The sequence below is a fragment of the Dendropsophus ebraccatus genome, chromosome 7 (assembly GCF_027789765.1).
Source record: "Dendropsophus ebraccatus isolate aDenEbr1 chromosome 7, aDenEbr1.pat, whole genome shotgun sequence".
Lineage (NCBI taxonomy): Eukaryota > Metazoa > Chordata > Amphibia > Anura > Hylidae > Dendropsophus > Dendropsophus ebraccatus.
This window is the reverse complement of record NC_091460.1, coordinates 44,338,323-44,482,501: the sequence shown is the minus strand read 5'-3', so window position 1 is coordinate 44,482,501 and position 144,179 is coordinate 44,338,323. Positions and strand designations below refer to the sequence as shown.

Here is a 144,179-nt window from a genome sequence, read left to right as displayed (position 1 = left end):
TTGCTTCCCGTTGCAGCAATCATTTTTGATGGTCGCCGCCTCTCTTCGGGGGGGGGGACAATCTCTAGACCTGCAAACCGTAATACACTAGGGTCACTATTGTGCTTCTGGATGACATGCTCTATTAATTTGGGTGAACCTACACCTGTTCTCACGACCGCGGCTCTGATGCGACTGTCCATGCTGGTGTGTTTGAAGGAGAAACAGAATCTGTCCTCCTCTTCTCTTGTTCTGCCTCTATCATTCCCTCCTTCTACTCTCTGGAATGCTTCTTCTATGATGTCCTTAGGGTATTCCCTATTACACAATCTGATCTTTAATTCGTCTGCCTGACGTCGGTATGACTCTTGGCTGGTGTTGACGCATTTTAACCTGGTGAACTGACCTATGGGGATTGCTCTCTTCACATGCTCCGGGTGGTAGCTCTTATAGTGGAGGAGGGCATTTGTGGCGGTAGCTTTTCTATAACCCTCGGTGAATAAGTACCCCTCCTTCACTTTAACTAGTGTGTCCAAAAATTCCAGCTGATCCCCACCGTAATTGGAGGTAAGTAACATGTATTAAGTGTGGATGTTATTAAGATACTGTATAAACTCTGAATAGATCTCTGGGGTACCCATCCACACAATAAAGACGTCATCCACATATCTGTGGAGCGTTTTTATATACTTTATGTATGGATTTTTTGGTGTGAACACGTACTCTCTTTCAAAGGCAGTCAGAAATATATTAGCATATGTGCACGATAAAGGGGTGCCCATCGTGGTGCCGGTTATCTGGAGGTACCATTCATTGTTAAACATAAAAGCATTATTAGTTAAGATTAGCTCTAAGGCCTCACAAACATAAGCACCCAGCACCCGCTATACATAGACGGAGAGGCAGTGCCTAGCTAAACTTCTTCTACACGATATAATATATATATATATATATATATATATATATATATATATATATACTGTATATATATATATATATATATATATATATATAAAAAATATATGTCATTTATTTGCCCATGTAACAAAGCAGCGCTATCTAACTTTTTGACCAATGCTGTGTTCTTTTCAAATTATATATTATATATTACATCTCCCGAAGAGGGTTCTGGAGGACTTTCTTCTGCTCCAAGTTAGATGAATATCAGTCAATGGGGACTTCAGTATATACTTGACAAGGACCCTATATAGGCTCTAAATGTTGTATGCTATACTTGGCTTTACAATAAAGATTTGACTGTTATGCTAATTGGATGCTGTAAGACTCTAAGGTTCAGGTTCCCGTTAAGTCTTTGGTCAGCTTGGTGTTAAGATACAGATAATAGTCATCTACTGATATAGTAAAATACTTAAAGGGTTACTCCAGCGAAAACAAAATATTTTGAAATCACCAGGTACTAGAAAGATATACAGTACAGATTTTTAATTACTTCTATTTAAAAATCTCAAGTATTTCAGTACTTATCAACTGCTGTATGCCCTACAGGAAGTGGTGTATTATTTCCAGTCTGACACAGTGCTCTCTGCTGCCACCTCTGTCCATGACAAGAACTGTCCAAAGCAGTAGCAAACCCAGTAGCCACAATTGCAGATAACTGACTCCCATCCATGTACTGGATGTTGGCGTACATACAGTAGGTATAGCATAAGCATAGAATACACCAACAGCATCAGGCCTACAATGTCTGTCTTTGCAAAAGAAGAACTGACTTTCCATATACTCTTCTCCAGTACTACTTATACTACTAGTCGAATTGTAAAAGCAAACATTATATATTGATGCAAAACATTAGTAACTTGGAGTGTGGAGTTCTCCCCCTCTGGGCCTTTGAACTATGCATAGATGGCAATCAAACCCCAGCTATGTCTGTACTGTCATTAAATCTAAGCTATATCAAACATCCTCCAGACGCAAAGATCTCATTTCCCACCGAGTGGTAAAATAATTGATGGAAACAAGAACAATCATTTCACAGGAAGAATTTGCATTGAATGAAGTCTCCAACTTACTGACACCAGGGACTCCTTGGGTTCTGTATGATGTTAACAATTGATGTCCTGCTACATGATTGCACATCATCAATTCCAATTTGCGTTTATTGCTTTGAAAGTTTCTAAAGGTCCTGGTTATATGTCAGCGGAGCTTCTAAAGATTGTTTTAGAGAGGAACAAATGACTGGATGCAGTTTCCAGCTATGCCTCAGGAACCTCGCTGAGTCTACATGGTAAAATAATTGGTTTCTGCACAACAATTGAGCATTTCTTGTGTCGAAATTGGGTTTTCTTGGAATTACAATGAAACACAATAAAAGGTAGAGCGCTACTGTATTTCCTATTATGTGAAAAGATTGAGTTTATTAACTTTTCTGACTTGTTTAATATTTTCCTATTTTACAGCTATCGGTATAGTTTATGGTTTGGAAGCCTGATGAAAAGTAATCAGTGAGTTCCAAGGAAAGAGGCAAAGATTTAATTGATTACCTGCTTCCCCTTGAACGTTACATTAGATACTTAAAGTGATCTGAGTAGAATGAAGAGCGAGCCGTTCTAATTGACTATTGTCACCAATGTTTAACACTTCCTATGTGATCAAGGTCTGTCTAAGCCAAGGGCATTGCCTAAGGGATACAAAGGCAGCAATCCCACCTGGGCCCTGCTGCCTGAGGGGGCCCAAAAGACCATCTGCCATAAGAAGGTGCCTGTGTTATACATGTCATAAGGAAGGTGACAGAGTTTTCACATTGTGGCCTAGGAGCTTGTACTTATGCCTCTTCTTGCATTGCATAATTGTTATTTTTGCTTTACTAGAAACTTGGATTTCTTTTAGTGCTACATGTTTGCAGAGAGGCCTTCAATGACTAACAGTCAGAGCCTTGATAAATCTGTACAAGCCTGTGCTACCTTGAAAGTTTACTGTATTTATGGAAATATAGTTAGTATACTAGTAGGCCGGGGCCACATAATACATTATATTTACTAGGTCCATAGCTCAGATTTCTTTTTTTTCCTGGCATAATGATTCAGTTTATTGCTCTAAATACCCCAGTCAAGGGTTTATAGCTCCCCTCTCCAAGTTTCCTGCACTTGCCCTAATCACCTCCCCCCCCCCCTCCCCAGTCAGCTCTCTGCCAGTACTGCCTGGCAATGGCAGGCTGTACTGGCAGATCGCTAACGGTAGTTATGGAGACCTTCAGAATGCCTTTGAATGTTTGGACAACCAATCAGCTTTGAGCTTTTACATTAATGGGATGCCAATTGGAACCCGGAACCACCACTGAGGCATATTCTTGGTTATTCTCTTTTGACATTTAGGTCCATATTACACTGCCTGACCTGTGCTGTAAGTGAGCGCTGATCTGTTAGATTGGCGCTCACTTACCGAGCCTATTACACGGCTTGATAATCATATGGCCTGTAATCATCATCTACACATCTCCTATCACACAGAGCCAGGATTATAGCTAGGTGGGAGCAAAGTCTAGTAGAGCTATACGGGAAACAGATCACTGATCTGAGGGAGACCAGCTAAAGAAGACACTGTCGGCTGCCGGTTAAAGCGCTCAATACAGTGAAATCCTAGGTGCATTGCCCCCTGGGAAATATGAATATACAAAAACAAGCCTGTGGAGCTTCATTTAAGAGTCTCAAAACGCAGGACTAGCCGATATCCGTCCGGGAAGGGCCCAGCCAAGGGGTGGCTCTATTACATGGAGAGATATGTGCCTGATGTAGCAGATAGTTTCTCTGTGTAATAGGACCTGTTAACGCCTTGCACTTGCCTGATCTCTGATGTTGGTCATTGGCAGAGTGTGTCTACTGCAGACAGCAGCCCGCACCTACTGTGTATGGCATATGTTCACCTCCTTAGCCTGCTCCATATTTTCCCACCAGATGTCTATAGACATTATGTATTGGAAGAAGGATAAAACAAATCACTCTCCCTTTATAAATCTATAAATGTCAAAAAGAAATAAAAACTAATAAGATGATGACCATAAGGATATACTTGTAGAGGACATAGTATAGGTATTTAACACATACTTTTCATCTATTAACATTGAACTGAGGTAGACAACACACTTTGTGCCCGTCCCACTGTATGAAGTCAAGCACTGTCCTCCTTTCTGCAGTTATTAGCATGGATGAGAAGGATGACATTCACGTAGGAGAGAAGCAGTTACATGTTGGCATGACCCCATAAAAAAGTTTATGACTGCTATACACCAGTAACCTGGATATATGACACATTAATAGGTATATTACTTCTAGCTAGGGGCTTCTTCTCCTTTTTCACCTTAAAGGTCATATCCCAGAGATGGACTTAGCTCATATTGTATTAACCACTAAAGAACCCTGTTTTGCAAGTTCAAAACTCAATGTTTTATATAGATTAGTATTTTTCACCAGTCTCATTACTAAAAACCATTGGTGAAAATATAAAAAATATATATATGATACACCAATATGTATGCACATATTCCTAATAGTTTAGTCTTATATTCATATTACAACTTAATATGCAAGGTGTAACGCCTGGAGTAGTGGATCCACTGGACCGTCACTAGCGATGGCACTAACCTCACCAGGGAGCGGAGTATAAGGGGCCACTGGTTTTCACCAGAGCCCGCCGCAAGGCGGGATGGACTTGTTGCGGCAGGCGACCCCCAGGTCGCTACCCCTGCCTTGGCTGCTAGTGACGGTAGGCGAGGCGTGCCAGGAGCAGTAGGCAGGAGATAGTGCAGGCAGAGGTCTGTAGGCGTGATCGCAGGTGGCGGATAGGACTCAGGAACAATGGGAAGGCAGCGGGCAAGGACTGCGGACAGGAACAAGGGACAAGGACTAAGGTCAGGAACAACAGGGAGCTGGGCCAAACGCTATGGAAAGCATGCAGAGGCTCCAACACCTGTAGTGGGGCAGGGCTGGAATATATAGGGAGTGATTGGTGCACTGGCCCTTTAAATTGGCGGACTGGCCCTTTAAATCTGAGACAGCCGGCGCACGCACGCCCTAGGAGGCGGGGACGCGCGCTGGCCGACACAGACGGAGACAGGAGCGGGGCGAGGTAAGGCGCCCCCCGAGGCCGAACAGGTAGCAGCGCCGGGTCCCTGCACAAGGACCCCGGCGGCTGCATGGGGCAGAGGGAGGTCGCGGCAGCGGCCCGGAGCATGGGACGCCGCCGCGGCTGTGACAGTACACCCCCCCTTTGGCCTCCCCCTCTTTCTTGCCTGCAGGAACCTCTTGATGACATCTTGGTCCAGGATGTTAGCCTCGGGTTCCCAGGACCTCTCCTCAGCACCAAATCCTTTCCAGTCCACTAGGAAGAACCGTCTCCCTCTGACAGTTTTCATGGCCAGAATGTCTTTAACGATGTAGATGTCATCAGAGACGGCTTGTGGAGCAGAGAACGAAGACTTATTGGAGAACCGGTTGAGGACCACTGGCTTTAAGAGGGAAACATGGAAGGCGTTCGGGATCCGCATAGTAGGGGGTAGACGGAGTTTGTAGGTGACAGGGTTGATGCGTTTTAGCACCGAGAAAGGACCGAGGAATCGAGGACCCAACTTGTAGCTGGGAATCTTGAGTCGGACATATTTGGCCGAGAGCCAGACTTTGTCACCTGGGAGAAAATTTGTGGCAGGTCTTCTTCTCTTGTCCGCCTGATCCTTCATGCGATCAGATGCCTTGAGCAAAGATTGTCGAGTCTGTTCCCAGATCGACTGCAGGTCAGATAACAATTCCTCCACGGCTGGGACCTCAGAGGATGGAGAGAGAGGCAGAGGAGGACGAGGGTGATGCCCATAGACCACATAGAAGGGTGACTTGCCTGTGGAACTCGAGTCCAGATGGTTGTAGGAGAACTCCGCCCATGGAAGCAGACTGGACCAGTTCTCCTGGCGAGCGGAGACGAAGTGTCGAAGATAACTGCCAAGGACCTGATTGACCCTTTCCACTTGCCCATTGGTCTGGGGATGATAGGCCGATGAGAAGTCCAGCTTCACTTGGAGTTGAGAGCAGAGAGAACGCCAGAATCTGGAGACGAAATGGGGGCCTCTGTCAGACACTATATGAAGAGGAAGACTATGTAGGCGGAAGATATGCTGAAAGAACAGCTGGGCCAGGCGAGGAGCTGATGGTAGTCCAGGAAGAGCCACAAAGTGGGACATCTTGGAGAAGCGGTCAGTAACAATACAGATGACCGTGTTACCCGCAGATGGAGGCAAGTGTGTGACAAAGTCCATGCCTATATGGCACCAGGGGCGGTCTGGAACTGGCAAGGGCTGAAGTAGGCCGGCAGGTTTTTGATGGGAGGACTTGTTTCTGGCACAGATGGAACAGGAAGCCACAAAGTCCTTGACATCTCGGAGTAGGCTAGGCCACCAGTAGTGGCGGGAGATCAGTTGCCCGGTCTTTAGAACTCCCGGATGCCCGGCCACCATAGAGGAATGACCCCATTTCAAGATGCGTCTTCGAAGAGCACGTACAAAGAAGAATCCTGCGCCAGCAGGGGATGTGGATTTGCGAATGAAACCCTTTTGTAGGTTCTCCCGGATGTAGGAAGACATGGCCTCAGTCTCGGGCACGGAGAGAGGGTACACCCGACCTCATGGAGGAGAAGTTCCAGGAAGGAGGTCTATGGGACAATCATATGTCCGGTGAGGGGGTAGAGAGTCCGCCTCTTTGGCAGAAAAGACGTCAGCCAAGTCTTGGTATTCTGCTGGTAGGCCGGGTAGAGACTTGACGGAGTCAGGTGATGTCACAGAGCTCTTGGGCTGAGGAAGCTTCAGACACCGGTTAGGGCAGTCCAGACCCCAACTGAGAATCTCCCCGGTTCTCCAGTCTAGCTTAGGGGTATGTAATTGCAGCCAAGGTAGACCCAGCAAGATGTCGGAAGAGGAATGGCGCAAGACGTAGAAGGAGATCTTCTCCTGATGCAAAGCGCCCACCTGGAGGACTAGAGGTGCAGTCTGGTAGAGCACAGCTTCAGCAAGAGTCTCGCCCGTGACCGAGGAGATAGACAGGGGTCGGGCTAGCTGGATCACGGGTAGCCGCCATCTTTGGACCAAGGTAGCTGCAATGAAACTGCCCGCAGACCCGGAGTCGATGAAGGCAGTAGTTTGGAGAATTTGTCCTAAGGGTGTCTGGATGGAAACTGGCATAGACAATCTTGGAGAGGTGGCATTCACACCTAGGGAGGCCTCTCCTACTGGACCTAGGTGCGAGCGTTTCCCGGACACTGAGGACGTTGGGGACATCTCTGCCGGAAGCGATCAGAGCCACCGCAATAGAGGCAGAGATTCAGCTCTAGTCGACGAGCCCTCTCATGAGGAGTCAGGCGAACTCGTTCTACTTGCATTGGAATCTCAGTAGTGGACTGTGGTACAGGAGCAACAGGATTCTGGAACACCGGTGCTAGGCGGTAATGGCGACGGGGCAGGCTTAGTCGTCATTCTTGCCGGAGCACCTCCTCTCGGTTGTCGACTCTGGTAGCCAGACTCTGGTAGCCAGTAGGATTAGATCGTTCAGTGATGTAGGGAGGTCGCGGGCGGAGAGCACGTCTTTCACCCAACTGGATAGGCCCTTCTTGAAGGTGGCTAATAGATCGGCCTCATTCCAGTCCAATTCAGCTGCCAGAGTGCGGAACTGGATGGCGTAGTCACCAACAGAGGAGCTCCCTTGAGAGAGGTTCAGGAGGGCAGTCTCAGCTGAAGTAGCACGGGCAGGTTCCTCAAAGACGGAGCAAAACTTGGCCAGGAAGGTTCGGAGATTGGCAGCAACAGGATCATCTCACAGTCCCACAGTGGCGTGGCCCAGGCCAGAGCTCTACCCTCCAATAGGCTGATGATGAAAGCCACTTTAGAGCGCTCGGTGGGAAACTGACTACTTAAAAGTTCAATATGCATGGTGCACTGAGTCAGGAATCCCCTGCACAACTTGGGATCGCCTCCATATTTACTCGGGAGGGCCAGTCGAAGTCTCGAGGTGGCTGCAGGTGGTGGTGAGCACTGAGCTGTAGTATGCTGCTGTAAGGCAGCAGTCAGTTGCTGGATCTGCTGCGACTGTTGCTGGATTTGTTGAGCCTGTTGAGCGACCACTCTGGCTACGTCACGGAGATCAGACACCTCGCGGGGATCCATGGTTGGAGCCTACTGTAACGCCTGGAGTAGTGGATCCACTCGACCGTCACTAGCGATGGCACTAACCTCTTCAGGGAGCGGAGTCTAAGGGGCCGCTGGTTTTCACCAGAGCCCGCCGCAAGGCGGGATGTACTTGCTGCGGCAGGCGACCCCCAGGTCGCTACCCCTGGCTTGGTTGCTAGTGACGGCAGGCGAGGCATGGCAGGAGCAGTAGGCAGGAGATAGTGCAGGCAGAAGTCTGTAGGTGTGATCGCAGGTGACGGACAGGACTCAGGAGCAATGGGAAGGCAGCGGGCAAGGACTAGGGACAAGGACTGCGGACAGGAACAAGGGACAAGGACTAAGGTCAGGAACAACAGGGAGCTGGGCCAAACGCTATGGAAAGCATGCAGAGGCTCCAACACCTGTAGTGGGGCAGGGCTGAAATATATAGGGAGTGATTGGTGCAACTAACCAATTAGGGGCGGACTGGCCCTTTAAATCTGAGACAGCCGGCGCACGCTCGCCCTAGGAGGCGGGGACGCACGTGCTGGCCGGCACAGGCGGAGACAGGAGTGGGGCGAGGTAAGGCGCCCCCCGGGGCCGAACAGGTAGCAGCGCCGGGGTCCCTGCACAAGGACCCCGGGGGCTGCATGGGGCAGAGGGAGGTCGCGGCGGCAGCCCGGAGCACGGGACGCCGCCGCGGCCGTGACACAAGGTAAAACATATAATAAACGGAATGAGCCATATCCCTTACATCACATGTAACAATAGAAACCTAATATTCATCTGAATTCATTAAAATGAGATCACGGCGGCCTCCATGGTTTGAAACCAGATATTTCCCCTGGTTCCCGTAGATATAAGAATTTGTAACCTCCTTGTCAGAAATGCCCTTTTTTCTTACCACCAGGCAAGGTTGCCATATAAATGGCTTTCTTTAAATATCTGCAATGTCACACAGATTATACAATCCCCTGCAGAGTGCTGCATCAATCCTCATCCCAAATTACATTTTCAGAAAAATTGATTCCAACACATTTTGCTCGCGAAAAAAAACAGAAGGCTAATACAAAACAGAAAATGTCAGACAGCAATAAAGCAGAAAATGTGATAGGAGCCCGGTGTAAAACTAATAGCACATTCTTCGTAATAAAACTGGGATTCAGAGCAGGAAGTCAATTTACTTATTTATCCTTCAGGTATGTTAACTCCTTAAAGCCATACATCTCAACTGGGGCAGCATCCCCTGTAATGGGAAGAAAAATGCAGAGAAAACTTAAAGCGACTCTGTACCCACAATCTGCCACCCCCCCCCCCCCCCCCGCCCACACACACACACACACACACCACCACCACCACCCCAAACCACTTGTACCGTCAGATAGCTGCTTTTAATCAAGATCTGTCCTGGGGTCCATTTGGCAGGTGATGCAGTTAACTTTTAAACTTGCAGCCCTGTGTCAAATTGGCATGGCCTAGAGTGTCTGTGCCCTAGGTCTGCGATGTCCCTCCATCTCTTCTCCCCACACTCTTCATCATTAGGAATGCCCCAGCCAGGATTTCTCATATTTATAACTTATCTGAACACTGCACATGTGCTGAATCATTAAGGCACATGTGCAGTTTTCAGACAAGTGACCATTAGGAGAAATCCTTCCAGGAGCATTACTAATAATGAAACGGGTGGGGAGGAGGGATGGAGAGGCATTGCAGACCTGGGGCACAGACACAGAAAGCAATGCATTCTGGGAATTGCAGTGTTGAATAATTGCTTAAAGGGAACCAATCACCGGAAAAAAGCATATATAGCTTTTGAAATGTGCTGTTAGAGCACACAGCACACTTGCCACACGTGTTTTCATAGCCTCCGTGCCTTCCCGGTGTAAGCCACAAAGTAACTTTATAAAACTGGTGCCCCGTATGCTAATTACCTGAGGTAGTCATCTGGGCGGTGTGCGGCTAGCAGGTAGTCACGGTCCCCTGGGCGTGCTTCTGCTGTAATCACGCCCCTCTGGGCGTGATTCAAATGGCCGAGTAGCTGTGACATTCTGATGCCGGACGCCACCGCGCATGCGCAGTACAGCCCCTTCCATTTCGGCTGTACTGCGCCTGTGCAGAATAGCCTCGAATAGCCTGTGAGCCGGAGTTCGAGGCTATTCTGCACAGGCGCAGTCCGGCCAGAATGGAAGCGGCTGCACTGCGCATGCACGGCGGCGTCCGCCATCAGTGCGTAAGCGCGCCGACCTCAGGCACGGTGCGCTCCCGAGTGACGCCACAGCTACTCTGCCATTTGAATCACGCCCAGAGGGGCGTGATTACAGCGGAAGAACGCCCAGGGGACCGTGACTACCAGCTAGCCGAACACCGCCCAGGTGACTACCTCAGGTAATTAGCATACAGGGCGCCAGTTTTATAAAGTTACTTTGCGGCTTACACCGGGAAGGCACGGAGGCTATGTAAACACGTGTGGCAAGTGTGCTGTGTGCTCTAACAGCACATTTCAAAAGCTCTATATGCTTTTTTCCAGTGATTGGTTCCCTTTAACCAGGAAATGCAACCAAATAGTATACAATGAAGCTTATTAAAGGTTTCCAAAGGAGTGCTGGGATCTGTAGGGAAAAGTAATGGAATGTAAGACAGGAATATATTGTCAGCTGCCAGGGAAAGAATCTTATAGTGATCATATATCGCCCACAGAAACATGTGGCATGTCTTAAAGTAAATGTCCACCCACCCTTTAATGCCAAGTAATTTCTAGGTCCATCTTCATGTGCTAATTAGTTTCTTAATATATCACTACATTAATACAAGGCCAACATTTCTAGAGAAGGCTATGTTCACATCTGCGTCTGAGGCTCGTTTGTTTTTCTGTTCATCTGCTCCACCATCTGAGCTGAAAAGTGAAAAAAAAAAGAGTTGGCGGATTTGCTACACGATGAACACCTATGGCGCCCTATGGACCCTATTGACTTTAATGGGGTTTGTCAGGTTACCAGCATATTGTCATTCTTTAATGGACTGTAACACAGAGAAAAGTACTGCTTGCTTTTTTATTCATCTATTGGACCAAATGTATGTAACAGATAAAAATAATAATGGGCGATCATAGTTGGTTGGACACTGCAAATACTTGAATATATATATTTTTTCTGGATAACCCCATTAAAGGGGAAGTGCGGCACTAAACATTTAGTCACAAAATAACACACATTACAAAGTTATACAACTTTGTAATGTGTGTTATGTATGTGAATGGCCCCTTTCCCCGTGTTCCCCCCCACCCACGCTAGACCCGGAAGTGTTGGAGCATTATACTTACCGCAATCGTGTCGACCCCCGTCCGCCATCTTGGGACAATGATGTTGTATTTGGGAGGCTGGCCGAACCACTTCATCCGTCCCTTATGCCAGCCCCCCTATACCGCGTCACCAGCTGCTCAGACGCGATTGGCTGAGCACAGTTATGCTCAGCCAATCGCGGCTGAGCAGCTGATGACACAGCATAGGGGGGCTGGCATGAGGGACGGATGGAGCGGTTCGGCCAGCCTCCCGAAGACGACGTCATTGTCCCAAGATGGCGGACAGGGGTCGACACGAATGCGGTAAGTATAATGCACTACACTTCCGGGGTGGGGAGGAACACGGGGAAGGGGGCCATTCACATACATAACACACATTACAAAGTTGTATAACTTTGTAATGTGTGTTATTTTGTGACTAAATGTTTTGTGCCGCACTACCCCTTTAATTATAGTTTATATAATAATACATTATTAAGAATATATTTATTTATATTATTTATTATAAACCTATAAATTATATAATTATATATTATAGTACGTAGTCAAATTTTAATCATATCAAGAAGGTGTAGGTATTTCATTTATGTCAAGGCATTGTTTTATGCCTTAAAGGACAACTCCCGCGGGACCCCAAAAAAAAACAAAAAACACAGACACACACAGACACCATACTCACCATCTCTCCGGTGACGATCGCCACTCGATTCGCCCGCCGTCCGCCTCTCCGTCGCCGCCGTCCGCCATCCAGCGATGTCTCCGACTTCCGGGTCCAGGGGATGGAAAAGGCTGCCAGTGCGCTTGCGCACCGGCAGCCTTTTCATTGGCTGGAGCGCATCACATGGCTTCCAGCAAGCTCAGCCAATCAGGGCTGAGCAAGCTGGAAGCCATGTGATGCGCTCCAGCCAATGAAAAGGCTGCTGGTGCGCATGTGCACCAGCAGCCTTTTCATCCCCATTCACTTTGCATGAAGACGCCGAGGAGGAAGAAGACCCGGACCGCCCCTCGGCTCTGACGTCGTCGTCACCAGATGCCGCCCCGGAGAAGAGGACCGTGACGATCGTAATAGGTAATGTATACATTCCTTAACTTCCGGGGTGGGGGGTCGGGGGTCCGAAAGTGGGGGAAGGGGGCCAGGCCAGGTATTTAACCACATTACAAAGTTATATAACTTTGTAATGTGTGTTAAATGAGCAAAAAAAAAATTTTGTGGGAGTTGTCCTTTAAGGCCACGTTCTCACACTGTTTATTTTCAATAAATAATGGCCGTTGTTGCAGCTTGCAACACTGGCCTCTTTTCATTGAAAAGGCGAATTCACATTGTTTCCTATGGAATCAAGGCCGGAGTATATACACTCTGTATACACTCCGGCCAGGATTTCATGCGGCCGCACAGAAAACTGACATGTCAATTTTGTGAGACCGCTATTCAACAAAATTGACTGTGCAGACAATGTAAAGTATGGCTCTGGCCACACTTTATATTGTCTGCTATTGTTAATTGAAACCCAGGCACACCCAAATGTTCACGTATTCCAATTTAAAAGAAAGAATGTTCATCCAGCTGGTACTGCAGTACAGGCTGGGGTGAACTTCACAGACAACGGGCCGTTCTGTGACACAGCCGCATTCTGCGACAGCGTCTTACAGCGTCTGAAGGTGGCCTTATGATGCATTCATTCATGTATTTTATATTTTTGTAAAGCTGGGTTCAAATTAGGCTTTTTTCATCCGTTTTTTTGCAAGAAAATGGATGGAAATACGGATGCATTTGTGGGCATCTAATTTGATCGTTTTTTCCATTGACTTTCATTCTAAAAAAAAAAAAAAAGGATCAAACCGCATCAGTTATTTTTAATATACACAAAAATATGGTCGACAACGTATGTGTACGTTAAAAAAGGGTGCGTTTTGATCCGTTCTTTTTTTTTTTTTTATAAATAAAGTCAATAGAAAAATGGATGCACACAAATGCATCCGCTTTTCGTTCCATTTTTTGATCCGTTTTTTGCAAAACTGGATTAAAACAATCTAGTGTGAACCCAGCCTAACAAACATGTCACATCTCCATAAAAATAAATTATCTCTATGAAAATTTTTTCCCTTTCCTATCTCGGTATAAATTATTGTAGAGCCATGAAGGTCCTGTGTACATGATGAAGACGAGCACTTACATGTTTACATAATTGTTTATTAAATGTCCTAATCAAATAAAGCACCACAAAATTGATTCATAATAGCTATGACCTTCACAGCGTGTCAGTAATAATTGATGATATGTCAAAGTCCTGACTTTTTAAGCAAAATATAATTAAATTGGGTTAATATTAAGAAAAAAAAATTACACAGCCTGAGCAGTACGGTGGATTATTTCATATTGGGATTGAAGTAATCAAGCATAGCAATTTCGCAAAAGGATGACATTATGAAATATTAATTGAAGGTCATTTTCTACGGATTTTCTATATGTTTTATGGATCACTCATCATATACCACTCAGAAAGCAATTTTAAAGCTGGTTCACTAACAGAATGCAGAGCTAACAGAGTAAAAGAAATATAGGGCTTTATATCTCCTGGTTAATTGACTTGAATAAAATATATGCATTGAAGTAAGAAGCTTGATTATTTTGCACAAATACTTACATGGAATGTTCTTGAGCAGCGATCGAAACCATGGAGATGGTGAGAAATGAACATTGAGGTATTTGGCCATTGTGTTACGGCCCCATACACATGGTTGACTCTAATTGGGGGGGGGGGGATGCCTACTAAATCTTCACTGACTGATGATGTCAGTAGAGAAAAGGGTCATGTATGTTGGAATTCATTTGCTCAATCCTTTCCTTTTTTTTAGGAAGATAAACCGTCTAGAACTGAAGTTTGTCTGACAGCCATTTCAGATTGGCCTACAGTTTAACCAAGGTGTTCACTAGAGATGAGCGAACCGGGTTCGGGTTCTAGTCCATCCGAACCCAAACGATCGGCATTTGATTAGCGGGGGCTGCTGAAGTTGGATAAAGCTCTAAGGTTCTCTGGAACACATGGATACAGCCAATGACTATATCCATGTTTTCCACATAGCCTTAGGGCTTTATCCAACTTCAGCAGCCACCGCTAATCAAATGCTGAAAGTTCGGGTTCGGATGGACTCGACATGCTCGAGGTTCGCTCATCTCTAGTGTTCACCCTTTCAATGTATTTTTCCATGCAAAAATGCAAAATGGTCCTTTAGAACAGGCCTCAACTTGTTAATTTTCTAACTATATTCTAATCTAATATTCACATTTTTTAACTATATTTTGATAGTAAAAATTTACTGTATCCTCTGGCAGGATAAAAGTACACATTTTACAGACAATAATAATCATGACACACGCTTGAGTGCTTGACTTGACCAAAGGAGCTCTATACCCGATGTAGCCTTGAACTCTGCCAGAACTTTAGTGGATATCTTTAATAGTGAAATGATACTTGTACTCACGTTTAGACTATGTCTGACCGCCTTCTGCCCCCTAGTATCATAGAACCTGTCTTAGGTGGGTAGCACGAGTCCCAGCCATGGTTATCTGGGTGTGCGCCACTTCCCAGTTACATGCACTGTGCAGTAGGATACGTAGATCTTTTCTTTACAGTAGCTTTGTCCTACTGGGATCAGCTCCTCTTGTATCAGGAGTCTATCCTGCACTTTGTAGACGTGTTCCTGGCATGGGCTAGGATGTTTCTTGGTAGCTGCTCCTCCTTACTTTAGCTTATCACTGCATAGTGTAAGTAGTAGTTACTTGAGAAAAACGCTTAGTCTCAAGCTGCATCTGTTCACACTAAGAGCTAGTCTGAACTGACCTTACTTCCTTCCTTCCACATGGAGCTAACTCCTTATACAGGGTGTAGAGACAGGCTGGAAAAGATAAGTTGAAAAGAAAGAGCACATCCTTGTGGTCAGCACATAACACATGGTACAGACAAACAGTTAACCTATTACTTCCTTCAGCTATGCCCCTAGAGGTAGTCCGCCCTGTCGCTAACCTCTAAACCCTCTTCCCAGTGATCAAAATCAAGGCTCACGTTTGGCCTAAACTCAAGAATTTCTAAAACTCAGATATCCCGATATTCCTAAAGGGGAACTGACACTAACAGTCCTAATCCCTAAGAGTAACCACCTTGCTAACAAGGGCACATATTAAGAACCGTTACTGTAAACTGTTGTAAACTTTTCAGTAAAGTTTATTGTTCTGCAATTACTCTGAACTCTCTGGGGGGGATTTATGAAGCATACGCCAGAGGTATACGCCAGGGAGAAGGTGCAGATTCGCCCCTTCTCCCTGGCGTACGCCTCCTGTATGCCCCGCTTGCCGGTGTGTGATAAGGCGGGGAGAAGGCGTGGCTTCATTTATCATGATTTACACCTGCTCGCAGAGTATGTGTTGGTACCTAAGGAGAGCTAGCTACCACTCATGCCCTGTGACAAATGCCACACTGGTACTGCAACATCTCTAGGTCCTGTGTTTAACACTTTGCAGTCCCTTGGGTTACCACACATGGTTTGTAGTACAGTAGTTCTAAAAAGAGGGGTCAACCTGGAATCCCATGCAAATGCTATTCTCTATAAATGTATGTTGCTTTACTCAATATATAGGCCAAAGGGCATCAAATATTGCATGCTTTATCATATTTTTCCAGAAATATCTTGCTTCTGCATTTGTTGAGCATTGGACATACAGTATTGTAGGGATACGTTAATGTGGAGCACTGTGACCTTATTATGTGGCCTTATGGAAAGAGTTGGCAATTTGTGTGTCTTGGCATACAGTGTAGTAATCCTAGTATACTGTTCTTTTTTATGCTGTCATACGTCTCTAGCTTGTAAGGAACACATTTTTCTTCAGATCAACATTTTTACAAATCAGGACAAAATGCAATTACTGAAAGTTCTTTCTAGAAGAGTCAGTATGCCCCTTTACAGCATATAAATTTAATAAATCAGGAATTCTTTGCAGTGTACCATTCTCTGTTATGGCATGATGGACGTTGAAGTCTTGCAACTGGAAAACCACAGGTTGGTGAACACCACTGTTGGCTAAATAGTATAGTATAAGATTCAGTCTAACTGTTGTTTTTACTGCAGAAAAACCTGAACATTTGCTGCCAAATTCCCGGCCCTGGCCCTTTTAGCGGGGACTTGTCCAAATTCAAACCTAGAAGCGGCCGAGGACCAAGAACCGGAACAGAGGACATTGAACCCCAGCACTGGAGCTGGGAGGTAAGTGCATGTTGTGGTGTTCAGCCACCTCCTCCCCAGCTGTTTTAGAAAAAAATCTGTGTCCGGACTTCTCCTTTCAATTGCAGCTCAGCCCCATATACTTTAAGGTTATGTTCACACTACGTAAGTTTCCGGCCGTAGCGCGTTCCATGAATAAGTGGCCGGAGACTTACGTAGTTTGCGTATAATGGAAAGTATACGAAGTACGGCTGCACAGTTCACACTACGCCCGGATCGTACGCAGCAGCGTAAAAAATGAACCAGACCATTGTTTGCGTACGAAAATGCCAGAACTTACGCCCGTAGCGTAACATGCGGTCCCGTACGTAGTGGCGATTTCTTCATTTTTTCAGCTTTTTGTGACGATCCAAAAGGTTCTGTGGGGTGTCCAGGGCTAGGCGAAGCTTTCCAAGTAAAAGACCGCTGTCAGATTGCTGCGTAGGGCACTCGGGAAGTGTAAGTGGACTTCGGGCGTAAGTTCGCGGTCCGTACGTAGCCGGCTGCAAGTAGTGTAAATCTCCGGCCGGAGTTTACCGCGTATATGTCCGGCTGCGAAAATATGCGGCCGGACATATTCGCAGTGTGAACATAGCCTAACTGGGCTCACACTACGTATATTTCAGTCAGTATTGTGGTCCTCATATTGCAACCAAAACCAGGAGTGGATTAAAAACACAGAAAGGATCTGTTCACACAATGTTGAAATTGAGTGGATGGCCGCCATATAACAGTAAATAACGGCCATTATTTCAATACAACAGCCGTTGTTTTAAAATTACAGCAAATATTTGCCATTAAATGGCGGCCATCCACTCAATTTCAACATTGTGTGAACAGATCCTTTCTGTGGTTTTAATCCACTCCTGGTTTTGGTTGCAATATGAGGACCACAATACTGACTGAAATATACGTAGTGTGAACCCAGAATAAAGCTATGTTCACACACAGTGTTTTTGCTCAGTACTGTATTTTGCAACCAGGAGTGGATTGAAAACACAGAAAGGCTATTTTCACACACTGTTGAAATTGAGTAGATGGCCGTCATTTAACGGCAAATAATTACCGTTATTTCAAAACAATGGCCGTTACTTCCCATTAAATGGCGGCCATCCACTCAATTTCAACAGTGTGTGAAAATAGCCTTTCTGTGTTTTCAATCCACTCCTGGTTTTGGTTGTAAAATACTGAACAAAAATACTGTGTGTGAACATAGCCTAAAGGGGTTATCCAGGATTAGAAAATCATAGCTGCTTTCTTCCTAAGAACACCGCCACACCTGCCCTCAGGTTGAGTGTGGTATTACAACTTAGCTCTATTCACTTCAATGAAATGGAACAGCAATACCACATGCAACCTGAGGACGAGAGTGGCGCTGTTTCTGAAAGATATCAGCTTAGTTTTTCTAATGCTTTGAATGAAGTTGGGTTGTGATACAACATACAGCCTGTGAACAGCTCTGGATCTGATCTGGGAAGAAGGCAACCATGTTTTTCTAGTCTTGTACAACCCCTTTAATTAACAGACGATTGCTGGTTTTCCAGCAGAGGGACACCCTGCGATCAGCTTATCATTATTACAGGACCTTTTCTACAAAACTACTGTAAACAGGTTGTCTCTAATGAGTATGTTAATTGTATAAAGGGATTTATTCCACCCACCAAGCTTGTACAGGAGACCCTGTACTATAGCCTGAAAAACCTGGCTGAATAAGCTATTTAATCAAAGAAGAAATACACGTATGAAACATGAAATCGGTGGACTTTGTATATTTGAAAAAAAAAAAGTAAATCTAATTTAAATACAGTATTAGCCTCAAGGAATAAGCAAAGAGTATTTCTCAATCTCCCTGACCCAGCGCGGCCTGTGCACCATACAAAGCTAATTAGATCCCCACACAAGAGAAGCGTTCAGCTCTGACCAGTCTCCTCTGAGTCATAAACTGCAGAAAAACAAACATGAAATGTAAATGTGTAAACATTCCGGCCTTAATCAGATCATCGGAGATATGAGGAGTCGGAAATCTCGCCTTCATTCCTTTTACAAAGGTCATCTCTTTAGCTAAACCAAAATGATAAAAAAAGCAAAGTTTTTTTTTCTCTGCAGCTTTGGAAAACTTAATCGCCATGCATATAGCGCTACGCAGGTCGCCTCGCGCACAATAACATTTTAATTGCAAATTTAATCCAATATTATGCAGATTTTATATACACATAGCATGAAGGGAAACAGCGCCACCTGCAGGATAGACTGCAGAAATATTCCACTTGTATATATTTTTACCTGCTTAAAGACATCAATAGCCTTAAATTTTCACCATTGTTGGTACCTAAGGTTCATTTTGTCTCTAGGAAGCCTGTATTTTTGTGTGTCTTTTACCTCCAAATATCTGTAGTCCGTCAAAGGGTTTTATATGCTTACTAGAGATGAGCGAATAGGATTCGATCGAGTAGGTATTCGATCGAATATTGCGGTATTCAAAAGATTCGAATTCAATCGAGTAGTGAGTCGAATACGTGGGAAACATTCGAAAGCCCTACCATCGCAGTTGGCGCTTTTTTAATCCAATCACCATGCAGGGAGGCCGTGAGGGACCCTGGGAGTACGCACGCATCGCAAAAACGGCGTCTACCCTCATTGGATAGCTGAACCACATGACCTCGAATCTTAAATACTTGGCTCCCGCCTCTCAGCCGCAGATGAGCTTTTAACTTAGCCAGGGAAAGATCTTGCAGCAGGGAGAGATAGGATCTAGTAGCGTTTTGGTTAGGCAGGATTACTACAGAACCCAAAAGTCCTTTTCAGGGCTAAGATCCAGCAAAAAAGTCATCTCTGAATCCAAAGCACTTCTCAGTGCTAAGAAATAGATGATATAACAGCAGTATCAGCATCAGCAGGTGTATTCATTCCAGTACCCTGTGTGTACAAGTGACTTATAGTGTCCCTGTTTAACACCACTAAGGGCACCTGATACATACTGTTTCAGTAGCCCAGTAAAAGGCACGTCATACATACTGTTCCAGTAACGTTCGTACAGCATTACGCGTGATACACATGAATAACATGACGCTCTGCGGTCGCACATTAGAATCATGTATGTAACACTGCGCAAGAAATACGAACGAAATGTGTGAGCATTGCCATAAATGTTGGTAAAGCGTTCGCAAATATTTTTCCTTCGCAACTGCAGAGAGTGGCATTATACTGCGATTTTGGGGTGTTGGGCGCACCCAGGCATGCTCCCTCTAATGTCCCTGTGTCAGTCCGGAGGTGTTTGCATTGTTTAGGGAGGTTTCATGGGGGACTTGGTGACCTCTAAGTGGTCGAATTTTGATTTCCAAGTGCCGCGAATTTTTTTCCCATAGACTATAATGGGATCGAATACTCGTTCGAATAGTTGAATATCGGTGCCTATTCGATTCAATTTCTCAAAAGTCGAATATTTCACTACTCGCTCATCTCTAATGCTTACTAAGGGTGCATGCACACTATGGAATAGTGACGGAAAACCTGTTGTGCATTCCGCAGCTCGCACCCGCCCGCGGACTGTGGTGGGCGTGCGTGTCTCCACATGTGTCATAGACTCTATTCTATGCACGTGTGGATTCCGTCATCCGTCAAAAGAATGAACCTGTTCATTCTTTGGACGGAGGACGGAATTCGTCTGTGCCACATGCCACATGACACAAAAACGACACAAAAAAATTATCACATGAATAAACCCGCACGCTGACTGCAGAAAATTCCAAGTTAGAAAAATGCAAAGTTGGTCATTTTTTTCATGAAATTAGGGCATTTTTCACAAGAAAATTGTACAGGTAAAATTCACCACTAATTAAGGGTATGTGGACACTGAGTAATTTTGACTAAAACTCCGCTCATGGACTGCGCCAGGCGCGCGCTTCTCCGCCCATGTCATAGACTCCATTCTATGCACGGGCGTATTCTTTCATCCGTCCAAAGAGTGATCAAGTTCATGTCTATGACATGGGCGGGGACGTGCCCGCCCGTCGCAGTGTGCGAGCAGGCGCGAGCTGAGAATTCTGCGACGGAGTTTCTGTGAAAATTACTCAGTGTGCACATACCCTTAAAGTACAATATGTCACAGAATCGCATAGATAAGTTATAGTATTACAGAGCTAGATGAGGGGTGGCTGAACACGACGAATCCAACAGGATTGATCGGCAATCAGATGTTATTTATGAACACCTATTTCTTCATTATGGTGCTCAGCCAATCAGAGCTGAGAAACCTGAGTCATCTGACAAAGGGTCGCTGGCCTAACAGGGCTTAGACCCGCCTCCCTCTTGATGACATCATTGTCACAAAATGGCTGCCACAGAACAGCCTGGGGTCAACAGTCATTAGATAAGAATGAGTTTACTTCACTTCCTGGTGGGGGATTGAGGGGGGAAAAGATAGGGAAGGGGGGAGATAGGTGACTGAAGCATATTACAAAGTTTTATAACTTTGTATTGTGTTTCAATTACTGGGAAAAAGCTTTTCGCTGGAGTATCCCTTTAAATGGGAATTATCAGCAGGTTAGACTAATCTAACCTGCTGATTTTTCCCTATAGCCAGAAGTTGCAGAGGATGGAGGTATGTCTCTTACCATCCTCCTCAGTGGCATTCGGTGAGTAGTTTGTTCCACAGTCCGGTAAGACCATTAGGAGCACTACCTGCCCCCATAGCACTGATCCGGACCACCCCTGGCCACCATTGATTATAATAAAAAGGGCGGGCCTGCTAGGGGCGGATTGGCAATATTGGGGTGGCAGTGCTTTTAACGATCTTACCGGACCATGGAGCAAACTACTAATTGCACCGGAGAAGCACCAAGGAGGAAGGTAACACACATACCTTCTTCCTCGGCATCTCCTGTGCAGTAGGGACATATCAGCAGGTCATCTAACCTGCTGATAGTTCCCCTTTAATGCAGGTCGTAGAGCTCAGAGGTGACTCCTAATATTGTTATAATTCCTTATTATAAATGTTAGAATGTAAATCTTTTGTCCCCAATAGATTAATATGGAACAATCAAGCCTTGATCAGTAATCCACGATGAATGGCTCATGCAGTGGACCATGGAGGGAGTGTAGTGTTGTATATCCAGAAGATAAGGGCAGTCTGCGGTATTACTTACTGGAGATTTTAATCATCAGCAGAGAATGGTCAGCGCCAAACAACCCTCTAATTCTCTCTCTTTCAGCAGTCACTTTACAGCTCCACAAAGTTCTGGCTTTGGCGTGACACAGATCGGTAGTGACAAGGATTGCTCTGTTTAATTTCAGTGTGAGAACCAAGAAGCAAGAACCTCTCAGTAATTTTCAGTTTTGTTCCAGAAATCACTTAAAAACTTATTGAGAAGTATTAAAGGTGTCAGCACTAAGACCATTACATGCCAGCCAGAATAAAAGGCTTCTTTTCATAGTAAGGGACCTGTTGTCTAGTCACCATTTTCATCGGTGCCAACTATTCAGCTAGTCAATGGCCTTCCTTTAGGAGTTGCTGCATCTCATTGACTTGTATAAAATTACTTCCCTTCTTTTGGAAATAAAAACACAGAATAATGTCGGCTGTTTTGCTGCTTTTTAATTGCTCGGTTAATAAAACTATATAGACGCCTAAATTTCCATTGAGATGTCTGTATTAACTCACTGTGGTAAGTCAATGCCTACCAGAAAGGAACTGAATGCTTATGTGAATGTTGAATAAAACTAATTGGAGACCCGGGATACGATGTAACATAAAACCCACTTCATTCAGGGCTATACAATAACTGTGAGTGTTAAAGGTGCTGGAGAAGAAGAAGGAAAAAGAGGAAATATGGGATCGCTGGGGTAAGGCCATTGCTATATAATTCTCATACTTCTTAGGACTTTAGGTGATAAATAAGACTCTGTGTCATCTAATATTTTACTGTAGCATAGAGGGCATTAAGGAGTGTATAAACCAAGATGGGTGAAATTAAAGGTGTTTTCTAGAATTAGTACTGTGGCATTACAGCTTGGACCTATTTACTTCAGTTGAGTTGAGTTCAGCTGGAGTACCAGAAACAACCTGTGGAAAGGTGTGGCACTGTTTCCGGAAGAAAGCTGCAATGTTCGTTTAATCCTGTATAATTACAAATAAAAAAAACATAGTCCCAGTCATGCTGTTCCACAGCACCTCCAGCTTCATTTTAACCCCTGATATTCTCTCTTCCTCCTGCATCCGAGATGAGTAGTCTGGACAGCACTGCAGTCAGTGACTGGCTGATTGGACAGGTCCTGTTTCCAAGAACTCACAAGCCGGACAAAACCAAATAGGAGCTCCAGGGGACCAAGGCTAGTTAAGTATGGGTCTTTATTCTATTTTGTAAGGGCTCTTGACCAATATAAATTTTTAGTCTAGGGTCCGAATCCCCTTACATTATCTGGGTTGAGCATACTGGATTTCAATCAGGCCCGGAAAGGCAGCCTGGTGTACCGGGCAAATGCCCAATGGGCCACCCAGATTGACGCTCAGTGGGCCACCTGTCCTGTGTACATTTGCTGCACTATTCACTTCTCTAGCTCTTTAACTGTGAACGCTCGATGAATGCACATACATACTACATACTGTGGTGCTGTTACCGAGCAAGGAGCCATTCACTACCCGACCTGCTAGTCACTGTTGGATAATCTATGGAGTCGGGTGGTGATGGGATGCCTGCCCCATAGTGGGAAAATCTATGGGATGGGGCAGTTACATATAGTGGGATTACCTACAGAGGGGACACATACATCATGTATACTATATGGGGGCACTTTGCTGGTAATCCCACTGTAGTAACCTTCTCATCCTCTCCCACCAGTAGATAATCCCACTGTAGTAATTCCTCCTCCCCCTTGTAGTAATCCCAATGTAAGACACTGCAAGCAACCCCCATAGATTATCCCACTATAGTTAGCAATAAACCCCCTCTCCTGCAGACCACCATTACCCCCTTCCCCAATGCATTATAGGTTATCCCACTATAGCCCCCTCTCCTTCTCCATCATTTTTTTGTATTTTATTAAAAAAACACACACACACACACACACTTACATAGTTACCTACATGGGAGAAAGAGTGTCCTCTCATGGCCAGAGGCAGGGGCGTAACTAGAAATGGCTGGGCCCCACAGCAAACTTTTGATTGGGGCCCCCCCCACTCCTCGACCAACCACTATGCCATCAACACACCCAGCTCTACACAGGTTCTATACACCATATAAATTACACTGCAGTTATATTAAGTGACTCACAGGGGACGCCTTCTCTCATTAGAGTTGTTTCCTTTTCATTTTCTTCTCCATCTGTCCTGGGCCATTATAAGAACTTCTCCGAGCCACGAATCCACAGAATCTGCCAGACAGACAAATTAGGCTCTGTGTAGACAGCTTATAGATTGCCCCTTGTTCAGTCCTCCATATAGATGACCCCATGTGCATCTACTATAGTAGAGATCCCCCTCTGTGTAATCCATTTATAGTAGATGACACCCTCTGTGCATCACCTATATCAGAGGTAGGGAATCTCTGCTCTCCAGCTTCTGCAAAACTACAACTCCCATCATGTATGGACAGTCAAAAATAAAGCTGTAGTTTTGCAATAGCTGGAGAGCCAAGGTTCCCTATCCCTGCCCTACAGTATATGGTCCCCTCTGTGTAGTCCTCTTAGATGACCCCTCTGTGTCAACCCCCCCCAGTGTAGTTCCCCTTATAGATGCCCCCTAGTCCCCTTCATAAATGGCCCCTCTGTGTAGTTCCCCTTTTAGATGGCCCACATTCCCCATAAAAGTAGCCCCCAGTGTTGTCCATCCCCGTCCCGCATATAGGTAGCCCCCAGTGTTGTCCATCCCCGTCCTGCATATAGGTAGCCCCCAGTGTTGTCCATCCCCCATATAGGTAGCCCCCAGTGTTGTGCATTCCCATCCCCCATATAGCCCCCAGTATTGTGCATCCCCCCCATATAGCCCCCAGTATTGTGCATCCCCCATATAGCCCCCAGTATTGTGCATCCCCCCATATAGCCCCCAGTATTGTGCATCCCCCATATAGCCCCCAGTATTGTGCATCCCCCATGTAGCCCCCAGTGTTGTCCATCCTTAGCCCCCAGTGTTGTCTATCCTTAGCCCCCAGTATTGTGCATCCCCTTCCCCACATAGCCCCCAGTATTGTGCATCCCCTTCCCCACATAGCCCCCAGTATTGTGCATCCCCTTCCCCACATAGCCCCCAGTATTGTGCATCCCCTTCCCCACATAGCCCCCAGTATTGTGCATCCCCTTCCCCACATAGCCCCCAGTATTGTGCATCCCCTTCCCCACATAGCCCCCAGTATTGTGCATCCCCTCCCCCACATAGCCCCCAGTATTGTGCATCCCCTTCCCCACATAGCCCCCAGTATTGTGCATCCCCTTCCCCACATAGCCCCCAGTATTGTGCATCCCCTCCCCCACATAGCCCCCAGTATTGTGCATCCCCTTCCCCACATAGCCCCCAGTATTGTGCATCCCCTCCCCCACATAGCCCCCAGTATTGTGCATCCCCTTCCCCACATAGCCCCCAGTATTGTGCATCCCCTTCCCCACATAGCCCCCAGTATTGTGCATCCCCTTTCCCACATAGCCCCCAGTATTGTGCATCCCCTTCCCCACATAGCCCGCAGTGTTGTGCATCCCCTTCCCCACATAGCCCCCAGTATTGTGCATCCCCTTCCCCACATAGCCCCCAGTATTGTGCATCCCCTTTCCCACATAGCCCCCAGTATTGTGCATCCCCTTCCCCACATAGCCCGCAGTGTTGCCCCTCTGATTAAAAAAACAAACACATAACTCACCTAACCCCACGCTCCCCCGTCGGTCGCTGGTCTCCTCTTCTCTCTGCCTCCGCCCGATGAGCAGCCCTCTGGTGAAGTCCCAGCAGTGTCATCGCTGAGCGCTCAGTGTGCGCCGCGGCGGCTGGGACTTCCGGTTTGTGTTCTTAGTACCGGAAGTCCCAGCCGCGGCGGCGCACACTGAGTGCTCAGCGATGACGCTGCCAGGACTTCACCAAAGAGCTGCTCATTGGGTGGGACACTCTTGTGATCGCAAGCAGAATTCTTGCTTGCGGTCACAAGAATGATTGACAGGGCGGGAAGCCTATGGCTTCTCGTGCGATGCCCTGGCCCCTGGGGGCCACTTCCGCAGTGCTGGTGTTATGAGCGGGCAATGACCGGGGCAGCTGCAGGGGTTATACTTGTCACGGTATAGGCCTGAGGGCAGCACAGCTGTAGGGCCGGTCTGTGGAATCTGCGGGTGATGATGGGCATGCGATTCTTCGCTGCACTTAGTCAGGGCACCAGTTAGTGGACACCAATGCCGGGGTTCAGTAACAGCGGTTTTATTATAGAAAAGGTAACTAGTAGCAACAGTTCTGTCCGGATGCAACCGGGTATATAGCAGGCTTTGACAAATAAGGCAGGAGTGGTGCTGCATAGGCTGTGAGAATACGTGCCGGATGATGGGAGTAGGAGTATGAGAGAAATAGCGTTGCTGGGTGGATTAGCTTGAGAATAATACTTGCTGTGAATCCTTGCAGCGATGAGGAGAGATAACAGAATGACACCCAGATGAGAGAGAAGAATCCGGTCACTTGAGCAGGCAGATACAGCCGAAGACTTGAATACAGCAGAGCACTCGATCCACAACTCCTCTGAGGCAGGAGAGGGACGACACACAACCTCCTTGCTTGGAAGCAGGGGGAAGACTAACTTGTTAGGAGGAAGTGGGAGGTCACATGGTTGCTCCTGGCCAGAACTAGTCGGCCATTGGAGGAACCATGGTTACAGGTCACGTGATCAACAGCCTTGCATACTACTGTACACTGTAATAATACACAGGAATACATGAGAATACACATGAGAATGCACATTACCAGACAATACTAGGGGAAAACCAGCAGCAGTTGCAGTGCAAACACTTACCAGAACAGGCATTGACACAGCAATAGAAATGGCCATAATAGGAGTAGTAGTCTGCATGTTCTGGGACACTGCACTCGCGCTGTCAGTCAGAACACTGAACACCCAGGAGGCCCGCTCGGCCGCCAGGTGTTGCAAGCGGTCATCTTCGGGGGGCCAAGGCCACGGGCCCCCTGATGTTAGGGGCCCCGTAGCAGCCGCTACGGCTGCTACGGCGGTAGTTCAGCCCCTGGCCAGAGGTATACTAATGCCTATGGCCATGAGAGTGACTGGCAGGTCGGGGAGCCACAGCCTCCTTACTCTGTCAATCAGAATACTGCAGCATTAAGGACTCGTTCACACAGAGCAAAAGCAGCTGAATTTCTGCGCTGAATCAGCGCTGAAATTTCAGCCGTTAAAATAGGTGCAGAGCTCATTTTCATTGTGTTGAATGGAAATTCTGCTCTGCAGTTCACACAGTGGAATTTCCGCGCTGAACGTTCCGCGGCTAATCCGCTTTCCGCCAGAAGAATGAACATGTTCATTCTTCCGCTAGCTGAAGCCTATACAAATCAATGGGGCTCTGATTTTCAGTTTCAGGGCAGAATACGCGCGTAGTCAGCGCGTAATACAAGTGGAAATTACGCGCTGAATCAGCACGGAAATGGGGGGGGAAAGGGTGGGAGAATCCCAAGACAACCCAAAGGAGGTGATACCAGGGGCCCACAAGAAAGAAATGATAATGTCAGCATGCACACAGCATATGACCACAGCAAAAGTTTCCCCAAAAAACATACATACATACATACATATCTCTGAAATTAGTGCATCTCCATCAATTGCAAAGTGGTGATGTTTTGCCATTTCTGCTCAGCTTCTCTCTGCTCAGCTCCTTTTCCTCTGCCAGCTCTGAGGTGATCTGTTCTAAAAAATTCAGGTACCATATAGTCTAGTCTGCAAAGTCTGCAAAATTGTTGTTGGCACCCCCCTCTATTACTCGCTGAATTTCAGCGCTGATTAAGCGCTGAATGCATGCGGAATCAGGGCGGATTCCTCGAGTATTCCGCGCTGAATTTGTCAAGAGCTGATTATGAGCTGAACACTTTCCTAACAGAATACCCAGGGATTCTGCTTACATTCTGCTCGGAATTCAGTGTCAGTTGATTTCAGGCGGAAATATTTCCTCGCATAATCCGCCCCTTTTGAACCTTGTGAACGTAGCCTAATGCTCACAGTTAAAGGGCCAGAGCAGGTCTTGCAGCGCTGGACACCGCTGTGAATAGCGTTTTACAGCAGGACAGAAGGCCCACCGAGTGCCAATCTGGGTGGCCCAGTGGACATTTTCACGGACATCAGATTGCCTGTCTGGGCCTGAAGCTGGCTCACTATAAATGGCGATAAATCTAGTGCCCGGGCAGCCAAGGAAGACATCCCTGGTAAACCCTTGCTGTGTGTGGGGAGCATTGTTCTCCTGAGAAGCCATAAGAGACAACACATGTGGGTGCTGGATGTCCTGTACATATCACTGAGCTGTTAGTGTCCCTCATATCACTACTAGGGGTGACCGACTATGATATGTGATGGCCCCCTCATCATTACACCAGCTGTGAACATCGTGTCGCTTTACATCACAGGCAAGATTAAAGGGGTTATCCAGCGAAAATCTTTTTCTTTTAAATCAACTGTGTCAAAAACTTATATAGATTTGTAATTTACTTCTATTTAAAAATACCAATGCCTCCCATACTTATCAGCTGCTGTATGTCCTGCAGGAAATCTGCAGGAGTCTGTGCTCTCTGCTGACATCTCTGGCCGAGGCAGGAACTGTCCAGACTAGGAGAGGTTTTCTATGGGAATCCCCATAGAAAACCTCTCCTACTCTGGACAGTTCCTGTCTCCTGTTGTATCTAAAAAAAACAATCCATCTGGTAAGAAAAGGATCAACATGGTTGCAGGAAAAAAGACTGCCCTGGCTGCGTCTTTTAACCCCTTACACAGTGATAGTGATAGTGATCATAGCATCCAAGCCATTTCGCAGAGGATAGGGGCCTTCTCACAGCACTGTAAATGGCTAAACAAAAAATAATAATAAAAATAAAAGCTTATACAATAAAGGTTATGGCTCCACTAATGTGACACTGGAAAAACACTACACAATTAGGCTATGTTCATACAATGTTTTTCAACGGCGGTTATTTCATACTCAATATAAGGGGCGTTGTTTAGCATGTTCCAAGGGCCGTCATTGCAATGACACCCATTGGAAAATTATTCTAATTCAATTAGAGTGATTGCCCTTTGGGTGTGTCTTTAATTAAAAAGTCCATTGTGACTCTGTACCCACAAGCTGATCCCCCCAAACCGCTTGTACCTTCGGATAGCTGCTTTTTCTCCAAAATCTGTCCTGGGGTCCGTTTGGCAGGTGGTACTTTTAAACTGGCAGCCCCGTGCCAAACGGGAGTATCTGTGCCCTAACTTTGTACCACCCCTCCGTCCCTCCTCCCCACTTTCTTTATCATTAGGAATGCAACTGGAACATTTTCTCCTGTCTGAACATTGCACAGGTGTTTAAACGATCCAGCCCATGTGCCGTGCTGACACAAGTGATGAATAGGAGACAATCTGCCTGGAGCATTCCTAATGATGAAGAGGGTGGGGAGGAGGGACAGAGAGGTTGTGACAGCCTAATGCAGACACAATCTAGGCCACTCCCGTAGGGCACAGGGCTGCCAGTTTAAAAGTAGTTTTTTAGGACAATTACTGCATCACCGGCTGAACGGACCACAGGACAGATCTTGGATTAAAAGCAGCTATCTGAAGGTACAAGCGGTTTGGGGGGGCAGATTGTGGGTACAGAGTTGCTTTAATACAAAGGACAGGGAAAAAAGTACCAGGTGTGAAAAACCTAAAATAACGTCCACTGTCCGTGCAATAAAGGCAGCAAATTAATGATACAAACATTTATTTGATGTCCGCTGCAGACAGTGAAATAATTTTATAGATTGTGTCAACCAGCTGCCGTTATTTTAAATTCAAATGGCGGGCATTATTTTACAGTGTGTGAACACGGCCTTAGGCTTAGAATTAAAAAAAAAAAAAAAAATCAGATTTTGCCTAACTTGAAATAGCCCTGTATAGAAGAATAGCTGAAATATATTACAGACACCCAGATAATAATCATATTCATTATTTACCACCTGCTTTTGCATAAAGCAGCCATTATTTCTCATATCATCACACATTTTCTCTTTTTCGTATTCTTTTTAGAATTAATAAAAGTTATTGAGTCACACGATAAAATAATTACTTGACTTGTTATTAAAAACATAGGGAGTAAAAGGCAAATTAAAAAAAGCCTATAGTAGTACACACTCAAGTGGAAAAAAAAATCCAAAATTCAGAAAACACTGCTGGAAGTTTTTTTTTTTTATGACAAAAAAAAAATGTGACCATTGCAGAAAAACAGCGTGTTTGGTCGGATTCATCCTGTATTATCCTAATTTATTGCTTTATTGTGTATTATTATATAGGACAGGAGCATAAAGCTTTCTGCATGTGAGTGTGAACACCAGGCAGCGATCTATAGCTGTGCTATATCTTAGTCCTACCACTAGAGGTCGCATCTGCTTTATCACTAGGCATGCGTACAGTATAACGGTATTTCACCACTAGAGATCGCATCTGCTTTATCACTAGGCATGCGTACAGTATAACCGTATTCCACCACTAGAGGTCGCATCTGCTTTATCACTAGGCATGCGTACAGTATAACCGTATTCCACCACTAGAGGTCGCATCTGCTTTATCACTAGGCATGCGTACAGTATAACCGTATTCCACCACTAGAGGTCCCGGCTCGCCCATACTCCAGCGCCTAGAGCCGGCTCCACCACTAGATGTCGCAAGTCTTCCACGCTCAAAGTCCGTCCGCTGCCTGGCCTCTCTATCTCTCAGGAGTGACATTTTCCCAGCGTCCCCCTGCGCTTCCGGGTCAGGGGTCGGGAGCAGCGGTTGCGTTTGTTTTGGGTGATGAGTGGAGAGGTGGTCGCTGCAGCAGCACGGACATCATACGGGACGTCATGGCCAACCTGCCGCCCGGGGATCCGAAGCTGGTGTCGCTGATTGTCAACCACCTGAAGAGCCAGGGACTGTTCGATCAGTTCCGCAGAGACTGCCTGGCTGATGTGGACACCAAGGTGAGAGCTCAGTGCCAGGAGGCTGTCATGGCTGCGGCTTGTATCGGTGAGAACACCGGAGCCTGAGCATGGCTGCCAGCCCCCTCCTCTGCCCTGTGTATAGGGGCACATCATATAGTATATACTGTATGTCATCTCTGGTAATAGCCTGTGGTGTAGACCACATAACTGCACCTGGTGGGGATACCTGACAAGGAGGACACTCACTACAGCACAGGTGTCACTCCTGGCCCTCCAGCTGCTGCAGAACTACAATTCCCATCATGCCTGGACAGCCAAAGCAGGTGCATGTCATGTAATGGACAGCAGGTTCTATGCAGGGCTCCATTTCTATGTTAGGGTATGTCCACTCTACGGAATCTCTGTGGATCACCTGCCACGGATTCTGCAGCTCGCCCCCGCTCCTATCCCTGCTGGTCCCATAGGCTTCATTCTATGGTTTGGCAGATTCTGCCGGAGCAATGATCCTGGTCATTCATCGGGCAGAATCTGCCAAACCATAGAATGAAGCCTATGGGACCAGCGGGGATACGAGCTGCGGAATCCGTGGCAGGTGATCCGCAGAGATTCCGTAGTGTAGACATACCCTCATAGGCCTCACACATAGAGCTGTCTGGGCAATGTACAGCGGGAAAAGTAAGTATTTGTTACACTGCTGTTGATTTTGCATGTTTTCCCACCTACATAGAATGGATAGATCTGTAATTGTTATTGTAGGTAACTTCACCTGTAAGAGACAGAATCTATAAAAAAAAATCCAGAAAATCCCATTAATTTATAAATAATAATTTTGCATTTTATTGCATGAAATAAGGATTTGATACAGTAGAAAAACAGAACTTACTATCTGGTCCAGAAACCTTGGTTTGCAGTTAGAGAGGTCAGATGTTTCCTGTAGTTCTTGACCAGGTGTGCATAGTTACATAGTTAATACGGTTGAAAAAAGACACATGTCCATCAAGTTCAACCAAGGAGGGGATGAATACAGGGAAGGGGGAGGGGTGATAGGTTCTATACATATGCATTTATATTATTTTGCTCTAAGAACTTGTCTAGGCCGGTTTTGAAGCCCTCTACTGTTGTTGCTGTGACCAGATCCTGTGGTAGACTGTTCCACAGATTCACAGTTCTCATGGTAAAGAAGGCTTGTCGCCTCCGGAGATTGAACCTTTTTTTCTCCAGGCGGAGGCAGTGCCCCCTTGTCCTTTGAGGGGGTTTTACCTGGAACATCCTTTCCCCATATTTCTTGTAGGGGCCATTTATATATTTAAATAAGTTAATCATATCTCCCCTTAAACGTCTCTTCTCCAGACTAAACAAATGTAATTCTTTTAATCTCTCCTCATAACTAAGATGCTCCATTCCCCTTATTAGTTTAGTTGCCCGTCTTTGTACCCTCTCCAGCTCTAGAACATCCTTTTTATGAATCGGGTTCCAAAACTGGACGGCATACTCCAGATGAGGCCGCACCAAAGCTTTATAAAGCGGTAATATTATATCCCTGTCCCGTGAGTCCATGCCTGTTTTAATGCATGACAATATCCTGCTGGCCTTAGAAGCAGCTGACTGACATTGTGTGCTGTTCTGTAGTCTATAATCTACAAGTACACCCAGATCCTTCTCCATCAGCGACTCTCCCAGAGTAACTCCCCCCAGGACATATGATGCATGCGGGTTATTAGTACCCAGGTGCATAACTTTACATTTATCCACATTGAACCTCATTTGCCAAGTGGACGCCCAAACACTCAGAGTGTCTAAGTCATCCTGTAACATCTGCACATCCTCCATAGACTGTACTGTACTACAAAGCTTGGTGTCATCTGCAAAGATAAAACATTGCTGTTAATTCCATTCTCAAGATCATTAATAAACAAGTTAAACAGAAGAGGGCCCAGTACTGACCCTTGGGGTACACCACTTATTACCGGGGACCATTCGGAGTAGGAATCATTGACCACCACTCTCTGGGTACGATTATTAAGCCAGTTTTCAATCCAGTTACACATTAAACTTTCCAAACCGATAGACTTTAACTTACCCATCAGACGTCCATGAGGAACTGTGTCAAACGCTTTAGCAAAATCCAGGTACACGATTCTACTCACCTCTTTGTAGAAACATATTAGGTTGGTTTGACAGCTTCTGTCCTTAGTAAAACCATGCTGGTTATCACTTATAATACTATTACCCCTATATATTCCTGGATGTAGTCCCTTATAAGCCCCTCAAATAGTTTCCCCACAATGGACGTTAAGCTTACAGGTCTGTAGTTACCTGGGGAAGTTCAAGAGCCCTTTTTGAAAATCGGCACTACATTTGCCTTACGCCAGTCCCTCGGCACAATACCAGTAAGCAAAGAATCGCTGAATATTTCATACAAGGGTAGAGAAATTACAGAACTGAGTTCCCTAAGAACTCTGGGGTGTAATGCATCAGGCCCTGGAGCTTTGGTTACATTGAGTTTATTTAATTTATCTTGGACCATATCTATAGTAAACCAGTTCAGTACATTACATGTGTTAGCAGCACTGGCCCCACCCACCTCAGTACTGGCCCCACCCACCACAGCTCCATCCTCTTCTTTTGTATATACAGAACTGAAAAACCCATTAAGTAACTCAGCTTTCTCCTGATCCCCAGTTATTAACTCCCCGTCACCATTATTTAGGGGTCCTACATGCTCTGACCTTGTTTTTTTTGGTTTCATATAAAAACCAAATAATTCCACCACATAATGACTGCATATCAGCACTCCATAGGGACTAAATACTATTACCAATATTGCCACTACAAGGGAAAAATTCCACCACTGACTGATCAATACCTTCTCCTCATATTCCTCCTGTGCCCCCCATAATCCTCCCATCTCCTCATATTCCTCCTGTGCCCCCCATAATCCTCCCATCTCCTCATATTCCTCCTGTGCCCCCCATAATCCTCCCATCTCCTCATATTCCTCCTGTACCCCCCATAATCTTCCCATCTCCTCATAATTCTCCTGTGCCCCCCATAATCCTCCCATCTCCTCATATTCCTCCTGTGCCCCCCATAATCCTCCCATCTCCTCATATTCCTCCTGTGCCCCCCATAATCCTCCCATCTCCTCATATTCCTCCTGTGCCCCCCATAATCCTCCCATCTCCTCATATTCCTCCTGTGCCCCCCATAATCCTCCCATCTCCTCATATTCCTCCTGTGCCCCCCATAATCCTCCCATCTCCTCATATTCCTCCTGTGCCCCCCATAATCCTCCCATCTCCTCATATTCCTCCTGTGCCCCCCATAATCCTCCCATCTCCTCATATTCCTCCTGTGCCCCCCATAATCCTCCCATCTCCTCATATTCCTCCTTTACCCCCCATAATCCTCCCATCTCCTCATAATTCTCCTGTGCCCCCCATAATCCTCCCATCTCCTCATATTCCTCCTGTGCCCCCCATAATCCTCCCATCTCCTCATATTCCTCCTGTGCCCCCCATAATCCTCCCATCTCCTCATATTCCTCCTGTGCCCCCCATAATCCTCCCATCTCCTCCTGTGTCATCCGTCTCCTGTGTCCCCCCCCCATCTCCCCACAATCAACCCCCTGTGTCATCCGTCTCCTGTGTTCCCCCCCCCCCATCTCCCCACAATCAACCCCCTGTGTCATCCGTCTCCTGTGTCCCCCCCCCCATCTCCCCACAATCAACCCCCTGTGTCATCCGTCTCCTGTGTCCCCCCCCCCCATCTCCCCACAATCATCCCCCTGTGTCATCCGTCTCCTGTGTGTCCCCCCATCTCCCCACAATCACCCCCCTGTGTCATCCGTCTCCTGTGCCCCCCCCCCCCCATCTCAGCAAAGTAAAACAAAAAAACAGGCCAACATCTCCTCACCTCACCACTCGATCCTGCGCAGTCCCTGTGGCCTCCTGGTCACTTCCTGGTCAGGCTGATCACAGATCTCATAGAGCAGCCTGACCAGGAAGACATCACTGGCTGCTCCAGATCACTTCTAGATCGCAGCACTAACACAGCCTGACATCTAGAAGTGAATGGCACAGAGCAGAGAACTGATAGTTCCCTGCTCTGCGCCTCCTGTCAGCTGTGTGTGCCTCCTAATAAGGACACAGCTGACAGCAGGGGGCGCTCCTATAGTGCAGAAGCAGGGAGTCCGGCATCACACTGGAGTCCCTGCTTCTGCACGTATATTCCGTGGGCGGTACGCTATTAGCGTAGCACGCCCCGGAATACGCATACAGGAGCAGAGACCTCAGTCTATGGCTGATCTCTCTGCTCCTGTAGTCAGTGAGCGGTCATGCATATAATATATGCATGACCGCTCACTGTGCAGGGGCGGCCAGTGCCGCCCCCTGCAGGGTCCTAAGAGCTGCCGCCTGAGGCGAAGACTTCACTTCGCCTCATGGCAGATGCGGGCCTGTTCAGGGACAATTCAAGCCCCTTAGAAATATGGGATGTCAGAGGGAGACATAAGATAAGTAAAAGAAACATACTTGCCAGCTCCCGACCACCAGTCCCGCAGCCTTTACTAGCTGATGATAGCAGTGGTCTGGATCCAATGCAGTCGCTGTCAGCACAACAGCAAGATAAGAGGGACACACTTCTAAAGAATGCAATTACTAATTCCATACATTTGCAAAATTGTTTTTGCATTTCCATCTAACAAAAGTGTCAGTGATGGGAAAAACCCTTGAATGAGCTTTGGTTAAACTAAAGCTGACCTGTGATTTGTTGCTACTGACAACATTGGACATTCTTACTGTAAGAGACAGAATATGTGAATTGTGTATATTTGTATACCTGGACTGAGCGTTGTTCTTTCTCTCTTGCAGCCTGCATACCAAAATCTGAGGCAACGGGTTGACAATTTTGTGTCCAATCACTTAGCGAACCACACATGGAGTCCTAATCTGAACAAGAACCAGCTGAGGAATAACATCCGACAGCAAGTGCTCAAGTGAGTAAAAGCCTCGGTGCAGTCACCTGTTGTACATCAGGATGTTGGTATTTTGCCTTAGGGTACAAACACACACACCGTATACGCAGCAGATACGTAGCAGTTCTGCAGCAGACTTGGTGGTTTAGATTTGATGCTGTGTTCAGTTATTTAGATCTAATCTGCTGCGTATCGCAGCAGTAAATAAGCTGCTTATACAGTGTGTGGGTTTGTACCCTTAAAGTGGTTCTCTCACTAACAGCATGTATCGCCCACTCACAGGTCAGAACTGACGGATCACATTTTACCATCATTGTACCATAGACCAGGGGTCTCAAACTTGCGGCCCTCCAGTTGTTGCAAAACTACAATTCCAATCATGACTGGACAGCTGAAGCTTCAATCCTATTTAGGGAAATTGCAATACTAGAATATTGAGTTTGTTACTCATACCAAACCCGTACTTAAGTGCACAGGCCCTAATAGAGTATAAAAAAAAACACAACGCTTTTTCTTCTTCTTTTCTTAACATAAAATGTTTATTAGCTTAATCACCACGTTGCCAATGTTTGATTTTGAGTTTTTTTATAAAACATTTTTTTCTCCTTCTCAATCGTGTTTACCTTTTAGGCCCTTGTGGGGCAATGAGCAGAATCCTCTTTCCCTTCAAGGTCCAGTCACATGTACAGGTTCTCTCACCAATGACCAAAATAGTATTCATTTGTCCCCTGAGCAATTAGAGTGGCAGCATGCATGCTAAAAAAAAAAAACATTTTGTTCAAAGTCCTCTGACTGGCCATGACTGACCAACGTTGCTGATAGATTGCCCGCTCAGCCACTGATTGGCGGTGTCCCATTCCAGACACTAACTGCCTGAGTGGGCAGTCGATCATCTGGGTATGTGACGTGGCAGCTGGAAGAGCCCCACTAGGCCGGCGGCTGTCATTTATATCCGGGAGTGGTTATACAAGGCACAAGGATAGCCAAGTATACTTTATTATGATCCCGCACCCCCCCCCCCCCCCTTGCCTTCCTGTCATGTTTTTGTTTCATGGGAAATCTCCTTTAAAGTGTCACTGTCGTAAAAATTTATTTTGCAGAAATCAATAGTCCAGGCAATTTTAAGAAACTTTGTAATTGGGTTTATTAGCCAAATTTGCCATTATCTGCATGTAAAAAGCCTTTTCCCAGGTCCCCCCCCCTCCTCTCCTTTCTGTCATCCACTCCTCAGAATCAGGAAATCTCGACAGTTTTTTCATCAGTAGGATCTGTCTGGTCTATGAAGAGGGGAGGGGGAAGGAGCGAGGTTAGCTGGCAGCCCAGAACAAAGGATTGCTCAGTGGGGGAGCTATTCAGAGCCCTAATTAGAGGTCAGAGAGGTCCATGGTGCCTGTCAAAGGAGAGAGCCCCCAATGTGAATGTAAATTAACTCTTTGTTGTCCTTTTTTTGCTGTTTTTACTTTCTCTCTCCATAGGAAAACCATGAAGACAGGGGGAACAGCTTCAAACTGCTTTTTCATGATAAAACTTCATTTTTCGGCTAATAAAACCAATTACAAAGTTTCTTAAAATCGCCTGGACTATTGATTTCTGCAATAAAAATTTTAACGACAGGGACACTTTAAAGTCTACCTCAGATTGCTTCTTATTTTATATTCTCTGATAAGTAAGATGACCATAATTTAACAGTTCTGGTGTACGATATTAGTTTTCATTTAGGACAGTCACTCTGCAGCATAAATGTTTTATTATAATTTGGACATTTCCACACAAGTCGAAACCCAAATGTTTTGGTGTTTTGTTTGTTTTTTGTTTACATTTTTAATTTGAAGAATGGAAAAAAGGGAGTGGTTTGAGCTTCTATTGATGAGTTAAATCCGTGTTCTGCTATTAAAGACACCCCTGATAGCCTGTCCTGATGATTGGCCATAGAAGTGCTGCACCTGACCTGTATGCCACAGAAATAACTATACATATTTTGTATTGCCACATTAATATTGACCTTTAGAAGTTTATATGCTTTTTTTGAAGTCTCCGTAAACACAATTTTTCTCACTTTTTTTGCATTTACATTATTACATTAAAATTGTTTACCAAAAATATAGTGGAAAAATACAACTAGATTAATGTAAGAACATCTTGTAAGATGTGGTAGACGAGTTTTGGGTTCTGTGACTCCTTTTCAATTTTTTAAATTTTTTTTTTTATGCCTTCATTAAGAAGACATTAAAGCGACTCCGTACCCACAATCTGACCCCCCCCCCCCCCCCCAAACCATTTGTACCTTCGGATAGCTGCTTTTAATCCAAGATCTGTCCTGGGGTCCGTTCGCCAGGGGATACAGTTATTGTCATAAAAACAACTTTTAATCCGGCAGCGCTGTGTCTAGCGGCCGGGACTTACATTTGTATATGCATTAGGCTGGCACACCCTCTCTGTCCTTCCTCCCCACCCTCCTCATCTTTATGAATACTCCAGGCAGATTGCTTCCTATTCCCCACCTGTGGTAGCCCGGCACATGGGCTGGATCGTTAATACACCTGTGCAAAGCTCAAACAGCAGTAAATGTTCCCAGATCATTCCTAATAATGAGGAGGGAGGGGAGGAAGGACGGAGAGGTGGTGCCAGCCTAATGCATATACAAATGTAAGCCCCGGCCGTTAGACACAGCGCTGCTGGATTAAAAGTTGTTTTTAGGACAATAACTGCATCACCTGCTGAACGGACCCCAGGACAGGTCTTGGATTAAAAGCAGCTATCCGAAGGTACAAGTGGTTTGGGGGGGACAGATTGTGGGTACAGAGTCGCTTTAAGGGGGAGATTTATTTAAAGAGTGTAGACTGCCCACAGCAACTAATCACAGCTCAGCTTTTAGCTCTGGTAGAATATAAGAGGAGCTGTGATTGGTTGCTGTGGGCAGTTTTTACACCAGGTGTATATTTACACCCTTTCATAAATCTCCCCCTAAATGTCTACTCCAACAAGATGGTGTTCTGCTCAGTACTTCATCCCTGCAGGGGGTTTCAGTACATAGACCTTCACCAGTCAGATCAGGACATAACAGTGATTGGCTCACCACTACTTTGGTGGTGTGTAGGTGAAAAATGGGTTTACATTTTTTTTGTTTTGTTTTCCTAGATCTGGAATGCTCGAATCTGGTATTGACCGCATTATATCGCAGGTTGTGGACCCAAAGATAAACCACACTTTCAGACCTCAAGTAGAAAAAGTTGTTCAAGATTTTTTGGCCACCCTAAACAACAAAGAAGATACAAACGCCAACCATGAACAGCCAGAAGAAAAGTCTGAGGCATTTCTGCCTGTCACCGGTACTAGTTTTACCTATTTTAGATAATGGTTAAATGTGGCTGTAAGAGGTGCCCCGAGGGGAACCCTGAAACAGTTTCACATTGTTTGTTCAATGGCATTGTATTATTAAAGTGGTTGGCCACATTTTTTTTTATTTTTTAACCTGTATTAGTTGTTAAAGGGTACCTATAATTTAAACAAACATCTGACATGTCATAGCAACACGTGAGGAGAAGTTTGTATTGGTCGGGGGGTATGGGTGCTGAGAACCCTGCCGATCGCTAGAATGAAAGGGAGATGGGCACAGCAGCACGCACTCTGACTCTTCATCTCCGTCTCAATGCTAAAGTAACAGTCAACAGAATTATAATGGAGCCCTATGGAACTTTTGGTAATTGCTGTACCGGAAGTCCCCTTCGGGGAGGATTGCTTGATCTGCTTTATTACAGAGAATGCAGCTGCAATGAAGGCATTGTCAAAAGACCTACTATGATCAGGAGATACAGACTAGGAGAGAACATGGCAGCTGCACGATCCACTTCTCTGACCAGCCACTAATTCTGACATTATAGCCTCATAGACTAAGGGTCCATTTACACAGAAAGCTTATCTGCCAAAGATTTGAAGCCAAAGCCAGGAATGGATTTGAAAAGAGGAGAAATCTCAGGTTTTCCTTTATGACCTGATCTCTGTTTGTAATCCATTCCTGGCTTTGGCTTCAAATCTTTGGCAGATAATCTTACTGTTTAAATGGACCCTAACTTGTCCGAATTAGCCAATGAGCCACAATCTCCCCCCAGCTATATTTCCTGATCAGTGGGTCTCTTGCTTTGTACTTTACACTTGTACACAGGTCATGTGATTCTCTCCTTCCTAAGGGCCCGTGCACACTGAGTAAGAGGCGGAATTTACTAGCACATCCACGCAGCGGATTACGCTTAAAGTTCTGCCTGTCCTATTGCTTCAATAGAATTTCTTGTGCACCCTTGCACTCCACTCAAAGAATAAACATCCTTTTATGAGCGGAGAGCAGAGGAGCACTAGAAATCCCATTGAAGCAATAGGACAGGCAGAATTGCAAGCGGAATCTGCCACGCAGACTCCGCTTGCAAATTCTGCCTCTTTTACTCAGTGTGCACAGGCCCTAATGCCTTGTATATGCTTATTTCTCTATCTACAGCTTGTGTGAGCTGTCCTTTAAGATTTCTCTCAGCACTGTCCACTCTTTTAGCTCATGTGTTACCCCCTCCCTGCTGCTATTTCTAACAGTGAAAGAGCAAATAAATCTGGCCGGTTTATCCCCCTATCCTTATCTCATGACCAGTTGAATCATAAGATATTTTGTTACACAGACTGTTTAGAGAGCTGCCTTAAATTGCATTTATGTAGTTTTCGTGAATAAAAAAAAACTAAATTGTTGCAAAGGTGTTTGTAGCCATTGCGTTTGTGTGTGTAAAAAAAAAAAAAAAAAAGGGGGGGGGGGGAGCATTTCAATATTCACTATGTGCTTGGCTTATTCTAACTTTAATACAGGCTATATCCTGTTGAATGAACTAACCACATATTCAGTTATTTGAAATACCACTTCGTACGACTGCATTGGATTTTGGATGGGCCGTTCAAGGTCATTACTGTCATTCATAAAAGAAAAGATTTTGCTGTGACAGAGACTTTAAAATTTTGGATCTGTCAGGGTGCTAAAACAAGCCCAGAGTAGTGCTAGGCTGTAGAGACAGCATAGACTTTCTATAGTATCTGTCTCCTGCAGTGTGGAAAGGGAGAAGTGCTCTCTGCAGGAGTTTGCTTCTATTGTCTCTGTCTTCTCAGCAGAGCTCTTCTGCCACTCATTTTGTCAATCAGTGGGGGTCTTGAGACCCAGCGCCTGATAGATCAACACTTTTGACATGTGTTTTTTTTTTTTTTTTTTTTTTGTTTTTTTTTAAGACAGTTATGCTGGATTTTAAGTCCATGTTTACATGGAGCCATTCCTCGCTACTCTAGGATTATTGTTGTTGTCCTTTGGCATTTAAGAAAATAAGTGAAAGGAAGCTTACAACATCAATGCTATTAAAGAGAACATGAAACACTGAAAATGCAGTTGTCCAGTCCGCAGGCAGCATGGGATAGAGCCAGAAGAGCTGAGCAGACTGATATATAGGTTCTAGAACAGTGATGGATAACCTTCACACTCCAGCTGTTGCAAAACTACAACTCCCATCATGAATGGGTAGCCAAAGCCATATCTTTGGTTGTTCAGGCATGATGGGAATAGTAGTTTTGCAACAGCTGGAGTGTCAAGGTTAGCCATCACTGTTCTAGAATAACTGGTAAATCTTTGCTCATTCAGGACTAAGAAGTGGGTGCTCGTCAATGTTACTCAGTGATGGGCAGTTGTCTATGTATAGGTTTGCATATAGAGAGATTCAGATTATCACATGATTGGAATATCAATGTTTCAGAAAGAATTGCTTACGTTTTACATGAGTGGACAGAAAACAGAAAGAATTGTATGACTGCTTGTCTGTTTATAGTCCAAGTCTGATGAGATTTATGAAAGTCTTTACCAGAGCCAGATTATACTACTACTTATACTACTTTTATGACTCAATTCCTGTTTCTTTTTTTACTTAAGGTTCTACATCTATGGTTGGGCCCAGCACCAGTGTTGCTAATGATGCAATGTCCATTTTGGAAACCATTAGTTCCTTGAATCAAGAAGCTACGGCTGCCTGGGCCTTGTCAGACAATCCTAACCATAAAAGTACCGACAAGTTATCCAGAAAACCACCTCCACCACAGAGCATTGACATCACCATGGAAGAGGCACTGGAGAGTGACAAGCCCACTCCTGAAGTCCCCTGTGAAATTGTGGAGCCACCTGCCAAGGCAGAAGATATAAATGACATTTCACCTCCAGCTGAGGACATTAAAAATTCAGTCAATGAAGCTATTAGCTCCACACAAAGCAAAGATGCCGTGAATGACATTGACGAACAAAGACCCAAATCTGCGGAGAGAGTGGAGAAGAAAATCGAGGTCACTGAGAAATCAGACCGGAAGGAGGAGAAGAAAGAAATTAGGACAGAGAAAAGAAACGAACACGTGAAGAGGAGCGATGACACCACGAGACAGAAGGAAGAGAAGTCCGGGAAGGAGAAGGAAGGGGACGCCGAACCTGCTAAACACAGTAACGCTGAGAAGAGTAGCAGCAAGCTGAAGGCTGCTGACTCTGTGAAGGAAGGTAGGGACTCACGCACTACTACAGCAGCTTTACTTTACATCCTGGGAAATCACACACTTCCAGTATGTTTTAGTTTCATATGTGCTCCATGTATTTAATGGATGTTGTAATCTAAAAACTAATGTTTTATTTAGGTTTTTTTTAAGTCATGCTGTACTGCACAATTATAATCTACTTGTTTAAAAACAGCTCCTCCTTTTAACCTTATTATCAGAATAGGACAATATGGTGTATTATTCAGGGAGTTCAACCTTCCTGACAATTCATACTACTCAAGGACAGAAAAACTGTATTAAAAATGGTCTTTCAGTATTAGGTCAGTGGGGGGCAATTCCTGGCTTCCTATATTGGCCAATTAAGAGAGCTGTGGCACTCAGTTGAGCGGTTCTACACTAGGTGTATATGTGCATATTTTGCAGCTACCAAGTCTGGTCACACGTAGCTCAGTCCTGTTCACTTACATGGCATGCATTGTGCTGTACCTGTAAAAAAAATAAGAGGTCACAACGCTCTCTGGGGCAGTACAACCCTTTGATACTCTGTTCGGCTGCTTTCCAGGTTATGTTCTGTGGCGCAGATGACTGATGTACGTTATTTTTAGATAATACTCATGCTGTGTAATAGATCAATTGAACACCCTAGTTCCACTGGACCATAATATATCATATTGTGTCACTATAACAAACACTTTCTGTCCAGACACAGGTTATATTAGCCTATATAAAACTGGATTATACACCACAAAGGGAATAGGCTTTATCATAAAATACTCCACTTTATTGTAACCACATAAAATGTACTAATCTAATAAAAGAAAATACATAGTGCTATAGGATTCCAGATCATAATTTTGACACAGCATAAACATGAACTATACCATGCCTAGTCAGTCACGCTCAATACATAGATTTAACTCCTTACTGACAGCATTGTTCATGCACTGACTACTAAGTCTGGCTTCCCAAATAAATTAGGTCAAATAGGCCTTCCAAGCCTCATTAGTAATAAGAAACTGAGATCTAGTCAATGTTATAGTTTATGTACCTGATGGAACATTCGCTTTAAGTATTACCCATGTATAGAACGGCGCCGGTGCCGCAGTGTTTTTTTTTTAAACCACAGCCCGGTTCCCATATACGGTGCTGTTGTAATGATGGAATCAATGGAGCCACGTCATAGAGGGGTGGGCTGGCCCGCCTCCAGTGCTTCACCACCTGCCCGATACCCGTGAATAGAATGGCGCCATACATGATAACTCCCAGGGGCCGTTCTATACATTGTACCTGATGGCACATTCTCTTTAAGTAACCCATGTCACGCTGTGCCAAAGCTTCTCTTTCCATTACTAATGGGGTTAGGAAGGCCTTTTTGACCCAATTTATTTGGGAAACCAGACTTAGATTTAACTCTTCATTGACTGCATTGTTCATGCACTGACTACTGTGTGTTGTGTATGAATGAATGAATGAGCAATTTATGGTTTATGGTTATGCTATGGGAATCCTAAAGCACTATGTATTTTTTTTATTAGATATATAAATGTTCTGTGTAGACTAATAGCATTTGAGCTTGTATCAAACTCCTTTCTATCCTTTACTTGAAGATATTGGCAACAGTGGCAGTCACCCTCCATTAAAAAAAAAAAAAGGTTAGTTATTGCTCTTGCATATTCTCCTATCATACGAGTAAAGGGATTATCTTGACATCATGCCAATAAAATGGCCAGAAAGGATCCTACTCCAATAATTGAAAAGCGGTCCACTGTATTTGTGACATGAGCATGGCTGTGCCTGGTACTGCTGCCCTCCTCCTCCTGACAAAGCACAACCACATTCATGTCACTTTGTACCTGAATAAAATAAATATGAACAAACCCCTTTACTGATTGTATATTGATTGCCGGCATCTGATTGCCCACAAAGTAGTATCAGATTCTGCTGTAGAAATTCTTGGGTAGCAGTAGCTTCACCCAGCACAGTCGGTGCAAGGAGCAGGACCCAGAGCAATCTACTGAAAGGACATGTCCTTGATAAGACCTGCCCTTTCAGTTTTAAAGTGTACTTGTTATAAAAAATAAAAACATTTGACATGTCATAGAGACTTGCAAAAACTTTTGATTGGTTCAGGGCTAAGAGCATCCGCTCCCCACTCTGTGTCAGAAGTTGGACTCCATAGCCTGCAGAGGAGTATGCTTAGCGTGATCTTCTCCCGGCTCATTCTCACAATTAGTACAGGTCTGAACACTCAGACCTGGAATGATCAAAACTTTTGTCATGTTTTTTGACATGTCAAACATTTTTTTTATTTTAATGACAGGTACGATTTAAGCAAGCTTCGTTTCTATCGTGTGTTGTTTTTTTTTTTGTTTTGTTTTAAACAATTTTCAATGTGTGTATATTGTCCCCTATTTTACAGAATGTGCCTTACCCGATTCTGATGTGGATGCTTTTTCGGACGTGACAGTAAGCTCCGTGCACACCAGTGACTTATCCTCTTTTGAAGAAGACAGTGATGAAGAAGATGCCCCCTCGGAAAGTACAGAAGAAGGCGAGATTACTTCTGATGGTAAAGTCTGAAATAAGCCTTAGCTGACATCTTATGATTTCTTTTAGCAGATATTCTGCTGAAAGGGTATGTGCACACTTTGAAAATAAATGGAAAATCCGTTTTGGAATCCGCCTTTCGCGCCTGTTCGCGGACTGCGGCGGGCGCACGCGTCTCTGCCAGTGTCATAGACTCCATTCTATGCACGGGCGGATTCCGTGTCGGATTTTCCGAAGTGTGCACAAACCCTAAGGGTAATAACTTTCTTAATTTTACTTTTCTTTATGGCTATCTCGCCTTTCGGAAATAAGTACACAGGCTTAAAGGAGTTGGCCAACTAACAGCATTTAACATGTATCATAAATATGTGATCACTGGTGGTCCTACTGCCAGTGCCCCTAGTGATCTTAAGAACAGAGGTCCTTATGTGAGTAGGGCCAGAGCGTACTTGCATCACTGCTGCTCCATAGTGTGCGGTGTGAATTCTGTATTTTTCATGATTGTTGTTTCTTTAGTGCAGTGCATTTTCTATACTTTAATATTTGTTTGTGGTAAAAAAAAAAAAATGGAAAAATATAGTTCATTGGCAAGATCTGTGATGAGTCAAAATCAGGAGTGCTTGCATACAAAGCTGTATGCCACAGGATCATATTGTGTAGTAAAGCATCTGGATGGTTTAGTTTTCGTATAGCATTGATGAAATATTACACATATACCTTTTTTATTTTAGACGAAGAGGACAAAGTAGACCCAGAGAGTAAAGCCAAATTGTCTGGTGAACACCATGAAACAAAGACCAAAGGCACACGGCAGGCCTATGTTCATAAGCCATTCCTGTACTCTAAATACTACAGCGATTCAGATGATGAACTGACCGTAGAACAACGCCGGCAATCTGTGGTGAGTTTGTGGTTGCTTATCTTTCCACTGTCACCAATGTGATTTTATTAAAGGGTTACTCCGGCGGGGGGGCACTTTTTTGATGGGACCGGGGAGGAGGTGGCTGAGGGAAAAGACGTTCACTCACCTCCCCGGTTCCAGCGGCGGGTCCTGCATTGCGGCGCTCCGGTTCCCAGCTGCTTCGTGGTGTCTGACACCGCCTAAGACGCTACGTCTCAGGTCCGCTCAGCCACTCGGTGAATGAGGCGGGATCTGAGCGGACTTAACACGGATCCCGCTTCCTTCACTGAGTGGCTGAGCGGACCTGAGACGTAGCGTCTCGGGCGGCGTCAGACACCAGGAAGCGGCCGGGGACCAGAGCGCCGCGATGCGGGACCCGCCGCTGGAACCGGGGAGGTGAGTGGACGTCTTTTCCCTCAGCCACCTCCTCCCCAATCCCATCAAAAAAGTGCCCCCCACCCCCACCGGAGTACCCCTTTAATCTAGTTCCTAATGTTATTATGTGACCTCTGCATGGCCTATTGTACGAATGGCTGACACCCTCCGCACACCTTCTAACTAGTAACACCCAGTTGGCTCTTTATATTTTTCCAGATTAAATACCAGAGTGACCACGGCACAATACAGTTCTAAGGAAAATACTCAAAATTGTTTCTCTTGTAGGCCAAGGAGAAGGAAGAAAGACTATTAAGGAGACAAATGAAGAGGGAGAGACTGGAAGAGAAACGCAAACAGAAGGCTTTAGAGAGGAGCAAGACCTTGAAAATGAAGAGTCATGGTAAACTACCTCAGATGTACAATGTAGATAAAATAAATAATAAATACACGATGATGATGATGCTGGGAGTTCTGAAGTCTGTTCCATAGCACTTTGTCAATATAAATGAACTGCGCACGTGTGAATGTAGCCTAATTCTCAAAGCTCTTGATGCGTTTGTTTGGAGTCATTGACTCTCTTAGTTATGAAATAAACCAAACCTGTGGTTTGTTTGTTTGTTTTTTCTTCTTGTAGCTGTAGGCAAAGCTACATTGTTCGTTTTTTTGTTTTTGAAGGAGGAACAAGCGCTCCTGACAAACCATCCAAAGGTCTAAAGCCCAAATCTAGCAGCATGAAGGAAGTTCTCAAAGAACAGATGTTTTTAGAAAAAAAAGTTGCACTGAGCAGAAAAAAGAAGAGCGAATTGAGGTATTGTTTATTACTTTGCTTTCTGAAAGTTTGTAAACCCTTCAGAATTTTCGGCATACATTTTGACCTAAAACTACATTACTTATTCATTTGATTTGGTTCTCTTCATCTACTTTTAGTACTTGTGTAAAAAGCTGGTATAGTTTGGGGTCAAATTTATGCAGAAATAATAAAAATTCTAACTTTTAATAAATGTGTCTTGATTCCTCTATACTATGCATAATATATATAATTTTTTTAAATCCCACACCATGCAAGGGAGTGTGATTATTAGCATTAGAGCTTAGATATTTACTCCTCCTAGTTCCGCAACTAGCAGCTTGTGCATTATTTGGTTATAGACTTATTGATGATATTGATTTACAGTAGAAGTTTCCTTTGCATTTATATATTATGCACATTCTCTTGGGAGATAAGTGGCACCACTGCAGATTTAGTAAATTAATAGTTTATGTAAAATCCTATGTATCATCTCCTTTTTGATTTTTATATAACATAACCATTTTTATTCCTATCTATAGAATTGATCCTGCTAGTAGTCTGAAAATAAAAAGTGACCTTCAAGATGAAGATTCAAGGGATACACAAAAGTCTAATGAGGTAGGTAGTCGGAAAGATAGAGGGATATGTGGGTATTAGGCTATGTGTACACACCCCACGCCTTAAGGAACTACTTATTTTTTCCAATTCTAAATAAGTCTGAATCTAATCTAATCTAATGAATCTAATAAATTCAGTGGGAAAACAGTTTTTTGTGTTTACACAGATTAATTCTACAGCTCATTGTTACAGCCATAAAATTAGGCACATGTGACATTTTTGGAGACTTGTTTTAAAAAGTAAAGTTTCAAAAAAGATCTCCTAGATAAACAGTAATTTTTTGGGGGCTACAGGTTTTGCTGTAGCCCCAAAACCAGCCAATGCATAAAAAAAAAGAAAAGAAATAAGGGAGCCAAAAAATAACCCAAATGTAAAAAAAATGGCCCAAGTAGAATTTTACATGGAAAACACTGAGCAGTGTTGTCCTTTATCAGCCTGTAAAGTGATATCTGATATGGATGCTCATGCATTGCTGCTGTGCAGCTGAGGACCACATACGGTTTGCTACTATTTGCAGTTTTGTGACAAATACAGTTAACCTCTTAAGGACGCATTACGTACCTATACGCGAGAGGTGTTCAGAGCAGGGCCGTGCGGCGACCCCACTCTGAACCGCTGCGGTCCCGGGTGCAGCTTGTAGCCCGGGACCGCGGGTATTAGCAGGCACGGTCCGATTGCCGTGCCCGCTAATACAGTAATCAGATGCAGCTGTCAAAGATGACAGCTGCATCCGATTACCGGATGCAGCACTTCCCTGGTGTCTAGTGGCGGAGATCGCTCCTCCGGGACGTTGTCCTGGAGGAGCGATCTCCGTGACTGGTGATGGCTGGGGTCTCCGCCAAAATGGCGCTGATCTCGACTCGTGCCCGACTTTGGTGCACCATCTCCCGCATCCAAGGTACCGATAGAAAGTAAACATCATGGCGAAAAAATTACACCTCACACAGACCCATAGACCAAGGTATAAAAGCGCTATAAGCCTGGGAATGGAGCGATTTTAAGGAACATATATTTAACAATGGTTTGAATTTTTTACAGGCCATCAGATACAATAAAAGTTATACATGTTACATATCGTTTTACGACTTGAGGAACATGCATAACAAGTCAGTTTTACCCCAGGGCGAATGGCATAAAAACAACAAAAAAACCTAAATAAAAAAAAAAAGGTTTTTTTTTTTTTTTTTTTTTGTTTTTTTTTCAATTTCACCACACATTGAATATTTTGCTGGTTTTGCAGCATACTTTATGCAAAAATTCAGCCTGTCATTGCAAAGTACAATTGGTGACGCAAAAAATAAGGGCTCATGTGGGTCTCTAGGTGGAAAAATGCAAGTGCTGTGGCCTTTTAAACACAAGGAGGAAAAAACCAAAAGCGCAAAAACGAAGATTGGCTCTGTCCTTTAGAGGTTAAAGCACATAAAAATCATGTGTCTCACCAGTGCATGTTTTTTTTCCCCACTTTTAATTTGCTTTATTAGTAGAGTGATTTCTTTTATTAAAACTGTTTTTTTTTTTTTCTTCTAGTCACTGGACAGATTTTCCTCATCCACAAGAGAGGCCAAATCGAACACTGCAAGAAATGATACTGATAAAGCATCAAGAAAATTGCTAGAATCCTCAGAGTACAGTAAAAATGATTCCAGGGGAGAAAAAGAGTTGAAGAAAAAAACCTTTTTAGAAAAATTGCAAGATTCTGAAACCTCGGATGTTCGGAAACATGTAGAGAGATTAGACTCTACTTCTGAGGATTATCCAAAGTCTAAAACTGTTGGCAGATCGGAAAAGCATTTAAAAAGAGAGAATAATGGAGATTCACAGAATGGTAAGAATATGTCAAGGAAGGAACCTAAGTCTCATAAAAGTGAACGTGAAAGGACTTACTCGGAGGAGCGTTCCTCCTCCAAGCACAGACACAAGTCAGAGAGTATACATAGACTGGCAAATGATGAGTTGGATTCTCAAAAATTTAAGAGGCTTTCAAAAGATGAAGACCAGTTGGGTAAACACAGTCTAAGTAAATCGGTCTTGGAAGAACGATCTGATAGGAAAAATAAACTTAAAAGTGATGGAAAGACTTCTACTTCCAGCAAAGATGAGAGATCATCGGATCACGCAGGCAAAGTGGATGGCAGTAAAAGAGAGAGACATCAGTCCACTGACAAGCCCAGGCCTGACAGCCGGAATAAGAGATCAGGCAGTGATTCCAGACAACACAGAGAGCCCAAAAGGTCTCACAGTACATCTGAGAAAAAAAACAAGTCTTCAGCTGATGATAAAAATGAAATTGACTCCGCCAATTCTGATAACTCGAGGCAGGAAGACAGCATTAAAGACAGAAGAAGAACACACAGCTCTTCAGAAGAGAAGACTCATGCCAAAGCAAAGTTTAAAAGCAGCAATAAATCTCCTAAACAGAGTGACCAGGAAGAGACCAACCATAAGAGTGAAAGAGAGAAGACTGTAGCAGAAGGATCAACAGAGAAGTATCGTAAATCTAAATTTGAAGATAAAGAAGAGGACCGAAGGGAAAATGCTGTCGGTCAGAGCTCAAGCACTGTAGTTAAAGAAGCAAGTCACAAGTCCAAACATTCTAGTGACAAATCAAAGGAAAGACCTCGGCTGGATAGCAAGGATCGGGATTCATTTAAGTTGGATAAGAAATATTCCGGTGAAGTCTCTAAATCAAAACATGTTCATAAAGATGAGAGACGAAAGAGCGAGAGTGGCAAGTTGGAGGATAGATCCTCTAAGTATCCAGAGGAAAAGAGAGTCCTAGACCGTTCCAGCAGCACAGATAGAAAGTCAAGTAAGAAATCTGTATCTGAGCATAGAGGTGAAAGTTCAAAAGGTGGCAGGAATAAGATGGGACTAAAATTAGAAAGTGAAAGTGACACAAGTGTCACCATAGCCAGTGAGTCAAAGGATGTTGAACGACCTAGAGAGAACAAAAAGCCTGGCAAAATGCATGTGGAAAGCACAGAAAAGGCCAATACTGAAGCTGGGGAATCTGCAACAAGCCTTGGTGATGAAAGTCCTCATTCTGTTGCTGAAGCTACTACCTCAAAGAAATCTATTGCACTTAAATCCAAGACAAAACATGGAAGCAGCGATTCAAAGAATGGCAGTGGTGCCTTTATAAATACTGTAACACCGTCACGAATGATGGCTACCAATGTTAGTAAGGACTCAGATACATCAACAGCATCCTCTGTAGACAATAGTGAACATAATAAAATGAACATGCCAAATATACCAAACTCCACAGCCATTCAGAATGAAAATGAAAGAGGGGTCCATCCCAAGAAATCCAAAAATCCAGATTATGAAATTGGTAGTAGAGCTCCTCTGCAGCCTCGAGAGATGGAGAATTCTGCTCAGGGGCAGAGTGAATCCGCATCAGATACCAATAATATTGACAATTCCAGTTTGTCTCCTGATGAAGTATACTCTGAAATTACAGATTCCAATGATGGGGAGATTTCCACCAGTGACCTTGCTGAAGAGGATGGAAAATGCAATAAAGAGGCTATGAAGGACAGCGTTATGATTCCAGTTGAGATTGACTCTGTGGAGCATGATAATCTAGTCACTGGAAATAATGTTGAAGGGGAAGCTTCCACTATGGATATAGATGGGTCGGAGATTGAAAACTTTGAGAGATACAATGTATCTGAAGATGGCTCTGCAGTTCTTGAAAGAGGTGCCTGTTCTGTAAATGTGACTTATACTGAAAGAAATGTGGGAAGTAGCAAGATGGAGGACAGTCAGGGACAGGCCGGTAGCAGTATTGCTGCGCATTCTGGCTTTGATAGTCAGAGTGTAAAAGAAACTGAATGTGAAGATGCTGCTACTTCTTCCAGCTCTGTTTTAGAAACTACCAATGAAGTAAGGCTCCTTGGAGAAGATACTGCCACTTCTTCCAATACCACTTTAGATATTACCACAGATAAAAACTGCATTGAAATAGACGCTGTAAACCTTGATAATAGCAGAGGTTACAATTCTTCAGCTTCTGCAGATGGTAACTTTGTAGAAGATGATGGCGACTTTACTATGTTGTCAGAAAATAGCTTTGAGGATGCCACCACTACTTCAAGCACTGATAGAAATATGTTCCATGACAACACAGAAGGTTCAGAAACATGTTCACAAAGCACCAGTCATAATCTTCCAGAACAAGTGAGTATCATTATTTTTAAGGCTGCAACATCAAGTGCAAACAGCGAGTCTAGAGAAATTAACCAGGAAAATGCAGCCTCGTCATCTAATCATGCCGAAGGCTCTGTTCCCTTAAGAGAATCACACAATGATACCCACACAGCAACGTCTTCTGATGCCCCTTCCGAAAGCGAAGGGATTAAAATTGCTGTGGCCCAGATTGCAACATCTTCCGAAAGTTACTGCATGCTTGCCAATTCTGAAAACATAACCACACAAGCAGCAACCTCTTCAGTGGCTGCAGCTGACATTGATGGTGGTCTTGGAATGTCAGAAAGGCACACAGCCACCTCTTCAAGTAGCGTGATCAATAGCAGTAGAGGGATGAACTTTGAAATCTCTCTCGTTACATCGGAAATAGATAGTGAACATGTTGCGGCGTCATCCAGCAATTTCATGGATAACAGTATGACTGATGACTCTTTAGAAAGAGAGAATGACAATGCAGCAAGTTCTTCGAGTAGTATGCCTATTACTTGCAGAAGTAACCATACATTTGGTAATGCAGAGGAGAGTAAAAATACTGGAGCCACGTCAAGCACAGAACAGGATGGCATGAATGACACATGTACAAACGTTATTTCTTCTGGAACCCCCAAAGAATATCCAGGAAATTCCTCAGATCTTGCCATGGACAGTAGTACTGAAGTGTCTATTGGCAGACACCTGTACTCTGGAAGCACCTCAAGTTGTTCTAGTAGTGGAGAAGGCCAAAGCAGCATGTATAAGAAGCACGGCAAGGAAAAGGATAATACAGCATCTTCAAGCAGCGGAGATCCTTTGGTTCTTACACAGACTTCTACAGAGGAGGCAGCATCCTCTTCAAGTTCTGTCAGGCAGAGTATTTCAGAAGACCCAGCAGCATTGACTTCTGAAAACACAGAAGCTACAGCATCTTCAAGCATTGCAATGAATATTAGTACTAATCGATTTGACAGATCATCCCCAGGAAATAGTACTGATACTACAGCAACTTCATCAAGTAACTCATCTAGCAATAGTGCCAGTTTACATTTGTATCCCAATACTCAACCCACAGCATCTTCAAGTGTCGCAATGGACAGCAGTACAGAAGATGGTTTAAGCATGAGACATGCTATGGACATAGATAGAGGCACAGGTACAGCAACGTCTTCTGATGCTTTGGATACATTATGTACAGAGGACACAGTAAGAAATGATGAAGTGCCTGCCTCATCAAGCACAATGGCCGCAGATAGAACTGAAGAGAATGAAGAAAGTGATTTTGCTGATAAGACAAATGAACAGACCGCTACTTCCAGTGATATGATGGACAGCAGCATAGAAGATGACAAAACCTGTGCTGTCATATCCAACAACGCTTATTCCACAACATCCACAACCATTAACAGTGATTCTAGCGCAACTAAAGATCGTGATGTTAATAGTGAAGCTACAGCTGCCAGTTCAAGCAACGCTATGGAATCATCTTTTGATAATGACAATAATGCCACATCATCAGATTACTTCATGGGTAGTAGTTTAGAGGGAGACATACAGGCAGGGGGTCCCTGCAAAAATGACGAAGCAGCCAGTTCTTCAAGCATTATCGACAGTATGGGCCAAGAAATCCAAATGGAAGCATCCATTGATAGACCTGTTGTTGATGATGCAACAACTTCTTCCAGCACTGAAAGAGAGAATGACGATGCTGAAAGAGAGGGAACTGTTGGGAATGAAACCAGCTGTGGGGCACTAGAAATGTCAGTGGAATCCAGCTTTGCCGATAATCACAGTAACACTGCAATATCTGGTACTTCCGAAGAGGTGGTGGTTCATCTGTCAACAGATGCAAATAATGATTCAGGGTGCATTGAGCTAAACTCTGAAGATGGAGAGAATATCAGCTATGAAAAGGAGGATGCTGTTAGCAGTGCAAGCTCGGAGGAACAAAAACATGTCTGCAGTGTATCAAGGCAGCTCGGAGATAGAGAAACTGATGGCGTGGTAACTAGTGCCAGTACAGGAGCCAGCGTGTCACCCAGGAGCCGTGACAGTTCTGAAGCTTTTGGTCATGTTAGTTATGCAGATAAAATGGTCATCTTTGATACAGGTAGTATAGCTTACTGTCCTGTAGAAGTGGCGGTTTCTCGCACAAATGATCTTGATGCAAATGAAAATCAGGAATCTGAGGCATCTGCTGATAACATGGACCCTGAAGATCCTACGAGAGGTGCTCCTGCTGAGAATGACCAATTTGAAGATGATGTTGATGTAGTAACTGAACATGAAGCTTCTAGACCTGTGTTGGAAGAAGGTGAAGGTGCAGTCACCAGTACAGGCATTTCTGAAGAAAATGATGGTGTAAAGCAAGATAACAATGCATGCTGTGCCAGAGAAAACACTGAAAGTAGCAATATCATGAGTAGACCTGCAAGCATAGATTCTAGAGTCACTACAGAAGATGACGAAAGTGCCATCACAAGTACAGGAGCAAAAGAAGATGAAGAAGAGGGAGAAGGGTTTGTCACAAGTACTGGAACTGCAAGTGAAGATTCTTCATTCTCAATCACTGTAGATCAGAATTCCAGTACTTTAACACACACTGCAGAAGTCCCAAGAAATATCATGAACACTGGGGTTGAAGAAGAGGCATTTCCAATGGTTGAAGAAGAGACAGTGGAAAATGTTGAGGCAGCAACAGTGGAAAAGAATGAGGAAAAAGCTTTGGAATGGGTTGAGGAAGAGGCAGTAGAAAGAGTTGAGGAAGAGACAGTAGTAAAAGAACAGGTTGCAGAAGAGGCTGAGACAGAAGCACAGATTGAGGAAGAGGGAATGGTAGAGGCACGGGTTGAGACAATGGCTGAGGAACAGGTAAAGGAAGAGACAGTAACAGAGGCACAGGTAGAAGAAGAAGCATTGATAGAGGATCCGGTTGAGGAAGAGGCAATGATAGAGGATCAGGTTGAGACAGAGGCACAGGATGAGGCAAAAGCACTGGTTGAGGAAGAAGCTGTGGCAAAGTCACTGGTTGAAGGCGAAGCAGTGTCAGAGGCTCAGGTTGAGGAAGAGGTCGTGGCAGAGGCTCGGGTTGAGGAAGAGGCTGTAGCAGGGGCACAGGTTGAGGAAGAGCCTGTTTCAGAAACGTGGGTTAGGGAAGTATTTGTTGCAAAAGCACTTGTTGAGCAGGAATTAGTGGCAGAGGCACAGGTTGAGGAAAAGACCACAACAGAGGCACAGCTTGAGGAAGAAGTAGTAGCGGCGGAGGAAAGGCTTGAGGAAGAAACAGTGGAAGAGGCATGGGTTGAGAAAGATACTGTGGAAGAGGCCATGGCAGAGGCACGGCTTGAGGAGGAGGTAGTGGCAGAGGCACGGCTTGAGGAGGAGGTAGTGGCAGAGGCACGGCTTGAGGAGGAAGTAGTGGCAGAGGCACGGCTTGAGGAGGCGGTAGTGGCAGAGGCACGGCTTGAGGAGGCTAAGGTAGTGGCAGAGGCACGGCTTGAGGAGGCTAAGGTAGTGGCCGAGGCACGGCTTGAGGAGGATAAGGTAGTGGCCGAGGCACGGCTTGAGGAGGATGAGGTAGTGGCCGAGGCACGGATTGAGGAGGATGAGGTAGTGGCCGAGGCACGGCTTGAGGAGGATGAGGTAGTGGCCGAGGCACGGCTTGAGGAGGATGAGGTAGTGGCCGAGGCACGGCTTGAGGAGGAGGAGGTAGTGGCCGAGGCACGGCTTGAGGAGGAGGAGGTAGTGGCCGAGGCACGGCTTGAGGAGGAGGAGGTAGTGGCCGAGGCACGGCTTGAGGAGGAGCTGGTAGTGGCCGAGGCACGGCTTGAGGAGGAGCTGGTAGTGGCCGAGGCACGGCTTGAGGAGGAGGAGGTGGTAGTGGCCGAGGCACGAGTTGAAGAGGAGGTAGTGGCAGAGGCACGAGTTGAGGAAGAAGTAGTGGCAGAGGAAGAAGTAGTGGCAGAGGCACGAGTTGAGGAAGAAGTAGTGGCAGAGGCACGAGTTGAGGAAGAAGTAGTGGCAGAGGCACGGGTTGAGGAAGAAGTAGTGGCAGAGGCACGGGTTGAGGAAGAAGTAGTGGCAGAGGCACGGGTTGAGGAAGAAGTAGTGGCAGAGGCACGGGTTGAGGAAGAAGTAGTGGCAGAGGCACGGGTTGAGGAAGAAGTAGTGGCAGAGGCACGGGTTGAGGAAGAAGTAGTGGCAGAGGCACGGGTTGAGGAAGAAGTAGTGGCAGAGGCACGGGTTGAGGAAGAAGTAGTGGCAGAGGCGCGGGTTGAGGAAGAAGTAGTGGCAGAGGCGCGGGTTGAGGAAGAAGTAGTGGCAGAGGCGCGGGTTGAGGAAGAAGTAGTGGCAGAGGCGCGGGTTGAGGAAGAAGTAGTGGCAGAGGCGCGGGTTGAGGAAGAAGTAGTGGCAGAGGCGCGGGTTGAGGAAGAAGTAGTGGCAGAGGCGCGGGTTGAGGAAGAAGTAGTGGCAGAGGCGCGGGTTGAGGAAGAAGTAGTGGCAGAGGCGCGGGTTGAGGAAGAAGTAGTGGCAGAGGCGCGGGTTGAGGAAGAAGTAGTGGCAGAGGCGCGGGTTGAGGAAGAAGTAGTGGCAGAGGCGCGGGTTGAGGAAGAAGTAGTGGCAGAGGCGCGGGTTGAGGAAGAAGTAGTGGCAGAGGCGCGGGTTGAGGAAGAAGTAGTGGCAGAGGCGCGGGTTGAGGAAGAAGTAGTGGCAGAGGCGCGGGTTGAGGAAGAAGTAGTGGCAGAGGCGCGGGTTGAGGAAGAAGTAGTGGCAGAGGCGCGGGTTGAAGAGACAGTGCCTTCAGTTAGTAAAGAAGTACTTGACAGTGTTACAAGTGTCAATAACACATCGGCAATGTCATCAATTAGGGCTTCAGAAAATGAACGTATTTCTTATCCTCCATCGATGAATGTTAATCTTTCTGATTGTACATCCTTAACACTTGATGCTGCACAAGAATCTGACTTGGACGCTAGAGCTTCAGTCGAGTCTCAAGTATCTCTGATGGAGAGCCGTAGCACCCTTTTGGATGAAAGGACATTGCATTCTGATGATGTAGCATGTCTGATGTTTGACAAAAATACGGTTCACACAGCTTTGTCAAAGGAGAAATCGGAAGTGCAAGTTCCTGCAGACAGTAGTGAAGCTGCTCTTGGATCCACGACTGTACAGGTATCGGACACAGGGAAAGCCTCAATCTCCAATGAAGATTTTCCATCAGAGGCCAGCAAGGGGACTATTTCTGAGCAGACAGTACCCGATTCTGATGAATCCAGCAACAAACTTGAAGAGTCTAAGGAAACTCCCATAACAGATGATGGCATTGATAAGCAAACAGAAGAAGGCCAGAGCTCTACCTCAACTGATTCCTCTGAAAACCAAAATACCATACTTATTCCAGGTAAGGTTACATTTTTGTGCATGGTATATAATACTACGTGTAGCAGAACCCCGGAGTTAATAACATGACATCATGATCATCCTGCCGATGGCAATTATTTAACAGGTGTAACGAAATAGCAGCATTGAATGAGCTGAATCACAGGTGTGCCGCACCTGTCAGGTATCCGATGAGAAACCTAGAAAGCCGGAGGTCCATACTTAACCTTCCGGCGCTGCTAATGTGTCTCTGCTAATGGATTCTGGCTCAGCTAGACTCTATTAGCAGAGAACCAATCTCATTGATCTATGCAATTCTATTGAAAATAGGGGAAAAAAAGTGCTGTGCCTCATTGTCTGACACGTAACAGAGCTACAGGAGCTGGTGGTGATGTATAAATGCACACTCGCCCAGGTCAATTGTGCACAACCAAAACTGTTCAATAAGCCCTAGTGGTATGATGGTCTACAACCGCAGCTCTGGCAATTGCAACACTGTGTACCAGCTGGTATTTAGTCCAGAAGCTCCGCTAGCATATGAAGCAAGTTTATTCGTAGTCCATTAAATACAATGTGTTTCGAGGTCTAAACCTCAAAAAAAAGTTAAAAAAAAAAAAAGTATTTTACACTTCTAAAAGGTCACATGACCATCACTTAAGCTCCATCTGTACATTATATATCAAGACATAATGCGTAATCCATAGAACACCATATACAACTTCAAAAGCATAATAGTATTAACAATACCTCATGTAGCACATCAAGTATTCAATAATAGTAAGTACACTTATGTGCAGCATTCTGCGTTGAACTGACTGTTTGCTCTAATAAAAAGGACCTTCGCGCCAGTGCTGTGTGTTCTGGTCATGACAACGGCCCGATGCCACCGTTCCTTCTATCTACGGAGGCTGAAAGGAATCTGAACAGTCATTCATAAATATGTAGCTCTAATAATCTTATTTAGACATTAGGCTGATTGAGTGTCTATATTGATACTGTTGTGGAAATAAAGACAATTTTGTATATTCCATTGTTAAAGATGGCTTCCATATCCTGACAACGCCTAAAAGTAGAGGAATGTAATCACGAGTTACTATGCAAATGTAGAACCTGTCCATGGCAAATAATAGCCTGGCATCTTATCTAGTATTACTCCCCTCTTTGTTCTTCTTTTTGCGGCTATATAACCTTGAGTGACCCATGTAATAAACGAGTATTGCTTAATTTGGAGCAGATAGACAACGGTCCGGTATGGATTGAGTGCCACCCACAACAATACAATTCTATTTGGGGCTTGTACAGCCTGCCTCGGTTTACAGACTGGCAAGGATGAACGGCCAGAATAGAAAGTTACATGCCATCTCCTGCTATTATCTATTCAGGCCGTACATCCTTGCCAGTCCGTAAACCGGAGCAGGCTGTGCGTACCCTAAATAGAATTATATCAATATAGACACCCCCTATGCGCAGCACCCTGATGTTCACCTACCACACATATATATCAGCCTACTGTCTATATAAGATTATAAGAGCTACATACAGACGGACCTGCAGCATCGGGCCGTTGTCATAACCAGGACACACAGCGCTACCGCAAAGGTCCTTCACCCTTTCGTTAGAGCAAACAGTCCTTTATGATGAGCTACATGAGGTAATAGTCTGAGGTAACGCTGTTTATGCTTTTGAAGTTGTATATGGTGTTCTATGGATTATGCTTTGTTTTTATCTATAGGATACAGATGGAGATTATGTGACAGTCAAGTGACCTTTAAGAATTGTAAAAAAAAAAAAAACTCTTCTTTTTTTTAATGTTTTTCTTATGTCCTGTAACCTGAGGTAGGGGCATAGACCTCAAAACCTGTTGTTGCTCTTAGGGGCATTTCCTTGCTCTCTTTGTATATTGGATCTATGCAATTCTCTATCAGTATTAGCAATCTAATAAATGCTTATGAAAGGTCCCTTGGGGACTTGAAACTATAAAAAAAAAAAAAAAAATACCCTCTTATAATGAAAGTTCCCACTTTTCCCTTTTTTTTATTTTTTTTATTTTTTTTTTATTTTTAAATAAAAAAAGGAAACCAAAATAAACATATTTATTATTGCTGCATGCGGAATTGTCTGATCTATTGAAATATATTATTTAATCCCGATTGATAAATGAAAAAAAAAAAAGTTGACCCGCAAAATTGTTGTTTTTTGGTTGCTTAATAAATCTGAAAAAAAATAAATAATAATAATAATTAATAAAAAAGATAACCTGTCACTATTGTACATAACATAGATTTTTTGCAGTTTCACTGTACATTTTATAGTAATGTATGGAGTCATGAGAAAATACAGTTAGTCCTGCGAAAAAACAGGCCTCCATATGTAGAAAAATAATGGTTATAGGTTTTGGAAGGCAATGAGGAAAAAAATGAAATTAATCCTGTACACAGAAGTTTAAAGGAGTGGTTGGCACAAAAAAAAGGGACTGACCTGGGTAATGAAGGAGTAAACAATCATAGTAACGATTGTAACTAATCACCATTGTTCTGTGTGATATGGTAAACGATTTCAGGTTAACGATAAGCAATCTTGTTTGCTATCGTTAGTCGTTAATCGTTAAAAATCGCTTGGTGTAATAGGACCTTTAGACCTAATAGCCAAGTGGGAACTGCAAGATTTCAGGACTATTTTATAACCTAGTTAATAAAATGCAAACATCACGAAAAACTCTTTAACATTGTTAAACATAAAAACAGCGTTTGCTGCTAGTTTCCAAAAATATAGCTGGGGCCAGTGTGTGACAGGGTCTCTCTCTGACTGTCAATCAAACGTGACTTGTTTGCACCATTAGAGTCTATAAAGCACACAGGTCCAATGTCCCTGTTGGCCAAGGATCTCACCAGGATTTATCTCAGGATGTCAACCGGTCTTGGAAGTGAGATGCAGTGTGAACAGTAACTTTTGACATGTCTGAGGATGGCAGGTTACTGAAAATGATAACTCTTCGTTTTCCAATGACACATTTTACGTCAGTGCTGAACTGATGGTGCCAAGTCCTCACTAACCAGCTTTTCCTGCCAAGCATATATATTACTATGTTGCTGGTGCTGTATTGAAAATAAGAAAGGTGTATTGCCACTGCTGCTGTTTTGATTCTTGACAGCCCGGTCTCTCGTGTGGTCCACTTCATTACTAGAGATTCTCTATGCTGCCTACACTGAGTAAGCGCTGTTTTTTTTTTTGTTTTTTTTTTCTTGTTCGTCTGTTTAAGTGACATTGTTACAAAACAAATGTTTTAGTAAAAACAAAGACCTAAACATAGAAATAATAATTAAAAAAAAAAAAAAAAAAACAGCCCTTCAGTAGAAGTAAGGAAGAGGGCTGGGGAGGGGGTTAGGTAAGTATACAGCTTTCTTATTTACAATGCAAACCCAGCAACCTAGTAAAATATACCCAATGTGCAGACAACCTCTTCAGCAGGGGATAAATGTCTCCAGATTAAATGCATTAATTGCTTGTTCTCTTTTTATTTTTAAATTTTTTTTTTTTATTCTTCCAGACTCTGTGATAGAGAGCGTGCAGTCCAATCAGGATACGAAATCTATTGTAAGTAACCTTTTCCATTTAGGGTTTTATTAATTCTTTAGTTTCATGTTTTTGAAGGGGTACTCCAGCAGGAAATAAAAAAACAAAAAAAAAACAGAGGTGTTCGGGCACAGTGAGAGGCAGGAGCAGGCGGCTATTTAAACTTGCCGCCGTGCTCCTGCTCCTCTTAGATGCGGGGGACATCCTGTAAAAAAGTGGGGATTCCCCTCATTATGATGGGATTCCCCACTTCTTTACAGGGTGTCCCCTGCAGCAAGTTTAAATAGCCGCCCGCTCCTTCCTTGCACTGACCTGCTCTCCACATGCACCCCGCCGGCCCGGATCACCTGCTGTACGTATTGCCAGCCTGCCGCACGCCCGTGCTGTTGCGCTGCCGCCCCGCTGACAAACTCCTTAGCCGCTTGCTCCCGCTGCTCCCCGCCGTCTCTGCAGACTCTCCTTCACCCTGCAGAGGCAGCAGGGAGCAGCCGGTATATATTCTCTTATATATTTTTATTTTTATTTTTTTTTTATACTTTATTCCCACCAAATAGATATGTAAATTAAATCTCAAGTCTTCCAATACTGCTGCATTTTCTGCATTAAGTGGTGTATTTTCAGTATGATCTCTGCTGCCACCTCTGTCTATGAGAGGAACTTTCCAGAGCAGTAGCAAACTCTGTTAGAAAACCTTTACTGCTTTGGACAGTTCCTGTCACGGACAGAGGTGACAGCAGAGAGCACTGTGTCAGTCTGAAAAGAATCCCCCACTGCCTGCAGGACATACAGCAGCCGATAAGTACTAGAGGTAACTTAAGTGTGGAGATAGTGTTGGGACCCATGTGAACCAGGAGACCGGCACGTGGTACATGGGGCAATATGGTTTGATCAAATTATATACCAACATCCTGGCGTTGGTTTTCAAATGTAGCCGAGTAGCATTAGTGTCAGCCGTAGGTGTGATGTATAACAGCTCTTTTCTCTCCATGTCGTAACTTACAAGTTTGTATAACTTTCTGGTACCAGTAAAATCTTTTTTTTGCCGGAGTACTCCCTTTTGAGTCCAGTACTTCTCCTACAGTTATGGATGTCGATCACCTAGCAGTAAAACCAGTTTTGTGCACACACATCTGACCAGTCAGGCCAATCGTTGTGTATGATTGAGCCAGTTCACCGGTTTCTTATCTGTTTTGATCTTGGTAAAATAAAACACATATTTTCCTTTTAAATTGCTTTGAAAAATCATTCAGATGCTGTTTATGCACAACAGTTATGGGCAGAATGTTGAATTAGAGTTCCATTTGGAGCTGCAGACTGTTGTATAGCTGTTTACCAAGACTCTGCCAGCAGGTTTATGCTGTTCTATTCAAGGGTAGCATAAAATAGTGACAGCGAAGCTGAACAGAATGATGTTTCCCTTACATTGTTCTGTGCATCTGATTCAGAGATATCCTTCTGAATCACCAGGACTCTGAGCCAGTCCTCTCCATTATGTTCATGGGCCTAGCAGCCCTGGATATTCATAAGCACCAGCTCCCTCTGCCCACTGGCCTCTTATTGACATTTATCTATTTATCCTATAAATAAGCAGACAGATCCCATTCTCCTGCATATTAGGAGAACAGCTGGACAGAATGATGTAAATAATATACAGATCTGTTCAGCTTTTCTGTCACTAATTCATGGTTCTCTCATTTAAAGGGGTAGTGTGGCGCTAAACATTTATTCACAAAATAACACCCATTACAAAGTTATACAACTTTGTAATTTGTGTTATGTAAGTTAATGGCCCCCTTTCCAGTGTCATTCTAATGTTGTTACCCATTTTTATCTGCTCCTACTGATATTTATCATCATTATAATACTTGACTACTGTTCTTGACGTTCCTTTAATTCACTGTTATTTTTATAATATTCCTGCTTAGGACCAAGTACCTAGTGATAAAGATGAATCTCTTCCAATAAAGATTGATGAACCTAAAAATATTACAAAACAAGAAGGTTAGTATAGACCTCCACTGTGGAGACTGCATAAAGATGTCCTGATGAGTTCTCTGCCTTGTCTGTAAATGCTGTATAAGATCAGAATAGGTGAAAGTCTGATTTGGTTCTTCTTGAAGCAGATAATGACCCCATTCAAAAAAGCAAGGAGAAAGATTTAAAGGAAGAGGGGAAAGCGGAAGAAACTCAACCTGATGTAAAAACTGCCAATGTGGTATGTCATGTGTCTTTTACCATTTAAATTGCATTTGTTTTTAGTTTTTATTTTAATTTAATGACATGAACTTTGGGGTTTATTTTTCTTTTCTACATTAGGAATCTGAGCCTAAACCTCAACCTGAAAAAAGAAAGAGGGGTAGACCGCCAAAGAGGCGTACTATTTTAGCTATGCAGGCAATGCAGGCTGGTAAGTATTCTCCGCCTTTGCTTTTATTCTGAAATGTTCTAATATTTTGTTCATTCCATAATCCTCATGTGTTCTATTCTGTCTCAGAGTTATTAAAGAAGTCTTTAGCAGAGCAGCAACCACTAGAGGTATGCATTGCAACTACACAATGTTATAGATTAGTAGATTCTGTTTGTGGCTCCTCTTATCTATAATATAATAACCATTCTGCAGTGAAAATTAAAGGACAACTCCAAAATATATTTTTTAATATGTTATTACTAATGAGCGAACCGGGTTCGGGTTCGAGTCCATCCGAACCCGAACGATCGGCATTTGATTAGCTGGGGCTGCTGAACTTGGATAAAACTCTAAGGTTGTCTGGAAAACATGGATACAACCAATCACTATATCCATGTTTTCCACATAGCCTTAGGGCTTTATCTAACTTCAGCAGCCACCGCTAATCAAATGCTGAACGATCGGGTCAGGATGGACTCGAGCATGCTCGAGGTTTGCTCATTTCTAGTTACTACTTAATTCCTCATGTACATTAATTATGGGAAATGCACCCTGGACGGGTTGTTTGCTGGCTGGTAGTTGGGGGATGCCGGCTGGGGGGGGGTCCACCATCATCTGAGCAGATCCCCAATCATCTGAGCAGATCCCCATCACGAAGACCTCCCCCAGCAGACATCCCCCATCTCCCAGCCTGGAGATGGGGGATGTCAACGGGGGGGGGGGGTCTTGGTGATGGGGATCTCCCTGGTACTACTCCCCCATCATCTGCTCATGAGCAGATGATGGGAGGAGTAGTGGTGTGTATCTGTCCCACTGCACCGAGCAGGGAGGGAGGGGGGGAGGTAGATGCACTGACACCTCTCTCCCTCCCTGCTTGGTGCCCTCCATTTGGGGAGCCAAGTGTCCTTGCTCCCCAAATTATTCCATAAACGTGTTGCATCAATAAAGCATTTCACCACATTACATTGCATACGGTTCAATACAGTGCCATAGACTTCTACATATAGTGCGCCCCTGCTGGACACTCCATAGGAATTACACCTGATTCGTGACGTCATGGTCTTTGAGAGAATTTGAAGCCTCCCTGTTCTACTAAATTTAAGGGAAATGGCACTATATGTGCATTTCCCATAATTAATGTACACCAGGAATTTGTCTAATTTATAAGTTGTAAGATATTAAAAAATACTTTTGGCCGAACTTCTTTTAAGTAGAAGTTTAACGGTTTAATTAAAAATTTCCTATAAATTCTTTTTTCTTCACAGACCTTTATGTCTCCAATTAGACTACAGGCAAACTCTGGCTGGGTTCACTCTTCTTTTTTTTTTTTTTTTTTTTTTTTTTAATGTATATTTTATACACTTAACGGGAGGGAATATACATTATAGGGTCGTAGAAATGCATGCTGCTGTATCTCATACAGCAAAAATTGTCAAAAGCACAATGTGAACCCAGTCACACTCTTCCATCTGTTTCTGACTGTTCCTTACATACATCTGATAACAAGAGACTGCACATAGCCGAAAACAGTGACTGCAGGATCTGACTACAGTGTTGTCTGTGGCCTTGGAGATGCATAGGTGTGCTTAGCAGTTGTAGAGAAAAAAATAATAGGAGACTTTCTAATCAAGATTGCTCGCGAAGTTGCTTTGTTTTTATATTAATATGAACAATAAGAAATATTTTCTGCAAGTTAGTTGCAGCATTTATTGGGGCGGGGGGTTCTCCTCTTGTAATGAGGTATGGCTAAATGTAATATAAAAAGGTATAGGGTGTAATGTGGTTTATTAATTAAAAAAAAAAACTAAAAACCACAGTTTTTTGTTTGTTTTTTAAACTCCATTCAAAACTATCTGCAATATTATAAACAAATTCAGAAAACTGTATGTGTGTGTGTGTGTGTGTGTGTGTGTAAACAATTTTAAAGTAATTTTGCCTTATATTATGGTTTCTTGTTTCCCCAGGAAAAACATGTGTCTGAGAATAATAGCAAAGGGGATAAAGGTAAATAACCTAGAGAAACGTATAAACCCCAAAGCCTTGTCTATACAGCATATTATGTCTTATAATTACTTTCCCTAAATCATAAACTCAGGTGCTGTGATACCCCTCTGTATGGCCTTCAACCTTTTATAGACAAACATAAAATGGAGCATACAAGTGAGGAGAGGCACTGTCATTTTTACTATGTATACCTAGAGATAACCAGTAGGAAGCGGGGGATTGTGATCCCGCTGTATAGAGCTCTAGTGACACCACATCTGGAATACTGTGTCCATTTCTGGAAACCTTCCCTACAAAAATGGTGGATTGTCTGAAGCATCAAACCTTAGTAGGAAAGACTTAAAGGGGGTATACAACACTACAAAAACATGGCCACTTTCTTCCAGAGACAGCACCACTCTAAAAGTGTGGTACTACACGTCCTGTACTGCTGTGTGTCTAGTATCTCCACACTTACAGTACAGTGTGATACTACATGTCCTGTACTACTGTGTGTCCAGTATCTCCTCTCTACAGTATAGTGTGATACTACATGTCCTGTACTGTGGTGTGTGCCTGGTATCTGCTCTCTACAGTACAGTGTGATACAACATGCCCTGTGCTGCTGTGTGTTTAGTATCTCGTCTACAGTATAGTGTGATACTACATGTCCTGTACTGCTGTGTGTGTCTGGTATCTCCTCTCTACAGCACAGTGTGATACTACATGTCCTGTACTACTCTTTACCTACACCAGGTTGAGTTGATCCTTTAGGCACCAGTTGAGGGGACTTCATTTTATTTTCAATCATGGCTTAAATCTGACTTGAATATTCCAGTCCCAACTAAATTGCACTGTGGTGCTGATAGAGCAGCTAAATTTCATTTTATTTTTATTTTTTTTATGCCTAAACATAACAAATATTCTCATTTTTTAGATGGCATTAAGAAAAATGAAACCGAACAGAAAAAATCTGTGGTAAGTCACATTCTGACACTGATGTTAAAAACGAAATGACAGTAATAGATGTTAAATCCAATGTCCTGTCATTTTTCAGGAGAGCAGTTCAGACCAGAATCCAGCACCTGTGTCCAGGAGAGGAAGGAAGAAACGTTCACTAAGTTCTTCTGAGACAGGTATAACAGTGCTACTTATTTACTGACTGGGAAAATAACAGGTTTCTGAAAATCTCCACAGGCAGCTGTGATCAGCTGGGATATTGTAGTTTTATACAGCGGCCACCATTAATCTGGCAGGGCAAACTGGAGCAGCAGCTATTGAAGCTTAGCAGCCTTCAGGCTTATAGATGGTAGTCCTGATGGAGGAATCCCATCTATGATGACTATATACCATATATATAATCAGTATATACTTAGTCACTTCCATATGGACTCTGAGGCTGTGCTTTGTGTTCCTTCCAATGTAGAACTACCTCTTCTGTTAAAAAGGGAATATTGCTGTCAGCAATGTTTACAACCCTCCCTTCATCTCCATATCATGTAATGTAATATATATTTCCATTATCACTAGAAATTTCAGAACCAGAAAAGAAGCGTAAGAAGTCTGAATGTATTGAGGACAATCCAGGTGAGGGTGCCCAGGAGGAGGAGGAGGATAGTGAAGATGAGGAAGAAGATGGTCATCGAGGAGCTACAACCCGAGCAGCCTCTCGTCTAGAAGCACAAAGGTATCAAAGTGAAGTTTCCTCAATGTGAAACGAGTAAAGATGACGTTTGTCTTTGTTGTTGAGCAAATTGTATATATTACATCTGTGTGCATTGCAGGAAAGCTCCACACAAGCCAACAACTCGAGCAGCATCCAAATTAAGTAGTCCGGAGAAATCTTCCTCATCAAAGAGACGAAGTAAAGGGGCATCCCCAGAATCAAAGGCTGGCAAAGCCACAAAGAGTCGGTGAGTGTCTGAAGAAAAATTAACACTAAGGGCCCTATTCCACAGTAACAGTTCAGTGAAATAGAGAAAACTATCAGCCGATGATCGTGTCATCGGCTGATCGTTCATTTAGGGCCAGACCTAAAATCATCGTTCCCCCACCGTGCATCGCTACGGTTGAATAGCGGTGCACGGCGGGCGACCAAAGATTTGACAAGGAGAAGCAGCATACATTACCTGTCCGGGCTTCTCCTCCGCACTGTCTTCATCCAAGGGTCCCGCGCTCTCTATCTTCTGAATGGCCGGTCAGCTGACTGAGCGCTCAGCCAATCACAGGCCGGGACCGCCGCAGCCTGTGATTGGCTGAGTGTTGCCTGTCAGCTGACCGACCATTCAGAAGATAGAGCGCGCAGGACCCTGGGATGAAGACAGCGCGGAGCCCTCGCTCAACAATCATCGGGCCGTGGAATAGGCCCAGTAAACGAGCGGCGATCTAGCAGATCGCCGCTCGTTTACATCGTTGATCGGGCCCACCTCGGCCCGTGGAATAGGACCCTAAGTTTATTTGCATTGAATGGGAAAAGTGTGTGCTGGGTTCTTGTGTGCCGATCTGTGCCCAGTGTCCTGAGACTTATTTGCATCCGAATTATGGAGCCATGTCCTAGCCTAGCCATGGGTGTAATGACCTGGACTACTATGTATCATTACTGTTGGGGTTTCTAGACCTACAGAATCTTTTTTTATAACTTTTTTTCTTTACTGCTGTATCCATCAGGTCTGAAAAACCACAGTCAAGTGGAACAAAGAGAAGGAGAGAAGTAAGTCCATCAACACCAAGTTCTCGAGGTCAACACACATCAGACGAAACAGCAGCAAAAAGGATAAAGCGCCAATAACTGTACAAAGTTCACATTTTTATAATATTGTATTCTAATTTAATACTCTGTAAAAAGTTAATTGTTGAAAAGGGGCTTAGAAATGTAAATGAACATACGATATTACCATCAACTTATGGGGTGCACCTTTTTACCTACTTTATTTAGTTGTATGTAGGCGCCTCATAGATATTTGGTTTTGCGGACTGTACAAAGTCCCTCCCTCAGTGTTCCTGCAATATACTGTATAAATATGTAACATATGGGTTGAAAGATTATAAATAGATCGTTTCTTTCTTAATTCACCTCTTTTGCCCGTCTAGCGATATTTTTTGGATCATCACCATACCTTTTTTAGTGTTAAAAAATTAACTATAATATATATGTATTGCAAACATCAGATGTTACATAGGTGTTTAAGTGACCCTATGGTTTTAAGAAGATCTCAAGCAGAAGTTTTTATTACATTGGTGGGGGTCCCTCAAAGGGTGGTTGTGGGTTAAGAAATAAGTGAAGAGCTGAGCTTAAAAACCAGGCATATCCTATAGAGAAGTGGCACTGTTTCTGGAAAAAAAGAGCTTCCCCCCCCCCCCCCCTCTTTCTCTTTCCCCGATTCCTGGTCAGCTTAAAGAGGTTGTCCAGTCTTACCTGTTTAACTTCCCGGCACTCACCTTCTGCTGCTAGTCATGGGGAGACAAGAGGGGATTGAGGGCATGTCACACACACAGCTTGCAACTTTCTCCCGCCCCCTCTCATCTTGGAAAATATACTTTCAAGACAAGCAGAGGTGGGATAGTGAGCATCTGCATTGACCATTTTGGATGCAAAATGGATCAGACCAACTAAGTGGATTCTTTCTTCCAGAAACAGTGCCATTCTTGTCCATAGGTTATGTTTGGTATTACGGTGCAGTCCCTATAAAATTATTGGAGCTCAGCTGCATTACTATAAACAACCCATGGAGTTAGGTAAGCCAGCACTGTTTCTATAATTTCATACAACCCTTTAAAGGGGCTTTGCATATGATTGTGTCCAACAGAGATCAGATCAAATTGATGGGATACGAGAGCTGGGAATCCATCATTGTCCACAATGAGCTGGCCTTGCAGCCATCTGTGCTCTGAAGTCAGTCAAGTTCAGAAAACATACAAGTGGCAAATCCTCAATTGAATTATTGGTGGTCCCAGCTACCGGACCCCACATTGTGATGTGTGTATGACCGCTTAGATGCTCTCCCCATTTGCTAATTTCTTGAAATAGTGTTGCTCAAAAATAGGCTCTATATTGTTTTGCAATGTTTAGGCAGAAAGACACCATTTTTTTTTTAGTAACTGCATTGTAAATATACAGTGTTTCTTGAAATATTCAAGATTTTTTTTTTTTTTTAGTGGCTAGATATTTTTGAACCTCTAAAGGAACCAATACAACCAAATCTGCTTTTGCTGAATGCCCAAACTATGAGTTGTTCTTCTTTTATTTACCTTGAATTTGTTAATATTACCTGTACAGTCTATGTTCTTTATCGCATGACGTCTGTAAATTTGTTGCTACCGGATGAGCAGAGTTTTCTCTGTTTCAGTATTTTAATCTTTAAAGGGTATCTTTGCGATGTAACATTGATGGTATTTTCCGCGTATATACCATCAAACGGTGGTGTCCAGCTGCTGGGATCACCAGTGATCACGAGAATGAAGGAATATGTTCGAGTGACATGGTCCCTGTGTACGTTTTAGCAGAGAAAACATTGGATTGGAGCTTTTTTGTCTGATATTTACAGATCAGTCCTAATAAAGTAAATGGTGCTGGGTAGCCTGACCAAGTTTTACTGTCTGTGCAATGTCCAGATAGCACAGCTTTTACAATCTGGAGATCATGGCATCCCAGTGGTTGGATCCATTCCATTATATCAGCATGATACATCTTGGAAAACCCCTTTAATGGGCAACTTGCCAAACATAGTGATTAGCATAGTTACATTTTTTTGTTGCCTTCTCAGTGTATTATTTATAACTTGTATGTTGGGCTTTTTTTTTTCTTTTTCTTTTTTTTGTACAGTTGATATTTTGTGAAAAACTTCCTAAGGATTTGTTTCATGTTCTTGTTTTTTTTACATAAATTATAAACTGGTTCCAAACTCAACTGTTGTGAAACAATTATTTATACTTTATCATAAATGGTATTGAACCTGTAACCTATATCCACCCAAAAGTCTGATAAATTGTGTGCAGACTTATGCAAGTTCAGCTGTTTCTGTATCAGACATTTGAGGTGAGAAGCTGTCTTACAGCTCCTACTTGTCAGCCATGTTCCCTTACATTATGCCAATTTACCCTAATGCCTATGACGGGACCCCTGGAGAGGATCTCCCACCACAGGGCCTCTCCTCAGTTGAATCTCTTTTCCTATGGAAATAAGGAGCCTGGGGAGTTGTCTCCCTGAAGATTTCAGTGTCCCTCTCCATACCTGGGCTGCAAGTCTCCTGGCTTCTAGTGGTTGGTGGTGCCCCCTGCATGTGTAAGTCTCCTCTAGCCTGGAGGCAGTTTCTTCCAGCACCTTCCTCTTCCCACTCATGCCCCACAAAATACCACTCTCTTTCTCTGGGGGGGAGATATTGACCAACATGTGGTCGAGGTGGGATTAGGGTAGGATCTAGGGAAAAATTAGTTGGGGCTTTTTTTGTATATTATCTTTAATATTAGTTTTGACGGATTATAAAAATTTATCGTCCCCAGTTCCAGTCATCTAAGGGTGAGTTGTAATCTCATTCTGGTTACCTTCTGATACTTTTCCTTGCAACTGCTTGCTGGTCATTTTATTCTGCCTTACTTTAAGTCCTGAGTACATGGCCATGTTTAGGTCTCAGGAAAGGTAAAACTTAGTTCTGCAGTTTAGGGACCCATCATTGTCATTACAATAAATACAATCTAATAAATCTATCTATAATATACATATTTTAGCCTTTTTTTTTGGGGGGGGGGGGTGATTTAGATCTCAGTAAGGCATGTTCAAGCACGTGTTTGGTTTTTTTTGTTTGGCCTACCTGGTTTTAGACGTGACATCCCAGGCCCGCTCAGCCTGTCAGCGGCTGTAGAGGGGTCCCACCTCTGCCCCGGACGTCATGTCTAAGATCAGGAAGCAGCTGGGGGACCTGCCTGATGTTGGCCTTTGCACTGGAGTTGTTGAGGTAAGGACATTATTGTTTATATCCACCACCTCCCCGTCTATAGTTTAAAAAAAAAAATTTACAAGTCCCAAGATATGACACACATATATATATATATATATATATATATATATATATATATATATATACGCAAAAAAGGGGTCCGTGGAGCCTCAGTTACGAGTCTCAAAACACAGGAATAGCCAGATATCCCTCTCTCCAGAGAAGGAAGCCCATTGCCAAGGGGTGCCTCCTAGTGGGGAGAGCACCAAACCACCCGGTGGTTTGGTGCTCTCCCCACTAGGAGGCACCCCTTGGCAATGGGCTTCCTTCTCTGGAGAGAGGGATATCTGGCTATTCCCGTGTTTTGAGACTCGTAACTGAGGCTCCACGGACCCCTTTTTTGCATATTTAAATTTTGTATGGGACAATCAATGGAGACTCGTAAATGAGTACTCCATTGGAATTTTTCGCTGTTCTCCCTGAGTTCAGTGATTGTTATATATATATATATATATATATATATATATATATATATATATATATATATATATATATATATATATTATATATATACACACACACACACACTTATTCAGACAAGAAAACTTACATATAGTTGTCTATCTCCCAACACCCCTTACAGCAGTATACTACTGTCTGAAGAAGGCTGTAACATAGAACCTACATAATGGTCAAGAAACACCATGCACAATATAAATAAAGTGCCTTCAATACGTTTAAGGGTACAGTCACACCTATTTCAAGCGAGTTTCAATGCAGATCCGCTGCGACACTTGGGACTAATACAGTCTAAACCCCTGAAGCAGGATCGTGGGCAGGTAAGCGGTGCCTAATTATTACCTGCCCCACAGCAGTTGCATAGTTAACCAAGACTGTTAATACATTCTGAAATCTGCTGTGAGAATGCAGGGCTATAGACTGTAAGGGTCTGTACACACTGAGGAATTCGGACAGATTCCGCCTGTGCCATAGACTTCATTCTATGCACAGCCAGATTCCGCCATTTGCCCGAAGAATGAAATCATTCTTTGGGTGGACGACATAAACCGCCTGTGCATAGAATGGAGTCTATGGCACAGGCGGAAATGTGACCGGGGGTGAGCTGTGGAATCCCGCGTGGGTGATCCGCGTAGATTCCTTAGTGTGCACATTTCCTAATAGTACCGACTAGGGCTGGGCGGTATACCGCAAAAATACCTGCAGTATCTGCGAATGCCCGCCCCCCTCAAGTCCCGTCCAAGCGCCCGCCCTCCGGGCCCGTGTGAGGCTCCTCACCTCACCCGTCCGACACCCCCCACCCCCACCGGTCCGGTCCCGTCTGCGGCTCCTCACCTCACTCGTCCGATGCCCCCCACTGGTCCCGTCTGAGCCCCCCCCCCCCCCCCCCCCCCCCCACCTCACCGGTCCCATCCAGTCCGAGGGCCCCCCACCTCTCCCGTCCGAGGCTCTCCCACCCACCCCACCCGGCCGGCAAACACTGCACATGTTTTCCTGTGTGTGCAGGGACGCCAGCATGTCAGAGCTGGAGGAGCAGCATTTAGGGGCGGCTGTCCTGTACTTCCCTAAGTAACAGTACAGGAGTGTAGCATAGGAGGAATAAATGGGCTGCAGCAGGCTGGATAAGTTTTATAGGAGACATTTACTGTGTGTGGCATCCTGCTGCAGCCCATTCATTCCTCCTATGTTACAGCCCTGTACTGTTACTGAGGGAACTACAGGTCCCAGCATGCACCTCCCTGTATAGCAATACAACCCCCCCCCTTATAGTCATACACCCCTGTCCGCCCCCCCGTATAGTCATACACCCTGTCTTTCCCCCCCGTATAGTCATACACCCCTGTCCGCCCCCCCGTATAGTCATACACAACTGCCCTTCCCCCCGTATAGTCATACACCCCTTTCTGCCCCCCCTGTATAGTCATACACCCCTATCCGCCCCCCCTGTATAGTCATACACCCCTATCCGCCCCCCCTGTATAGTCACACACCCCTGTCTGCCCCCCTGTATAGTCATACACCCCTGTCCGCCCCTACCTATATAGTCATACACCCCTATCCCCCCCGTATAGTCATACACCCCTGTCCGCCCCCTGTATAGTCATACACCCCTGTCCGCCCCCCCCTGTATAGTCATACACCCCTATCCCCCCCTGTATAGTCATACACCCCTATCCACCCCCCTGTATAGTCATACACCCCTATCCCCCCCGTATAGTCATGCTCAGTGAGTTTTTTTATTTTTTTGATATTGCCAGTTTTTCATAGCAAGTGGGTGTGGTTTGCAAAAAAGGGTGTGTCAAAATTATCGTTCAGTTATCGTTACCGCGGCTACATGTGCGATTAACCGCGATATTAATTTTGGCCCATATCGCCCAGCCCTAGTACCGAGCATCGCAGTAGATTTGCTGCGAAACTCGCACCATAAAATGTGCTGCAAACTTTCTAGGTGTGAACGCACATTAAAGCGACTCTGTACCCACAATCTGACCCCCCCCCAAACCCCTTGTACCTTTGGATAGCTGCTTTTAAGGCAAGATCTGTCCTGGGGTCCGTTCGGCAGGTGATGCAGTTATTGTCTGAAAAAACAACTTTTAAACTTGCAGCCCTGTGCCCAACGGGAGTATCTGTGCCCTAACTTTGCACCACCCCTCCGTTCCTCCTCCCCACCCTCTTCATCATTAGGAATGCCACTGGAACATTTACTGCTATCTGCACAGGTGTCTTAACGATCCAGCCCATGTGCCGGGCTGACACAGCTGATGAATAGGAGGCAATCTGCCTGGAGCATTCCTAATGATGAGGAGGGTGGGGAGGAGGGACGGAGAGGGTGTGCCAGCCTAATGCATACACAATGTAAGCCACGGAAAAAGGGCACGGGGCTGCCAGTTTAAAAGTAGTTTTTTAGGACAATAACTGTATCACCTGCCGAACGGACCCCAGGACAGATCTTGGATAAAAAGCAGCTATCCGAAGGTACAAGTGGTTTGGGGGGGACAGATTGTGGCTACAGAGTCACTTGAAAGCCAATTCAGCATACTCTTATTTAAGGTTTTTCAAGTACCCCACAAATAGTATATGTAAGAATATATACAGTGAAAGTCTATGGCCTGGTTTGCACAGTTTTTTGTATTCATTTGTTTCCTGACTAGGTAGTCCCTAATGTAAGTGAAGGTTTGTTTTTTTTTCTTTTCATTTCAAAGGTGTCCATAAGGAGTTTTACCAGGATTTTTACATTGATGCTTCAATGCCTGATCGGCAGGAAGCCAACACTTGGCAGCGTTTTTTTGGAGGCTAAAAAAAGCCAAAAAAAAAAAAAAAAGCTGTGTATTGGTGGCACCTTCAAGTGAATGTTGGTGGTCGTGTTGTTACCAGAAACTGCACCATTCTGGTCTATGGCATGTGTTTGGTATTGCAGTGGAGATGAGTAATGTAATACCAAACACAACACAGGGTCAAGAGTAAAACTGTTTATAGGAGGGAAAAACAGGCCTTAGGTTTTACTCTCATAACAATGGATTAATAACTTGAAATGACTGAAGTCACACACGCCACTGAAAAGCTGGAGAAATTTTCTGTTTTTCTGTAGGTGTTTGCCTCATAACTAGAGATGAGCAAACCTGGAGCATGCTTGAGTCGATCCGAACCCGAACTTTCGGCATTTGATTAGCGGTGGTTGAACTTGGATAAAGCTCTAAGGCTATGTGGAAAACATGGATATTGTCATTGGCTGTATCCATGTTTTCCAGATTTATCCAAGTTCAGCAGCCACCACTAATGAAATGCCGAACATTCGGGTTCGGATCGACTCGAACCCGAACCCGGTTCGCTCATCTCTAATCATAATGCATCCTCTAATGTGATCTGCAGGAACAATCTCACTGATCACAAAGAAGGAAGATGCGGCCAGCATTCTACGTCATCTACTAAAATGTGCAACTGCCTCTCTTTTGTTCTAGAGGACATCGAATTGGTGAAAATGCAAATGCTATTTTTTTATTTTTTATTTTTTTTTGGCATCTAGTAAGGTGACTGACTTTAGGGAGGAGCTGTGAAGAAATAAAAAAAATTTATCAGTAAGAATTAAGGACAAATAAAATTAGGTTTAGAAAAGTTCACGGTACGTAACTTTTTAAAGTGACACTGTCACCCCCTTTTTGCATTCTGACTTCTCTACACAGGTGTAAAGGGTAAATTTTGCAGTATTCATACCTGATTTATATCATACATCATGGTGCTTGTTCCAGTAAAATATGATCTTTTATCATCTGTGGATTGTGCTATCTGGACAAGGCTTCATGGCCGCAGTGCCACTTAACCCTGCCCACAAAGCCACCATAGGCCCGCCCCATCCGTGATGTCATCTGCGCATAACCCTTTCAGCGGGCATTGGTATGGCTGACTTAGAGGGGGTGGGGCCTAGACCTTTAGGCCTGCCCGTTCCAATGGTCGTTGAGGGGTCAGAGCCCAGCCGTCGATTACATCGCAGAGGGGCGGGGCCTGTGGCGGTGTGGATGGGGCTAAGTGGTGCTGCATCGTGAAGCCCCGCTCAGGTAGCATACTCCGCAGATGATAAAAGATCACTTTTAACTGAAACAAGCCCCATGATGTATGATATAACAGAAGGTATGAAAATTTACCCTTTACACCTGTGTAGAGAAGTCATAATGCAAAAAAAAAAAGGGGGTGACAGTGTCACTTTAAGGATGCAGTCAATTTTGGCCTTCAAGACAAAGCCCAATAATTCAATGGTCCTTTATATTGGTGGAAAATTCTGGTCTATGCATTCAGTGACTTATTTATGAAAAAACACAAAAATGTAGTGAAAACTTGCAAAAACTTGCATTTTTTGGAAATCGAAATTGTCTGCATCTAAGGATAGTAATAAAGAAGCTCCTGGGTTGTTTATGAATACAGCCGTGGGTATGGCATGGGACCTGCAGCTCTACTCATTCCTATGAAGCTGCCAGAAACAGCTGAAGGGTGTACTTGGCTCTCTCCAACGGCTCCATAGGAATGAAAAAAGTAGCAGGTCATGTTCCGTACCCGTAGATGTTTTCATAAATAACCCGGGGGCCTGATCAGCGGGGGGGGGGGGGGGGGGGGGGGGGGGGGGGGGGGGGGGGGGGGGGGGGGGGGGGGGGGCGGGTGGAGGTCAGACCCCCTCACAGTCACTTGTCCCCTATACTGTTGATAGAGGACAAGTTAGTTTTGCCTGGACAACCACTTTAAACATTTTAACTTTTTTAGGACATTAGAGGGCTTAGATGTTTAGCAGCAAATTTTCAGAAAGTTTTCATTTTATTTTTTAATGTAATAATTAATTTCTAAAATGAATTTAAAGGGGTTATCCAGCTTTAAAAAAAAAAACACGGTCCCTTTCTTCCAGTGGCAACACATCTCCGAGTTCAGGTGTGGTTCGCAATTAACCTCCATTCACTTGAATGGAACTGATTTGTCTCTGGAAGAAAGTGGCCATGTTTGGAGGAGAAGTTTAGGAGGAAGGTTATGGAAAAATCAAACGCTCATCAGCATCATATGTATCTGCTGCATCAGAAGGATAATCAAGCCGACAAAATAGAGGAAGCTTTATTTTCCAGACAACGCGTTTTGAGGGGTCTCAATCATCTTATCTAGTGGGATAGGGAGCTTTTGGTTCCCACAGATATTTCTTAAAATCCATTACAGTTGAGATGTAAAAATGAGCACCCCAAAATTTGTTATATTGGGTCAGTGGGAGGAAACCCCCGCCCTTCTATGATCCGGCTCCATTGATTGTAAGTGGGTCGGCCCGCCTCCAGTGCTTCAGCCCCGGCCCAGTACCCGGCGGCGTACACTGAAAACGGGCTGCGGTTCAAAAAACGGACCGTGGCATTGGCTTCCCTGCGCCGGTGCTGTTCTATACATGGGTCATATTAAAGTGAATGTACCTGAGAGCCCTGTAAATTTCAAATTTTTCTACTATGTGAAGATTTGGCCATTAACCTGTACTAGAAGTGAGCACCCTATATGGCATACCACATGCAATACTCTGAACAACAATTAGTTGGACTGTGATAAAAATGCCTATTGCTTAGTCTATATATGAAAAAATTTATTAAAGCAATGTATTAGCAAACATTTCTGGAGTACCCCTTTAATTGTAAGTAACTGTAAATTGCCAGAGTAGATTAAAATAGCATATAAAACATTTGCTTACCAGATAGAGCGGACTTTGAAAACATTGCAGCAAGATTGTTATAATCAATGAGCTGTAAGGTATATATTAGGGGGGGTCGGTAATTCCTATGTCTTTCTGGATCTTTACTTAACCAGATCTGCAGCATCTGGTATTTCTTCTCTGCTCTATGATTAGGATAGAGTCTTTCACAGGCCTCTATGTCTCGACCAGTGAGGGAGAGACATTGCATCAGGTGAATCCAGTGTTCAACTCTTATTTCTCTAATCAAATTATAGAACTAAAAAACAATTGGATTAAAGGGAATCTGTCAGCTGGAATTTATGTTCCAAACTGATGACGCTGTTAGATCAAGGAGACATATGTTCCCTTTCACATATCCAGCTGTGCTTCCAGGATGTGGGAAACTGTTTTTATTCTGTGGTGAGTCAAAGAGGCTTTCCCAAGGTCCTGAGTATACATGAAAGGTACAACCAATCAGATTCCACCTTTCATTTTTCAAAGACTAATAAAAGGTGGAATCTACTTTACACCAGTTTGATAAATCTCCCCCCATGTGTCTCACTGATCAGACAATTATCTAACATTGTCAGCAGTTGATCTCCTCAGGTCTAGCAGCTCTCCTCCTATTGAGGGTCATCTATAGCGTTGCTATCATAGTTCCTTCAGACTTCAGCGGTACCTGGAATATGGTCCGCAATGAATACTTTGACTGCTACATGCAGACCCTGGGTATTGACATAGTCTTTAAAAAGATAGAGCAAGATGGAGACTTGTTCATAATCCAGACCCCGAGCAGCCTGCGCAAATTTCAGGTCCAGGTGACATTGGGGCAGGAGTTTGAGGAAGACACAAAGGGCCTGGATAACCGAGAATTCAAGAGTCTAGTTACCTTGGACAAAGGGCGCCTCATCTGTGTTAAGAAAGGAAAGTAGAAAAACCGATGGTGGACACACTGGATGAATGGTGATGACCTACACTTTGTGAATATCAGGTGTGTAAGCAAGTGTACAGACAGGTGCGAGGGACCAGTTAAGGACCTACTGTAATCCTGGACATCCCTTTTTGTGTGGTGCAGTATGGTGATCCATATGGTGCCAATATACTGTAGGACAGAAAATTACTATACATACAACATTTGACAAAAAAAAAGTCCTCTATATATATTCAAAGGCAATAAAAATGGATGTCACACCTACAGACCCCAAAGTTGTGTGATGAAGGAGCTAAAATCAATAAAAGCAAAGAATTAAATGAGTGAATGGGAGAACAAATGTACATTTTATAACAGCGCTTCTCAAACTTTTTGTACTGGAGTCTGACCCAACAGAGCAAAGTAATGCTTGGGCCTCACCAGACTGACCAAGAGGATTCCTGGGCCTCACCAGACTGACCAAGAGGATTCCTGGGCCTCACCAGACTGACCAAGAGGATTCCTGGGCCTCACCAGACTCACCAAGAGGATTCCTGGGCCTCACCAGACTCACCAAGAGGATTCCTGGGCCTCACCAGACTCACCAAGAGGATTCCTGGGCCTCACCAGACTCACCAAGAGGATGCTGGGCCTCACCATCTGTGGTGTACGTTCATGTAAAAATAAAAACTATTGCCCTGTCTACCCTTCATTTGTCTTCTAATCTCTGTATAACATTAAAATAGGTACAAAAAGAGTCAATAATAATCCTAAAAAACAGAGATTGTTGCAGTCAGGGAAAGGCCTGTACACTTTTATAAAACTACCTCCCCAGCTGCGCCTCACCAGGAACTAGGGAGCGCCTCACAGTTTGAGAACAGCAGATTACTGCTCCATGTAATAGGGCCTTAATAATAGTCTTTAGTGCCCCCACTCAGTAATATGCTCCCTTAGTGCCTCATAATTGATACCACTTAGTGTCCCCATTCAGGAATGGTGCCCCCATTATTTAAATTCTTAGTATTTTTGCCATCACTCAGTACTGGTACTTCTTAATGACCATTACTGCCTTCCAATCAGTATTGATCCACATAACAATTCCAATTTAGTAATAGTTTAATCCTCCTACTTGATGCTTACTTAAAGGGGAACCCCAGATAAGGAAAACTTGTTTTCTATTAAATGGACATTAAAAGTTATATAGATGTATCTATACAATGTATTACCATATCTGTGCAGTCCTGCCACACTGGTAGCTGTTTGAAATCCAGGAAGTGAAGAAAAATGGCCTCGGTACCAATTCACATTGTATCCTGCTCCCGCTGCTATCCCCCCTTAGGGAGACAAATATTCCATGCCTCTGTCTAACATTGTGTGTGTTTGCTAGGCACAGGCTGATGATGCAGACAGGTGGCAGGGCGTGATGTCACAGGAGGCTTGGCTGGATCCCCCAATCCCCTGAGTGATCCACCATCTCTGACCGGCCAGAAGCAGGTTCTGCAACTTCGCTGATTGTGCAAAACTCTGCAGTGAAATTAGGGCTGTGTTCACACATGTTGGAGTATCATTGCATTACTGCAGCGTATTCACAAAAATGATGCAGTAACACAATTAAATGATGCTAAACGGCAGAGAGGATCAGAGCAGGCACTGCCAATCCCACCTGGAGAAAAAACAAGACATAAATAGTATATCCCCTGTACGATAATATCCGATAAAGTCCTTATTGTGGGGCTCAACTTCAAAGATAAAAGATGCTTGATCATAATATATACTTGGAGATGAAAAGAAAAATAAATAAATAATAAATTTAAAAAGTTCTTTTCCTTATTCCTATATCAGCGGTACAGGTAGAGAATACAGCGTGCTGTGTGGGTGGGACTACAATGAAATGATCAGGTACTGCAAATAATGTGTGACTACAGCCTAGAAGTTCTGCAACAGAATTGGGCAGGGTGGGGGACTGTGGTGAACAGCTACGGGAAAGCATTGCATTCTGGAACCTGCAGTACTGTGTACAACTGCTCAACCAGGAAGTACAGAAACACATAACAGAACAAAAAAAAAAAAAAACTAATGGATTTTTGGTAGTTTCAAAACTGGGATAGGTACGAAATGCTATTTTCTTCTGAAGAAGTTTATTTTTTCCCCCTCTACCTGGAGTTCCCCTTTAATTTCCTCAGCTAAGTGTCCCCCACTTAGTAATGATGGCCCCCTTGTTGAATATACCCATGTGATGCCCCACTTAGTGCCTCCCACTTTGTAATGATTTGAGAATTTGAGAATTGATGTCACTCCTTCTCATGCCACATGGAAAATTTAAAAAAAAAAGAAAAGCTAATACTTATGCATGCCCTTTCCACAATGTCACTCAAACATGGACCGCCCCTAATATAACAAAAAATGTATACACATGCAAAATTTTCCTGTAAAAGTTTTAGATGTAACAGAACTAACCATAGAAAATTTGTAGAAGGATTAAAAGTAAGTAGACTGTGTCATGAATGCTCTATGTAATGATACAGAATACAAGAATGGACTGGAAATACCGGTTACCTGTATATGTTTCCTTGTAGTCTAAACTCTAGAAATCATGTTTATAGTCTTCGGTGTGGGGTTTGCCATGATTGGGCTTGTTATTGAAAGTTTTTAATATAGAAAATATAATTTTTACAACATTTTCAAGATTTCAGTGAGGGTCAGCCATTTGGCATATCTAGAGCACCATTGATTTTAATAAGCCTGACAGTGGCAAAGGCAATGTCTGCATCAAAGTGTGCACTGTTATAATGGGAATGTTTCTGTGACTCGTGTCTTTCGGCAGGGAAAGAGTTAACTAGTAGAGGCAGTGACCACAGGCTCCCGTGCTGGATACAGCCCCGTATTTTCATGGTTATTCCTTCATCATTGCTGCAATTGTTTGTTTTGGTTTTTTTTTTTTACTTGCTATAGGCTAATTTCCATTGACTTCGATGAATGTTACTGATGATTCCATATTTTGTATTCTACATATAACATGATTGTTACTGGGCTCTGCAAACACGGTGAGCTGGCTTGTGTCCCTCCTTTCTGAAATATAGTTCTACATTTTATTTTCATGCTGTAATTTATAGAGCTAGGTGTAGCTATCAATACTGTAAAATGGCCATAAGGACCCAGTTCTTTTTCTCTTCAGATTGATCTGTATATCTTTCTATCTATCTGCACAATACAAGTAAATCAAGTACATAGACTCACAAAAGGCTATGCAACAATAAACTGCAGCAACATTCACCAGGTCACCGGTAGCTGCAGAACTACGAGGAAATAAAAAAATCAGGCAGAGTTTATTCTCCATGTTTATTGCAGTATTTTAGCCCTTTTAGCAAAATATGTATCTGTCCTTCTATCTATGTTCTATCTTTTTTTATCCCTGAAAAGTGAACAGACTTAGAGTTAATGATTTGCTTTTGTTATAATCTTGAAAATTTTTAATAGAGGAAACATAATGAAAATATAGTAAATAATAACAAATAGTAGCAGCAGCCTAACATAACATATCTTTACACTTATATCTAAAATTCCAAAATCTCCAACTTAGGGGTTGTCCATTTGGCATATCTTTATCACCATTCATTTGATGTGCTCTGTCCGGGTCCTTCTAAGGACACTTTACCAACTTTCTAGATAGACATGTCAAGGAACAAAGGATCTTCAAGAGGACAATGAAAGTGCCAGATGTAATATCAGACTCCACCAAAGCAATACTTTGGGCTGAGGGACACCTCAGACATCATTAAAGTGACACTCACTCCCTTTTTGCATTCTGATAAATTTAGCAGTTTTCAAACCTTACTTTATATCATACATCATGGTGCTTGTTTAAGTAAAAAGTGATCTTTTATCAACTGCAGGTTGTGCTAAGTGGGCATGGCCTAATGGCACAGTTGGCACCGCCCCTCTGTGACATCATCGGCACATAGGCCCCGCCCCCTCGACACCCATTGGTATGGGCCGACTTAGAGGGGGTGGTGCCTAGACTTTTAGGCCAGTCTGTTCCAGTGGTCGGTGGAGGGATGCGGCCTATGTGCCTATGACGCCATGGATGGGCGGGACCAACGGTGATGCTGTGGGTGGGGCTAAGTGGCGCTGTTCCCGTGAAGCCCCACCCAGGTAGCACAATCCGCAGATGATAAAAGATCACTTTTTACTTGAGCAAGCACCATGACATATGATATAAAATAAGGTATGAAAACTGCGAAATTTACCTTTTACACCTGTGTAGAGATGTCAGAATGCACAAAGGGGGTGACAGTGTCATTTTAAAATGGTGGGAAATGCCAACCAATGCCAAATCATTTTGAATTACGGAGTACATATCCAATTGGTGTTGTGGAGCCTATTTGGTAACATAGAAAGTCAAAAGGGTTTGGTAAAAGCTCAGATAATTTCCGGTTCAGACTAGATTAAAATGAGTAAAGATATATGCAGAGAACAAAAATATACAACTTTGCATATATAACCAGGAGGGCATAAAGTCATCTACACTCTTGTGAGAACTATTCTCCATAACTTCTTTCACCAAGAGAAATCTTGTAGCCCTAATTGCCAATTCATATCAAAAGTTACACAAGGGAGTGTAGCTAGAACCAAGAGATCGTTGCACTTTGTATATTCCCACAACAATGCCAGAGTGAAAAGGATTTTGCTCATTGTACAAATTTTGCTCTTAAAGGGCTGGCACCAAAGTCACTCATAGGGCTCTATTCCACCGGACGATTATCGTTCAGATTATCGTTAAATCGTTCGAATCTAAACGATAATCGTTCGGTTGAAATGCAGTTAACGATTAACGAACGAACAAGAAATCGTTGATCGCTTTATAAGACCTGGACCTATTTTTATCGTTGCTCGTTCGCAAAACGTTCGCATTGAATAAGATGTCGTTTGCAGTAGATACGAACGCAATAGCGAAGACAAAAGGTCGCAAATACGATTATTGTTCCATGGAAATGAGTGAAGTTTTCAGGTCCTTCGCAATAGCAGTTGTTTGAGATCGTTAATCGTTAACGATTATGTGAACGATAATCGTCCGGTGGAATAGGGCCCTTAACCTCTTGCCTCTGCCGCTATTTTGGCCTTAATGACCAGGCTATTTTCCATTTTTGCGGTTTCTTTTTTTTCCTCCTTGCATTTAGAGAGTTTTTATTTTTCCACCTACAGGGCTGGTTGGGGCATCATTTTTTGCAACACGATTTCTAGTTTTTATAAGAATCATCTTTGTGTACATAGGAGACTTTGATCTTTTTGCTTTTTTTCTTTTACGCTGATCACCATATAGGAAAGCAGTACAAAAATGCATATCATCATGGCAGGAAAAACGTGGTTCACCATAAACAATGTTTTTCCTGACATGAGGATATGCATTTTTTGTTCGGTTACTTCGCATGTCTTGTTGAAAAAAATTAACCCCATTGAAATCAGCGGTGTTGAAACCCAACAAGATAGTCTGGCCCCCAGGGGTTTAGTGGAGTTGCATCACAAGAGACAAAAGCAGGCACCATTGCATGCTTTCCGCCAGCAACCTGACTTCTTTAGGAGTGTCACTCCCCAGGAAGCCAGGTGACCGGCATAAAACGTGGTGTGCTCTTTCTCCACTGACCCCTTATCCTTTTACCACCTGTGGCATGACTTAAACATATTGGGGGAGATTTATGAAAGGGTGTAAATATACAACTGGTGTAAACTGCCCACCACAGCAACAAATCACAGCTCCTCTTATATTTTACCAGAGCTGAAAGCTGAGCTGTGATTGGTTGCTGTGGGCAGTTTAACCAGATGTATATTAACTACCTTTCATAAATCTCCCCCATTGTGTGTTTGACTTTCCTTTTTATTATTTATCTGTACTATTGCAGGTCCCTATCGCATACCATGTGTGTGTGTGTGGGGGGGGGGGGGGGGGTATATGGGGCGCTTTACGCCCACCTTAGCAGGGCTAAGCATTTTATTATTTTTAATTGTTTCTACCTTGGCATGTTTTGCATTTAGACTTTTACCATGTCTGCCTGATATGCTTTTTAGGGATGTTTTTTCAGAAGTGAAGATGCATAGCATCCCCACTTAATCCACTGGAAGGCAGACTGTAACCTGGTTTCCTTTAAACTCCTGGGGACCAGAGTGTCCATCTTGGACACCTCCGTCTTCACTTAACCTCCTGGGTCCCAGACTTTTTTAGTCTGGCCCCAAGGAGGTTAAAGTCAACTAGTCAGCAAAATTATGCGGAAAAAGCTCCCAACTGGGCTGCTATCCCATAGATGGCCTAACCAGCTCCCTTACCATATAAACTGTTTCTTCCTCTGTAGCATTACATCAAGGAAAAACATCTCTTAATCTGGCGTGCAGTAGACAGAGTGCTATGAACTAGGCATGGGGGTATAAATAATAAATTCAGTGGCACAAACCAGGTAAAATTAAAAATAAGTGCTGCACAAAAAAAAGTCAGCTCTTGATAAATGTGCCCCATAGTGTTTCTTGAAATATTCAAGATTTTTATTTTTTTTAGTGATTAGGTACAACCAAACACACTTTTGCTGAAAGCCCAAACTTTGAGTTCTGCTTCTTTTATTTACCTTGAATTTGTTAATATTATCTGTAAAGTTACCTGTGTATTGCATGACATCTGTAAATTTGTTGCTACCAGATGAGCGCAGTTTTTTCTATTTCAGTATTTTAACCTTGAAAGGGTATATCCCCGATGTAGCATTGATGGTATTGTGTTTACCATTATTGCATGGATGTCCAGCTGCTGGGACCACAAGTGATCATGAGAATGAAGGAATTAAAGAAGTCAGTAACAGGATAAGCACCTGTCACTGACTGATCAGGACCCCTGCAGCACAGCTTGCTTGCTCTGACAGGCAGGGTTCTCCAATGACTTCAGTCCTGTCGGATCGGCGGTCTGTAGATAGTTTATTATTATAGCTTAGTTTAGTCTTGGGCTACTGCAGAGATATTACAGGAGCACTGAGGTGTAGTTTGTGTTATTTTAGTATAGGGTAGGATCTAGGGAAGGATTAGGGAGGGTTATTTTAGCCGTTTTTTGTCAATTTTATCAAACAATCTTCTGTATCATCAATCAAAACCATCATCCCCAGTTTCAGTTATCTAATGGTTGAGTGGTTTGGGGACCCATCATTGTCATTACAATAAAAAAAAATTTAATTCCTTTATTCAAAATATACATATTTTAGACATTCAGTACATCACTTGACACAACATACAAAAAATATTTGGAGTTGATCTTGATAGACAGAGACTTAACAGAATTTTCACATTTTAGGGAAACACGGGTTTACATTTACAATTCCTAAGATATGACACATACACACCAATATAAAATAGGAATATGAACTAAGGCCACATTCAGACAAATATATTGTACATATAATTAATGGGTTTTCCAGGATTGTAAAAACCACAACTGCTTTATTGCAAAAACAGCACCACCCTTGTCCTCAGGTTGCATGTGGTATTACAAATAAGCTCCATTCACTTCAATGGAACCAAGCTGCAAAGCCACACCAAAAATAAAAAGTGTTGCTGTTTTTCTAAGCCTGGATAACCCCTTTAATTGCCATCTTCAAACACCCCTTACAGCACCATACTCCTGTCTGAAGAAGGCTGTAACATAAGAATCAAGAAACACCATGCACAATATAAATAAAGTGCCTTCAATAAGTTTATAGCTGATTCAGCCTACTCTGATCTTACATTTTTCAAGAACCTTACAAATAGTAAGAATATACACAGTGTAAGCGAAAGTCTATGGACACCTTTGCACAGTTTTTTTTTCTATTATTAGTATTTGTTTCCTGAAGGCATTAAGGCACCTTTATGTACCTTTATTATAAAAAAAAATACCATTTAGAGAGAGACACAATCTCACATCCTTTTGTATTTTTCACAGCCTTTCTGCACTCCCCTTCCTTTATCCCCTTAGAAATAGCAGCAGGGAAGGGATTGTGGACAGTGGGGATAGTATACATGGAGGGCAGCTCACATCAGCTGCAGAAAGAGAGGGAAGCACACAAAGGGCAATCTACAGGTGGAGGATCACATAGGGTATGTAGAGAAAACAGAGCAGCCTGTACAAGCTCTAGATCCCTGAACTAACAGTTCACATCTAGCAGGTTCACGTTCACCCAGAGCAAGAACAGCGGAATTCCGCGGCAGAATAGTCCGTCGCGGAATGCCACTCTATAATGACACTCTATAGTCATGTTCATTCTTCAGCGCCGAGAGAAGCAGTGCACGCGCCTCCCATAGAGTGTCATTATGAAACGGAGGCTGGCGGCATTCTGCAGCGGACAATTCTTGAGCCGTTCTTGCTCATTAACCTTTTGTAAAGGCGTCCATACCTTTTTAAAGGAGTTTTACCAGGACTTTCACATTGATGCTTCAATGTCTGATCAGCAAGGAGCCAACACTTGGCAGCATATACACAATGAATGGGGCTGCAAGCCGCTGGGCATGGTCATTGTGTGCTGGTGGTGCCGAGTTACTGCAGCTCAGGTCCCATTGAAGTTAATGGGTGCTGATCTGCAGTAATCGTACATCGCCACCACACAACAGGGCGATCTGCTACTAGCCCCATTCATTTTGTATATGCCAAGGCAGTAACTCTCTCTGCGGGGGTGCCAGGTATCAGCAACTCACAGATCAGTGTAATAGTACTGGAAACTCACTTTAGGTACAAAAGAAACACATACTGTACACAGGGACGGTTTTAGGCTAAGTGAGGCCCTGGGCAAAATTAAAAGTGGGGCCCCAAAAAGGTACCATGTTTGCTGTAGATTGGATGTGGTGTTTCGTCATTTATTTTCACAGCATAGTTCACAGTGTGAAATCTGTAGCGTAAAATCTTCAGCAAACATAGTACATGTAAATGTCCCCTTGAAGATACGTTCTCATGGAACAAGTTAGCAGCGGATCTTCTGAATATCTGCTGCTAGCATGTAGTGACCGCCATGTTTACCTAATTACCTGCCAGTAAAAATAATAAGGCTGCATTCCCACGTTCTGTGATCCATTATGTGGAATGCATGTACCGGAGTCCCCCCGCGCCCGGACAGCATCTGTAATTAGATGCTGGGAGCGGGGGAGACTGTATTCATGAGCGCAGCGCTGTAGTAACAGCACCGCACGGCTGATTCATTACAGCGCGGCGCTTATGAATACAGTTTCCCCCGCTCCCAGCATCTAATTACAGATACTGCCCGGGCGCGGGGGGACTCCGGTACATGCATTCCACGTCCGTGATCCGTTAGGACCACGGAACGTGGGAGTGCAGCCTAAGGAGCAACTGCTTACCTGCCGGCACTCCCTCGTCACGCTCCTCCAGGAGTCTCTGGGTCTCTGCACTCAGCCAGTGTGCTGTCCTGCGGCAGCCTGTGATTGGCTGAGCGGCCATCAGTGAGCAGGACTCGGGCAGGTAAGCACGAGCAGGTACGCTTGGGCTGGTTATTATTTTTACTGGCAGCTAATTAATTAAATATGGCCGTCACTACATCCTCATAGTGGAATGAATATCCATTGTAAGAATCCAGGGCCATTGACTATAATGATACTGAGTATCACAGCGGATTTGCTGAGAAACTTGCAGCGTGAAATCCACTGCGAACTTGCTACATGTGAATGCACCCCAAAGGAGATTTGTTCCACTTCGTACAAAGCAAAACTAATCTACTTTGCTCCTCTCTAGTACTTGCATTAGATGGTTTGCTTGGCAGCTGTGCCACATGGCGTGCAGCAGTTTCTCTACATACCTAATGTCAAATTGGGCAGAAAAGTGCTGCGCTGCACAGCGGTATTGTCACTTATCTAAACTTCTGACATGTCACTGAGAGACCTGCTGAAATTGTCAGTTATAAGTTGGTGAAGCATGCACTAGTGCACTTCACTCCCTGGCTGATTCACTCACTCCACAGACTTGAAATCAGACCTTGGAGCCGGCCAGGGAGGGGCGCACACTGCTGCACACATCACCCTCTTTTAACTGGTGATCGCCATGGGTCTCTGAATGACATGTCACAAGATAAGACAAATGAAAGCACCACTTTAATACCTCAATATATTATAAATACAATACAGTACACCTTACACAGTGTATATATATATATATATATATATATATATATATATATATATATATAACTCCATATTGAGGTGTTACTAGCCAGGTGCACTACATTGTATTATATCCACTACGCATTGTGATGTTTACTTGTACATGAGAACACAGACATACACAGTGTCAGGCTATGTTCACACAACGTATGTTTTGTATCAATCACGGCTGTTGTTGCAATTTGCAACAATGGCCGTGATTTATACAAAATACACGTTCTATTGAAATGAATGGAATCCTGTCCGGAGTGTATACACATAGTACATATATATACATACACATGGTATACACTCCAGTCGGGGTTCCATCCGGCCACACTAAAAACCCACATGTCAGTTTTCTGCGGTCGCAGAGAACCTGTCAGTGCACACAATGGAGTGTCTGGCTCTGGCCGCATGCTCCATTGTGTGCAGCGGTGAATTCGGATGCAGGTGCACACAGGTGCGCCCGCGTCTGAATTCAATAGAAGTGAATATCATCCAGCCGATACTGCAGTACCATCCAGAATGATCTTCAGAAACACCGACCGTTCTGTGATCCAACCGGGTCACAGAACGGCCGGTGTTATACTTAGTGTAAACCTGGCCTCACACATACAATCTCACACATATTTAAACACACAATATTATGCATAAATATCCAGTACACACACAGACACACACCATACACACTGAATATACATTATATATTAGTACACCCCCAAACACATGATATAACCGTACACACACCCCCATACACATTATATAACAGCTACGACCCCCCAAACATGATATAACTGTACACACACACCCCCATACACATTATATAACAGTACGACCCCCCAAACATGATATAACTGTACACACACACCCCCATACACATGATATAACCGTATACACACACACACTTTATACACATTATATAGTACACACATATACAACCTCACACATATCTAAACACATATTATGTATATGTAAACCTCCAGTACACACACATTGACCATACATTATATAAAAATACCCATACACATTATAGAACAGTCCCCCCCCTACACATTATATAGCAGTACACCCATACACTATATACACTATATACACATATACTTACATTAGTAGTTGGTAGTTAATAATTCAGCTGCTGATGACAGGGCCGGACTGGGAGCCTTATGCTGCTGCTGCTGGTTTCTTCCTCCTCTTTCCTGTTGTCCCGACTGCCAGCAGTGTAACATTACACCAGCTGCAGCAGCAGGACAGGAAGCCTGGTGTGTACGGGACCTCGGGAAGGAGAAGGAGGGGGAGGGGAGGTGTCGGCTCCAGCAGCAGGACAGGACAGGACCCTCAGTGTAAGGAACCTCAGGGAAGGGGGAGTGTGGGCTCCAGCAGCAGCAGCTCCTCAGTGCAGGGGACCTCAGGGAAGGAGGCGGGGGAGGGAGGTGTCGGCTCGAGCAGCCGCTCTGTCAGCCTGTGCTTAGAGCAGAGCTCCCTCTGCCCTGGTGCAGGCTGCTGCCGTGTATTCCTGAATCTGATACCCAGGAATCACGGCAGCTGCAGGGGGCCCCCTGGGGGATGGGGGCCCTGGGCAACTGCCCTCTTTGCTCCCCCCTAACGCCGGCCCTGGCTGTACATCAAATGAGTGTTGGTGGTAGTATTGTTACTAGAAACAGCACCGTTCTGGTCTATAGGATGTGTCTGGGACTGCAATGAGGAACAGCTGTAATACCAAACACAACATATGGAGCAGTAGAATTGTTTATGGAAGAGAAAAAAAACAGACATTTTGTTTCAATCTCATAATACACCATTAGGGAGCACTTCATATAGATTAATAATCCTAAATGAAACTGTATTAGCACACATTGCTGGAAAGCTAAAGGGGCTGAGAAACACATGGTCATGGCATAACTTTTGTCTCAAGTTTGAGTGTGGTTTCATCTCAGTTCCACTAAAGTGAATGGATAACCCCTTTAAGACTTTTTCTGTTGTCCTGTAGGTGGCAGAATCATAATGCATCTTCTAACGTCATCTGCAGGAACAATTTCAGTGTCAGCATTCTCTGGGATCTATTAAATTGTGTAGCTCTTATTCTTCCAGAGTAGCCTTTGCTTTAACAAATCGGACATCTAAATGGCAAATTTGCAAATACAAAAGTTTTATTTTGGCGTCTAGAAAGTCTAGTGACCTTCCTATGGAGGAGCTGTGAAGAGATAAAAAAAAATAAAACCATAAGAATTAGGGACAAAGCAAATGTTTTGGAGTTTAGGGGATGCATCGCAGCGGAAATCTCGCTGCGTTTTGCAGCAAGATCCGCCAGATGTAAGATTCTGACAGGTCCCTGTGAATACAGACAGCGATTCTTTCGGACCGCTGAGAGTATGTAAATCACCCGCCCGCTTAACCCCTTAATCGGCTCCCGATTTATACATTACCTGTAGAGATGAGCGAACCTCAAGTAGTCCCAAACCGATCGTTCGGCATTTGATTAGTGGGGGCTGCTGAAGTTGGATAAAGCTCTAAGGTTGTCTGGAAAACATGGATACAGCCAATGACTATATCCATGTTTTCCACATAGCCTTAGGGCTTTATCCAACTTCAGCAGCCACCGCTAATCAAATGCCAAACGCTCGGGTTCGGATCGACTTGGGCATGCTCAAGGTTCGCTCATCTCTAATTACCTGTCTTCAATCCTTGCTGTAGGGGGTCCCAGCTTCCTGCTCTCCTGCCCAGCCAATCGGTGGCTTCAGCTGGGCAACACACTGGCTTGGCGGGAGAGCAGGAAGCTGGGACTCCTTGCAGCAAGGATTGAAGACAGGTAATGTATAAAGTGGGAGACGATTAAGGGGTCAAGGGGGCGGGTGATTAACATACTCTCAGCAGTCTGAAAGATCCGCTGCAAGTATGTATTCACAGGGACCTGCCAGGACCTTACATTGTAGTGGATCTCGCTGTAAAACTGCAGCGAGATTTCCACTGCGATACGTCCTGTGTGAAGGCACCCTAGAAAAGTTTCCTATATTTATCCTTTTAAGGATACAGCCTCATATTTCAAATCGAACCTGTCTTTATGTGGTAATAGCTTTGGGATGCTTTAACATGTCCAAGTCACTTTTTTTTTTACACACATTGGGGTTAATTTACTAACATATTCCATATATATTCCATATATCAGAAAATTTAAGGGTTTTTGTCCATTTTCCCTTGCGGTTTTGTTTTCCAACATATTTACTAAAGGTGTGTGACACAATGTTTTCAAAACCCCGACAAACCCATCATTTTTGTCTGAAAACCCAGCAAGTAAGCATACGGTGGGTGTGTTCTTTAAAACCCGCCATAACCAACAGATTTACTAAGCAAACCGCCATTATTTTTTTAAGAGTTTCCTATTCTAAAAACCAGCCACTTCTAGAGTGGTGGAATGGCTTTAGTTTTGTCCTCTGAAAAACCTTCTAGATTTAGGCCATGTTCACACATAGTATGACAACGGGCGTGTCACAGAACGGCAGGTGTCAGAGAAGATCATCCCGTTCGGTACTGCAGTATCGGTCAGATGATCTTCATTTCTGTTGAATTGGGATGCGGCGCCCACATCCCAAGTCGTCATTGCACACAATGGTGCATGCACTCTCCATTGAACTGACATGTCTGTGTGGCCGCTATTAATTGAATAGCGGCCACACAAAACTGACGCATCAGTTTTTTGTGCGGCCGGTTGGAATCCCGTCCGGAACGTATACTATGGGGGATATGTGTCAAACGGGGAAATCAGTTTTTTCGGCGGAAAGTGCCGATTTGCGAATAATTTTATTTGCAAATGAACGTTTGGCGAATAAAATATTCGCAAATCGGCACTTAACGCCGGGTACACCAGGAGGGCGGGGAGGGGGCGGAATGGGGGGCGCGGACTCAGAGTCCGCTCTATTCAGCATTAGTTTCGCTGAAAAATATGCAGGAAACCTACTCCAGCCCTCAGCTGGCGTAGGTTTCCTGCCGTGCACACCGGCGCGCACAGGATTTATGTTGAGGCAGTCCGCCTCTACATAAATCTCCGTACCGGCAGAGCTGCGGGGACATTTTTAAGTCCGGCGCAGAAAACGCCGGACTTAATAAATGTCCCTCTATGTGTATACACTCCAGACGGGATTCCACTCATTCATATACAATGTATCTTCTGCATAAATCACAGCTGTTGTTGCCAATTGCAACAACGGCTGTGATTTACGCAAAAGATACGTTGTGTGAACATTGACTAACTAAGGGCGTGCACCACAATAATGAATTTGACGCGAAAAAACAGACACAACTGACAGCATAACGGCTTCAAATTGATGTATTGTGCTTTATATTAGTGGTAAATTCTGATCTATATATTCAGCGATTATTTTTTAAAATGTTCAAAATTTTGCAAAACGTTTGCATTTTCAAAAATTAAAAAGTAAGTCATGCTACATGCAGTAAATGAGTTAATAACACCCATTTACAATATGGCTACTTTATTAATTGCGCAGATGGATTTGAGAGGTCTATGTGCTAGAAACCCCATTTAAAAAACTACTCCTCTTTTATGGACTTTTTCAACCCTTTAAGTGGTTTGCAGGAATTAAAGCAAAGTAGAGATGAAATTACTACAACTCATTTTCCATTTTGCAAATATTCAATTGTAATCTATTTTTCTGTAACCCAGCAGGTATTAATAGAAACATGCAATAATATGTGTTACCCCAAACCTGTTTTTAGAAATATCCTTTGTGTGGCGCTGGAGTGCTTCTTGTTTCGCAGAAAGGCCTCAAAAATATAAGGCCCTCCCAGTGGATTTTGGGGGGTTCATTTTATTAGGGTTTGCAAAGGAATTGGGGTGTCAAAACATTTAAAACACCAAAAGACATTATTTTGGAAACTACACTCCGGAAGGAATGTATTGAGGGGGGAAAGGAGCGTTCGATTCTCACAGATGTTTCAAAGGAGATTTCACTACAAGCACAGACGTGGATTCTTTACTGTAAGAGAAGGACTATGGAACTCTCTGCCACATGATGTTGTCATAGCTTATTCAAGGAGGCCTGGATGATTTTCTTGAAAATTATAATATTACAAGTTATGGGCACTATTGGACTCCATTGGAGTCTGAAAGGAATTTTCTCCCTGTGATGGGGCAACCAGCATCTGCCTCATAGGGGTTTTTGCCTTCAAGACAGGAGGGTTTTTTTGTAGGTTGAACTTCACTTTTCAAAGGAACACAGAAAAATAAACATACAAAACTTGGTTATACAGTTTTTCCTGAGTACATAAGGATGGGATGATAAAGTTAGGAATATGGCAGGCCTCAGAAGTAGGGATGAGCAAATTTAGTAGCAAAGCGAAGTGCTTCACTAGGCTAGCCTTTGAACTCTATTTCGCTCTGCTCTGGGTGCCTCGGAAAGCTGGATCAAGTCCTTGGAAACTGGGAGAGGTGTAATTGTACATGTTCAGAGCCCATTCATCTGGAACTACTTACAGACCCCATGCACAATTGCAGTTACCCTCCATGGCACCAGTACAGTGGACGCAAACCCCCCACCCCCAAAATAAGGGAAACTTTATCCCTCATACAGTTTATCTAAGGGTATAATGAGCATTTTATCGAACCCCACAGGTGTTCGATAAAACATAGAGACCGAGCCAATTTGGGTACTTGTGCCAAATGTTTTTTCTTTTTCTGTTGTTGTTCTTTTTTTGTAAGACAACCATGTGGAATAAATAATGATACAGTTTTATAAGTTCTTGTCATTACAGACATGGCCATACAAAATATGTGTACGTTTTAAAGTTTAGTTTTTTAACGTTTTAAAAGTCACTGTACTGCTACTTTAATACACTGCACTGCTACTATAGCGCCAGCAGGCAATGTATGCAGCCATGCCTCCAGCACGCCTGTGTACAGTACCTCCACCAGCGGCCACGGAAAACCATTGGCACCCAGAAATCCTGTTGCCAGGTTGCCGATTGGGTCATAATTTGAGGGCAACATGTAATAGGTTTACCTGCCGAGATTGGATGATTCTCTGGCCCTGCGAGCTCCAGTGATACTGGCACAGGAAACCAATGCTGAGCTGCTAGGCTGCCACCAAAAAGGCAATCCTTAAAGTGGCTGCCATTAGGACACATAAGTTGTTAAACCAGAGCTTTGGAATTGGGTAAGATGTAAGAGACCACAGATAACCTGAGTATAATAAAATAGCATATAAAAAATGTGCTTACCAGATAGAGTGGACTTTTTAAATAATGAAGCAAGTTGGCCATAATTGATGAGCCCTAAGACATATATAAGTTGGTCCCTGTAATTCTTAAGTACACCTGCATCTTTCCTTAACCAGATCTGCAGCATCTGGTATTTTTTTTCTAGGATGTCATCGGTGTAGAGTCTTTCACAGGCCTCCATCTCTACATCAGTGACCTCAAGACATCTCATCAGGTGTTTCCAGTGTTTGTCTGATACCTCTCTAATGACGTAATAGAGCTCGTGTACAGTAAGATCTACAGACAAAAAACACATAACATTAATGACAATTCAATGAGGATAACAAGGACTAGAAAAAAAGATACCTTTAAGGTTTTATATAGAAAGTTATAGGCATTTTGGGCGTTGCAGTATGGTGATCGATATGGTGCCAATATAGAACAAAATACATACGGCCATGAAAAATGGCCATGAAAAATCGATGTCACATAGAACCCCAGTTGCAAAGTGTAACAATGCAACAGGAAAATAAGAAAAAGCATTAAAGTGTCACTATCGTTTAATTTATTTATTTATTTTTTGCAGAAATCAATAGTACAGGCGATTTTAAGATACTTTTTAATTGGGTTTAATAGGCAAATATGCCATTATCTGCATTCAAAAAGCCTTTCCCAGGTCCCTCCCTCCACTCCTCTCTCTCATCCACTGCTCATTATCAGGAAATCTCAACTTTTACATCAGTCAGATCCTGTCTGTTCTATGGAGAGGGGAGGGAGATTAGGCAGCAGAGAGCAGAGAACAAAGGATTACACAGCGGGAGCGGTGTGAAATCCAGTATTCAGAGGTCAGAGAGGTCAGTGCTGACCTCAGAGGAGATAGCCGGTGATGTGATTTTTCATGATAAAAATGCATTTTTCGGCTAAAAAACCCAATTACAAAATTTCTTAAAATCGCCTGTACTAAAAAAAAATAAAAAAAAAAATTTTGTTTTCTAGATTATATATTCTTTTTGTATGTGAACTCATTATATGTGAAGAGGTAGGAAAGAAAGGATAGGTGATTGTGGGAGCTACTGGGGAAGTAATCACTTACCATTGAAACTCTCATTAGATGAAAGACCTAAAATTAATAAAAACAGAGCATTAAATGAATGAATGGGAGAAGGAAAGAACATTTTATATTATAGGGTGTTATGTGATACCTTCTACTACTCGCTTCAGCTGCTCCATCTTTAACTGAAGCTCAATTCTGAGCTCCTTCGGACTTCTTCTCTGGAGGGGGTTTTGGGCTGAAAGAAAAAAATTATAAAAATACATGAGTGAATGAGCAAATTTACAGTAATAATTACATGAACCGCTTCAGCCACTTGTCAGCCTGCTACCTTTTACCTCAGTGCCACTCCATGCCACTGCTCCCTGGGTGCCTGGAAACACTGGATCCAGTCCTGGGAAAACTCCCAGTTTCCCAGGAATGGATCAAGATTTTCCACTGAGCGGAGCAGTACAAACTTCAAAGGCGGCCAGGACTGCCGAGCTAACAAAGTGATTGGCTCGTTATTACTGTAAAGTTGTTCATCTCTATTGAAAATGTCATGCTACAGTGATGTTATATCATGAAAGTAGGGCATTTAAGTATCGAAGATGGTGATTTCCACAAAATCCAACAACAGTGGTGGATATACCTCAACAAAAAATGTCTCAATAACTTGTCATGTGCCATAAAACATCAATTACAGCTTGACAACAACATCTCCTGCTCTTCTCAAGTTGACTTATTTTCTGCTGAGGCATGGCATCCTACTCTTTTTGAAGTTTGGCCCTCAAGTCATTGAGGTTCTGGGGTACAGAGTTATGAGCCTCTACACAGCGTTCCCATAGGTTTTCATAGGTTAACAGGGTCCCCCACCTGAGGTGTGACTAATATATTTGCTTTTCCTGTAACTACTGCCCAATGTACAGATAATAGTCAGATAGGAAAAAAAAAAGAAGGAAAAATGTCTATATACCTGTATACAGAGATCACTATAATCTAAGACTACACATAGGGGCACGTTAATCAAGCTCTGCACCTATGTGCACCAAATGAGCAGAGAGGGGAAAGGGACACAGCATTGCATGCGGTGAGGTGTGTCTTCGCCATGTGCAAAATTTATCAATTTTTCCGCTCAGAATAGGCCAAAAACTGGCATACTGTAGAACTTTTTGGCTGTTTAGCAGCAGCCTTCGCTGAGCTGGATTTATCAAGAGGCATGCACCTCTTGATAAATCCAGCGGCATGGAACCAGGGGAATTTAAAAAAAGAGCTGTGTAAAAAAAAAAACAATGCACATTAATGTGCCCCATTATCTGGTGACTTACCAACTTCTGTTGGCCTGTTGGAGAGCTTGCACACCTCTGCTATAAGGCGTGACAGGGCCATGATGTTTGTTTCAAAAAAATTTGAAACTGAAAAAGAAGCAAAAACAACAGTTGATATAATAGAAGTAAATACATATGTATATTAGGCTGGGTTCACACTGCGTTTTTGCAATATGTTCAATGTTTCCATATTTAATTGGTTACTTTACAGACAGAAAAATGTAGTCAACACTATTTTAATATCTGTTAAAAAAAACGCATCTGTTTAGATCCTTTTTTTGTGTGTGTTTTTATGGAAGTCAATGGTAAAACGGATGATACACAGCTGCATTCATTTTTGCATCGGTTTCTTTGTATCAGTTTTTTCCATAAAACGTATATGTTAAACAGATTGCAAAAACGCAGTGTGAACCCAGCTTTATTCAGACTATAAAACATATAGTACTATTATATTGGGATCACACTAGTCACACTAATATTCATATCCTTATCTGATCACAGACCTGATGACCCAAATTGACAGCCGTAATACATCCCCTCATAAACTTAATAAGGTATACCAACATACAGTATACCAACCACGGTGTACCTGACCCAGGCTTATTGAGTTTATTAGACCAACTATATTGGCGAAAATATGACCTCCCTTCCATGGTGTGGAGAAATTTTAGCCCATTTCTCCATACAAAACAGCTTCAAATCTGTTATGTTTGTTTTATTTCCCTAAACTGCTCACTTCAGGTCCTTTCACAACATTTCTGTCGGATTAAGGTCAGGATCTCAGTGTCATAGCCTCCAGTTGTCATAGCTACCATTCAGACTGGCACTGTCCGCAGGATCTATATGCTTGAGCGCAGCTTCTGTGCCCGTTTCATAAAATGGACGTGCTGGCTTGTCCTAATGCGAGAAGGTTAAGGGGCTAAACCAAAAAGCTCTATTTTGGTTTTATTCATCTGCATAACATTTGTTTTAATAGTCTTCTGGCTTGTCAAAGTGATCTTTAACAGTCTGCAGGTGGGAAGCGATGTTCTTCTTGCAGGGCAGTGGCTTTCTCCTTGCTATCCTGCCGTGCACATAATTGTTGTTCAGTGTTCACTGACTTAAAGGAGAAGTCCGGCGAAAATTATTTTTTTATATGTTATTACTTATGGAAAGTTATACAATTTTCTAATGTACATTAATTATGGGAAATGCTCATATACTGCTATTTCCCTTAATTTAGTGTATCAGGAAGTGTTAGAATTATCTCTGAAGCAGTGACGTCACGACCAACGGTGTAATTCCTATGGAGTGTCCAGCAGGGGGCGCTCTATATATAGAAGTCAATGAGTACCATTGACTTCTATATATACTGCGCCCCTGCTGGACACTCCATAGGAATTACAGTGTATGTAATGTAATGTAATGTAATGCACTGTACTGTTGTGACTTTATGAATACATTTATGGAATACTTTGGGGAGCAAGTGTCCTTGCTCCCCAAAGTATCCCATAAATGTATTCAATGAATACATTTGCAGGGCACCGAGCAGGGAGGGAGAGAGGTGCCATCTACCTCCCCCCTCCCTCCCTGCTCGGTGCTGGGAACATATACAAAGTACTGACGCTGACGCGGCCGGCATGAGCAGAGAGCGGCGCCCAGGAACGGGGCGGGCGAGCGAGCGGGCGGGTAGTTAGGAGCGGCGCGGGCGGCGGGGAATCAGCGGCGCGATGAATAGCAGCCCCTGTGTGAGCGGCATGGGCGGCGGCGCGGGCGGTGATAGGGATAGCACAGGTACTACTCCCCCATTATCTGCAGATAATGGTGGAGTAGTACTTTGTATATGTTCCCAGCACCGAGCAGGGAAAGGGGAGGTAGATGGCACCTCTCTCCCTCCCTGCTCGGTGCCCTGCAAATGTATTCATTGAATACATTTATGGGATACTTTGGGGAGCAAGGACACTTGCTCCCCAAAGTATTCCATAAATGTATTCATAAAGTCACAACAGTACAGTGCATTACATTACATTACATACACTGTAATTCCTATGGAGTGTCCAGCAGGGGCGCACTATATATAGAAGTCAATGGTACTCATTGACTTCTATATATAGAGCGCCCCCTGCTGGACACTCCATAGGAATTACACAGTTGGTCGTGACGTCACTGCTTCAGAGATAATTCTAACACTTCCTGATACACTAAATTAAGGGAAATAGTAGTATATGAGCATTTCCCATAATTAATGTACATTAGAAAATTGTATAACTTTCCATAAGTAATAACATATAAAAAAATAATTTTCGCCGGACTTCTCCTTTAAGAACATTAACATCCGAGAAAGGCCTTTAGTTAACTAGATGTTAAACGTAGTCCACTTTTTTAGTATAAAAGAGATGTAATCTCATACAACTTTAAAATTTTGTAAGAAATTAAATGACTTTTCCTGAAGTAAAATGTCAGTACTTACCCTCTTCGGTTGTTGATGTGCCTGAAAAAACAGCAAACACAACATAGGGTAATGGTGGATAAGAAAATTATTTTAACTTTTAAATTTAGCCCCTCCCAATGAATATGTCAGTTTTTCTTATATTCAAACCCATTTCTTACTTCTTCTTATCCCGATTTTCTGCAATTAATATAGCCTGAACCACCTTGCGTACAGACTGCCCTTGGCAGTGACAGACGTGCTATGTATTTTTGGATTTTACAAGGCACGCAGTTGTCTACTGCTTAAGTATTGTCACCACACTGGTCCGATATTAATTAGTTATCTTGAGGATAGGATAATGATAAATTTTGCCTGGAAAACTCCTTTAATTTTATGAATTATCATATGTGGCAAGAGTGGTTTTTGGGCCCTCTAAGGCTATCTCTGCGCTCTGGTGACACCCCCCCCCCCCCATGTTGAGTGTGTGGTTGATTGTGGGAAAGGACAGCAAGATGGTATAAAATATTTTGCTCATAACTAGAAAAGTCTACTGTACTTACAGATCCATGTTAACAAGGAATGATTATTGTAGAAGACAAACTTACTCATTCCTAGAGTGTTATTTGTGAAACCTGAAAAAGAAGCATAGACAGGTAGATGAAACAACTCATAGAAAACCAGTAAAGAACAGATTCAGGACATTAAACTTATTTTGGATTTCAGCTACCAGACCCTTTTATTCTATAGAGAGATAACTGCTAGGGATGAGCGGACCTGAATCTGTGTCTGAATCAGTGTTTGGAGGGGGGGAGCAATTTTCATATGCGTCATCCAATATCTTCACAAAACCCAGCACAGACTGAGCTTGCTGTGTCCCGGTGTCATGAATGTGCCTGGGATGAACTCCGTGCGCCCCTCAGCTCGTGCTGCGCGGCTGAGATGGCGCTGATATTCAGTGTTTTGTATGTCTTGTGCAGTAACCTGAACCCTGTCTGAACACTGGCCTATTTCTAGTATTGTGTTCAGCCCCACCCGTCTGCTGTGTGCTCTGGCTATTTAGGAGTTACACTGCTGCCAGTTCTGATCCGCAGGTGATTCTGTTTGGAACTAGAAGCCTTGTCCAATAGGGGCTGGGAGTTTCTCCTTATTCCCTATAAGTGTTTGGTGAGGCTCATTCTGGTGCCGGTTCTGCTTCTGCCTCTGTTTAGTTCTCTGTTGATTCTGACTATTTTTGCCTTGTATTCTGACTACCCCTGCTTGCTGCCTGCCCCTGACCATATTGCCTGTTTATTGACCTTGCTTGTTGGATTGTGTTTTTGTACTGCGCTGCCCGATTGTTGTGACCCGGACTGTCGACCATTCTTTATTGTGTTTTGTCTGTCTGTCTTGTCTTTGTGTCCCACCAAGCCAGTACAGGGACCGCCGCCAAGTTGCCCGCCGCCATTTTAGGGCGGATTGCGGCAAGCAGGTAGGGACAGTGGGCGGGGTTCAGCGTCAGGGCTCACTGTCTTGTATTGTCCTGCTGTCCAGTTCCTGACAGCCGGTTTGGCTCTTCTGCAGTGTTTGCTGAGCCAATCAGTGGCAAGAGCCAGAGTACGGAACACATTAAGCTCATTGTGCCAGATCTGGTCAAGACATCCAATGGTATGAACCCCCACCCTGAACTGTGCCAGCCCCAGCAAGGGAAGGGCTCACTAAACCCCTTTCTTTCTGGCACAGGTGCAGTGCAAGATCAGACTGGCCCACAGGGGGTTAAGTGGGGATGCATAGCAATCGCACTTAACCTCCCGGAGGCCATACTGTTCTCTACTTGCTGTGCTGAGCTCACTGTGCCCACCCTATCAAAGAAGGGGTTAAGTTATGTAACCCCTTTCTTGCTGGGATGGGTGCAGTGCGCTCAGCACAGTATATTTGACACAGTATGGCCTCCAAGGGGTTAACCCCTTGGCTGCCAGGCTGTGAGCAGTTATCTGTACAAATGATGCATAGCTTAAGGAGCTAAACACCTGTCAAAATGATGGGTGTTCTGCACCTGTGGTATTTTTGTCTAATCCTTTTTGTTTTTCCGATATCAGTATCTTGAGGACTACTTCAAATTCGGTGGACTACGTCAATTTATTTTTATTTTTTTTAAAATGATCAACTGGGGTGTGGGGTTGTTTTAATAAAAAAAAAATTCAATTGTGTATTGTCTTTTTTTCTTTACTTTACAGACTCAGTAGTGGGAGCCATCTGATAAGACAGCATCCATTACTATCAAATGTGCTCACTACGCCCGCCCCATCAAGGAAGGGGCTAAATAAATTAACCTCCTCACTGCTGGGGTGGTAGCCAGTCTCTGCTGTGTGTGTGTGTGTGTGTGTGTGAGTGTGGGAAGGGGGTAAACTTAATCTCCCTGCGTGCAGCATCTTTTATATTTTTCACTCTGCAATCAGTCAGCCACTGCTGTGGACGCTGATTGGCTGAGCGGAAACTGCAGGAGTCTTGGTTAATTGATTGCAGAACGAAGAAGATAGAAGATGCCGCACGCCGGGAGGGTAAGTTTAACCCCCCCCCATCAGAGCACAGTCTGGCCCCCAGGGGACTCACATAACCTACACTGGGGGGCAGACTAACTTTTTGAGCCCAAATATTCGGATCCCTATTGATTTCAATAAGGAAGAGATTCAGGTTCAGTTTAGGTTCCCAAACCGGATTTTTTACTGGTTTGGCCAAACCCAGTGAACCCCAATACCCATGGGTCTACTCATCACTAATACCAAACCCAATCCCCACTAGAGGAGTCTGACAGCAATTTACCTCCCAATCTCCCCTCTGCAAACACACCCAAATGTAGTTATCAAGCCCGCCAGTGCAAGTGGATGAAGATCATGGCCCGCCAAGGAATGCCGATTCTCCTGCTGATATCTAGAACACTCAGACACTGATTGATCAAAACTTTTTAAATGTCTGTCTGACATGTCAAACGTTTTTCTAAATGAGAGGGACACTTTACATGTGAAAAAGGCCTAATACGTTGCTACCATTTAATATGTAGGAAGAAACAACAACAATCATAATAATTTCAGTACTTACTTTCTTCTTCTGAGACATTTAATCTGCCTAAAAATGAACACAGCATATTAGTGAATAATAAACCAGCAAAATAAAAATGTTAGTGAATGATGCTGCATTGTGACCGTGTCTCCCCTCCTGTCCAACTGTGGTTTATGCTCCTTGACAATATTTGGTCTTTTCTCTGTTCAGAAAAGAAAGACCAAACACAGGAAGTCCCAGTCCTTTGTGGGCTCTAAGACATGGCTTTGCATTGATTGATGGCCATTTCTGAACTTGCACCAAGCAGGACGAGTCTTCACTGTGCATGTATACAGCTGCTGTGCATCTACATTCAGTAGCAAAGAATCCTGGGGGTGCTTGCATTGTATGGTCAGCTCTCCTGTCACACACCATGAAAACCTCTGTAACCACACAGTGACATTATACTGACTGAATTGTTGCAAAACAAAGAGCATTGCTGGTAAGCTGCATAGTTGATAATATAATTAGTAACACAGAACTACTTGCTTTTGATGTCTACTGGATAGTTTGTCATTCTCTTATGTATAACGTGAAATATTGTTAGTTTTATTTTGTGAATAATATAATTACAATATATACAGAGGTGGCAGTAGAACCCCGAGCCCTATTGACCTGTGACAATAAGACAATGAAATGATACACTATACATAGTAGAAAAAAGGATTCCCACAGCATCCAAAATGCAGAAAAGAGTGTGTTTATTCACACATCGGGGCACAAAATTGCAACGTTTCAGGCCGAAACGTTGCAATTTTGTGCCCCGATGTGTGAATGAACACACTCTTTTCTGCATTTTGGATGCTGTGGGAATCCTTTTTTCTGATCTCAGCCAGTGCTCATACCAAGGATTGTGAGCCCTTCTGCGTGCATCCCAATTTTCTACTTTGTGGTCATATTCGGAGTGTCTCCAAGGTGCTGTTGGATTTTTTTTTTTTTTTTTTACACTATACATAGTAGTCTAACATGCTCTCATATCTTACCTGGCGGATTTCTTAGCCTATATTCACCATTAATATCTGGGCCATTCTGATGACTGGCTGATGGACATATATGCGCTGCAATGATATAAAGTGGATTTTCTTATCACTTGGCTAACAGATTTTTTTAGACATTACATCAATAAGGTGAGAAGGTTTAGGATATTTTAGGCAGAAAATATACAGTCAGGTCATAAATAAATTTTGCCGGAAAACTGCTTTAATTTTATGGGTAAGCAGTATAATATATCGGCATATTTATATGAGAGCCAAGCACAAGGGCCTGGAAGTGGCTGCAGTCTCTGCACTCCCTCTAGCTACTGGCTGCTCCTTACAATTGATGGATGCCATCCTCTATATAGAGTTGTATATAATATACTGCTCACAACATTAAACCTATTTTGGATTTTAAGCTGCCTGATCCTTATTCTAAGGAGAGATAAACCAGAGGAGTCTGACAGTAACTTACCCCCAGTCTCCCCACTGAAAATTATAGAGCTTACCCAGTGCAAGTGTATGCACATTGCAGTTAGCCCGGGAGCTCTGCAACACTCAGACCCCGTACAATCAAAACTTTCCACATGTCTGTCTGACATATCAAAGGTTTTACATGAAGGAGTCCTAATCTAATACAACCATTGTATAACGATACAACCTTTATAGAAACAATTAAATTTTTCCTGTAGGAAAATGTCAGTACTTACTTTCTTCTTCTGGGGCAGCTAATCTACCTAGTAATAAACACAACATAATAGTGAATAATAGAATAATAAAAGAGAACACTAACATGATCATGAAATAAAACATGCCTTGCTTTTGCCATAACATTCCCTGATGTGAATTTACCAGTTTTTCCACATTCCTACTAATTAATTTTTTTATATATATATATATATATATATATATATATATATATATATATATATATATACAGTGGTGCCTTGGATTACGAGCATAATTGTTTCCGGGACTGTGCTTGTAATCCAAATCCACTCTTAAACCAAAGCAAATTTTCCCATAAGAAGTCATAGAGATGCAGACAATTGGTTCCACACCCCAAAGATAATGATTTATTATTCTGAATAACATGTAAAACAGATGAAACAAACATTCAGAAACAGCAGAATATGTGATACTATAAGTTACTGTACAGTAATGGAGAGGATGGGAAACACAAGGGCGGACAGAGACTGCAGGGAGCAGGAAGGAATGAGCAGGACAGATGTGGGCACATACATGCAGCACTTTCTGTCCGGGGAGAGAGAGAGGTTACAGCTATGGAGAGATTACCTCCACAGTCCTGTCCCCTGATGTAAGCCCCAGCCTGAAGTGGATCTGCTATGATTTGGAAGATGAGGGAGACTTCCTGGGTTAGAGTACAGTGCTGTAGACCCCACTATGCAGACCATGCCCCTCCTCCACTCCCCCTCCCACCCAGTACAGGGAGCTCTTAAACCACAGCAATGCTCTTAAACCAAGTCACAATTTTGAAAAACTGTGAGCTCTTAAACCAAAACGCTCTTAAACCAAGTTACTCTTAAACCAAGGTAGCACTGTATATATATATTATATATAATTTTCTTTAATTATTATTATTTTAATTATTTTTTTTTACTATAGCTTCTGGTCAAAATATAAATGTATTCAAGACCAGAGTTCATATGGTGTTTTATATGTACAGTGGTGCCTTGGATTACAAGCATAATTCGTTCTGGGATCGTGCTTGTAATCCAAATCACTCGTAAATCAAAGCAAATTTTCCCATAAGAAATCACTGATATGCAGACAATTGGTTTCCACACCCCAAAATAATGATTTTTTAAAATTCTGAATAACATGTAGAACAGATGAAACAAACAATGAGTAACAGCAGAATATGTGATATTATAAGTTACTGTACAGTATAGCAATAAGCATGTGGAGTACAGGGCCGGCCTTTGGGGTGTGCGACCTGTGCGCTTGCACAGGGCGCATCACTCCCATCTAGCTGGGGGGGCGCTGAGGCAGAGAGACATCTGTGCAGCTGTCTTTCTGCCCGAGCGCTCCCCTAGCTGGCCGCCCGGCGCCCCGCTCCTGTGGTGGCTTCCCCCAGCCTCCCCACCCCACGGGCGCCGCCTACTGTGTCCCATCACTCTTGTGACCGCTTGCGGTCACAAGATTGATAGGACAGTACGCCCCCGGCTGATGCGCGCTACCTGGGAATTCCCCAGCAGAGCACGCATCAGTGACCTCTGCGTCAGCCGTCGGCCTTGTACTTCCGGCACAGGGAGGTGACTTTCCCAGAGAGCGCGCATCGGCCGGGGCGACGATGCAGAGACGAGAGCCGCGGCGGGGGAACGAGGAATAGGTGAGTTATGTGTGTGTGTGTGTGTGTGTGTTTTTTAAAGGGGGGGGGGGGACAATATAAGGGGAAAATCAATAGGGGGGCATCTATAAAGGGGAAAACAACAAGGGCGCAGTCTATAGGGGGGACAATCAATAGGGGGGCATCTATAAAGGGGAAAACAACAAGGGAGCAATCTATAGGGGGGGCTTCTATAAGGGGGCAATCTATAGGGGGAGACAACAAGGGGGCAATCTATAGGGGAAGACAATAAGGGGCAATCTATAAGGGGGTACACAACAAGGGGGCACACTATAGGGGGAGACAACAAGGGGGCAATCTATAAGGGGGTACACAACAAGGGGGCAATCTATAGGGAGGCATCTATAAGGGGGAGACAACAAGGGGGCAATCTATAGGGGAGGCATCTATAAGGGGGAGACAACAAGGTGCAATCTATAGAGGGGAATTTATAAGGGGGTAGACAACAAGGGGGCAATCTATAGGGGGGAGACAACAAGGGGGCAATCTATAGGGGGGCATCTATAAGTGGGGAGACAACAAGGGGGACATCTATAGGGGAGGCATCTGTAAGGGGGTAGACAATATAAGGGGGCAATCAATAGGGGAGGCATCTATAAGGTGTGAGACAACAAGGGGGGCAATCTATAGGGGGACATCTATTAGGGGGGAGACAACAAGGGTGCAATCTATAGGGAAGGCATCTGTAAGGGGGGAGACAACATAAGGGGGCAATCAATAGGGGAGGCATCTATAAGGGGGGAGACAACATAAGGGGGCAACAACATAAGGGGGCAATCTATAAGGGGAGACAACATAAGAGGGCAATCTATAAGAGGGGGACAACATAAGGGGGCAAGCTATAAGGGGGGACAACATAAGGGGGCTATCTATAAAGGGGACAACAAGGGGGCAATCTATAAGAAGATACAACGTAAGGGGGCCATCTGTAAGGGGGATGGACAACACAGGGGGGGCATCTATAAGGGTGACAATACGGGGGCCATCTATAAGGGGATGGACAACACGGGGGCCATTTATAAGGGGTACAACACAGAGGGGCCATCTGTAAGAGGGGCAGAGGGGACAACATGGGGGGAATCTTTAAGAGGTGCAGAGGGGACATCACAGGGGGGCCATCTGTAAGAGGGGCAGAGGGGACAACATTGGGGGGGGCATCTGTAAGGGAGACTACAAAGAGGGGACCATTTATAAGGGAGGGCTACAGAGAGGGGGGCCATATACCATAGGGGGACTACACAGAGGGTGGTTCTTAAGGCGATCCACATAGGGCTATATATAGGAAAGTCTAAACAAGGGGCCATCTGTAAGGAGGCTACACGGGGGGGGCATTTACTATAAGGGGGTCACATAGAGTCAGCCTACCCACTAAATGAATGTGTAAAGGGGCCAATACAGATGTGCAGTTAGTATAGAGATGAGGATGATGCCAGAGTGAGGAGTCTAATATATTTCTCTGGCAGATTCTGTGGATTCGTGGCTCGGAGAAGTTCTCATGATGACCCAGGACAGATGGAGAAGAAGATGAAAAAGGAAGAACTCCGATCAGAGAAGACGTCTCCTGTGAGTCACTGGATATAACTTCACTGTAATGTATATGGTGTATAGAACCTGTGTAGGGCTGGCTCTACCTCTATAGTGATCTGTGTACAGAGGATTCTATTCAGTAGTGGCGGTGGTTTTAGTCAGTATGTGGTGGTGTTGTTCAGTATCAGTGGTGGTGTTAGTCAGTATGTGGTGGTGTTATTCAGTAGCAGCAGTGGTATTAGTCAGTATGTGGTGGTGTTATTCAGTATCAGTGGTGGTGTTAGTCAGTATGTGGTGGTGTTATTCAGTAGCAGCAGTGGTATTAGTCAGTATGTGGTGGTGTTATTCAGTATCAGTGGTGGTGTTAGTCAGTATGTGGTGGTGTTATTCAGTAGCAGCAGTGGTATTAGTCAGTATGTGGTGGTATTAGTCAGTAGCAGTGGTGGTGTTAGTCAGTAGCAGCTGTGGTGTTAGTCAGTATGTGGTGGTGTTAGTTAGTATGCGGTGGTAATATTTGTTACTTGTAATCTGGTATTGTGTTTTATTGGATTTAGTAAACTGATTTGGTCAGTAACAATATGATAGTGATAGTGATGGTAGTGGTTGTGGTGTGGCAGTAATATTTGGGAGGGTCGGGTGATGGGTGCTGGATATTGTCTGGAGGAGTAGGAGCTTTATAACACCTTGAGGGGGTCTCAGCAGACCCCGTGTGTGTGTGTGTGGGGGGGGCGCCGAAAAAAGTTTCGCACAGGGCGCCAATTACCTTAAGGCCGGCCCTGGTGGAGTATAATGTATAGTAAGTGCATAAACCTGAAAAAACAGCAGCAGTTTGTAGATACAGGATGGAACTGCAGATCCTCATAATGCAGTAATGTAGTACAACAGTCTAGAATAGAGAAGCAGGGCTGCTTCCAGAGATCTGTGTGGTCACATGACAGCAATGGGGAAGGGAGGGGGGGTTCAGCATGGGCCAATCAGGAAGAGAGAATCAAAGAGCTGTGCAAAAGGACAGTGACAGAGACTTTATATACAGCAGTTTGAATGGCTGAGTGTAAGTGCAGACACATTATAGCAGTGGTGTGTATAGCTGAGTGTGAGTGCAGGCACAGTATAGCAGCAGTGTGTATAGCTGAGTGTAAGAGCAGGGCTGACAGAGACTGCAGGGAGCATGAAGGAATGAGCAGGGAAGATGTGGGCACAGTATAGCAGCGTTCTCTATCCGGGAAGAGAGGGGTTACAGCAATAAAGAGATTACCCTCACAGTCCTGTCCCCTGATGTAAGCCCCGGCCTAAGGTGAATCTGGGTCAGAGTGCAGTGCTGTAGAATCAGCTATGCAGACCATGCCCCTCCTCCACTCGCCCTCCCACCCAGTACAGGGAGCTCTTAAACCAAAGAAATGCTCTTAAACCAAGTTACAATTTTTAAAAACTATGAGCTCTTCTTGCAAAACGCTCTTAATCCAAGTTACTCTTAAACCAAGGTACTACTGTGTGTGTATGTATGTATGTTATATGCACCATCTAAAGCTATATGACATGTTTAATAGAACCTAAACAGCAATGTGTGGTTCTGTTGAGATCACACTTTCTGTTATACGTTGGGGGTTAAAAATAATTTTTTGGGACTCCATTGTGTCATTGATGATAGAAGAATATATGCAGGTGCGTCAGCTTGAGGCATTCATTATGGGAGAATTATCTTTTTAGTTGAGATACATGTAAATTCCATAAAGATGGAGTATACTGAGAAAAGTTACCACACAACCAAAGAGAACAGTAAATTACACCAGAGAAATCACTGTACACATTAATAGACACTGCTTGCTGTCAGTTCAATATACGTCCTCCAGCAAATATTGCTATATATACTTCCTATATATACAGAGATGGCAGAAGGACCTTGAGTGACAATAAGACTATGAAGTGATACACTATATGTAGAGTAGAATGACATGATTTTATATACCTGAAGCACTCGGTCCCCCATGATGGTCATTAATGTTCAGGTTGTTGAGCGAGAAGTCAGAGTTAAGCGGCTGTGCTGCAATGATATAAAGATCAATTTCTTTATTACTTTAGGCATTATATATTTATATATAACATCTGTCCACCATGACAAAGTTGAATTGGGAAGATTGTAAACAGAATCAAATAAAGTTGTGTATATTACTTACTACTACACAGTGGGAAATCAGGGACCAGGGCTTGGACAGCCCTGCAGTTCCCAACATTAACATTGGTGGCAGCAGAGAGGGCACTGTTGCCCCTTATGCTGCGTTTACACGGAACGATTATCGTTATCGTGCAAATTCGCACAATAATCGTATGTGTAAACGCAGCGAACTATCGAACGACGAGCGAGAAATCATTCATTTTGATCTTTGAACATGTTCTTAAATCGTCATTCGTCAAAAATTCGCAGATCGTTCCGTGTAAACAGTCATTCGCCGATTTAACCAATGTGTGAGATAGGCTTTAAATGATCGCAAAACGATCGCAAAACGAATTTCCGTACGATATATCGTACCGTCTAAACGCTGATCGTTATAAAAAAAAAAAGTTACTCCGACATTGTTAATCGTACGATCGGGCGAATTATCGTTCCGTGTAAACGTAGCATTACTGCTGCCATTCAACACAAAGTAATATAATTAACCTCTTCAGCAATCATGCCTCCTTGGGAGCGTCGACAGAGGGGCTTTCCTTCAGTGGTGGCGCTCCCAGGAAGGTGTAATTGCTGATTGCCAAAGTCAGTCTATGCACACATTGGAAAAAAAATATATATATATTTTTTTTTACAATGTATGCACGGACGGCTGTTTTTCCATAGACTGTAATGGAGCACATTATAAGTTTTAAAATATAACAGTGTTTTATGTATTTTTTAATGTTGTGTTTTACATTTATTGGGGGCTATGTTCACACTACGGATGAGACCGGCCATTCCGTGACTCCGGTCGGCTCACGGAACGGCCCGTCTCAGCCTGGATCATCACCGCCGGTACTTAAGTACTGTCCGGATGATCTTTCCTCCGTGGAACTCTGATGCGGGCGCATCAGCACGCGCCCGCATCAGAGCTTCCCATAGCACAGAGTGAAGCAAGCGGCCGGAGCCGCTCGCTTAACTGTGTGAACTTCATTGAATTCCGTCCACAAATAATGGACCTGTCAGTTGTTTGCGGCATCGCATGGGAACCGGCCGGAGCGTATACGATGTGCGTACGCTCCGGCTGGGATCCCAAAGCAAACAATGCTATGTTCCACCCCGCAAATCTACGGCTGTAGTTCTGCGGCGAGAACTACAGCCGTAGATTTACGTAGTGTGAACATAGCCTAACTGTGTGAACATAGCCATACAATGATGTCTTCTTATGTGGCAAGGCGGTCTTTGGGTCGTCTCAAGCACCAGGGCCTGGATGTGACTGCTATATCTGCACCCACTATATCTCCTTACATTTAGGTGACATTACTGTACTAAATTGTATATACAGTAATATGCTGCCCATAGCTTAGTCTACTGTACTGTCAAATCCATGTTAACAAGGAATGACTACTGGCAGATCAGTGGTTAGCACTGTTGTCTTTGGGTCTTGGGTTCACAGAGAAAGGTGGATTTGGAAGTTAGATTGTGACCCCCAATGGGCACATTATTATTATTAATAGTAGTAGTAGTAGTAGTAGTAGTAGTAGTAGCAGTAGTAGTAGTAGTAGTAGTAGTAGTAGTAGTAGTAGTAGTAGTGGTAGTGGTAGTAGTAGTAGTAGTAGTAGTGGTAGTGGTAGTAGTAGTGGTAGTAGTAGTAGTAGTAGTAGTAGTAGTAGTAGTGGTAGTGGTAGTAGTAGTAGTAGTAGTAGTGGTAGTGGTAGTAGTAGTGGTAGTAGTAGTAGTAGTAGTGGTAGTAGTAGTAGTAGTAGTAGTAGTAGAAGTGCTAGTAGTAGTAGTAGTAGTAGTAGTAGTAGTGGTAGTAGTAGTAGTAGTAGTGGTAGTAGTAGTAGTAGTAGTAGTAGTGGCAGTAGTAGTAGTAGCAGTAGTAGTGGTAGTAGTAGTAGTAGTAGTAGTAGTAGTAGTAGTAGTAGTAGTGGTAGTAGTGGTAGTAGTAGTAGTAGTAGTAGTAGTAGTAGTAGTGCAGCAGAAGAACTTACGCGTATCTTGTAGGTCACTACAGTAATCTGAAAATGTCATATGTAAAAGTAAACAACTTGTAGCCAGCAGTTAATATAAAATCAGCAAAGAGCAGATTCAAGGCATTAAAATTCATTTTGGATTTCAACTACCCCATCCCTTTGTTCTTTGGAGAGATAAGCTGCTACCTGAGGATTCTGACAATTACCTTTACCAACAATCATTGAATGAATGTTAGATCTCAGTCGTGCCATATCTTCCTGGCAAGGCTGAGAGCTAACATTTGTCGAATGATTCCTGTGTCCCTTATGGGGAGGGGTAAGCCGCAGTCAGACAGCTCTTCAAGAACAAAGGGGTCAATCAATGTTTTTCCTTTACGTCCGACCCCTATTTTTACTGATATTATCTGTCAATGGAGCCCCATACTTTATACCCCATACCTGCAAGCAGCCGGCAGAATTATAAAGTGTATGGGGACCTTTACTGCCCAATCTCTTCATTGAATACACAAACACACTTGACTGATAGAAATAGACTTTTACCACTTTAGACACTTATCCCCTTGTCACAGAATAAGGGATAAGCGATTCGGGGACATCTGACCCCTGCTGGGAACTCATAGATGGCTTTGACATATAGTCAAACATTGTAAAAAACTAAGTACAATCCTACATGACAGTGGGGTATGTAGCTCATACCCTAGGGCAGTCTGTTGTGCTGTCAGATCCATGTTAACAAGGAATGACTATTGGCAGCAAAATGGCGCGGTGGTTAGCATTGTTGCCTTAGGGTTCAAATGCCACCAAGAACAACATACGTTTGGAGGTTCTCCCTGTGTTTGTGTGGGTTTTCTCCCGGTACACACTCCAAAATATACATAAAGTTGAATTTGGAAGTTAGAGTATGACCCCCCAATGGGGACAGGGACCAATTTGGGTGATGACAAGCTCTGAACAGCGCTGTGTACTAAGTTGGTACTATATAAATAAAGGAATTATTATCAGTATTGCAGCAAAAGGACTTACCTGCTTCCTGTGGGTCGTCAGAGCACCCTGAAAAGGTCACACATAAAGTAAACCAGCAGTTAATGGAAAATCAGTAAAGAATAGATTCAGGGTATAAAAAATAATTGGGGATTTCCCCATGTTTTTCTTCTTTGGAGAGATAAGCTGCCACCAGAGGAGTCTGACAGTAACTTAAATCGAATGTATCAATACGAGTAGTGAATTTTTTTTTTGCCGAATCGCAGGAATCAGGTGATGTTTTGAAGAATGGACTACACAACCAAGATCTCTGCACCAACCAGGTAGTGGAGGGAAAAAATTCACTACTCAAACTGGTACATTCGCTTTAAGGTGGCCATACAATTTCAATAAGGATCTCTCCTGTCCCCCATCCACCCCCCATAATACACAGGAACAATATGTACTATATGTAAGAATACTAGCAATATATTACTCATTGCTTACAGTGTGACCACTTATACTAACCTTCATTTTGCCGATACCAGGTGGCCATATCCTATGGGGGACTGTAATAAATTTCCTGCAAAAGAAAATAAAATACATTACGACAAACTGAATATCATTATGAGGGTAGCCTTGTAAATATAAGTGGGCTCAGTCATCAGATGATCTCCATGGTTCCAATATGGTTCAAATTTCAACAGTTGTTAAAAATTACAACAATTTTTACAGCGTGGTAGGCATGTATATACCCTCTCACCAGGACACGGTTTCTGGGTATTTCTGTATGATGTACCTATAGATGCATCGGTGCACAGTTAGCTATCTCACCGGCACTACTGGTCCCAGGCGTTTGTGCTTAGTCGGGTGTGCAATCATATCTCATCAGTGCTGTAGGTGGTACTCAGCTTAATGGTGCGTTCACACCTACAGGATCTGCAGCTGATTCTCTGCAGCAGATTTCAGTTAAATAACTGAACACAGCATCAGATTTGATGCTGTGTTCAGTTATTTAACTGAAATCTGCTGCAGAAAATCAGCTGCAGATCCTGTAGGTGTGAACGCACCCTAAAGGGGTTATCCAGTGTTACAAAAACATGGCCACTTTTGCCCCGCTCTTGTCTCCAGATTGGGTGGGGTTTGAAACTCAGTTCTATTGAAGTAAATGGAAGTTAAATGCAAACCACACTTGAACTGGAGACAAGAGCGGGGCAAAAGTGGCGGCGGCACTTCACCTTAAAAGCTTAATCTTTATTGTATCCAAAAACACATAACAGGACGTAGAGGAACGCACACTTCATGCCAGTACTGGTGCCCCCCTTTTTAATCCTTAGTAATTATGCCCAAACTCAGTACTGTTACATTTTAGTGTCCACTAAGTAACCCGTCCTGCCTCCCAACCAGTAATTATTAATACAATTACACTTGGGCAACTTAGTAATAATTGCCTATTTAATCCTCCTATTTGTTGCCTCCTTAATAGCCCCAGCTAGTATTGATGCCTCCTTAGTGTAACCCACTTAGTAATAATGGCCTCTTTAGTGATTATCCCCCATATGATGCCACCCCTTAGTGCCTCCCTTGGTAACGATTCCCACTTAACCCCAGTTAACCCTAAATCGTAATGATGAGGAAAGAAGGATGTCCAGCTCCTTTGGACTAGGAGTATCTGTTTCATCTTTAAAGTTTGCTTTTATGGGACTGGATATCTGGAGCCGGACATCCTTCTTTCCTTGTCTCTGCATTTGCTGTGTGCCATACAGCTGTCCCGTGCACCACCCAGGTTTCCCAGCGGAGATTCAGTGAGCTGCCTTACTTTCACTCCTCTAAATAGGATTGATGCCACCCCTTCTCATGTCACATGGAAAATAAAAGAAAAAAAAAAAACTAATACTCACCCATGCCCTTCCACAATGTCACACTCACTCACGCTCATGTCATCCTTCAGTAGCCCCTTTAAAATTCGGGGACTTGGGCAACTGCCTAGGTTACCACCTCTAAAATTAGCCCTACCCTTGAACACCAGAGAACTGTATTGTTTGTATATATTTCCTATGATGTTTTTATTTTCCTTTTTATTTATTTATTTAGTTGTTATTTTTTTTAACTTTTTATTACTGGAACCTGGAACCCCCTAAAATAATAAAATAACTAAGGATTTCTACACTTGAAAATGATCCTGGCAGGACAGTAGTGCATTCTAAATTCACCTGGCAAAGTTTTATGACTTTTAAAAATTACCTTAGGAACCATTTGTAGAAGGATTAAAATTAAGTAGGGCATGTTATGTTATGAATGCCTTATGTAATGTTGCAGAATACAAGAATGCAAGGTCATGATAGCTGGGACTGGAAATACCGGTTACCTATATATATTTCCTTGTCTAAACCTAGTAGAAATTTTACATTTTTATTTTTATTTTCATTGATCAAATTCACATTAGTAAAATACTAACAGGTTTTGTTGTGATCGTTTTTGTATATAATGTTTATCTTCAGTGTGGGTATGGTGCCAGCTTGTCTTCAGTGTGGGTATGGTGCCAGCCTGTCTTCAGTGTGGGTATGGTGCCAGCTTGTCTTCAGTGTGGGTATGGTGCCAGGTTGTCTTCAGTGTGGGTATGGTGCCAGGTTGTCTTCAGTGTGGGTATGGTGCCAGCTTGTCTTCAGTGTGGGTATGGTGCCAGGTTGTCTTCAGTGTGGGTATGGTGCCAGCTTGTCTTCAGTGTGGGTATGGTGCCAGCTTGTCTTCAGTGTGGGTATGGTGCCAGGTTGCGGTGAATGTGTTTGTTACTGTGAACCAACCGGAAAGGTAAGGAAAAAAACCTAGTTATGGTCAATGCCTCTGGTGCTAGTCTGTGTCACTTGATCTCCCTGACATCACACATACCGTAGCTCCCAACCATCTTGTACCAATGCTCCTCTACTTCCTGCCATTGTGGGCCAAAATCCGCTAAACCACTTTTGTGTCTCTCCAGAGTCCCATCTCCTGCCTCCCTAGTCCGCAGATTCAGGCCGAATCTAAGGATAAATTTGCTCATCTTTAACTAGTACACTGTATACTGTAGGTAACTATACATTTTTACCCCAAGACAAAATGAGTTCAAAAAGAGAAAGGTACTCCTTGGAGTACAAGAAAGGAATCAATCATAATATGTGATTGTTGTCCATGGAAAAAAATAAGACTTACCCCAAAAATAAGCCCTAGCCCTTTTTTTTAAGACACTGTCTTATTTTCAGAGAAATACAGTAATGTGTCCAGAGTCTGTGGTCACACATGCTCAGTAGCTCTGTATCATCACCCATATCCTCTTGTACATAGGAGGTGGAGTGTATCATGTTATTTTGCAGACCAGTCAAGACTAGGTGGAAGACAACACTAGGGGTGCCATAAAAAGTATGTAAAAATAATGCATTTAGTTTTATTCTATTAATAACTTTTATAATGTTTATTTTCTATTTTTAGTTCATGCTACTCAACAAATAATACAAAGAAACATATAAGACAGTACACAAAAAATCTTTGTCCATCCAGCTCCCGAACCAAACAAACCACATTCCTAGCTGCCATGGTGAAGACGTACTTTCCAGCACTACGCACAGAACAAGGTCTGTATTAGCAGAGGTAGGAGGCACCCACGGGCAACCTTATCCTTCTTTACAGACTTGTTAGACAACAAAAAACTCCAAACTTTCCAAACACAAGAAAATCTGAAGACCTGTTCCTGTGTGATTTTATATTTTGTGTTCTCTGATTAAAATCTATACCACATTAAGGCTATAATATACTCTGCAGGACAGCATGTGGGATTATCTAGCACACCTGTTATCTGGATTCCATTGGAGGTATATGCTACTGTACTACATTGGAAACCTGAGACATTTAGTGTGATATTGCTGTGTTCATGCCCCCCGTATTCCGATGTGTTTACAGGGTGAGCACAAAGCACACCCTGATTTCATACAGTTATAAAATAACCCTATACTATCATTGTACTATGACCTCATTGTATTTCTTATTCCTGTAATACATCATCACTTTTCAGTATATCCGTACTGTGGCCTCACCACCGCGGGTTTTTTACTGTACAAGCAGTGAGACTGTGGAACTCTCTGCCACATGATGTTGTCATGGCTGATTCATTAAATAAGTTCAAGGGAGGCCTGGATGCTTTTCTAAAAAAATATAATATTACAAGTTATGGGCATTAGATTTCTGGTGATACGTTGATCCAGGGATTATTCTGATTGCTACTTTGGAGTCGGGAAGGAATTTTCTCCCTGTGATGGGGCAATTGTCATCAGCCTGATAGAGGTTTTTGCCTTCCTCTGGATCAACACAGTAGGGTTTCTCTAGGTTAAACCTGATATACTCATTTCTTCTTTCAACTTTATTAACTATGTTACTGTGTTTTTCGTGTCTGTGACATCATTTTATTTATTATTCCTCTACTGTGACATCACAGTTTTGTGACATCTCTATTATCTCTGTACTGTGACTACTCTGCTTGCTTATTATCTGTGTACTATGACATCACTGTGTTTATTATGCCTGTACTGTGACATCACTGTGTTCATTATGCCTGTACTGTGACATCACTGTTTATTATCATGTACTGTGACATCACTGTCTTCATTACCTCTTTACAATCGCATCACTGCATACACAATCATTGTATTATGGTGCTGTGTGTAGTATGCCTGTGCTGTCACATCACTATATGCAGTACCCTTGTACGTTGTACCTATTATCCTGTGGTATGATATATGCTGTGTCATCATCAATTTACCTTCCATGTGACATTGCTGTGTTTATTATTTTATCATTTTATGCATGAGAGGTCCTAATACAGAAATGTCAACTTATGTAGTATACATTGACTTAAAAATGGAAACGGAGGGGTCTCCCTTGAGACAGTTGGAGAAACCTAGTCCCAGTAAATAGTAATGTAGACATGAATGTGCCCAAAACTATTAAAGAATACAAAGGTAGTAGCAGGTAAAAGCTAAGACAAGAAGCCAGTCTTAAAATACATGCCATCAAATATAAATGGAAATCATTCTGAAAGTAAAACAATCCATCATTTTTATCAATTATTTACACATTTCAGTTTTTTTTATATATAAATATTTCATACAACTTATAGCAATCATAATCGAATAACCAAATAACAAACTAGTACTGATAAATTGAACCATGTCGCTAATGTCAGCCTGTGCTATACACAGGATTGCCTTAAAGGGGTAGTGCACCAAAAAAATTTTTCCTTCAAATCAACTGCTGCCATGAAGTGCCAGAGATTTGTAATTTACTTCTATTAAAAAATCTCAAGCCTTCCAGTACTTATCAGCTGCTGTATGCCAAGCAGGAAGTGGTATTATTTCCAGTCTGGAGAGCAGGAGAGGTTTTCTATGGGGATTTGCTCCTTCTCTGGACAGTTCCTGACATGGACAGAGGAGGCAACAGAGAGCACTGTATCAGACAGGAAAGAAAACACCACTTCCTGCTGGGCATACAGCAGCTGATAAGTACTGGAAGGCTTGAGATTTTTTAATAGAAGTAAATTACAAATCTCTGGCACTTCATGGTAGCAGTTGATTTGAAAGAAATTTTTTTTTTGTGCACTACCCCTTTAAAGGTTATGGACACCTTTGCAGGGAATCGTAAGTTAATTTGTTTCCTGAAAGTGAAATGAAGCGACTTTCTAAAAATAGAGAAAGATAATGAGTCAGATGGATTTTTTGCTTTCTCAGTATTAGAGATTAGAGCAGGTTATACCCTAGCTCAGTAAATAGAGAGAGGAGAGAAACCCCAGAGGACAGCTCACAGAGGGTGGAAAGAGAGTGGAGAGCAGATACAAGGCAATCTGCAGGGGAGAATTATAGAGACTGTATACAAGAGTAAATGGAAAAGTACAAAGCAAGAATACAAACAAAATCCTTTTGAAAGGTGTCCATGGCCTTTGAGGGTGATGTCACACATGATATACTTGTTATAGAAATGTATGCAAAATAAAAACTCTGTTATAATGGGAATGTTTCTGTGCATTGTGTCTTAGGCACGGAAAGAGTTAACATAACTAGCAGAGGCGGTGACCGCAGAAAGTCACTACTCAGCCGGAAGACTTTCTTCATACCAGGCACCTGTGATTGAGACTCATTATATGTACAGGTTTTTAATATGAATGTAATACATTTTTTATAGCATAGATCAAATTGTGTTTGGCTTCAATGAATGTCGCAGATTATCCCTCATAATATTCGTGATTGTTTCTGGGATCTGCAAACATGGTGAGATGACTGTTGTGTTTCTCCTTTAATATAAAGTACTACTTTTTATTTTCATGCTGTAAATTTTAGGGCTGGGTTTAGCTATCAATATTACTAAACGGCAATAAGATCTATTGATTGATCGATCTGTATATCCTTCCATCTATCTATATGCAAAATACAAGTATAGCAAGCAGCACTCTTAAAAAAAAAACTATGTAGGGATAAACTCCAGCAACATTCACCATGATCCCAGGTCAGAGGTAGCTGGAAAACTACAAGGAAATGCAAAACAAGCAGAGTGCATTCTCCAAGTTTAGTGCAGTATTTTAGTCCTTTTAGCAAAATATCTATTTATTTATCTATCTTTTTTTATCCCTGAGGAAAACTAAGAAATGATCAGACTTACAGTTGTTCTCAGTAGTTGCTCAGTTCCAGTATTTTACTCCTCTAAGCCTTAATGGCTGGTTGATGAACCGCCCCCAACCAGTGTATGGTGCATTCGCCAGCACGCAGCCACTATTGTACACTCAATACTCCAAGCTGCTGAGAATACAAATATTTTTTTTTAAAGCAAACGCTTTTATATATATGTAAGCTCAAGGAAATAGAAATAAAAACAGAGACATCCCCACCTACTTTGCATAGGCTTGCCGGTACATAAACTCTTGTATAGCTTTGAGCTAGATACTTTGGTCCTGCATTTTTCTAGAAGATGTGGATTGTTTTTATATCTGTTATGTGTTCATTTGCATTAATACCATACATATCCCCTCCTTGGTTGAACTTGATGGACCTGTGTACCAACTATGTAATATATTTACAGCAGCATACTGTAGTTAGGCTGGGTTCATACTACGTTTTTGCAATCCGTTTTTTTCATCCGTTTTTGCGAAAAACGAAAATGGATGTATTTGGTTGCATGCGTTTTGATCCGTTTTTCCGTTGACTTCCATTATAAAAAGAACAGATCAAAACGCATCCGTTTTTTTTTAACGTACACAAAAGTAAGGTCAATGAAAGTCAATGGAAAAACTGATCAAAACGGATGCACACAAATGCATTTGTTTTTACTATCGTTAAAAAAAAAACAGATGAAAAAACGAATTGCAAAAACATAGTGTGAACCCAGCCTTAACTCCAGCTGTAATATAGATGAACAGAGAAGCTTAGGCTCCTCTGTGCTCCCATATAGTACCTAACTACTATATGAACACAGAGGGACCTAACTAGTATATGAAAAGATAGAGTAACCTAACTACTATATGGGTGCACAGAGGGGCCTAACTACTATATGGGGACAGAGGGGCCTAAGCACAATATGAGGGTAAAGAGGGGACAATACACATGGGGAGGATAAAGTTGGTGCATGAGTGAAGAGCCTAAAATCTTTGGCAGATTCTACAGGGAAGAGTTGTTGCTAGGAGAATTCCTCACATTGGTCCGGGCCAGATGGAGAAGAAAAGAAAAAGTGAGCAACTCCAGTCAGAAAAGAAGCCCCCTGTGATTCACCCAGAGAATGTGATTTACTCAGAGAAGACATCCCCTGTGAGTCACTGGATAGAACTGCACTGTAATCAATAAAGGTGTCAGGATTGTATCTTTGGGGAGCGTGATGCGCCCCTCGGCTCATGCTGTGCGGCCGAGAAGGCGCTGATTTCTTGTATTGTTCTGTTTCTGTGTTTTGTTTTTCAGTGTCCGAACACTGGTTTATCTGCTCACTTTGTTTGGTGGACACACCCGACTTCACCTGCTGATTTCTGTCTGGCCATGTCATGGTTAATCTGTGTTTTGGTTCTGCTGTGACTGACAGGTCTTTCTGCCAGTGGATCTGTTTTGTTGTCAGGTGTTTATGCTTGGAGATCAGGGGAATGGTCCAATTATGTCCTGGACCAGAACCCTGGCCTCCTATATAACTAACCCCAGTCTGTGCATTTATTGCTGGTTATTGACTTAGTCTCTGCCTGCTTGTGTCTTCTGTTTATTTGCATCTCCTGATCTTTGACCTCCCTTGCTTGCCACCTGCCCCTGTCCATATTGCTTGTACTTTGACTACGCCCTTTGGATTCTGATTTTGTACTTTTGCTGCCCGATTGTTGTGACCCGGACTGTTTACTATTCTTTATTGTGTTTGTTTGTCTGTCTTGTTCTGTGTGCACCTATACTAGTATAGGGAATGTCTTTGTGGTTGTCCACGGCTGCCTAGGGCCGTTTGAGGCAAGTAGGAAGGGACAGTTGGTGGGTTCAGCGTCAGGGCTCACTGTCTTGTCTTGTCCCTGCCGTCCGGTGTCTGACATATGGTATGCAGAACCTGTGTAGAGATGGATATACCTCTACAGTATATGGTCACTGTATGAGGTAATATTGGTCTTTATTCAGTAGCAGAGTGGTGACATTAGTCAGTATGTGGTGGTATTATTTGTCCCTCTGATACTGTTGGCCTTATTGATCATAGTATACTGGAATTGGTCAGTAACAGTATGGTGGTATTAATAGTGGTCATAGTGTGGTGGCAATAGTTGCCCTTTATATACTGGTATTCTTGGTAATATTGGTATTCGAACATGCCCCTAAGAAAAAGGATTAAAGGAATACTCTTTAGTTCTATAGTTCTTAAAGTCATTCTGCAAGTAGAAGAGTGGAAGAGGGCAAAAAAAAACCCATTTATGAACAATAGTACATCTTAGCATTCTGTTGGTGAACACTTTGAACGTGGGTTTGGAATTTGCTGTCGGGGACACTTAGATTTCAGGTCTGGTTTGTAGTAGTAACAGCTAAGAGACAGGTAAGTACCTGAATTAAAAGGAATTTGAATTGCAATGGAAGGCATTATTTACTAGTTACAGGGAAGGACAAGCAGAGTTTAATAAGTCAAACAACAATCGGGTAGCAAGTAACACTCAAATGAGGAAGAGATTAATAGCAAAAGAAACAAAGAAACCACAATACAGTAAATACAAGGAATGTTCAGCACTAGAGATGACTGAACTGAACATCACGAACCGAGATTAATTCCGAACCTTGTCAAAAATTTGATTAGAAAACTAACCAAATTTTACAAAACGTTTATACTAAAGTTCATACAAAATGGCGGCTGCACATAATACATTACATTACAGCCAAAGTGCAGGTGCAAGGGGTTATCCATAATCCCTTGCAGCTGGGCAATGGGCTGCAAGGCACCCTTCTGCCGATGTCACACGTTCTTCTTCACTAGATATATATTGGAGCAAATCAGTTCCTATACAGTGAACTGAACACATACATTTACACTAGCTAGAGAGGGTTAGAGAGGGTTATAGAAGGGACAGATAGAGTATAGTATGAGGGTAGTAGTGTAAGCTGTGTAGCTGTCAGTTGGTCCCTGCCCTGTAACTCTGTGTGTCATTACATGCTGTCCACAGCTCTTCTTTGGTGAACATACACAATGACAGTCATTCTGCTGCCATTCAAGTCCAGGGACAGGATTAACTTCACCCAGGAGAGCTGTGGATATTGGAGGATCACTGAAGTCCAATGAGTCATTGCACGTCAGTGATCCTCAAACATCCACAGCTTTCCTGAGTAAAGTTAACCCTGTTAATAGGGAGAAAGTGTATTGAAGAAATAATAAAGTGTTGTCACAGGCCAGTTCCCATAACTCTCTTCTGAGGAGATCATCCACAGAGGTTGAATGGGGGCTGCATCTTGCTGTTGTTGATATTGATGGATCTTGTAGGTTCCCAACAGGGCCAACTCCCTATACTATAGAGGTCTTTTACCAAGTAGTGTCCATTAGAGTTTCTGCATAAAATAGTCACCAAACAAGATCCTTCATAAAAAGGATTCAGACTAACCAAAATTGTACACCAAAATTCTGACAACCTCCCGAACTGAACTTTTGAAAACTTCACTTATCTCTATATAGCACCTTAGGTATGCTACATGGAAAAGATTTCTTACTTTTATAACAGAATTTAAAGAATGGATTTAAAGGGATTGCCCAGTTTAGAAAACCCCGATAAATAATTTTGAGTTAAAGGGGTTGTCCGGCGCAAAAAAATTATTCACAGAATAACACACATTACAAAGTTATACAACTTTGTAATGTATGTTATGTCTGTGAATGGCCCCCTTCCCCGTGTCCCACCACCCCCACCCATGTACCCGGAAGTGTGGTGCGCTATACATACCTGTCACGTGCCGACCACGGTCTCCGATCCTCAGCAGTGACGTCTTCTTCGGGTGGCCGGCGGATCTTCCCGAGTGCCGGCCGCCGTCTGCAGCGTCATCCGAAGCTCAGCCGCGATTGGCTGAGCATAACTGTGCTCAGCCAATCGCGGCTGAGCGGCTGATGACGCGGCCACGTCATCAGCTGCTCAGCTGCGATTGGCTGAGCACAGTTATGCTCAGCCAATCGCGGCTGAGCTTCGGATGACGCTGCAGAGGGCGGCCGGCACGCGGGAAGATCCGCCGGCCACCCGAAGAAGACGTCACTGCTGAGGATCGGAGACCGTGGTCGGCACGTGACAGGTGAGTATAGCGCACCACACTTCCGGGTACACGGGTGGGGGGGGTGGGACACGGGGAAGGGGGCCATTCACAGACATAACATACATTACAAAGTTGTATAACTTTGTAATGTGTGTTATTCTGTGAATAATTTTTTTGCGCCGGACAACCCCTTTAATAGAGGACTCAACATTCTTATCCCTTGACCAGAGCGGAGAGAAATTACAAGGAACACCTTTCGCTGTGCTTTCCTGTCCTATATTACACAGGTAAATAATTGATTTTAATTGGCACTGGTAACTGGTAACTGGTAAATTATTTGTTTAAGGCTTCATTCACAAATCTGTACTGTATGTGAGACCGTAATGCATATTTCGTGATTGCAGGTGGCAAATGCATGGCATTCATGGCTTTGTGCATTGGCCTATAGAATTTAATGTGTCCCATACAGTCCGTACTTGCAGGTCTGCAATTGCAGAACGCAAATTATGAATGTGTGGATGAGGCTTAGAAAAAAAAAAAAAACACATTTTTCCAAAAGCAGCACCACACCTGTCCTCAGGTTGTGTGTGATGTTACAACTCTGCAGGAGGACAAAAAGTGGTGCTGTTTCTGGAAGGACCCATTTATAAATTGGGATAACCCTTTAAAACATGTAATGTATTGCTAAGTCTATGTTCCCATGACATACTAAAGATTGCAAAGAATGGTCATTGTTGTTAAACGTTGTTTAACAACGGCCATTCTTTGCAATCTTTAGTACATTGTGGGAACATAGCCTAAGGCCTTATTCAAACGTCCTGTAATCTATAGATCCGTATTTCCGTACTTGAGTTAGTGCACATTGATGTCTATTGGGTTATTCGCACGATCAGTAGATTACAAGGACGCATCCTGAAGGAAAAAAAAAAGGACATATCCTAGTACGGACCCAGATTTTTTTTCAGATTCTCTAATAGAAATCAATGGGATCTGCTATATTCTCTATGGATTGTAACCTCTTTTTTTTTTTTTTCAACGGTATTTCCGTAAAAAAAAAGTCATTAGTGACAAAAAAAAACGAAAACGGATTTACGGAAATACAGATGCACTACAGATGCCCAATCCGTAATTTTTAAAGGATTGTGCGGGTGGATAGTGGGAGGAATCTACAGACATGAAAAAAATACTCAACGTATGCATAAGGCCTAAATGTGTAATGCAGATTTTCTGTAATCATTTTAGATTTTTGCAGGTTTTCCCATCTATCAACTATTGAAGAAAAACAGGTCTGTCAAGATTCATCATCACAAATCATTTTTTTTACTAGTTAAAAATAACAATGTCATAGTAAGCATTTTTGTAAAGTGAGTTTTTTTTTTAAAGACTTACATCATGTTTGGTTGCCTTTGGTTCTGTCATTTTTACAAAATATGCAAGATTTTGAAACATTTAGGAAAATTACCATATTTTCTGGTGTATAAGGCAACTGGGCGTATACAGGGGTTCGCCTTATACGCCGGAAAATGTTAACCCCTGCCTGACCGCAGCCCTGCTGTGGTCAGGCAGGGGTTACCTGCAGCTAAATTAATAAAACAACAAACAGTTAACTCACCTGGGGCCTGTTCCCGGCCTCCACGCATCTTCTTCTCCGCTCCTGTTCCGTGTGCAGGCAGTGTGATGTACACTGACTGCGCCGGGGATGCCCGAAGCTCTCCCGAGCAGCCTAGTGTCTAGTTGGAGACTCTCGGCTGCTCGGGAGAGTTTCGGAAGAATGACAGAGGCTTCGGGAGGCACTGGAAGTACTCAAAGCCTTTGTCAGTCTTCCGAAGCTCTCCCGAGCAGCCGAGCATCTCTGGTTAGGCGCTCGGCTGCTCGGGAGGGCTTCGGGCATCCCCAGCGCAGTCAATGTATGTCACACTGGCTGCGCTGGGAACGGGAGCGGAGAAGAAAACGCGCAGAGGCCGGGAACGGGCCCAGGTGAGTTAACTGTTTGTTTTTTTTTAAATGATTGCCCCATTCGGTGGGGATGCGGGCCATTTTTGAGCCCCCCCCCCACCGTATGGGGCGACCATATAGGGCATATAAGACGACCCCCGACTTCTGACAAGATTTTTCAGGGTTAAAAAGTCGTCTTATACGCTGGAAATACAGTAGCTACTTTATATTATTAGAATAGGGTACGTTGTTGAAATATCAAAAGCCTAATGTGTTCATTAGAGATGAGCCAACTTTCAAAACGTTTGGATTCGCACGAACAGAACAATCAGCATTTGAATCCTGCTGCCTGGAGAAGGTGAATGCAGCCCAAGGACTGGAAAACATAGGTACAGCCTATGGCCTATGGCTGTATCCATGTTTTCCAGGCAGTCCTTGGACTGCATCCACCTTCTCCAGGCAGCAGGATTCAAATACTAAATGTTTGGATTTGGGTGCTAACCCAAACTTTTGGCAAGTTCGCTCATCTCCAGTGTTCATATTAAAAAGAAAGTAGAAGTAGATTAAATAGAAGGAACAGCAATTGGGTGAATGAATTAATATCCATTTATGACACCTGTTTGGAATTGAGAGGAATGAGTCTCGATGTACTTGGACTTCCTATTGTTTCGAGCTGAAAATCCAAATACAACATGGAAATTAGATGTATATTGCAAGCACTACCTGCTATCACACCTTCTAGAATTCAAGATAAAATGATGTTCAGTGGGGGCCTGACTTTTAGGACCCAGAGGGTATCTGGGACATCCATATTCAACTATATTTAGCTGTGTCTGTGGTTTCAGGTGAAATGAAATTATTGGCTTCCCTTTAGGTCTATATCCTATGAAAATGTAGGTATAAAGTGGGTCTGCAGCACAGAACTCAGATTCAGGTTTAGGGCACAGTATTTATCGGTTTATTTATTTAGAGGCTCTGTGGAACAAATACCTTTTGAGGTTCTGTAGGGAGCACTTTGGCACAGTTACTTTTGAGAGCACTATGGTGGAGCACTTTTACCACTGAAGGCATGAGGACCACATGAGGGCACTTTGTGGGCACTATGACTTTTGGAAAAGTTTATTACTAGACAAATCAGCTTTGAGGTGCAAGGGAGCACACGACTATAGGATACAAGGAACCTCAAGCGCATGAACTAAAACTAGGCTTCTTTATGGAGAACAGTTACAAGCTACTGACTACAATATGCTTCAGGCCATTGTTGCCTTTGGTCATGGTAACTTCTAGCAACAACAGATTTGTATATAAAGAGTGAAAGACATCCAATGGGAAAACAGTGTATTGGTACATAGTCTCAATGGGTGCTACATAAAACAGCGTACATATACACATCATATACGCATCAATATTGAACATTTGAACAAACAAAATTATTAAACCAGATTAATAAATATAAGTAAATCATCACATTTAGAGATGAGCAAATTTACATTACAAACAAAGCAAATCGCTTGCTCAGCAGTGGGTTTATACATCGGCTGCCTGGAAAAGCAGGATCCAATCCTGGAAAACTCTCCAGTTTCCCAGGACTGGATCCAGCTTTAACCAGCACCCAGGGCGGAGTAGCAGGGAGTGTCACAGAGATCAAAGGCAGCCGACGTATCAGCCAACTACCGAGCAAGTGAAGCAATGTTGTTTAGGTCCTAGGGACCTCAGAAGAAGAATTGTTGATACACATCAGGCAGGAAGAGGTTACAAATCCATCTCTACAGAGTTTGGACCCCACCAGTCATACATGCCAGTCTTATATAAAGCCCTGCCCTCACCCCCCATCCCCCTGCAGTATACCTTTGCTGATAAATAATCCAGGAATTGTCAGCATGTGTATTATGTGCATTGTAGCATTCATCCGATAATAAGAGATGAATTTCGCAGGTGATTATCTAATAATTTAAGTGTGCTGAAAGTATTTGGTCTGACTAGTGTTTTATATAGCTGTTGGGTGTGTACAGGTAGCATCCCTCCAAGCCACCGTGTCTACAGGAGCTCAAAGCTATATAGAGACACTGTGTTATAAAAGTGAATGGTAAGTAGTATAGATTTGTATTGCTTTGAGTTAGAAGATAGAGTAGAAAAAAGTAACATTTCTATCAATCAGTTGTAATATAACTTATAGAGCTTATAGCCAAGACACATGAATGTTCCCATGGTGCTGTTTGGGGATATGTGTTTTACTCTCCAGCAAGATAACAGGGATTTGTCTTCTCTTCTGGAATTTCCAGGTACAATGCTTTTTGTTTGCTGTATGAAACTAAAACTGAATGAGGGGAATCCCTAAGAGCCCAGAAACGTAAAGAAAAGTATGAGGAAAAGAACAAGAGAACATGTGTGACGCATTTGCTGCTAATCTTGACAACCTTTTCTTTTATTTTTTAAAGGGTTTTCAACAGGTCTCAGTGACCAAGAAGACAAAATCAGCTAAACTTGCAGAAAAAGCACTGGGCTGAACAGACTGGCACTGTGCTGGGGTGAGGATTTATGTTACAGTGGTTACAGAGTTCTTAGAGTTAAAGGGGTTGTCTGGGAAAATCACATAATTGGGGATGCAGTCAGGGCTGCGAGGGAGATGACAGTGATACATACTCACCTGTCCTGCTGCGCTGCAAGTGCTGGTTTCCGACCTGCCCACTCGTTACCGCTGTCAGCGTTTTCACAAGGTCCAATGATGTGCCGCTCTCATCGGCTACACCAATATCTGGCTACAAGTAAAGGGCTGCTAGTGTTGTGGACACAACATATGAAAAACCTGCAAACATCTCTTTAGTGGCAAAAAATTTCAGTCGGTCAGTAACAACACCATACAGAAAATAAAAAAAATGTAATCAATTGCAACTCAACATATCTATTTTATTTGATAACTTGTAATTTATGTTATGTGCAATATGTTGGTTGCACGACAGGTCAGATAGCACAAACAGTTCAGTTAACATATCTGCCATGTCACAACACATTTAAAGTCACCACCTAGGTAATGTAGCCAGTTTCTCCTGTATGGGGATAGAGCATCTAAAGAGACCTATCAAAGGAGGAGATAGGAGGGGTTTCCTTCCAGTAGGGAGGTGGGCTGGATATTTACACGGAATACTAGATATCCAGCGGGCTTCATGTATTGGCGCAACCTTTTGTATTAATATTGACTGTATGTAATTTTTGTTACCTTGATACCTTAGCCTAATCCAGTATTTTCCTACAACGTGCATTGTTTTTTATGTATTACAGATTTATTATTTAAAGGGGTAGTGCAGTGTAACAGTGACATGTATTCACTAAATAGCACACATTACAAGGTTATACAACCTTGTAATGTGTTTTATTTAAGTGATGTTTCCTCCCCCCCAACAACCCCCCCCCCCCCCCCCCCGGAAGTGTGATTGAGTATACTTACGGAATCACTGTCGACCCCGGCCGCCAACTTGGGACGATCACGTCATCTTCAGGGGGCGGCCTGACTGCTTCAGCCCTCCCTCATGCCGGCCCCCTCCAGCGCGTCATCAGCTGCTCAGCCACAATTGGCTGTGCATAACATCGTCCCAAGATGGCGGTTGGGGTCGACAGTCATTCCGTAAGTATACTGTATCACACTTTGAGGTCCACGGTGGGGGGTGGGGGTAAACATGGGGGGCCATTCACTTAAATAACACACATTACAAAATTGTATAACTTTGTAATGTGTGTTATTTAGTTAATAAATATCTTACACTGCACTACCCATTAAAAGGTAATTGTGTTTTTATTATTATTGTTTATCATTATGTATGTTGACATATTATGAATGAAATTATACCTTCCTTTCCCCTCCTTCCCCTCTTCTCCTGCCATGGTCACATAGTTGGGCTTGTGATCCAGGAGGTGGGTATATTTCTATAAGCTGGATAACATTCTATAGATAAGGACACAACAAGTAAAGTGGTGATTTCCCTGTCCTGAGAGTCCATGCCTCTCGTGCTGCATGACAATATCCTGCTGGCCTTAGAAGCAGCTGATTGACATTGCATTCCATTCTGTAGTCTATTATCTACAAATACACCCAAGCCCTTCTCTACCAGTGACTCTCCCAGTGTAAGTCCCCCTAGGACATATGATGCATGAAGGTTTTAAGTGTCCAGATACATAACTTTACATTTGGGTTAACCCTCTACTTGTGATTTCTTATGTTTGCCACTGTATGCCACGGTTACTTGTCCAATCCTTGAGCTGGGTATTTCACGCTACACCCTCCCCTCACTTCAGGCCTATTAGAGGCTTTAGTTTGGGGCCTTTTAGAGTGTTCCTGCCCAATCCTAGAAGTAGTATAAAAGGTAAGAAACGCTAGTTTAGGGGGGTTCTAATCGGCGTGTTCCTAAGAGAGTATAATAACAAGAGAGTTCTCCTGCACCAGTAACTTCCAGGGACTGGCCTGGAGGCCACATCACTTGCATGGGACTTTATGCTACAAAGTTTATTTTAAGAATTCTCACAGACTTTAAGTTATCCATGTCAGGCTAGAAACCTAAGTGGGGAAACTACCACAAAAAGGACCAACCTTGTCTATGTCTGGGGTGACCACGTTCTACAGTTTCTAATCAGGAAGTCCTTCAGCAGACCAGACTATCCCTAGTGGAGCAAGAGCAGCTAAAGCTGACGTATTCAACTTAACCTTCGCTCATCTGTCTTGGGTAATCTTGAACGGTTGGCTACACCTGGTTGTTTACACACAGACCTGACTACTTTAAAAAGCTGTGTGTCAGTACATCCAGGGGTGGGCGCATACCACTCCTGGCCACCGTGACAAGTGCCTCAGAGTACAACATCTTGCCCAGCAACCCCTGGTTCACTGCAGTAGTTGTAGGTGTGGTGTAAGAGGAACCACAGAATCCAGCAGCTAACTTTACCAGTAAGAACAGTTTACTAAATCTTTAAAGGTGCCGTACAATATCACAGTCTCTCTCTTGAATCAATAAGGTACGGGCAATGTATAAATATTAAATCCCTGTAGCTGGGTACACTTTATAGATCTGAACTTCTCGCTGGCAGAACATAGTTAGATAATCTCAGCCTATTGCTGGTGGATGTAAGAATAGTCTCTGAATACTTTATAGACTTGCTTGAGTTACATGACTGACTTGTAGATAAGTTTAGGGCTACCAGGGAAACCTGTCTATGCAGAACTTGGATGACCTTATACTTGATACAAAAAACGGTTTAGAGAATGCCAGATAAGATCACGACTTGCCAGATCCAGGAGCATGGGCCCCAGCCTGAACAACCAGGTGTAGCTAACCTCTGAAGATTACCCAAGAGGGCCATGTGAATATCAGTGGGGTACTTTGGCTTTATCTGCTCTTAACCAACACAATGAGGATGGGCCGGACAGCTAAAGAACTTCCTGACAAGATACTTTACAGAACGTGATCAACCCAGACATAGTCAAGGTTTAATCCCCTTTGGTGGTAGTTGCCCCACTTAGGGTTCTAGCTCGACATGGCTAGCATGAAAGCTGGGAGTATTCTGAAAATAATTTCTTGGCATAAGGTCCCATGTCGGGGACCTAGCCACCAGGCCCTGAAGTAAGCTACAGCAGGAACACTCTCTTTTGGATATACTCTCTTGGAGAAAAATACACTTACAGCATCCCCAAAACTAGTTTGCCTCACCTTTTATATCCCTGAAGGACCCAAGGATTGGGCAAGAATTCTTTAGAAGGCCTTAACTCTAGCCTGTGATAGGTAGGGAGAGAGGTACCCAGCTCAAGGATTGGTGGAACAATAAAACTGTAGAAAACAGTGGCATTATGACAGGATAAGACAGACAATCACTCACAAAGCAGTTAACCCTTTAGTTCCTTCCTTCAGCTGTGCTACAGAAAATAGAAGATACAGTGACATCTAATGGAGGGAGTAGCATACTACGTACTTTAGCCCCAGAGCACATACATACAATCTTTACCGACCTACATTTGTTGCTACAGACTGCAGTGGACACCTGCTCTAGGACACTGCACATTTATCCACATTAAACCTCATTTGCCAAGTGGATGCCCAAATACTGTGTGTTTGCTTGCACCATATGCACATCTTCCATAGACTGTACTGTACTACATAGTTTGGTGTCATGACATCTGCAGTTATAGTAATAGTGCTAATAGCTATAGCAATGTTTGGCAACCAAATTGCTTTTTCAGAGCCATAACTTTTTTATTACTTTATGTTTTACTTTTAAAAAACTACTTCATATGACCATATTCTGATTTCTTTTCTTTTTTTCAGATTTAGAGAATTGTGTGAAGACTTGGTTTTTGTGGAACAAGTTGTAGTTTTTACTTTTATCATTTTATGGTAGATGCGACTTTGTGATTGCTTTTTAATTCAGATTTTTGTAAGGACAGCAATTCTGACATTGTTATCCTATCGTATTGCTTGCATTTAAGGTAAGGAAACAAGGAAATGAGAAAGTGTCATTGCCAAGTATTACTAGTCCTGCTTGTTCTCTTACAGTAAATCAGATAAACAAATAGAAACAGTCTCGGGCCATAGATTGTATGTTTTGTGGTTATATAATGTATTTTTAATGCAGTCAATATCCTTGTACACTTTAGTTAAAACATTACACATGCCCCTGTGTTTGATGTATATGCTGGAAAAAAAAACTCCTGGCCCACCAGGACATATCCATAGTTCTATATTTCCACCATGGAAGCCCATAAGAGAGAACAAACTTCCAGCAGACGTGGTTGGTAATTTCACAGTAACTGAATGTAAACCTGCCTGGCATAAAAAAAAAATTATAAAATGCCTGTGCAAATATGCAAATTCATTTATTAGGAGCACTGGGGACATTTCTTGCCCCCCATCCCCCCCCCCCGCAGCACCATTCAGCCTGCCCACCAGCTCAGATGCTCACACCTACTGACGCATATACCAGCCTGCCTGCTCATGCATATGCATTAGAAGGCAAGAGGGGGGGGCTACTGCAGCCTCAGTTTTTAGTGAAGTTAGGATGTGGCTTTAATACCTTGACACAACTGGTACACAGAGAATTGAGCCAACTGCTTCCAACTCTTAGTGTAATGAAGGTGCCAAACAGGTGGTTGTTAGGGGTTGCTAAGATGGCTTTGTCTGGGGCATGCAAAAATAAAAGTTGTTTCCGCATCATGTAAAATTAGCTTTGGTTTCACTTTAGACTTATGTGTGTCTTATTGTTTAATCATGGAAATTTCTAAGAAGCTGGAAATGAAAAGTGGCACACGGTCCATAAATTTTGGTCCAGTTGAAAAATTTCTATGTGTGTCCTGAAATTTCACCATTTCATTTTTGGTGCATTGTGCTCCAGAATTTGTGTCAAATAATGGTAAACTGTGTTTCTGCCTCCAATAAAGTTGGGTTTATCTGTAAAAATATATTTCAATGGTGAAAACTGTATATTTAAATGCTGAAAATAAAATGCAAAATTATTTTGTAGTCCACCTATGGATCTCTGGATCTCTAGGTCTCTGCCTTTACTTCAAGGAGTCACTGTACAAAATCTACTCAGGCCCACCATCACTTGCTCCCTCTGAACTGTTTTTAGCCCACTGGCACACCCTTTATTAAAGAAACTCAGGCCCATATATATCTCAGTTAGTACTGGGATTTTATTTTCTGGTTGGATAACAAACAAATGTTTGAAGGGAATGTGTAGTCAGAAAAGGATCTACTGTTTAAATCAAGATTTCACATTAAACATATTTTTAAAGATGTTTTTTTTTTTTTCAATTTTTCATTTAACAATCTATTTTTTTAAATCATTTTGAAATATTGCAATTTCCATTCCACCCACTAATCCTAAAACTAAGCTGAGGCTTCTTGTTCTGTTTGTGGTGATAAGGAGGAGACTGCTGGAACGTGATTTGTACAAAATGACAGTGAAAGGGGTTACCAGTATAAAATATAGATAAGGCAATAACAGCTCAGCCTCACCTCCCCTGTAAAATGCAGTTCACAGACCTTACAAGTACTTACAAACCAGCCGCATACATAGAGTAAGACCTGGAACATAGGGAGAGATTTATCAAACATGGTGTAAAGTGAAACTGGCTCAGTCGCCCCTAGCAACCAATCAGATTCCGCTTTTCATTCCTCACAGACACTTTGGAAAATGAAAGGTGGAATCTGATTGGTTGCTAGGGGCAACTGAGCCAGTTTCACTTTACACCATATTTCATAAATCTCTCCCATAGTGCATATATACTGTACTGTATTGGATGAATAAAAAAGGAACACATTGACAGCAGAGAGGGACCCTACCAAATCTCAATGTCATCCATCAACCTTGAGCCAGCTCTTGTAATGTATAAATGTAACAGGAATATGAGGAACAGGGGAAAAAATTGGGAAGATTGAAAGCATACCTGTACAAAGACAAGATTTTCCAGCGTTCTTTAAAGGTCCAAGTCTTTATTTCAGTTTCACATAAAATCCAGATTCACACACAAGGCTGACGCGTTTCGATCAGGTCATCTTACTCATAATCTCATAATCATAGGTGATCTTAATCTAAGGCTATGATTAAGATCACCTGATTAAAATGTGTCAGTCTCATGTGTGCATCTAAATTTTATGTGAAGCTGAAATATAGAACTGGACTTTTACTGAACGCTGGAAAATCTGTAATCTGGTGCTATCTATTTTGAAAGCTCATCTCCGTGCAATGGTTGGGGTATCATTTGCAGTTCAGTGAGATGAATCTGGCTTTTTTTTTTTTCATTTTGGCATTGTGATTTTTGGCAAAATTTTGATCAGTGGGGGATCCTCACCGATCAGGAGAATGAGTAAAGAATGAGTAAATTGCCCTACAGCACCTTCGCACTCACTCTTCCAATCGATGGGGGGAAAGGGGGGGCTTAGCAGTGATAGAACATATCAAAAGTTTTTTATTACTTTTTTTATTTTAATAAGAGCTTTTAGAATAACCTTAGAGATGCCTAAGAGATGCCTGATATCTATCTATCCCCTATCTATCTATCTATTTATCTATCTATTTATCTATCTATCTATCTATCTATCTATCTATCTATCTATCTATCTATCTATCTATCTATCTCCTATCTATCTTCTATCTATCTATCTCTCTCCTATCTATGTATCTCCTATCTATCTATCTATCTATCTATCTATCTATCTATCTATCTCCTATCTATCTATCTATCTATCTATCTATCTCCTATCTATCTTCTATCTATCTCCTATCTATCTTCTATCTATCTATCTATCTATCTATCTATCTATCTATCTAATGTCTTTACAATAGCTTTATAATGCTTTGTCTGAATATCTAGACTGAAGCGATGTACATATATATCATAATACATCTATTATCTAATATGTCAACAAACAGAACATCGGCTATTTGCTACACCGGTTTGTCGCTGAATTACTGTAAGTGGGGATTTTTAGGTACTTCCCTCTGGTTTAGTTTGCTTACATAGTAAAGTTCATTCAGGTTAACATATGTTGTTGTTGGAATGTCTACTATTAGGATTTTGTTCTGTTTCTGATAAGTAGGCCTTCCTGTTACTCTTCTCCTGCATATTTCATTGCCTAATAATGGGGCCTATATACAAATGTTCTCACCAAGTCTACCAAAGCAATCCTTTATGGCTACTCTGGCTTTAGTAGTGGGTGCCTAGCAGTCAACGCTTGTACATCATCATGTGACCTGACAAATTTCTTTGGAGGATTTCTATGGATTACCACCATTATAGCATCCGTAGTGTTTTCTGTTATGCACAGGTACATTGGTTTTGTCTATTCTCTTAGTTTTTTAAATTAGAGACTTTTTGCACATTTTATACATAAAAGTGCAGGAACAATAAAACAGGTAAAATTTGTTCCATACATTTACATTTTCCAAGACAATGTGACATGGAACAATAAAACAAGGAAACAAAGAAACAGTATGCCACGGGGAGCAGTATGCCATGGGGAGCAGACCTGTATGTAGTTTTTATTCATAACCAATGATTCACAAAGATTATGAATTAGCTTTCCATTACCATACCTCCCAACTTTTTGGACTGCCAACGAGGGACAATTGTGGTTCACTCTTGGAAAAGTTTACACACGTTTCTATACTTTTTAATTCTGGGATGCATTCACACAGACAGGATCCGCTGCAGTTTCATACATGCATTTAGTTACATTGATATCTGCAAATCTGCAGCAGATCCTGTATGTGTGACTGCATCCTTAGGTCTCATTCACACATCAGTAACCCTGTCTGTAACTACAGACCCGCAACTGTGGACAGGATTACAAATGTGTTTTAGTAACTCCACATTTGCAGGGACCCACTGATTCAAACAGGTGACATAGATGCTCAACGGCTTAATTTTTGTGTCATGGAACATGGCCCCAAATCGGATCTGTAACACCTACAGATGTGTGTATGGGGCCATATGATCTGCACCGGTGACATGATGTGTGTCAGGGGCCATAATGTCACATGATTCATCTGAATATAACAATGTTTAGGATCCATCTTGTACCATATGATGGAATAATCTGTGAGTTTGGGTCTATTATATAGTAAGAAACCAGACACTTTCTATAGAGCAACAGAAAAGGTTTAATAATGCAAATCTAATTCCTAGGTCAAAAAGAGGGGTGTGTAAGGGACAAAGGGACATGGGTCAAAACATACCTCCCAACTTTTCCAAAGAGCAAAGAGGGACATGTGCACCGCAGTCCCCATAGCCAAGCCCTTATAGCGACCCTCCATAGCCACGGCCCCATAGCGACCCTCCATAGCCACGCCCCCATAGCAACCCTCCATAGCCACTCCCCTACAGTCACCACATGCTGCTGACTGAATAGTGCCCTATACAGTATCCAATCCCCCCAAAAATGCCCTATATAGTATCCAATCCCCCAATAGTGCCACACATAGTATCCAATCCCCCACATAGTGCCCCACATAGTATCCAATGCCCCCATATAGTGCCTCACATAGTATCCAATGCCCCACATAGTGCCCCACATAGTATCCAATCCCCCATATAGTGCCCCACATAGTATCCAATGCCCCTATATAGTGCCCCACATAGTAGCCTATGCCCCCATATAGTACCCCACATAGTATCCAATGCCCCCATATAGTGCCTCACATAGTATCCAATGCCCCACATAGTGCCCCACATAGTATCCAATCCCCCATATAGTGCCCCACATAGTATCCAATGCCCCTATATAGTGCCCCACATAGTAGCCTATGCCCCCATATAGTACCCCACATAGTATCCAATGCCCCCATATAGTGCCTCACATAGTATCCAATGCCCCACATAGTGCCCCACATAGTATCCAATGCCCCCATATAGTGCCCCACATAGTATCCAATGCCCCTATATAGTGCCCCACATAGTAGCCTATGCCCCCATATAGTGCCCCACATAGTAGCCAATGCCCCCATATAGTGCCCCACATAGTAGCTAATCCCCATATAGTGCCCCACATAGTAGCCAGTCCCCCCATATAGTGCCACACAAAGTAGCCAATCCCCCATATAGTGCCCCACATAGTAGCCAATCCCCATATAGTGCCCCACATAGTAGCCAATCCCCATATAGTGTCCCACATAGTAGCCAATCCCTCCATATAGTGCCCCACATAGTAGCCAATCCCTCCATATAGTGCCCCACATAGTAGCCAGTTCCCCCATATAGTGCCCCACATCGTAGCCAATCCCCATATAGTGCCCACATAGTAGCCAATCCCTCCATATAGTGCCCCACATAGTAGCCAATCCCCCATAGAGTGACCCACATAGTAGCCAATGCCCCATATAGTGCCCACATAGTAGCCAATGCCCCCATATATACCCCACATAGTATCCAATCCCCCATATAGTGCCCCACATAGTAGCCAATTTCCCCATATAGTGCCCCACATAGTAGCCAATGCCCCCATATAGTGCCCCACATAGTAGCCAATCCCCATATAGTGCCCCACATAGTAGCCAATCCCCCATATAGTGCCCCACATAGTATCCAATGCCCCCATATAGTGCCCCACATAGTAGCCAATTCCCCATATAGTGCCCACATAGTAGCCAATGCCCCCAAATATGCCCCCCATATAGTGCCCCACATAGTAGCCAATGTCCCCATATAGTGCCCCACATAGTAGCCAATGCCCCCATATATGCCCCAAATAGTAGCCAATGCCCCCCATATAGCGCCCCACATAGTAGGCAATCCTCCCATTTGTGTGGCCCCACCGAAAAAAACAATAAACCAGTAACTCACCTGTCCACCGGTCCCAGCAGCTCCTCTCCCGGCAAAGCGAGCACTCCCGTCATCCTCCGGGGCGGGCAGCGGGGTATACAGACACTGACTGTGCCGGAAGTAATTCATGATAGAGGCTGCAGGTCACTTCCAGCACAGTCAGTGTCTGTATACCCCACTGCCAGCCCCAGAGGAGGACAGGAGTGCGCGCTCTACCGGGAGAGGAGCTGCTGGGACCGGCGGACAGGTGAGTTACTGGTTTGTTTTTTTCGGTGGGGCCACATATAATGCGGGACACTGGGTGCTGTTCCGGGACCGCGGGACAGCACCCCGAAAACGGGACTGTCCCGCGGAATCCGGGACAGTTGGGAGGTATGGTCAAAAGTAGGGACTGTCCATCCAAAAGAGGGACACTTAGGAGGTATGCTTTACATATGGAGCCAAAAGTGATTCCAACGACAAGTCATCTTCGTCTCTAGGGTATAAGAATCAAACAAGTTTAGTGACCAGCTTTGTGATTGAGGAAGAGCTGCTTAAGATTCCTGCAACATATCCCACAGTGATCTTGTGGGTAAACCCGATGTATCCACCCACTTACCCCAAATTTAGTTGCTCCCTAGCGGCACCTTAGAAAACTGGCATATCAGTTTTCTGCGGCCGCTATTCAGTGAATTGCGGCAGCAGAAAACCCTGTCAGTGTACACTATGGAGCGAGCGGCTCCGGCTGCACGCTCCATAGTGTGCTGTGGGGAGTTCTGATGTGGGCGCGCACGGATGCGCCCGCATCAGAACTAAGCGGTGGTAAAGATCATCCGGCCGGTACTGCAGTAGGATAATCTTTTCTGAGACCGGCCGTTCCGTGACCCGGCCCGGTCATGGAGCGGCTGGTCTCTTACAGTGTGTGAACATAGCCTAAGCCTGATCAGATATCAATATGATGTTCAGAAACTAGAAAGTCATGATGCTTATTGGTGAGTGAAGATGGGGCGTCTTCAGGTTTAGCGCCTAGGGCAGCAGCAGCTGGTAATACGGCCCTGACTGCGACCAATCAGGAGAATGAGCAGAGAGAAGTCTGTGTGCAGCGCATCCTCCCCCAGCTCTGTGTTATAAGACCTAAGAGACGGACACAGAGCATGAAGACAAATAAGCAGCAGTGTGCTCCTGATCAATCGCAGTCAGACCTCCACTGATCAAAACTTTTTACATTAGAAAAGTTTTTTTTTCTAATGACAGGTATGCTTTACACACAAAAAGATATTCTGTGAGGTAGCAGCTGAGCAATACTGTGAGCACGCAAACAAGGAAACCACAATGTCCTTACACAATTGGCATCTACACAATATAGAGCGTATGAAAGAAATAATGTTGAACAACACCTGATCCAAAACAACCCTGTTGATCTGCACAGTAGTTAGGTTATGTGCACACTGAGGAATTTTACGTCAAATTTCCTTAGTGTGCACATACCCTTTAAGTGGCATGATGATGTGATGTCTATGACGACGTCATGTCACAGGTACTAATCATGGTGCACAGCAGTAATTCAAATATTACCATTGCTAGGCCAAACTGGCATGCGAGGTCACATGACACTATCCTGTTGTACATGACCCCATCCCGCTGTGTGTATAGCATCACACTCATTCCACATGCTTAAGGGTCCTTTTACACAGAAAGATTATCTGACAAATTATCTGCCATAGATTTGAAGCCAAAGCCAGAAATGGATTTGAAAAGAGGAGAAATCTCAGGCTTTCCTTTGTGACCTGATCTCTGTTCATAGTCTGTTTCTGGCTTTGGCTTCAAATCTTTGGCAGATTATCTGTCAGATAACCTTTCTGTGTAAATGGACCCTTACACATTTTAATTGTGGCATCAATTAACCAAGACTAATGAATGGCTGCAAATTGTATGTAAGTAACTAAAGGGGAGATTTATTAAACTGGTGTAAAGTAGAACTGGCTCAGTTGCCCTTAGCAACCAATCAGATTCCACTTTTTATTCATAGAAACATAGAAGATTGTCAGCAGAAAAAGACCACTGGGTCCATCTAGTCTGCCCTTTTAGGATAGATGTATGTTTATCCCAGGCGTGTTTAAATTCTGTTATTGTAGATTTACCAACCACCTCTGCTGGAAGTTTGTTCCAGGTATCTACCACTCTTTCAGTAAAATAATATTTTCTCACATTGCTTCTGATCTTTCCCCCACCTAAACTCTCACTGTGTCCTCTTGTTCTTGAGCTCAGTTTTTTTTTTTTTTACTAAAAACACTCCCCTCTTGAACCTTATTTAGTCCTTTTAACATATTCAATCATGTCCCCTCTTTCCCTTCTTTCCTCCAGACTATACAGATTCAAATCTTTAAGTCTTTCGTGATATGGTTTATGCCTCACACCCTCCACCATTTTTGTAGCCCGTCTTTAGACCCGTTCTATTTTATCAACGTCCTTTTTTAGATGAGGTATCCAGAACTGGACACAGTATTCCAGATGTGGCCTCACCAGAGTTCTATACAGCGGGATCACAATCTCCCTCTTCCTACTGGTTATACCTCTAGCTATACACCCCAGCATACGATTTGCTTTCCCCACCGCCTGGTTGCACTGGTGACTCATTTTAAGGCTGTCAGAAATCACTACCCCTAAATCCTTCTCTTCTGAAGTCTTTTCCAACACAGTACTGCCGATGTGATACTCGGATAGAGGATTCCTCCTCCCCAAGTGCATTATTTTACATTTGGAAACGTTGAACTTCAATTTCCACTGTTTGGACCACTTATATAGCAAAGCTAAATCATTTTCCATATTACTGACACCTCCAGGAAAATCAACCCTATTGCACACTTTTGTGTAGTCAGCAAACAGACAAACTTTACCTACCAACCCTTCTCCTATGTCACTTACAAACATATTAACCCTTTGAGGACCAGGCCCAAAATGACCCAGTGGACCGCGCAAATTTTGATCTTAGTGCTTTCGTTTTTCCCTCCTCCCCTTCTAAGAGCTCTAGCACTTTCAGTTTTCTATCTACAAGCCATGTAAGTGCTTGTTTTTTACAGCAATAGTTGTACTTTGTAATGGCGTCATTCATTTTACCATAACATGTATGATGGAATTCCAAATATATTATTTATGAAGATATAAATAGGTGAAATCGTAAGAAAGAATGCAATATGGTAACGTTTGGGGGGTTCCTGTGTCTACGTAATGCACTATATGGTAACAGCGACATGACACTATTATTCTATAGGTCAGTCCGAACACAACCATATGCAGGTTACACAGATTCTCTAATGTTATATATATTTTTTTTTTATGAAATCCTTTTTTTTGGCAATTAAATATTAATAAAATGGACCTATTGTGACGCCTATAACGGTTTTATTTTTTCACCTATGGGGCTGTATGGGGTGTCATTTTTTCCGCCATGATCTCTAGTTTTTATTAATACCATATTTGTGAAGATCGGACGTTTTGATCACTTTTTATTGATTTTTTTAAATATATAATGTAACATAAAATCGGTAATCTGCGCACTTTTTCCCCTCTTTTCGTGTACGCCGTTTACCGGTCGCAATGACGCTTGTTATATTTTAATAGATCGGACAATTACGCACGCTACGGTATATTATATGTTTATCTATTTATTTATTTTTATATGTTTTATTTATATAATGGGAAAGGGGGGTGATTTAGACTTTTATTGGGGGAGGGGTTTTGGGGTAGTGTGTTAGTGTTTTGAACTTTTTTTTTTACACTTTTGAAGTCCCTTTGGGGGACTTGTACATACATTAGTTTGATTTATACACTGATGAATGCTATGCCATAGGCATAGCATTGATCAGTGTTATCGGCGCTCTGCTCATTGAGCCTGCCTGTGCAGGCTCAGTGTAGCAGATCGCCGATCGGACCGCACGGAGGCAGGTAAGAGACCTCCAGCAGTCCGTTTCAACGATCGGGACCCCCGCAGTCACACTGCGGGGGTCCCGATCGGTAAGTGACAGGGGACTCCCCCTGTCACTTACACTTAAACGCTGCGGTCGCGCCGCGATCGCGGCGTTTAAGGGGTTAATGACACGCGGCAGCGCGATCGCTGCAGCGTGTCATTACCGGTGAGGTCCCGGCTGCTCACTGCAGCCGGCCCCCACCTCCTATGAAGCGCGCTCCGCTCCGGAGCGCGCTTCATAGCGGGAATACCACCCATGACGTAAGGTTACGTCATGGGTCGTCTGGGGACAGACTTCCATGACGTAACCCTACGTCCAGGGTCGTCTAGGGGTTAAAAAGAATAGGACCCAGAACAGACCCTTGTGGCACATCACTTGTAACCAGTCTCTGCTCAGAATATACACCATTAACAACAACCCTCTGATATCTATCCTTCAGCCAACCACAAATCCACTGAACTATACAGGGATTAAGTCCAATTTTCTCCAACTTCTCTATCAGCTCTTTATGGGGAACTGTATCAAAAGCTTTGCTGAAGTCCAGATAGGCGATATCCACAGCACCACCTTCATCCAGTACTTTTGTGGCAAAGAAATCAATGAGATTAGTCTGACATGATCGGCCCTCAGTAAAGCCATGCTGGTTTGGATCCATATTCCTGACAGATTCTTTGGAAAATGAAAAGTGGAATCTGATTGGTTGCTAGGGGCAACTGAAACAATTCTACTTCTACCAGTTTGATAAATCTCCCCCTGTGCACCAGTGGGAGTCACAGAGGTTGGGCATGGCCATTCTTACTTTCAAAACCTCTCAATGAACAGGTTATACAGGTAGAGAAGGGACTGCTGCGGGACTGTCCCCTTACTACATGAGCCTCTTTTCCGACTATATCTTGTTTCTATGTTTGTTGTTATAAGTTTGGTTTCCTCTATTTCTCTCTGGGAAAAAAGTTAGAAAAAGCACCAAAAGTATGGTGGTCAGAGTATAGGGGTCGTGGAATTTATTGCTCAACAATGAGATACAAAAAGAACAATTCATGTTATTGAAAAAAATGAAAAAGGTAAAAGGCCAAGAGGAAGGTAAATTTACACTTACAAATACCAAACAGTATGCACCACAATGAGAATTCAGTAATCTATATCATAAAAATGAAAGTCTGTCTGTCCCAAATAGACTTCCAAATGCCTGAACCGTTTGACCCCAAATTTGGCACACAGATACATTGGGTGCCCGGGAAGGTTATTACGAAGGTCCCGTGCCCGCCAGATGTACAGGAGGGGAGGGGGAAGAGCGGCGCCCCATAGAGATGAATGGGAAAATCTCCACACTGCAGACACAGGTGATATAATTAGCTGCAGCTGCCTAGCAGTTGGCAGTTGAGAGCCTTAGCAACCAATAGGATTACTACTTTCACAGGGAGCTGGAATGTGAATGGTTGCTAGGGCCAGCTGCCTCACAACAGAGCCACAGAAATAACTGGTAGACCCCCTACTCCATCTATTCAGTACATGTATACAGGACCCCCTACTCCATCTATACAGTACATGTATACAGGACCCCCTACTCCATCTATACAGTACATGTATATACAGGACCCCCTACTCCATCTATACAGGACATGTATATACAGGACCCCCTACTCCATCTATACAGTACATGTATATACAGGACCCCCTACTCCATCTATTCAGTACATGTATACAGGACCCCCTACTCCATCTATACAGTACATGTATACAGGACCCCCTACTCCATCTATACAGTACATGTATATACAGGACCCCCTACTCCATCTATACAGTACATGTATATACAGGACCCCCTACTCCATCTATACAGTACATGTATATACAGGACCCCCTATTTCATCTATACAGGACATGTATACAGGGCCCCCTACTCCATCTATACAGTACATGTATACAGGACCCCCTATTTCATCTATACAGGACATGTATACAGGGCCCCCTACTCCATCTATACAGTACATGTATACAGGACCTCCTACTCCATCTACACAGGTATACAGGACAGTATTACCAGCTGCTGCTGCCCTAAGCACTAAACCTGAAGACGCCCCATCCTCACTCACCAATTAGCATCAGGATAGGTAGGTAATAGCTCCAGACGTCACATTTAACACCGCCACACCAGACCTGACCAATACTGCCATACCCCCCCTCGAAAAGACACCAGATTTTCTGAACATTAGGGTACTGCCCCTCTGCAAGGTGCTACCCTAGGCACTAGACCATGGGTGCCTAATGGTAAATACGACCCTGCAGCTATACAGGACACTACAGGTATACAGGACCCCAAAACTATACACTACAGGTGCACGGGACCTACAGGACCCCAAACTTTACACTACAGGTATACAGGACCCCAAAACTATACACTATAGGTATACAGGGCCTCCACCAACTATATACTTCAGGTATACAGGACCTCCACCAACTATATAATAAAAGTATACAGGACCCCAAACTATACACTACAGGTATACAGACCCCAAAACTATACACTACAGGTATACAGGACCTCCACCAACTCTATACTACAGGTATACAGCACCTTCACCAACTATATACTACAGGTATACAGGACCCCAAACTATACACTACGGGTTTACAGAAACCCAAAACTATACACTTCAGGTATACAGGACCTTCACCAACTCTATAATACAGGAATACAGGACCCCCAAACTTTAAACTACAGGTATACCGGACCTCCACCAACTATATACTACAGGTATACAGGACCCCAAACTATACACTACGGGTTTACAGAAACCCAAAACTATACACTACAGGTATACAGGACCTTCACCAACTCTATAATACAGGTATACAGCACCCCCCACCAACTCTATACTACAGGTATACAGGACCCCAAACTATACACTACAGGTGTACAAAAACTCCACCAACTATATACTACAGGTATATAGGACCCCCAACTTTACACTACAGGTATACAGGACCTTCACCAACTCTATACTACAA

The 144,179-nt window shown here is 43.3% G+C and overlaps 2 protein-coding genes and 1 pseudogene across 9 annotated transcripts; 2 read left to right on the top strand and 1 right to left on the bottom strand.

Annotated features, from left to right (window-relative positions):
- Window positions 1–30,418: 30,418 nt before the first annotated feature.
- BOD1L1 (biorientation of chromosomes in cell division 1 like 1) lies at window positions 30,419–69,226 on the top strand. 2 transcript variants are annotated; one of them, XM_069977418.1, is made up of 21 exons: window positions 30,419–30,810; window positions 35,643–35,767; window positions 38,885–39,075; window positions 41,688–42,296; window positions 44,712–44,861; window positions 45,571–45,740; window positions 46,404–46,518; window positions 46,794–46,926; window positions 47,448–47,526; window positions 49,054–57,112; window positions 60,638–60,684; window positions 62,589–62,664; window positions 62,787–62,878; window positions 62,980–63,070; window positions 63,158–63,198; window positions 65,035–65,074; window positions 65,991–66,031; window positions 66,111–66,189; window positions 66,584–66,740; window positions 66,838–66,966; window positions 67,721–69,226. In XM_069977418.1, the coding sequence occupies exons 1-21, from the start codon at window positions 30,511–30,513 to the stop codon at window positions 67,839–67,841; spliced, it is 10,845 nt and encodes a 3,614-aa protein (XP_069833519.1). In that variant the 5' UTR covers window positions 30,419–30,510; the 3' UTR covers window positions 67,842–69,226. The 2 variants fall into 2 exon arrangements, with proteins under 2 accessions (XP_069833519.1, XP_069833518.1); XM_069977417.1 differs by having other exon boundaries at window positions 62,784–62,878.
- A 6,385-nt stretch (window positions 69,227–75,611) lies between these two features.
- LOC138796543 (retinoid-binding protein 7 pseudogene) lies at window positions 75,612–78,218 on the top strand (annotated as a pseudogene).
- A 3,210-nt stretch (window positions 78,219–81,428) lies between these two features.
- LOC138796773 (uncharacterized) lies at window positions 81,429–133,044 on the bottom strand. Of its 7 annotated transcripts, none has more exons than XM_069976453.1 (15): window positions 132,962–133,044; window positions 112,777–112,831; window positions 112,312–112,338; window positions 111,307–111,333; window positions 109,133–109,207; window positions 103,979–104,005; window positions 103,278–103,352; window positions 102,295–102,321; window positions 99,825–99,851; window positions 99,259–99,279; window positions 96,810–96,896; window positions 95,654–95,740; window positions 95,545–95,571; window positions 94,473–94,748; window positions 81,429–81,507 (listed from the first exon to the last, which is right to left on the bottom strand). In XM_069976453.1, exons 2-15 carry the CDS (start codon window positions 112,802–112,804, stop codon window positions 81,485–81,487), a joined length of 834 nt encoding a protein of 277 aa, XP_069832554.1. In that variant the 5' UTR covers window positions 112,805–112,831; window positions 132,962–133,044; the 3' UTR covers window positions 81,429–81,484. The 7 variants fall into 7 exon arrangements, with proteins under 7 accessions (XP_069832554.1, XP_069832552.1, XP_069832551.1 ...); XM_069976451.1 differs by lacking the exon at window positions 132,962–133,044 and adding an exon at window positions 118,927–118,999; XM_069976450.1 differs by lacking the exon at window positions 132,962–133,044 and adding an exon at window positions 113,083–113,199.
- Window positions 133,045–144,179: the final 11,135 nt, after the last annotated feature.

Excerpts from the sequence above, each read along its gene's own strand:
- BOD1L1 (XM_069977417.1), top strand. The coding sequence starts at position 30,511 with ATGTCGCAAGTCTTCCACGCTCAAAGTCCGTCCGCTGCCTGGCCTCTC. Across the intron at positions 44,862-45,570 it reads AGGCGAGATTACTTCTGATG|ACGAAGAGGACAAAGTAGAC; the intron begins GTAAAGTCTGAA and ends TTTTTATTTTAG. Across the intron at positions 65,075-65,990 it reads TAATAGCAAAGGGGATAAAG|ATGGCATTAAGAAAAATGAA; the intron begins GTAAATAACCTA and ends CTCATTTTTTAG.
- LOC138796773 (XM_069976453.1), bottom strand. The coding sequence starts at position 112,804 with ATGGCCACCTGGTATCGGCAAAATGAAG. Across the intron at positions 111,334-112,311 it reads TGACGACCCACAGGAAGCAG|ATTACTGTAGTGACCTACAA; the intron begins GTAAGTCCTTTT and ends TGACATTTTCAG. Across the intron at positions 96,897-99,258 it reads CACATCAACAACCGAAGAGG|TTTCAAATTTTTTTGAAACA; the intron begins GTAAGTACTGAC and ends CTTCTTTTTCAG.